The 124145-nt window shown below is 50.7% G+C and overlaps 1 protein-coding gene and 1 long non-coding RNA gene across 55 annotated transcripts; one reads left to right on the forward strand and one right to left on the reverse strand.

The window, feature by feature from the left end:
- Positions 1 to 20378: 20378 nt before the first annotated feature.
- Positions 20379 to 121502, forward strand: Myo18a (myosin XVIIIa). 50 transcript variants are annotated; one of them, XM_087572966.1, is made up of 48 exons: positions 58094 to 58142; positions 64277 to 64422; positions 66281 to 66342; positions 68844 to 69527; positions 71220 to 71297; positions 72455 to 72490; positions 74274 to 74361; positions 74561 to 74667; positions 74764 to 74940; positions 75241 to 75454; positions 75673 to 75815; positions 76624 to 76724; positions 77460 to 77523; positions 77702 to 77846; positions 78178 to 78198; positions 79217 to 79228; positions 79820 to 79996; positions 80205 to 80295; positions 80534 to 80726; positions 81493 to 81579; positions 84085 to 84226; positions 84354 to 84513; positions 86535 to 86721; positions 86981 to 87224; positions 89511 to 89620; positions 93015 to 93080; positions 96888 to 97016; positions 97657 to 97800; positions 98130 to 98219; positions 98329 to 98448; positions 98645 to 98756; positions 99397 to 99524; positions 99845 to 99999; positions 101521 to 101644; positions 101729 to 101929; positions 102553 to 102663; positions 103106 to 103210; positions 103503 to 103649; positions 104060 to 104173; positions 105507 to 105623; positions 105907 to 105990; positions 106413 to 106550; positions 108922 to 109107; positions 109459 to 109598; positions 110332 to 110376; positions 113563 to 113685; positions 114900 to 116194; positions 120244 to 121501. In XM_087572966.1, the coding sequence occupies exons 2-47, from the start codon at positions 64386 to 64388 to the stop codon at positions 116188 to 116190; spliced, it is 7230 nt and encodes a 2409-aa protein (XP_087429092.1). In that variant the 5' UTR covers positions 58094 to 58142; positions 64277 to 64385; the 3' UTR covers positions 116191 to 116194; positions 120244 to 121501.
- Positions 104563 to 110447, reverse strand: LOC102557169 (uncharacterized). 5 transcript variants are annotated; one of them, XR_015631832.1, is made up of 7 exons: positions 110242 to 110447; positions 109894 to 109977; positions 108889 to 109254; positions 108533 to 108600; positions 107940 to 108155; positions 107263 to 107444; positions 104849 to 105253 (listed from the first exon to the last, which is right to left on the reverse strand). It is a non-coding gene; the product is annotated as an uncharacterized LOC102557169 (long non-coding RNA). The 5 variants fall into 5 exon arrangements; XR_015631833.1 differs by lacking the exon at positions 107940 to 108155 and having other exon boundaries at positions 104563 to 105253; positions 108889 to 109147; XR_015631831.1 differs by lacking the exon at positions 107940 to 108155 and having other exon boundaries at positions 104563 to 105253.
- Positions 121503 to 124145: the final 2643 nt, after the last annotated feature.

Raw genomic sequence — 124145 nt, forward strand, 5'->3', positions numbered from 1 at the left:
ACTCGAGTAAGGGCTCGAGGGAGGAGAGAGAAGCACAAGATTAAAAAAATCAAAAATAGGGGTTGGGGATTTAGCTCAGTGGTAGAGCGCTTGCCTAGCAAGCACAAGGCCCTGAGTTCGGTTCCCAGCTCCAAAAAAAAAGAAAAAAGAAAAAAAAATCAAAAGTAGACAAAAACAACAAAAACCCCACCAAAAAAACAGATTGCAATCTATTTGACAATCCCCTTTTGAGCTGATAGGGTAATAGAGTATGTCCAGGAGGGTAGGCAGAAGTGGTACCAAGTGGCTTCTGAAAATCAGATGCGAAGGGACTCGGGCTCGCTCTCTCTCTCTCTCTCTCTCTCTCTCTCTCTCTCTCTCTCTCTCTCTGTGTGTGTGTGTGTGTGTGTGTGTGTGTGTGTGTGTGTGTCTCGCTCGCTTGGAGTCCTGAGCAGCTAGAGAAGGCGGCTGTGTCTCCTGGGCTTTGATGCTGGAGAGGCCACCCGTAGTATTCCAGCTGACAGGTCCAGTAGTTTGTTAGCTGTTCCTGCAGGGATGCCAGGCATGTGAGTGGTTACTGTATGGCCTCCATGCCCTAGACAAATGGCACAGAGTGACCTCAGCCAATAGCACAAGGAACAAATAAATTGTCTAGCTGAGCCTGCTTGAAATCTGCAGAATTGTGACCATGTATGACAGCATTCAGCAGAGTATAGGTCACATGACTACAACCAGCTGAAAAGCAAGCTGGGAAATGAAGTCTTTATATGAGTGGATGATGCCTAGCTATACATAAGGATTCTATTGCTATAAAAGAAAAGGATCTATCATCAGGCAAAAATAAGCAGTCTGTGTGTGTGTGTGGGAGAGAGGGAGAGAGAGAGAGAGAGAGAGATGTGTGTACATATATGTGATGTATGATGTGTGACATGTGTATGTGCATATATGTGCATGTGTAATATGGTGTGTATATCTAGGATATGTGTGCATGTGTGACATGTGCATTTGTGTGATGTGGTGTGCTCATGACTGTGTGTGTGAGTGTATGTATGTGTGATGTGGGGCATGTTTACATATGATATATATGTGGTGTGGTGTGTGATATGAGGTGTGTGTATGTGTATGTAATGTACATGTATGTGGTGTGTGTGAGAGGTATGTATGATATGTGCGTCTGATGTGTATGTATGATATGTTATGCATGTGATGTAGTATGTGTGTTTGTGTGTGTATGATTGTGTGTGTCAACCCAAGGGAGTAGTTAGACTTGAACTGCTGCTTCTGGTCCCAGACCTGATCCCTCACTTCTCAAGTAATACTGCTCCATCCAGCCGCTCATTTCCTTGTGGATGAGACGATCCTAGATTAGGACAGTGTTTTCCTAGGAGAGGAAAGGCAGGCAGAGTTTCCAGCTTGGGTTCTGAGATACCCTGTTGAGCCCCTGACCAGGTAGATTCACCTGGATGAAGGGCACATGATATGGATTTTGGGTTCTTAGGGGTGACCTCCCTTCTGGCCAGCTTGTGGCTCTGCATGGTGAAATCAGTTCACACCAGTGTTCCATTACGTAAGTGTTTAGGGAGGTACTTGTCTGACCTCCGTGAACTTGATCGTTCTTGGTGCAGGTGGGGTAGCCTCATTGACACTGGGGTGGCAGGTGCTTGTGGGGCTTCTGGAGGATGTGGCTCCTTGGATGTGTGTCAGCTTGTTCCAGCTGTTTTGTTCTCTGAGCACCAGTGCCTTTCTCTATAAAATGGGGACAGCAGGAAGTACTGCAGGCTGGAGATGTGACTGAAACGCAGTTGGTAGAGGGCTCTCCTAGCATTGGGTCTGATCCTCAGCACGACGTCTGTGGAGCATGGTGACTCACACCTGTAATTCCAGCATGTGGGAGATGGCGGTGGGAGGACCAGGAGCTCAAGGTCACTCTCGGGTACATATCAAGTTTGATGCCAGTCTGCTGTACGTGAGACCCAGTCTCACAAGAAAAAAAGTGCCTGTTAGGAGTTTAATGATAATAAAAGGAAATAAAGTAGGTAAAGCACTGATCACAGTGTTTGACTTAACCAAGAACGTGCTGTGTGTGGTGGTGACAGTGGTGGTGCTGATGCTGGTGAAGACGCAAAGCTGCAGCCCCCCAATCCCCTCCCAAAAGGAAGGGAAACTGGTGCCCACCTGGAACCCAGCACTCAAGATTGCAAGTTTAAGGCTAGCCTGACTTACATAATGAACTCTGTTTCAAAGCTAGGGGTAGAGATATTGAAAAGAAGCTGGTAGCAGTAATCATTGTAAATTTAGGGCTGGAGAGAGAGATCTCAGTGGCGAAGAACTTTTGCTAATCCAGTAGACCCACTTCCTAACACCCAAATCGGGTGGCTCACAACTACCTGTAATTCCACTTCTAGGGGAATCCAGGGCCTTCTCTGGCTTCCACATGTCCATAAGAACGTATACTGTACACACATAACATACTCACAAATAAAATAATTTTAAAAATAAATTTTTTATAAAAATTGTAAATTTACATGTAGTATTTGTTTGTTTTTGCTTTTAGGGACAGGGTCTCTCTGTGTATCCCTGGATGTACTGGAACTCACCAGGTTGGCCTGGAACTCATAGAGATCTGCTGTCTCTACCTCGAGTGCTGGGATTACAAGCATGGGCCACCCTTGCCTACCTACATATAGTTCTTGATGTGATACTTTTGGAGATTTTTTTTCCTGATTTTTTAAAAGATTTTATTTATATATACATATAATATATATAATATATATTAGCTGTCTTCAGACACACCAGAAGAGGGCATCCTATCTCATTACAGATGGTTGTGAGCCACCATGTGGTTACTGGGATTTGAACTCAGGACCTTTGGAAGAGTAGTCAGTGCTCTTAACCACTGAACCGTCTCTCCAGCTCTTTTCCTGATGTTTTTGTGTTACTTTTTTTTCTTTTCTTTTTTTTTCGGAGCTGGGGACCGAACCCAGGGCCTTGCGCTTGCTAGGCAAGCGCTCTACCACTGAGCTAAATCCCCAACCCTTTTCCTGATGTTTTAAAGGAAGATTTATTATACTTCTCTCTGTCTCTGTCTCTGTCTCTCTGTCTCTCTGTCTCTCTGTCTCTCTCTCTCTCTCTCTCTCTCTCTCTCTCTCTCTCTCTCTGTGTGTGTGTGTGTGTGTGTGTGTGTGTGTGTGTGTGTGTGTTATGCACCCACATGACTGCAGATGTTCTTTTGAGTCCAGAAGAGACCATTGGGTCCTCTGGAGCTGGAGCTCCATGACTGAACCACCTGACATGGGAGCTGGCAATCAAGCTCAGGTTCTCTGCAGGAGCAGTGCACCCTCTGGACTGCAGAGCCAGTCCCCTACTGTTTTCTTTCCAAGAAGCTTGTCTGTCCCTTTCTCACTGCCTCAGAGATGAGGCTTAAGAATCAAGCTTCTTGGGGCTGGGGATTTAGCTCAGTGGTAGAGCGCTTACCTAGGAAGCGCAAGGCCCTGGGTTCGGTCCCTAGCTCCGAAAAAAAAGAACCAAAAAAAAAAAAAAAAAAGAATCAAGCTTCTTTCTGACCTGGCCTGTAGAGGACCAGAGTGTCCTTCTAGCATAGTTAGATGATCCAGGATAAAATACAAACATGAAAGTGGATGGCCTGGGCATGAGGAAGCCAGAGAAACTAGGGAAGAAAGTAGAAGCTAGGGCTTCTCCACGCTCAGAAGTGACAGAGGGAAAGTGATGCCTGTGGCGGTGGTCACCGCAGCAAGAAAGATCCTATCATGTTTGGGGGGACAGAGCCTGGGGGACACAGCGAGGGAATGGCTGGGAGGATAGAAACTTGGCCTCAAAGTCCTAGCACATCATACCTGGCACAGAGGGAGCAGGGAAAGCCATCAGGCTACCTATTAATGTCATCTCGGTGGAAACTCACAGGTGGGGTCTTTAAGTGGATGGATGGCAGGTGACCTGGAGATACCGGCCAGGGCTGGAGGCCATGGTGGCTGAATACTTAACACCTGTTTTAAGGACATTTTGACAAAATGCTGCTGTGGATGGAAGAGGAACTTAATGTGATTAAGAATACACTTGGGTATACAAAAGTGATTGTCTGCTCTCTATGGCCTGCAATTAAGGGCAGTCATTTCTGCTCCACTTAGACCTAGTACCATGTGATTGGTGACATGAACTTACAGCCTGGCTTTCAGTCTCTAGGCATGGCTTTGGCTTCCAGCTATGTTACCCAAGCTAGCTCCCCCCCCCCCCCCCTTTAAATTTATTCTATCATGCATTGGTATTTTACCTGTGTGTATGTCATTTACCATATGTTTGCTTGGTGCCTAAGATAACCAGAGGAGAGCATCAGAGCCCCAGGAACTGGAGTTGAGCTACCATGTGGGTGCTGGGAATTGAACAACTACAAGAACAGTAAGTGCAGGGCTGGAGAGATGGCTCAGCGGTTAAGAGCACCGACTGCTGGGCTGGGGATTTAGCTCAGTGGTAGAGCGCTTACCTAGGAAGCGCAAGGCCCTGGGTTCGGTCCCCAGCTCCAGAGGTCCTGAGTTCAATTCCCAGCAGCTAAAAGGTGGCCCAGAACCATCTGTAATGGGATCTGATGCCCGAGATTCTGGTGTGTCTGAAGACAGCTACAGTGTACTCACATATATAAAATACATAAATAAATCTTTTTAAAAAAAGAAAGAAATGAAAAGGAAAAAAAAAAAAAAAAAGAGCTGAGCTATCTCTCCAGCAGTGCCCTAGCCTTCCCGGCCCTCAACCCCCAGTGCTGTCTCCATGCTCTGTCTCCATACTCTGCACTTTTCCACTGAGCCACACCTCCAGCCCCCATGACAGGGATTCTGCTATCAACCTCTTGTTGGTTAAGAAGTTTTGAATGAAGTAAGGGATTTTTAAGTGTCCAGATGCAGTTGGTTTTTATACAGATAAGGACCAGAGAGAGATTGTGCTGCCCACACACTCAGAAAGTGATGGAGAAGGGGTTGGGAATTTAGCTCAGTGGTAGAGCGCTTGCCTAGCAAGCGCAAGGCCCTGGGTTCGAACCCCAGCTCCGAAAAAAAAAAAAAAGAAGAAAGTGATGGAGATCAGAATCCCTGTGCTTAGGCTGATAGAGGACAGAGAACCAGAGAAGCAGGTAAGGCTTCTAAGAGGGAGCTGGGAACTTTCTTTCTAGGCTTAGCTCTTCACGCAGGCTTTTCCTGTTAGCATGGTTCCTGGGAAGCCTCCCCAGCCCGGAGACCTGCATTCAGAAGAGGTGCAGGCTCTGCCTGACCAGGTGGGGTTGAATTGCACATCATGGGGTTTGTCACCGCTGAAACCTGGGGGTTTCTCTGCCTGATGCTGGAAGACCAGCTTGAGCATCTGCATGGCCTGCGGCCTGGACATCTTCTCAGAATCTTCTTTGTCCTTCTGTGGAATTTGACATTTTGGATTCCGGAGTTTAAATGTCAGCTCTTGTTGTTCAAAGCCATCCTAGACATCGTAGTGAAACCTTGTCTCAAGGCAAAAGTAAAAAGAAGTCTGGGGCTGCTGACGAGATGTGTCAACAGATAAGAACACTTGTTGCTTCTGCAGGGGACTTGAACTTGGTTCCCAGCACCCACACTGTGCAGCTTGCAGCCATCTGTAACTCCAACTCCAGGGGATCTGACCCCCTCTTCTGGACTCCTCAGATACTTATGTTCATATGTACACACACACACACACACACACACACACACACACACACACCTAAAAATGAAAAAAAATTTGGCCCTCTGAATCACCTGGGACTCTCTGTATAGACCAGGCTCATCTTGAACTCACAGAGAGCCACAATCTTCTGCCTCCCTAGTTCTGGGATTAAAGGAGTGTGCCAGTGTACCTGCAGAATAAATGTTAAAAAACAAAAGAATGCTGGGGTTGCAGCTCAGCAGAGCACCGGCTGCATGTGGGAGCCCTGGGCTCTGTTACCAGCATCGCCAAAAGAAAGAAATAGGAAACATTTGGCAATAGATGGTTTTGATTGCCTCCGCTGAGGGTGGGAATGTTGCCAGTATATGGGGTAGACCAGGCCAAGATGTTGCCATAGCTCCCACGGCGACTTGGTGAGACCCCAAGCTGTGTCCCCTATGTCACTGTGTCCCCTGTGCTGAGGTTACAGCTGAAGTTGAGAAACTGACCTGCCAAGCAAGAGCTCTGCCCCATTTTCCAAGTCCTCCTGGGAGTCTGTGTTCTGCCATCGCCTTGGAGCTCTGCTGTTGAGCCATCCAACCCTGTTCACTCCTAATGGCCTTTTCTTCCCTCTAGCCCTAAACACAGCCAGACTAACTCCTCGGCCCCATCCTCTCCCTGGGCTACCTGGCATTTCCCATTCTAATCCCTAGGGCTTATTGATTTTTTTCTGTTATCATTTTTTAAAAATATTTTTATTGTTTTATATGTATGGGTGCTTTGCCTGCATGTAGGTCTGTGGACCACATGTGTGCCTGGTACCCTCTGAGTCTAGAAGAGGGCATTGGGTCCCCTGGAACTGGAGTTACAAATAGTTGTGAGCTGTCATGTGGGTGCTGGGAATCAAACTCACAGTCCTCTGGAAGAGCAGCCGATGTTCTTAACCACTGAGCCATCTCTCCAATTCTCATTTTATTTAAATTATGTGTGTGTCTGTGTGACTATGTATATGTGAATGCAATGTCCTCAGAGGCCAGAAGAGTCCATCAGAATGCCTGGAGGTAGAATCGCAGGTGTTTGTGAGCCATGAAACACGGGTGTTAGGAACCAAATACAGGTCTTCTATGGGAGCAGTTGATACTCTTCACCGTGAACTGCTCATTAAGAGCAGTGCTAATGGCTGAGCCATCTCTAGCCTCTCACTTTTTCTTTTACGGGCAAACAGTTCAGAGTTTACTCAGGGGCTGGCGAGAAAGCTCAGCCTGACAACTTGGGCTTAATCCCTAGGATCCACGTGGTGGAAGGAAAGAAGCAACTCTCCCTGAGCGGTCATCTGACTCCATATACGTAGAGTGGTGTGTATGCCTTAAATAAATAAACACATGATAAAATGTTTTTAAAGGGTTATCTTAAACTCAAAAGAGATTTATACTTTTGGTTTTGTTTTGTCTTTGAGACAGAGTCTCACTGCATAGACTTGGCTGTCCTGTCATAAAGTATGTGGATCAGGTTGGCCTTGAACTCACAGAGATTTGCCTGCCTCTGCCTTTCTAGTGCTGGGCTTAGAGTTATGTCTAAGTTCTTCACTTATACGGTTGAGTAGTATTAGGCTTGTTAAAACTTTGGGCACTTTTAGGGCTGGGGATTTAGCTCAGTGGTAGAGCGCTTACCTAGGAAGCGCAAGGCCCTGGGTTCGGTCCCCAGCTCCGAAAAAAAGAACCAAAAAAAAAAAAAAAAAAAAAAAAAAAAAAACAACAACAACAAAAAAAACTTTGGGCACTTTTAAAGACTTGTTTATTTTTATTTTATGTGTATGAGTGTTTTGCCTGCGTGTGTGTCTGTGCACCATGGGCATGCCTGGTGCCAATGGAGGTCAGAAGAGGCCATCCGGTCCCCTAGAACTGCAGTTATGGACAGTTGTGACCCTTCCTGAGTGTGCTGGGAATGGGATATAGGCAGTACCATCCCTTCCCACTATCCCTTGGGCTGGGTTCCTGAGCTGAATAAAAAAGGAGATAGTGAAGACAGGTGTGGTGGCACACACAGAGGCAGGTGGATCTCTGTGAGTTCAAGGTCTGTCTGGTCTACAAAGTGAATTTCAGAACAGCCAGGATAACATAGACCCATCTCAAAAACAAAAAAACAAAACAGAGAAGGTGAGCCCTGGCATCCATCCCTCTGCTTCCTGACTGCAGATGAGATATGACCAGCTGCCTCAGGATCCTACCACCAGGCTTCCCCACCATGATGGACTGCATCCTTAGACAGTGAGCCAAGATAAACCCTTCCTTCCTTATGTTGTTTTGTCACAGCGGAGAAAAGTAATTACTATGGCTGTCTAGCACCATGCAGCCATGGAAAAGTTGCTTTACCTTTCAAAGTTCGAGTTTCTTCGTCAGCGTAAGAGGGAACGCTGTGGCCTTGGTCTCATCACGTTGTGCTGGTTTCTTGAATGAATGCATATCAAGAGAAAACAGAGAAAAGAGCTGGGCACAGAGCGAGTGCTTTACTAATAATGCTATTGTCACTCCCCTGAATGTATCTGCCTTCCTGTGTCAGTGAATGGCACCATCGTCTAAAACAAAATTTTACCTATACTCATTGCTTTTTGCATCTTCTCCATAGCTAATTGTCACCCCAAATTACCGTTTTAATATAGTTCCTATCCTTTTTTTAAGATTTATTTATTTTATGCATATGAGTACACTGTCACTGTCTTCAGACACACCAGAAGAGGGCATCAGATCTCATTACAGATGGTTGTGAGCCACCACGTGGTTGCTGGGAATTGAACTCAGGACCTCTGGAGTCAGAGCTGGACTTCAGAGCAATCAGTGCTCTAAATCACCGAGCCTTTTCTCCAGCCCTACAGCTCCTGTCTTAATGTAGACGGGCTGTGTCTCCTTCCCTGAGGAGAAAGGCGATCTGGGACACACAGAGTTAGAGATGCCTGCTTCGTCCTTTCACCAGCACTGGACAGAGGCTGACACATCTTGGGAGACATGTGGATCCTTTCAGCCGGAAGGAAAGGGCTTGTCGGCCACAATGGATTAGCCATTTCCTGAAGGCTAAAGAAGAGGTCTACAGGCGGCCCAGGGTGCAGTTTCTGAGGTGGGCAGGGATGGCGGTCAATGAAGGCTGACCTGCTGCTGCTCCTGCTGCTCCTGCTGCTCCTCCTGCTGCTCCTGCTGCTCCTGCTGCTGCTGCTCCTCCTGCTGCTCCTGCTGCTCCTGCTCCTGCTCCTGCTGCTGCTGCTGCTGCTGCTCCTGCTGCTGCTCCTGCTGCTCCTGCTGCTCCTGCTGCTCCTGCTCCTGCTGCTGCTGCTGCTGCTCCTGCTGCTGCTCCTGCTGCTGCTCCTGCTGCTCCTGCTGCTCCTGCTGCTGCTGCTGCCCCTCTGCTGTGCTTATCTGGGAGCCTAAGGGGTGGGTGGGTGGGTGGTGTTCATTCTGATCATGGGGTATCGCTGTCCTCCCTAAACTATAACATACTATTTTTTCCAGAAACTCTCAGGGTCAGAAGCTACAGGGATAGGACAGGAACCCATGTTATTACCCATGGCAGCCTGGGGAATTCCCTTGATCTTTTAGAGGCCTTGATGTAGGTCATATCAGGATTTATGGCTTGGATGCTGAAAAGGAATTTCAATAACAGACAGTATGGTGAAGAAGCATTGGAGATGTTATTAAGCACACTAAGGCAGGAGGCCGGTAAGATGACTGAGGTGGTAAAGGCACCTGTCACCCAACCTAAGGACCTGAGTACAGTCACTGGAAGCCACATCGTAGATAAGGGAACTGACTTCTGTAGTTTGTCCTGTGAGCTCCCATGAGTACTTTCTTGTGTGTTCACTCACTGAGCCAGCTCACCAGTCCGTTTTTGCTCTTTGATAAATGAGTCCAATGGGGCAGCTCCAGAGAGGCCTTGTGTGGAAATTGAGTCTGATAAGATAGATTCAGAAGGTACTAGGATTGCATAAGGAGTTCAGTCCATGTCTTTTTCTTGTAATGTTTCTGGTGAGATCCCTGGAAAATTGCAGGTTTGAAGCTGGAAGGCAGAAAGGCCTTAAGTAGTTGTTAACTGTGCTGGAGGTTTTTGTTCATTGGTTGGTTTTTGTCTTGTTTATCTCTGTGGAGCTCTGGCTGTCTTGGGACTTACTCTGTAGACCAGACTGGCCTTAAACTCAGAGATCCACCTGCCTCTGCCTCCTGAGTGCTGGGATTAAAGGTGTGCGATACCATTGCCTGGCTTGCACTGGAATTTTGGCTTCCTTGTTGGTCAGGGGTTTCAATTGGTTACCTGAGTGAGAGACTCTTCTCTCTTCCCTCTCACGTCCCCCAAACATTCCCTGTCTTCTTCCCTGCCTCTGTAAGATGAGTTTCCTAGCAACATGAGTCTTCCACAAACAACGGGCAGAGACACAGTGGCATCTGTCCCTATCCACCCTGACATGGGTGATCTTGGGACCCAGAGGAAAAACAAAGTAAGCCAGGAACTGACGGTGAAGATCTCTTGGAACAGATTCACCTGCTATGCTGCAGGGCTAGAGAAAATGTCCGGGAGACCAGAAGGCCTGTGCATTGGAAACCTTTCAGTAGGAGACTGCTGGGCCCCTCAGCTTGCAGTCCAGTGAAGTAATTTTGGTTTAGAAAGGGACTGCTCCTGGGGATGGTTGTTCTGTGTCCTTTTCTCTTCTAGTTTGGTCCTCCTGTCCTTGCCAGAACTAATGGCATTCCTGGTCATTAGGAACAGGTGCACCGCAGCTCTTGCTGTGGGCCTGAAATAGTTTTGCAGGTGTCTGGAGGAATTATCTTTCCATCCCTGTCTCTTCTAAGTCCCATCCATTCAAGCTCCTTCTCCTCCTCTACCTCAAATTAGGCTCCTCTGACTAGTTGGCTTAATTAATTCTGAGACAGGGTACTTCAGATTTGGCTTAGAACTCATGATCCTCCTGCCTCAGCCTCCTAAGTACTGGGATAACCTTTTGTACTACTGTTACACCAGGAATTGTTCGTGAACCCTAAAAGACTGTCAAGGGGCTGTTTCCAATGTAATAGCATTAGAGTTTCTTTTTTTTTTTAAATTCATTTATTTATTATATATAAGTACACTGTAGCTGTCTTCAGACACACCAGAAGAGGGCATCGGATCCCATTACAGATGGTTGTGAGCCACCATGTGGTTGCTGGGATTTGAACTCAGGACCTCCGGGGGAGAGCAGTCAGTGCTCTTAACCTCGGACTTGGGCTCTCCTCCAACCCAACCCTGACACAGCAGGATGGGAAGGCAGAACAGCCTCGAACCCTCAGCAGGACAAGGTTTTATAAAAAATGGAAGAAAGTGAGGAGGGGGGTCTATCCTGGTAAGCAGCTAACTGAATGCCTGTTGTAGGCCAAGAGGTGGGTGCTCTGAAGCAAGACAGTATACAATCACAAATGGTCTGAAAGTACATCTGAAACAATCAGACTGATCTTTGATTCACTGTTGCTAGGAAGTAGTTAGGGAGTGACTCTAGTCAAGGACAAGCCGTGGGGTCCTTCCTGGTACTTGGGTGCAGTTTGGGTTCTGCTGCTGGCCAAGTTCCCAGGCTTCTTTACTTTTCTTTAAGATGGAGACCAGTTCCAAGATGGAGTAGGCTTCGCCTCTCACTTTCTGGCCTTTCACTTTCTTTCAGACTTGCGATTTCTGTGTCTACAGATCGTGGACTGGTCCCTGCTGGTCTCATCTTCCTACCAAAGTGCCCAGACAAACTACTGTGATTGTGACCATAACTCCATGCCTTGTGATCACTCTGGTGGGAGATGCTGTGAAGACAAGCTATCCCAGTCCGTTGGCCACACATTTTGTGTGGTGGCCAAGCCACACCAAACCACTGCATCTGCTTCTTGCTCATGCTATGTCTACTTGCGGAGTTCGTCTGCTGCAAACCACACCTTCCATTTTCTAGGTTCTGTAACAGTTTGTGAAAGAGGCGATGTTGGAAGGGCCATGGAGGGGAGGCCTTACAGAAGCTGCCAATCTGAGGCTTGTGGTCTTGGTCCTTCCTAGAGGGGCACCTGGCAAAAGAAGAATTTTCCCTTACATTCTTGGGGCTGCAGCCTAGTAGCCCAGCCTGTAATCACAGGGTCTTGTAGTGTCTAGCAACCCAGGGTGCTGCAGTTCCCCATGGAGCTGAGCTTCCTGGGCAATGCTGTCTAGGTTTGGTATTGTATATTTATTTTCCTGTCAGCCCTCCCCTATCTCAGAAACGCCAACTGCATTCTGTCCAGTGCCCCAGAGAATGTGCCATCCACATGTGGTGGTGTAGGACAGCTTTCTTGCCTATCTACTGGAGCTTATGGTGGCTCTTTTTGGTTGTCAACTTGACTACATGTGGAATTAACTAAAACCTAGGGTCTAGGTACACCTCTGAGGGATTTTTTTTCTTAATTAAATCATTTTAAGTGGGATGACCCACTTTTAATCTGTATCTTTTGAGGTAGAAAGATCCACCTTTAATCTAGGCTAAACTTCTGTTGGCAGCCTCTTTTATATAAAAGACATGGAAGGGAGTTGGAGATTTAGTTCAGTGGTAAGCGCTTGCCTAGCAAGTGCAAGGCCCTGGGTTTGGTCCCCAGCTCTGGGGAAAAAAAAAAAAAAAGACATGCTCTTTGCCTGTTTGCTCTCAATCTCACTGGCAAGTCCATTCCTTCACTGGAATTAGAACCTACTTATTTGGAATTCAGCATATATTGAAGACAAGCTGAGACATCCAGCTTCTAAGAACTGGACCTTCCACTGGTAGACAGTGATTGTTGGGCTCTTTGGACCAAAGCATGTAAGGTAGTGTAATAAACCGTGGTGTGTGTGTGTGTGTGTGTGTGTGTTCATGTTCTTTTGTTCTTTCTTTCAGATCTAGTCCTCTAGAGAACCATGACTAATACAGAGCTGCACTACCGGGCTAGTTTTGTTTTGTTTAAGATTTATTTATTTATTTTATGTATATGAATACACTGTCACTGTCTTCAGACACACAAGAAGAGGGCATCAGATCCCACTACAGATGGTTGTGAGCCACCATGTGGTTTCTGGGAATTGAACTCAGGACCTCTGGAAGAGCAGTCAGTGCTCTTAACCACTGAGCCATCTCACTAACCCTGACCAGGCTACTTCTTCACTCCCAGCATTCTTTGCAGCCTGTGCCAGCTGAACCATGGTTGAAGGCTGCCTGTCTATCTTCTCTTGCTGCACCTGAGTAAGAACTGGGCTCAGCTGTCCCCATCTTGGTCAGTGCCGAGGCAAGTCAGACCCTAAGGGTGTTCTCCAGGCTCATAGCCCACAGTAGCAGGAGACCCAACCTCTGACCAGGCTTCACCATCATCTTAGGTAGGGTTTCTTTTTTCTTTTCTTTTCTTTTTTTTTAAAGATTTATTTATTTTTTTAAAGATTTTATGGAAAAGCTGGGCATGGCAGCACGTATTTATAATTCCAGTGGGAGAGGCAGAGACAGGAAGACCCCTGATGCTGTGCTCTCCTCAGCCAGTCTACTTTACTCTCCAGGTTCAATGAGGGTCCTTATCTCCAAAAGCAAGGGAGAAGAGGGCGATTGAGGAAGACACTAACCTCTAGCCTACATACCTGCCAGCACTGACTGGCTGTGTTGCCTTAGGTAGGCTATCTGGTATTTGGGGAACACTCTCTGTACTGGCTGGTTTTATGTGTCAACTTGACACAAGCTTAAGTTATCACAGAGCAAGGAGCCTCAGTTAAGGAAATGCCTCCACAAGACCCAGTTGTAAGTCAGTTTTTCTTTCTTTCTTTCTTTCTTTCTTTCTTTCTTTCTTTCTTTCTTTCTTTCTTTTTAAAGATTTATTTATTTTATTAATAGATGGCTGTGAGCCACCATGTGGTTGCTGGGATTTGAAGTCAGGACCTCTGGAAGAGCAGTCAGTTCTCTTAACCACTGAGCCATCTCTCCAGCCCGTAAGTCATTTTTTCAATTAGTGATCAAGGGGGAAGGACCCAGCCTATTGTGGGTGGGGCCATCCCTGGGCTAGTAGTCTTGGGTTTTATAAGAGAGCAAGCTGAGCAAGCCAGGGGAAGCAAGCCAGTAAGTAACATCCCTCCATGGCCTCTGCATCAGCTCCTGCTTCCTAACCTGCTTGAGTTCCAGTCCTGGCTTCCTTTGGTGATGAACAGCAATGTGAATGTGTAAGCTGAATAAACCCTTTCCTCCCCAACTTGCTTCTTGGTCATGATGTTTGTGCAAGAGTAGAAACCCTGGGGGTTGGGGATTTAGCTCAGTGGTAGAGCCGCTTGCCTAGCAAGCGCAAGGCCCTGAGTTTGGTCCCCAGCTCCGAAAAAAAAGAAAAAAAACCCCAAAAAAACAAAACAAAACAAAGGGAGCTGGAGAGATGGCTCAGCGGTTAGGAGCACTGACTGCTCTTCCAGAGGTCCTGAGTTCAAATCCCAGCAACCACATGGTGGCTCACAACCATCTGTAATGAGATCTGATGCCCTCTTTTGGTGTGTCTGAAGACAGCTACAGTGTACTCCTATATAATAAATAAAATATTAAAAAAAAAAAAAGAGTAGAAACCCTGACTAAGACACTCTCCCGGTGTATAAAAGGAATCTCATAATGCTACTTGTTGCAAAGATTAAATAAAGGAATGCAAGTGTCAGGTGCACACACTCCTCAGGAGGCAGGAGAGGCTGGATGGAGCCCCATGGGAGTGCCTGGCTAGCCTGTGAGAGGTCCTTAGGTGCCAATGCCCTCTCTTTCTGGGAAGCCCCTGCCCTGCCCTTTTGTCTCCTGCCCTTTTTTCCCCTCTGAGACCCTAGGTCCGGTTCATTTTATAACTAGTCACACATGGTCCTGTGACTTACTGCTGTCATGGTCTCAAACAGTTCATCTCGTCCTGATGAGTTGCTGTGAGTCACTTCAGCCTATCCTGCTGGGTTGCCTGCCCTGGTCTCCAACTGTGCAATTCATCTCAGTCTCAAGGAAGGGCAAGGCTGGAGGTGTGATGTCGGGTGTGGTATGTGTGTGTCTTGCAAGGGATGCATGGATTAGGGGCTCAGCTCATTTTTGCTAATTTAGTTAATTACAGCATATTTAGATGCCACACTAGGGTGGCACATACCTGTAACCCCAGCACAGAGAAGTAGCCATGGGAGGATAAGAACATAGACCAAGATCATCCTCAGAATGCCTGGATCTCCAGCTCCAAAGGACTCAACACCCACACACATGAGGCATACACTCATGCAGATACATACACATGCACATAAATAAGATTAAATCTTAGATTTGATGGTAGTGGTGCATGCCTTTAATCCCAGCACTCAGGAAGTAGAGGCCAGCCTAGTCTATAAAGTGAGCTCCAGAACAGTCAGGGCTACACAGAGAAAGCCTGTCTCAAAAAATTAAAATAAGTAAATAAATAAAAATAAATCTTACCTTTTTTTTTTTTTTTTCTGGAGCTGGGGACTGAACCCAGGGCCTTGTGCTTGCTAGGCAAGTGCTCTACCACTGAGCTAAATCCCCAACCCCAAAAATAAATCTTAAAACAAGAATCCCCACCTGACTGTAAGAAAACAAGCAAATGTCAACTGTTGAAGTTGAGACAGGAACCTACAGGTTTGGATTTGTCAAACCTTTGCTTACCTTTGTAGTTTTCTGACTATCCCCAAACAAACCTCTTTGTGTTTTATTTTCAAGTCAGGGTCTCGCTATGTATCCTTGGTTGGCTTGCAACCAATAAAGCTGGACTTGAGATCTTAGAGATCAGCCTGCCTCTGCCTCCCAAGAACTAGCATTAAAGGGGTATACCACAACCTAGCTAGTGTGTGTGTGTGTGTGTGTGTGTGTGTGTGTGTCCATCTGTCTGTCTGTTTTAGCTCAGGCAGTGCCTTACTCAGCAGCTGGTTTTGAACTTTTAACGATCTTTGTGTTTCAACATCCCAGAAGCTGGAATTATGGGAATGTCCCACCACACCCAGATTCATCTGTGTTCCTAAAGGGAACACAAAAATTTGAGGCCCCGAAGAGGTGACTCAGTGGTTAAGAGCACTGGTTGTTCTTCCAGAGGACTTGGGTTTGATTTCTAGCATCCACATGGCAGCTTACAACTGTCTGTAATTCTTGTTTCTGGGAATCTGATACCCTCTTCTGGCCTCTGTGGGTACTATAAGCACATGGTGCACAGACATACATGCAAAGTAAAACACCCATACACATAAAGTAATGATGATGATGATGATAATTTAAAGATGAATCTCTTGATTTGCAAGAGTTTGTTGTTGTTATTTGTTTTAAATCCGGTCTTACCGTTTGCCCAGGCTGGCCTTAAACTCCTGGGTTCCAGAGATAGCCCTTCAGCCTCCCAAGTATCGAGGGCTACAGACCCCATCTTTGTTCTTTCTGGAGGGGCATAGCATGATGGCTAGTCATTCTGTGAGCTCTTCACTGGCTGTCTCCTAGGATGTACATGCTATCAGCACTTCCCATTTTACAGATGAGGAAATAGAGGTCCGGAGAGACTAATAACAGCTAACCACGTACCACATGTCAAGTCCTGGACTAATTGCCTTAATTGAATTTATTCATTTAATTTTCTCCCAGCCTTCAGAACTGAGCTAAGCACTAATATCATCTCTACTTTATAGGTGAGGAGGAGATTGAGGTTTGGGGAGGGTACGGAGCTTGCTGGCTGCTGAGAGAGTCAAGCATTCTCTCTGTGCGACCCCAAAGTCCAGCTGCTAGTCACTGAAAACTCTCAGATGCAATCTATCTCAGCAGTTCTGAGCAAGCGCTCCGATCTGTCACCTGTTGGACACATGGCCTTGGGTGGGTGGTTCGGCTTTCAGAAACCTGGTTTCTAACCTGTAAAGTGGAAATATTAACAACTCCCTAATGGGGTAATTGTGGAGGTGAAATGAGACAGTTCTATCAAGGAGTCAGCCTTGTGTCTCTGACCCATACAAAGGGGGCAGTTGATGCAAGGGGTTTGTATTGTCTTGCTTGTTTCTCACTTGCCCTACCAAAGTCAGATTACTTTAGGAGTGTTGAAAAAAAATTAAAAAAAAATGAGGGCTGGAGAGATGGCTCAGTGGTTAAGAGCACCCACTGCTCTTCCAGAGGTCCTGAGTTCAATTCCCAGCAACCACATGGTGGTTCACAACCATCTGTAATGGGATCTGGTTCCCTCTTCTGATGTGGCTGAAGATAGTGACAGTGTATTCACATACATATAATAAATAAATCTTAAAAATAAATCTTAAGGGCTGGAGAGATGACTCAGTGGTTAAGAGCACTGACTGCTCTTCCAGAGGTCCTGAGTTCAATTCCCAGCAACCACATGGTGGCTCACAACCATCTGTAAAGGGATCTGATGCCCTCTTCTGGCGTATCTGAAGACAGCTACAGTGTACTTATATATAATAAATAAATCTTTAAAAAAATAAATCTTAAAAAATATTTATAAAAAAATTAAATGGGTATGGTGGCTCATGTCTGTAGTCTCAGTAGTCCAGAGGCTGAGGGCTGAGCTATATAGCAGGGCCCTATCAGGAAGGAAGGAAGGAAGGAAGGAAGGAAGGAAGGAAAGGAAGGAAGGCTGGAGTGTAGCCCAGTTCTTAGTATGCTTGCCTGGTATGCATGAAAGCCTGGAGTTGATCTCAACCCAGTCTCCCATAAAACTGGGCATGGTGACCGACCAGCACTTGGGAGGTGGGAAGAGGAAGATCAGAAGTTCAAGTGCAGCTTGGGCAACATAAGACTATCTCAAAACCAAATAGCAAGCAAATGGCCCCTTGGTAATGTGGGGGACAATTCCTCTGGTATTTTCTGGGAAGGGGAGAGAAATGTTCTGCTTTTCCATTAATGTATAGACAAGACAAGATGGTGGGGCACACCTTTAATCCCAGCACTCAGGAAGCAGAGGCAGGGGATCTCTGTGAGTTCCAGACCATCCTGGTCTACATAGAGGGTTCCAGGTCAGCCAAAGTGGGAACCAAAGAGGGTTCCAGCTGCATAGTGGGAACCTGCTTCAAAACAAAAACAGACAAAACAGGGGGCTGGAGAGATGGCTCAGTGGTTAAGAGCACTGACTGCTCTTTCAGAGGTCCTGAGTTCAATCCCCAGCAACCACATGGTGGCTTACAACCATCTGTAATGGGATCTGATACCCTCTTCTGGTGTGTCTGAGACAGCAACACTGTACTCATACATAAAATAAAGTAAATCTTAAAAAACAAATAAACAAACAGACAGACAAAACAAAATCAAAACCAAATCCAAAGAAACCACCCTCAAAGTTAGTCAATTATGGCAAAATTGAGTGGAAAATGCAGTTTTCTACACCTTTGCCTGCTATTATCGTGAACTATCGACATCCTACATCAGAGCTACACACTTGTCACAGTGACTAGACACTAGCTCACCCAAAGTCTACAGCATACAACTTCTGTTGTGTTGGGGATGGTCTTACATACCCAAGTTGGCTTGGATATGCCTCTTGCCTCTACACAGCAAGTGTTGGGACTATAGGCACCTGGCACCACAGCCAGCTTTCCTAGTCAGGGTCACTATTGCTGTGGTGAAACACCACGACCACAGGTAACTTGGAGAGGAAAGGGTCTACTTGTCTTATGCCTCCACATCTCTGTCATCATCCAAGGAAGTCAGGGCAGGAACCTGGAGGCAGGAGCCAATGCAGAGGCCATAGAGGAGTGCTGCCCATGGCTTGCTCAGCCTGCTTCCTTTTTTTTTTTTTTTTTTTTTAAAGATTTATTTATTGTGTGTAAGTACACTGTAGCTGTCTTCAGACATACCAGAAGAGGGCATCAGATCTCATTACAGATGGTTGTGAGAAACCATGTGGTTGCTGGGATTTGAACTCAGGACCTTTGGAAGAGCAGTCGGCGCACTTAACCACTGAGCCACCTCTCCAGCCCAGCCTGCTTCCTTATAGAACCCAGGACCACCAGCCCAGGGATGGCACCAGTCACAATGGGCCGGACCCTCCCCCATCAATCACTAATTAAGAAACTGCCCCACAGGCTTGCCTGTAGCCTGAGTTTCTGGAGGCATTCTCTTAATTGGGGTTTCCACCTCTCAAATGACTTTAGCCTGTGTCAAGTTGGTGTAAAGCCAAGTATCCAGCACACCAGATGAGGTTCGCCATGGGTGATATACAATCTATGGATTTCAAAAATGTATCAAGACATGTGTTCACCAATTATCATACGGAATAGTTTTACCACCCTAAAAAGAAAAAAATCCCTGTGCTCTGCCCTCTATCCTTCCCTGTGCTGTCTGTCCTTCCCTCTGCCCTCTGTCTTTCCCTGTGCCCTGCCCCCTGTCCTTCCCTGTGCCCTGCCCTCTGTCCTTCCCTGTGCCCTGCCCTCTGTCCTTCCCTGTGCCCTGCCCCCTGTCCTTCCCTCTGCCCTAGCTCCTGACACCATAGGAACCTCGCTAGTTCTGCCTTTTATAGAACAACACATCATGGAAATAACATGCTGGATAGTCCTTTCTGATCAGCGTTTTTCACCCAGCAATATGGAATGATGCTCTTCCTCATCTTTCCATGGCTCAGCTGCTCATTTCTCGTTGGCATTGAATATTTCATTGTCCGGATGTACTAAAGTGATTTATCCACCTACTGAAGACATGTACTACTGAAGCTGTCACTTCCATGTTTTGGCGATTGTGAATGAAGCTGTTAGAAAGTCATGTGCAAGTTTTTGTGTAGACATGATTTCAATTCATTTGTGTAAATATGAATTATATTTTGTAAGAAACCGTCTTTCAGAGACCGGAGTGGTGGTGCATATCTTTCTTCTCTCAGCACTCACAGAGGAGAGAGAGAGAGAGAGAGAGAGAGAGAGAGAGAGAGAGAGAGAGAGAGAGAGAGAGAGAAAGACAGAGAGGCAGAGAGGCAGAGAGGCAGAGAGGCAGAGAGGCAGAGAGGCAGAGGCAGGTGGATCTCTGAGGCTAGCCTGGTCTACGGATCGAGTTCCAGGACAACCAGAGCTACATCAAGAAACCCTGTATCAAAACAAAAACAAAAAATCAAAATAAGTTAATTAAATTAAATAAACCGGGTTCTTTCAAAGTACTTGTGTCATTCTGTACTCTCACCACCAGCTGGTATTTGAACTTGTCCTTCCTGCCCCTCTCCTATGTTGGGGTCTGGAGTTGGACCTGTGGGTGCTAAACAGACCTCTTAAAGCCTCCAGGGCTCTCTCAAACTAAGCCATTGAGAGCCTGTATCTTCCCACTTTGGGGTGTATCTCTAGAAGTGCCCCCCTTGGATTTAGCCATTGGCATCATCCAGCAGGACTCTGCCTCTGCAGAGCCACTCTAGGAAGAGGCAGCCACCAAGACTCCCTCACATCTCTGAAACAGCTCTATCCTGACCAAGCCCATGAATGTCCAGTGACTGCCTTGGGTAGAATTCCAAACATTTAGCACGTCCCTCTGGTGTCTTCCCTGGGCAGTGCAACTCAGCACCCTTCAGACATGCCCCGCAGTCTCCAGCGGCTACAGAGGACAAAATCTCCAGGCATGGCCTCTCGGACACGGCCTCGGAGTCCTCGGAGGCCATCGCGGACAGTGGGCAGCGCCAGGCTTCAGCTTGGCCGGAGGCTGGAGGCGCGCCCGGGCATCAGGCCGGCGGGCGTCTATCCCGCCAGCCGCCAGCAGGGGGCGGTATTCGGTTCGCTCGGCTCGCGCGGGCGCGGGGGGCGGCGCTGCGCCGCGCAGTGCTGCGCTCCAGCCGGGACCCGGCCGCGGCCGCTGGATGCCGCTTCTCCGCCCCTGCTGCCTGCCGGGCGGGCTCCGGCGGCCGGTGAGTGCGGGGCGGCCCCGCGGTGGTGAGCCGGGCCCGGGAGGGTGGCGTGGTGGGTTCGGGCCGGTCGGCGGGGCCCGCTGACTCCTGCTTCTCCCCTGTCCCCTGGAAGCGGCGGCCCGGACTCCAGGCTCTGTCCCTGGCGGCGCCGCGGGGCTGGACAACCCGGGTGGGGGCCGATCCGGAGCGGCGGGCAGGGAAAGCGCGGGGCCCGTGCTGGCAGTCTGGGCGCCGGAGGCGGGATAGGGTGGCCTTCGGCTTGGGAGGGCTGAAGGTTTAGAGGACCCAGGTGGCCCAGAGCTGCGGGACGGGGGCTGCAGCCTCGGGACTGGGTAGGGGGGCATCCCGGGGCTAGGCCCGAGACCCCCAGATGAAGCGAGCCGGTGAAGCACTGAGGAAGACAGTGAGGAAAGCGAGCACCTCCGCCGAGTCCTTTATCCCTGCCAGCGGCCTTCACCCTTTCACTGCCAGGCCGACAGCAGGCTCCTCTCAAAGGAGCAGCTGCTAGACAGCTGGCAAAACAATGGAGACCCTGCTTCCCCGGCCCCCTGTTCTTGGGACAGATGATGGGGGGGGTGGACAAATGTCAGACTAGGGGATTTAGCCGTGTAGGCTGCCTGGAGTAACTGGTTGCCCACTTCACCTTTCCCTGGAGGGTGTGTGTGTGGGTGTGTGTGTGTGTGTGTGTGTGTGTGTGTGTGTGTGTGTGTGTGTGTGTGTGGTGTGAAGGTAGGGCAGTCTGCCCCAGGCTTCTGGGAGACAGCACGGACGCCCCGCCCTGCGAACCTGCCGTGCCAGTTGTTTCACCAATGGAAGGGGAGGTGGCAGGGTCAGGTGCCCCCGCCCCTCCCTGTGCTAGAGGCACGAAGGTTGGTACCCAGCATGGCCCAAGGAGTGGGTCACACTCTTGGAAGTGATAAGGTCTGCGGGGACACACCACAGGTTGGGGCATTGTTGTGGGGGTGTCGCCCTGTGTCGAGGCACATGTGTCTACTGATTAGCTGGAAAGACGGCTACCAGAATGGGCTAGAGGTGGCTGGAGGTGGGAAAGGAGGACAGCCAACTTGTTTCTGGAGGGAGCTGAACTGTTTAGGACCAGGTAGTCCAACAAATGGTAGAATTAGGACCCTTCTCTCACTAATGTTCTGGGCTTGCCAGTATAGGTTGCTTTTGCTTCTCTGTGTCCCTGACATAACTGTGGCTGAGGAGGCTTTGGAAGTGCTCCTACAGTGGTTGAGTGAATACACTGGGGGCATATATTGGAAAGAACGAAAAGTTCACCCCAGGACCACCCTAGCAGGATGAGTCTCGAGGATGCTGATTCAGGCTGCCTTGGCTTATGCTCACCAAATCTGGAGCCTTTTTTTTTTTGAGCAGGTTGGTGTCCCGTTGCCATGGCAATAGGCCTGGCTAAACTGCGCTCCCACCCTCCCACCCTTTCTGGTTCTGGGGCTACTTTCTATTTGGGGATATTGAAAGTTGCTCTCCTGAGGTCTCCAGCTTCCTGACAGGCTTTGTTGGCTCTTTGTCCAATGCTGTTCACCTTCTCAGCTTCCTCTCCATCCTTCTGTGGTGAGGCTTTGCCAGGAAGGGCCTTCCTGGTTGTTGGACAAGACTTGGTGGGTTATATATAGACTTGGGTGGAGGTGTGCTTGGCTGTTGGGAATTGAGGATACTTGAAGTGGGGCCTCAGTTCCAGGAAAACAATGGCTTGGGAGTGAGCTGTTGTGTTGTAAGCTTAGGGAACCAGAAAGGTTGCAAGCAGGCAGGCAGGGAGGGAGGGAGTAGGAAGGGTCACAGGCTATGGACACTTCCTTTGAGAGCTTGGACTTTGGATGCTTGACCACAGGACAGGGCGTCTTTGAGTGTCTCATTTGTTTGCTCTCTCCTGGCCTGGCTCAGGTCCCAGGTTGTGTGTCTGAAGGCTTCCTCCTCAGAAGCCCTCATCACATGGATGGTGCCTTTCCTGACTCCGGGGCGGTCTGGGCTGACTGCCCAGATCCCCTTCAACAGCTTTGCTGGAGGTTGCTCACTGAAGGGGACATGTATCTTCAAAACTTGGGCCCCAAAGTCTAGGGTTCCTCAGAAGCAGGTCTGAAGGTGAACCGGGTAGGGCAGAATCGGTTTATGAGAAAAGGGAATCCACCCTGCTGGGGTGGAGCCCTGAGGTGTTGGGACTCCGGAAGTCTTCACCCAGACTTAATGTGCCAAAGGATCTCAGGGCAGCAAGGCCGTTCTTACTCCTTCACACCACAGATCTGTCCCTCGGCCCTGGAGTGGACAGCCTAGAAGCAGAGCATCGATGTGAGTGAGTCCTCACGTGGAGGGCAAAGATGAAGGCTGGGGATCCACTGTGTGTCTTGATTGACAGGCTTTATCCGGGACTCGGGACCTGCTGAATGGAGTCGTAAAAGCTGTGCTTTGGGTTAGGTCCTGGGTGCTTTAAAATGTGTACATCCCTTCCGATCCCCCTCATCATTTTCTTTCCCCAAACCGGCTCCACTGAGGCCTTTCATTTTTATTTTTAAAGTGTTTTCTGAGGTATCCAGAAGTAGAGGGTACAGGAAGTAGAGAGGTAGTGAGTGGGTGTTCTCCACTTCACCTCCCTCAATTTTGTGGAAGTGGGAATTGTGTGGCTGGTACACCATCCACATTCCCTTGACATTTCTGTTTAGAGAACCGGAGTGATTTTACAGGGCTCAAGGGTAGTTTCTCTTTGCCAGGTTTAACACTTCAACATCTCTGACTAGGGTGTGTGTGTGTGTGTGTGTGTGTGTGTGTGTGTGCGCGCGCGCGCGCGCGCGCGTGTACACGTACAATTCTCTGGTATTCAGAGATGTTGTTGGGTTCAAGGTCACACAGCAAGTCAGAGGGGCTTTGAACCTGAATTTTGTAGTAGAGCAGAATTTCCTTCAGGCAGAGGTTTGGGGCCAATTCTGTGCTGTCAGGCCCTTGAAGGTTTTACAGTTAGAAGACCCGGAGTTTAAGAGAAGATGCCACTAGCTCAAGGTCACACAGAAGGGGTGGGTGGCCTGCAGAGCAGTGGCAAGGCTGAACTGCGGGCTGGGCTGCAGACAGGAGGCGCTGGAGGCTGAGGTGACACTTGGAAAGGGAGGGCTGGGCCTTGGGCATTCTCCCGCCCTGGTCCTCCCCGGCCCGCAGCTTTCAGCCTCGGGAGTGGGATCCGCAGCAGCTGGGGAGCTGCAGATGCTGCTGTGCGGGACGACAGGCGAGGAAACACCAAGGGCCGCGGGGCTACTGGGCTGCTCCGGGCGGGCCGGCTGATGTCATGTGAGAAGCCTGCACACCTGGAGCCCAGATAAGCTCCGTGTGACCTGGCAGTGAGTCACGCGGCGCTGCGGAGCTCAGCAGAACCGGCGGGCGCGGCGGGCGAGGGCCAGGTCAGCCTGTGCGACCCGCATGGCGCTGCGCCATAGCGTGCAGGACTGGGAAAGGGGCCATGGACTGGAGGGAGCTACAGCTCCGGAGGTCAGAGGCCAAGGGAGAGAGGCTGGCCCCCTCGGGATGGCATTTCCTTTGTATTTATTTATGAGTGTGGGGTGGGGTGAGGGCTGGGGAACTGACCTAAAGATCAATCCAAGTTTGGGGAGGCTAATGCTATAGTAGTTTACATTTCCTGGAGTTTCTGCTTTGCCTGCGGCAGGATGGCCCTTTTAGCTCTGTCCCAAAGCTGCGGAAGTCACTGAAAGTTTTTTGAAGGCAAGAAGGCAAGCCTTAGACTGGCCGTGGCAAATCCTATTTACTGCTGATACTGGCGGATTGCTCACTACCGTGTCAAGACTCCCTTTTTCACTTCTTGAAATGGACTCACTCCCCACTTCTGACTCTAGAGTCACACCTTTGGTTTGTTTTTGGTGCAGGGCTGGCATTCAAACCCAGGCTTGTCACAGCCAAACCCTTTACCTCTCGCTGAGCCATACTGCTAGCTCTGCAGAGCTTTTAAAGATTCGTTATATGGATATATAGAGAGGGTTAAATGTTACATTAAAATAACTTAAATGTTAACGTACATATTTTCATGTTTTCTGTAGAAAATAAAGCTATAGAAGAGTAGCTGAACAAAATTCCATTCCACTCAATTTTCTCACCCACCCTTGGCCACACATACACTCCTACCAGCTGAATATTGACATCGTAAAAATTTATGAATGGGCCAGAAAAATGGCCTTGCTGCCAAGCCTGATGACCTGAGTTCAATTCCTGGAACCTGCATGGTAGAGGGAGAGAACTGACTCCCACAAGCTGTGGTTCTGTGGGACATGTACTCATATACACGCAGATAAAGAAATAAAGTGTAATAATTAAAAGCATACATATATGCATGCGTGCACCACAAATCTGCTTTTGACTTCCAAAATCTTTTTTTTTTTTTAAAAAAAGTCTTTATTTTATTTATATGAGTACACTGTAGCTGTCTTTGAACACACCAGAAGAGGACATCAGATCTCATTAGAGATGGCTGTGAGCCACCATGTGGTTGCTGGGAATTGAACTCAGGACCTCTGGAAGAGCAGTCAGTGCCCTTAACCGCTGAGCCATCTCTCCAGCCCGACTTCCAAAATCTTTATCATTTCCTCAAAGCATACATCCTCCCACCCCTGTGAACATGCAAATAAAATATGTAAATGCATGCATATATTCAGATACACATACAGATATTAAAAAATTTTGTGTACCATGGGCCTGGAGAGATGGCTCAGTAGTTAACAGCACTTGCTGCTCTTCCAGGGGACCTGAGTTCAGTTCTTAGCACTCACAGGGTGGTTCATAACCTTCTGTAAGCCCAATTCTAGGGGATCTAATGCCTCTGTAGGCACCAGACACACAAGCAGTGTCTACAGGTACATATAAACAACACACTTATGCACAAGGGAGGAAAATCAATGTATACTATCTCACAAGCTGCCTTTTAAAAATGTTAACACTATAGAATTTTTCTAGTCAGTACACAAATGTACCCCTCCCCCCACATTCAGCCTGGGGAATTGAACCTAGGACCTTGTACATGCTATACAAGCACTCTGATGGTAAGTTATATTCGTAGCCCCTACCTCATTCTTCTTAATAATTTCCTAGTTATTTTATAATTTAACAATTTCCCTAGTGATTTATGTTTATAGATTTGCTATTATAAATAAAGCCACAAAAGATTAGTTATGTTTATTGTGTGGACTATATCTACAGATGACCCAAGTAGAATTGACCAGGCAAGGGCTGGAGAGGTGGCTCTGTGCTTAAAAGCACTTGCAACTCTTCTAAGGAACCCAAGTTCAGCTCTATACAGCTTGTAACCACTGTAACAACAGTTCCAAGGGCTTGGACACCCTTTTCTGGCTTTGTCATGTACCCCACACATGTGGTTGTTACTCAAGTAAGTGCACATATGCACATAAAATTGAAAAAAAATCTAAAAAATTTTAGACTGCTCAAAAACCGAGGTATATAAGTAATTTCATAGACACTACCCATTTGCCCTACTAGAAAATTATGCCAGTGCTTACTCTCACGGTATGTATATGAAAATTGATTGATCCAGGCATTAGCATGGCTCCTGTGCAAAGATAAAATACTAGTTCACAATGCAGTTTCTCTTTCTGTAGTAGAAGTGGCCTGGCCTTTTTGATACTCAACAAGAAAGACACTATGGGGGTCAGTGAGATGACCCAGCAGGCAAAGGCACTTATCTTCAAGACTGGTGACCTGAGTTCTGAGTTTGATCCCTTGAATGTACCTAGCGGAAAGAGAGGAATGACTCCTATCAGTTGTGGTCTGACCTCCACCTGTGCAGATCAGCTTCTACACCCAGAATAAATAGATGCCATTTACATTATTTTAAAAGAAGAAATCATATGACTTTGTACTTTGATCAACATAGATAAGAGTCTGTTTCCCATGCCCTAATTGATGTTGCTCTTGAAGCTTCTTATTAAAACTACTATGTAGGTTGGGGATTTAGCTCAGTTGTAGAGCGCTTGCCTAGCAAGCACAAGACCCTGGGTTCGGTCCCCAGCTCCGAAAAAACAAAACAAAACTACTATGTAAAAAAAAGCTATTTGCCTATATCACAGGCCTTGCTCTTCTTCTCGGCTGCTTGTGCTTCTGCATCTGTGAATTTCCTGTCAGCATGCTTAGAGTAGCTATGGAGGGCTGCGGCCTCAAGCCAGCAGATCCATCTGACTGTGCTCGCTGGTTCATCTTCACACCTTTGGGCTTCACTGTCTATATACAGAGGGCTGAAGTGGCAGATGGTGGCACACACCTTTAATCCCAGCACCCAGGAGGCAGTACAGGTAGGTCTCCAAGTTAGAGGCTTGCCTGGTCTAAGAGCAAGTTCCAGGACAGCCAGGGCTGCAAAGAGAAAGACCCTGTCTTGAAAAAAACCAAACAACAGGGCTGGAGAGATGGCTCAGCGGTGAAAAGCATTGATTGCCCTTCCAGAGGTCCTGAGTTCAAATCCCAGCCATCATATCGTGACTCACAAACATCTGTAATGAGATCTGATGCCCTCAACAAAGGTCTAGACTTCATTTAGTCACATTTTGCTGGCGTGCACTCTCAGCCTCAGTATTATTTGGATGGCAAAGATTGTGCTTCTGGAGGCGGAAGCAGCAGGAGGATCTCTTGTTCAATGTCATCCCTTGGCCACTTGTGTTTGAGGCTGGCTGTTTTAACCTGTCCCTTCAAAAACAACAACAAAAAGAAAACTTAATATGTCCAATATGCTATAGAATTTGGAGTTGTGCATACAAAGAGTTTTAATTTACTTAAGGATGTGTCAAATATATAGTCACTTATACATCATTAATTAGAAAGTGTTAGTGTACGTGTGGTGCTGTGTCTGTATTTGGGGGAAGCGCACACTGTGAGTCACAGGTGGAAGGTGGAGAACAACTTTGTGGGGCTAATTCTCTCCTTCTACCCTAATGTGGGTTCTACAGATAATTCAAGTCACCGGGCTTGGATTTCAGATGACGAGTACCTTCAGCTGTTGAACTATGGAGGCCATCCTCTGTTCCCATTCTTGAGAGCTTCCAGTGTGGCCAGGCATTGTAGGAGCTTTTTATTAGGTTTATTTACTTTGATATTGTTTGTATTTAGTAGGCACTTGGTACACACGTGTTTTCCAGCATCTTATCACTGAGATCAGCAAACATTCAGAAAAGTCAAAGAATTTTACAGCTCCAGAGCTGCCTAGATCCTGCACTCACGGTTTTTCCCTCTCGTTTTGTCACATTCTTATCCCTTGTCCATCTACAGAATTTTATGAGAAGATTGACACGTCCTAAGGAAAATTAAAGCCATCAGTATGTGCCACTCGATCCTGCACCATATATTTATTAACTAGAATGTGGTTTTGTCTACAGTGGTTTGGGTTTTTTGTTTGTTTTTGTTTTTTATCAGACAGGGTCTCTCTGTTATAGCCCTGGCTGTCCTGGAACTCAGTCTGTAGACCAGGCTGTCCTGGAACTCAGTCTGTAGACCAGGCTGGCCTGGAACTCAGTCTGTAGACCAGGCTGGCCTGGAACTCAGTCTGTAGACCAGGCTGGCCTGGAACTTAAAGGTCCACCTTCCTCTACCTCCCAAGTACTGGGATCTGTGGCGTGTGCCACTACTCCCAGCAGTTTTTTCTTTCCTCCCCTTCCTCCTATTTTCTTTTTCTTTTAGTAAATATTTAAGCGCCAGCAAGTGCACTGATCTCACGCAGCACACTGTCTGAGCTTGTCGGCCCAGACCTCTCTGAATACACATGGCTCCACCATCACTGCCGAAAGTCCCCTCGTGCCCTTTCTCACACATTCCTGACCTTTCGTCCCCAGGGATAACCATCGCTCTGGCTTTTCTCACTGTAGATTACGGTTTGCCTCCAATAAGTGGAGTCATACCACCGGGTATAGTGGTCAATGCCTGTGATCCAGGCACTCAAGAGGATCAGAGCCACCCTCTGCTGCATAGTGGGTTCAAGTCCAGCCTGGTTACATGAGCTCTTGAAAAAGGAGAAAAAAAAAAAGAATTATATGCATATGTATGCTTTTGTCAGTGGCTTCTTTCTCTCTTGTTTCAGATGTTCTTGAGATTCGTTCTTGTTCTATGAGTAGTGTTTTGTTTTGTGAATGTGGATGTGCATTTGCCTTGAGTGGCCCTGGCTTTCAAGAGGCCGACTGTCCCGAAATGGTGAAGCAGCTGAGTTGCCAGATTGCACTTGGAGACAGGATGGTCCAAGTAACTTATATCCACACTCACCTTTCCTCCAGTCAAAATTAGGAAAAACTTCCTGGTCAGGGGAGTTAGAGAAAGAAGTCAGAATGATTCCAAGGTTGAAGTCCCTGGAAGGGAGAGGGCGAGAGAGGAAGAGGCAGGGCAAGAGAACTGCAGCCCAGCGTGAGGCTATGGGAGGCCTGGGATTCAGGGCTGCTGGAGTTTTTATCTGAGGACAGGAGTGGCTGGCAAGTCCACAGAATCTAAGAAGGGTATGGATCCCAGCTCTTTAGTAAACGGAGCCCAGTGAGGAGTGAGGAGTTCAGCGGCAGAGGCAGCCGCAGCCGCAGCGCAGACGCAGCCGAATCACAAAGCTGGTTCTGGAGAGGGAGGGTGCAGGCAACCAGGTAGCGGAGACACATGGCTCAGGAGAGACTGGATCCACAGCCGGGCTTGACGGCATGGGGCTGGCAGCAAGGAAGGCTGCTTCGAGAGCTGTACAGATAATGGTGGCAGGACAAGGGTGGTGAGTGACTCAACAGTGCAACCTCGGAAGGCCCCAGGCTTGTGTTGAGAGAAGTCTCTGACAGAAAGTTAATAGTTAACGTACGTCCACAGGAGAGTTGGCCTGTTGGAATTTTAGAGCTGGAGGAGGTCTAGATCATTTAGTTCAACCTTGAGCAAAGTGACAGAATCAAGGTCCCTTGGAGACCTGTGGGAAATCCAGGGCCTAGATACAAGATCCTTAACAGTTTTAGTCAGAGCTGTCCCCTGTGGTGCTGTTTGGTCCGGCCTGTTGCAGTGACAGTGAGGGACAAGCTTATGTTGAGAGAGGGGTTTATGGAAAATTACTTCTAAGGGACTTTTGCAGCCCAGAGATGCCAGAACCCTCGGACTGTTTGCCATTGATAGTCCTGTGCTGTGGAACCTGTAGCAAAGTCAGCGCTGGGTCAGGACAGCATGGTAGATAGACAGTAGGGTTTTCTGGGGTTGACCAGGGGCTGAGATCCCTTTATCTCTACGTAAGTCTCCAGTTGTCTTCATTTTCTTCTCCAGAGCCATTATCTATGCCTTTAGCGCAGCGTGGGTAGTGACCAGCCAAAGATCCCACAGCCTGGGTAGCCTGGATCTGTCTGTGCCTTATTCCTGGCAGCATTTGGGAGGAGACATCCCCTTAGAGAGTAGAGCCAGCCCAGCACTCTCTCCACTGAGTCTCACTGAGTCTAGATGCGGCTGACCAAGACTGCTCCTGACTGATGCTTTTAAGGGTTTATGTTTCCTGTCTTCCAAATTTCAGGGACTGTTCATTGGAACATTTAGTAGCAAAAATTTTAGTTTCTCCTAGAAGGAACTGAGGCCAGAGGAGCTGGAGAGATAGCTTAGTTGGTAAAGCACTTGTCTTATAAGCACAAGGACCTGAATTTGTTCCCCATGACTCAGGTTAAAAAACAAGCAAACAAACACGTGGCTGGGCCGGGCGGTGGTGGCTCACACTTTTCACCCTGGTGCTCAGGAGGCAGAGGCAGAGGCAGAGGGATCTCTGAGTTCGAGGCCAGCCTGGTTTATAGATTGAGTTCCGGGTTACCTAAGGCTACAACAGAGAACCCCTGTCTAGAAGAAATGACAACAAAAAGCAAGTAAGGGGTGGTGGCGGTACCGGCTGTAGTCCCAGAGCCGGGAGGCAAAGGTCCCAGGTGGATCTCTGGGCTGCAGTGGTCTGCCCCCATAGCCTATTTTACAAAAGACCCTGCCTGAGGCTGATATCTGGTTTCCATATGCACACATACAATCAAACCTACTTGAACCAGTGCACACACAGAGAAACTGAGGTCCGAGAGGGAAATGGGTTCTTGCTACAATAGCTATAAAGAGCTAGTTGACCTAACCAGATTTCTTCCTTTTTCTTTTTTAAATTAATTGATTTTTAAAAATTTGCTGTTCATTGCTGTTTTGCCTGCATGTATGTCTGTTTGAGGGTGTCAGATCCTCTGGAACCTGAGTGTCAGACAGTTGTGAGCTGCCATGTGGGTCCTGGAAATTGAATCCGGGTTCTCTGGAAGAGTGGCCAGTGCTCTTACTCACTGAGCCATTTCTCCACTGAGCCAGCCAGCCATTGCGCCCTCACTAGATTTCTTACCCCTATGAATACATCCTATCCTGGTTTGCCTTCTTTTAATGTGATAAACATCATGACGAAAAGCAGTTTTGGGTGGAAAGAGTTTTTACAGTTCATCATGAAGGGAAGTCAGAACAGAAATTCAAGGCAGGAATCTGGAGGCAGGAAGTGAGGTAGAGGCCATGGAGGAGTGCTGCTAACTGGCTTTCCCCCCATAGCTCCCTTGGCCTGCTAATACCACTTCTGACTTCCTCCTGCCTAGAGTGGCGTTGCCCACGTTGATCTTGACACTCCCAAATCAAGCATTAATCAAGAAAATGCCCCACAGATTTATCTGGTGGGGGCATTTTTCCCAATTGATATGAAACGTCCCAGACAATACTAGCTTGTAAGATGATAAAAAACCTAACCAGGGGGCTGGAAAGATGGCTCAGAGGTTAAGAACACTGTCTGCTCTTCCAGAGGTCCTGAGTTCAATTCCCAGCAACCACATGGTGGCTCACAACCATCCGTATTGAGATCCAATGCCCTCTTCTGGCCTGCAGGCGTACATGTAGGCAGAAAGCTGTATCATGTATATACATAATAAATAAATATTCAAAAAAGAGAAAATTAGGGCTGGAGAGATGGCTCAGCGGTTAAGAGCACGGACTGCTCTTCCAGAGGTCCTGAGTTCAATTCCCAGCAACCACAGGGTGGCTCACAACCATCTGTAATGAGATCCGATGCTCTCTTCTGGTGTGTCTGAAGGCAGCTACAGTGTACTCATATATAATAAATATATCTTTAAAAAAAAGAGAGAGAAAATTAAAAAAAACCAAAACCTAACCAGGACACACTCTATCTCTAGAACTCTCCAGAGCTGTTCTGGGCACTCCAGCAGCCCCCGAGACTGAGCATCTGAAATAGGTTGCTCTGAATTGTGCTCTAAATGAAAAGTACAGACTGGGATCTTATTTCCTCATTTATTTTGAGACAAGGGTTCTCTATGTAGTTCTGGCTATTCTGGAGCTTGCTCTGTAGACCAGGATAGCCCTAAGCTCACAGAGATTCACCTACCTCTGCCTCCTGAGTGCTGGGATTAAAGGTATGAACCATCATACTCAGCCTTGCACTGGATTTTGGAAATTTAATATAGATGGGTCAGGAATGGTTGTGCATACCTATAATCTCAGCGGCTCTTAGGAGGCAGAGGCACAAAGATTCTGCATGAATTCGAGGCCAGCCTGGTCTTTGTACTGAGTTTCAGGTCCAGCCAGAACTACATGAGACTTTATCTCAGAACAAAAAAGCCTATATATATACACACACATGCACACACACAAAATATAGAAAATTAAATGTAAATATCCTATGTTTTTATATATAATATTTTACATAGATTGCATGTTGAGATGACAATAGTTTAGATATATTATAGTAAATGGAATATATTATTAAACTTAAGTTCATCTAGTTTGTTTTTGAAACAAGGTTTCCAGTTACTGGCCAAATTTGCCTCAAATTTAAGATTCTGTCTCAGCTTTCCAAGTAGTTAGAATTGTAGGTATGTGCCACCCTGCCCAAATTTACCAATTTCTTTCTTTTTAATTGTTATTTATTTATTTTATGTGTACGGGCATTTTGCTTACATGTATGCATTTGGGCCACATATGTGCCTGGTGCCCATGAGGCCAGAAATGGCCTTCGGGTCTCCTGGAACTGAAGTTACAGATGTTTGTGAGCCGCCAAGTGTGATTACATGGAATCGAACTTGGGTCCTGAAGAGCAGCCTTCTCGTTCCTTTTTATGAAGCCCTTGGGGGAAATATGTGTATGTGCATTTATCAGTTAATTTGGATTTTATTTCTTATAGATAGTACTGCTTTAGAAGGAACATCCTCCAGGAACCACATGAATCAGGATGATTTACAGGGGGGAAGCAATTAGCTTGGGAGTTCCTGATTTTGCTGCCTTCCTGGGCATTGAACCTTGGTTGGCAAGAGTCACTCCCTCTCAGTGGAAAGGGGATACTGGAGGGCTTTGCCTAGCTTTGGGGGTTGGGTAGAGAGGAAATGCCTGTCGGGGCCTGGCAATAGGCCATTGCTGGAGGGGTAACCTCATAGACCCTCTCTCTGGAATTCAGAGGGGAGGCGTTCATGGAGAGAGAAAAATTACAGTTAATTTCTAATTAGATGGTTTGGCCTACTTTTATTTTGTGTTCCCTGCTGGTTAGAACAAGCAAGGCTCTCTGGGCCCACCCCCACCACGTTTTTCTTACTCCTGCACCCAATCAGGGATGCATGAGAGTGGGGGTAGGTTAGGGCCCCAGGTGCTCACAACCTGTAGCAGGCCTTCTCTCTCAGGCCACCACAGCTTTCTTCCCTAGTCTATATTTAGGTACTGGTCTAGGGAAAAGGATGTGAGTTTTTCAGGATCCTGTTTATCTAGCCGACCCCACCCCACCCCCACCTCCCAACTGTCTGTCCTGTGTACAGTCTGGGACTTCCCCTTCCTTCCCTCCCTGATTTACTCTGGGAACCCAGGGCATCAGAAGGGACACAGCAGCACGGCCACTCATTTCATGGGTAGCACCTAACATCCTTTATGTCCCAAGAGCCATTTTCTCACCTGGGAAGCAGACATGAAGAATGCTGTGAGGATTGAATAGGAAGGGGTATGTGTGAAGTTCTTGACAAGACACATGATCTAAATGCTAATCCCAGGTGCTAAAAGATGTCTCCGTGGTTAAGAGCACCTGTTACTCTTGCAGGGGAGGCTTCATTTCCCAGCGTCCTCTTGGGTGTTCACAACTGTCTGTAATTCTAGCGCCAGGGATCCAACACCAGTCTGGTCTTCTATGGCACCAGGCACACCACGTATGCTGCACATACAGACAGACAGGCAAAACACTCAAACAAATAAATATTGTTTTTAAAAGTTGGACCCTCTGGGGGTTGGGGATTTAGCTCAGTGGTAGAGCGCTTGCCTAGCAAACGCAAGGCCCTGGGTTCAGTCCCCAGCTCCAAAAAAAAAAAAAAAAAAAAAAGTTGGACCCTCCAAGGTCTTTGAGGCAGGGGCTAAGGCTTCAGCTCTGGGGATACCAGGCACAGGGAGGAGCCCAGTCACGTGGGGCGTCCGTCGCTTCAGTGGACTGCCTGTGGAGAGGTGAAGTTGCAGAGTCCTTCCGATTCCTTTTGTGTTCCAGGTTGTAATGGGGTTTTCTGTAAGTCTAGTCTCTCCGGGCACACCTATGCTTTGGTCTAAAGGATGAAGTGATATTAGAAAAGAATTATGTAAATCAGAGTGCCTTATACATCAGTAGCACTCCAGGAGGGGTGATTGGTTTTTCGGTATCAGCTGCCTCTGTCTGAACTGGAAAAAACAAAGCAAAACTGAATCGCTTTTCTCTGTTTATACTTGCAGCTGCAAGGTGGGGTCCAAAGACTCTGTGTTAAGCACGGATAGTTAACTGGGGATACAACCCCTAAAAACAGCACACCCACCATGTTTAACCTCATGAAGAAAGACAAGGACAAAGATGGCGGGCGGAAGGAGAAGAAGGAGAAAAAGGAGAAGAAGGAGAGGATGTCTGCGGCAGAACTGCGGAGCCTGGAAGAGATGAGCATGCGCCGTGGCTTTTTCAACTTGAACCGGTCCTCCAAGCGGGAATCCAAGACGCGCCTGGAAATCTCCAACCCCATCCCTATCAAGGTGGCCAGTGGCTCTGACCTGCACCTAACCGACATTGACTCTGACAGCAATAGGGGTAGCATCATCCTGGATTCAGGCCACCTAAGCACAGCCAGCTCCAGTGATGACCTCAAGGGTGAAGAAGGCAGCTTCCGGGGTTCTGTGCTGCAGCGGGCAGCTAAGTTTGGTTCACTAGCCAAGCAGAACTCTCAGATGATTGTCAAACGTTTTTCCTTCTCTCAACGGAGCCGGGATGAGAGTGCCTCAGAGACCTCAACCCCCTCAGAGCACTCTGCAGCCCCATCACCTCAGGTAGAGGTGAGGACGCTTGAGGGACAGCTAATGCAGCACTCTGGGCTAGGCATCCCTCGACCAGGACCCAGGTCTCGAGTCCCTGAGCTGGTGACTAAAAGATTCCCAGCTGACTTACGTCTCCCGGCTCTGGTGCCCCCACCACCTCCTGCTCTCCGGGAGCTGGAGTTACAACGACGACCCACAGGAGACTTTGGCTTCTCACTGCGGCGCACAACCATGCTGGACCGGGCCCCTGAGGGTCAGGCCTATCGACGTGTGGTTCACTTTGCTGAGCCAGGGGCAGGCACCAAGGACCTGGCCTTGGGGCTGGTGCCAGGAGACCGACTGGTGGAGATTAATGGACAGAATGTGGAGAATAAGTCCAGGGATGAAATTGTGGAGATGATCCGGCAGTCTGGGGACAGTGTGCGGCTCAAGGTACAGCCCATCCCAGAGCTTAGCGAGCTGAGCCGGAGCTGGCTTCGGAGTGGCGAGGGACACCGCAGGGAGCCGGCTGATGTAAGTGCTTCCCTGGGTATCAGTGGTGAACAAGGAGTTTGTGTATGTGGGCATCGCCCGCTGGTGTACTTAAATGGGTGATTGAGGGTACCCAGGAACTGTGAGTGGATCTTAGCGACTGTGTGGAAAGCTGGGCCGATAGGGGGAAGCCAGCCCAGGACAGGGGCCCCCCTGGAAACTCATTAAACTCACACCTTTGCTTCTTCTGTGGCTTGTCAAGATACTGAAGGCAATCCCCCAAAAGGGGATTTCACTGGGAGAAAGTCCTTAGTAATTGAGTTGGGCCTCCTGGTCAGATGTTTCCCTCCAATGTCCTTTTGAATTGACAGGATTGAATTTAGCCTTGTGAGTTTTCAAGGGCATTGGGTTAAGATCAGCTTTGGCTTGGCACTGTCAGGAGGGTGAGGAGTCAGTGGGTAGTTGGTGAGGAAATGTTCAAGTTCATCATGTAGAGATATCTATGGGGCCTGGGTCCCATATTTGCTGAGCCCTAAATTGGAGCTCTAAGTTAACAGGTGCCACTTTGAGATCTGAGAGTTCGCGAGCATCAAAGTATAGGAGGTTCATGTTGTTTAGATTTCAGGGGTGAAAACAATGTGACGAATGGCCTAAAATCATGGCTATCTGGGGTGTCTAGCTGCTGTGGTTACAGTTCTGGGGGAGATGACTTCTGCTAGGGTGTCCTGTCACCCCGAGTGAGCGAGATAGCAGGAATCAGGACACAAAGAACTTGTAAATGGTGGTTGTGGTTTACACTCTGTCTACACTACAGAGACCGTTGGCTGCCTCACTGTCTGTGAGACCCATCAGTGTGATCACCATGAAACCCCCAGTGGGAGGGGCCGGAGCTTTCAGATCAAATGCATGGGGAGGTCTCCATGGAGCACAAGACTTGTAACCTCAGTAATCTTTCAGTGCAGGGAGAGTGAAAGAATTTTGAATGTCCTGTGTGGACATGGCGTATGACAGACTAGGTGGCCTTTAGTCATTGTTCTTGTCCAGCTGTGTGTTTTAGGACTGTCCAGATCTATGTCCTGTAGCCTGAGCAATGAGTGACCTGCCTGGGACCTTTCAGCACTAAGTGATTAGCCAGATGTGCCAAAGTCGGAAAGGGAGGAAGTGAGGAGGAAGCAGGCAGAGCCTGGCACCCAGTGAGGGGGCTTAGGATGATGAGGGTGCTGGGGTGATGGCCCAGTGTGCAGTGTGCTGCTGGGTTCAGAGGAGGCTAAGAGGCAGGTCCGACCTACCTAGGCAGACACATTGGACTTGCGTTGCAGACCTTCCTGTACTGGAGCAGGTTACGTTTCGGCAGCTTTGCTGAGGGAGGTTAGTGGGTGGGATAGTGCTTCTATAGAATCCAGAGAGGGACCTGGACTTACTCATCTTAGAGACATACACTGAGGGCCAGAGAGATGGCTCAGCAGGTAATGGGGAATGCACTTACCATGCAAGCCTAACAGTCTTAAGTTTGGTACCCGGAGAGATCCAACTTCTAAAAATTGTCCTCTGACCTCTGCCTGTAACCATAAACACACACACACACACTGTAATAGTAATAAATAAGAAGAAAAAGAGGAGGCTAGAGAGATGGTTTAGCAGTTAAGCACTTGTTGCTCTTGATAAACACCCAGGTTTGGTTCCCTGCACCCATATGGTGGCTTCCAACCAAACTTAACTCCAGTTCCAGGGGATCTGAAGCCTTTTTCTGACTTCCTGGGGGACCAGGAATGTTAAGTCATGTATACGTGCAGGCAGGCAAAATGCTCATATACATAAAATAATAAATCTTTTTTTAAAATTTATTCATTATATATATATATATATATATATATATATATATATATATATATATATATATATATATACACACACACTGTAACTGTCTTCAGATACACCAGAAGAGCACATCGGATCCCATTACAGATGGTTGTGAGCCACCATGTGGTTGCTGGGAATTGAACTCAGGACCTCTGGAAGAGCAGTCAGTGCTCTTAACCGCTGAGCCATCTCTCCAGCCCCAAATAAATCTTTTTTAAAAAGCAGGAAAAAAAGGCCATGTGTGGTGGTGTATGCATATAAGGCCAGCACTCGGGAGACAGAGGCAGGTGGGTTTCTGTGAGTTTGAGGGCAGCTGGGTCTATATGGTGAGTTCTAAGACAGCTAGGACTATGTAGAGAGACTGTCTCCAAACACACAAGCAAGCAAGCAAGCAAGCAAGCAAGCAAGCAAGCAAGCAAGGAAAAGCCAAAAAAGAAAAGAGGGGAGAGACATTTTTATCTAAGAACCCAGGTCATAGTATTCCACTGCCCTTGTCTTTTTGTCCTCTGCTGATACTGATTTTAACAGGTGGAATTTTCTTCTCAAACACAAATCCCCTGGGGTATTGTTGCCAGCTCCCTGCCGAACCACAGCCAGGCCTCTGGGGCCCTGAGCCTGGCATCCCAGATGCCACTATGTTTATTCTTTATAGCTCAGGGAAGACCCTGGCATCTCAGATTTCCCAGGCACTTTACCTTCCCAACTAGCTGCTGTTACCTTGTCCCCAGGGAAGAGGATGCTTTAGCTTAGCGATGTGGTAGCATCCACCTTGCAGCTGGTATCCCTGAAGTACCAGCTTGTTCTACCCCCCGCCCCCCGTGGGACCAGCCCAGCTGATGCCCAGAGGACTTCTTCCCCAGACTTAAGCCTAACAGACCTGACAGAGTGCACCGTAGGAAACACACCTGCCTGACTTCTGAAGCCAGCTAACAGAGAACACATGGGGCTGAAAGAGTCTTTGTGCCTTCTCCCATTCGGGCTGTGGTGAGGCCTCGAGCACAGAGGAGCAGGATGAGCCCAACTCTTCCAGCTTCTTGAGACAGACCCCAGGAGCTGAGTGGGGAGGCCTGCCAACTCTCTTGGGGCCCTCAGCTTATTTTCTCTTCTTCCCATTCCAACTTTTGCTCGTTGTCTTGGCATGGGTTCCAACCCCACTTCCACACCAAGAGTCGTCACACATCTTCAAGCTTCTGGGCGGGGCACCCTGATGACAGTAGCTCCCTCCGTAGGGATAGCTCCTGGCAGCCACCCTGTCCTTCAGGTCATCCATCAACTGTCCACACGCTGCCTGTCTCCAGGGAGCTCTGAGGGAGATGGCTAGCCATCTGCTCTCTCCCCCCCACACACATGGGGCCCAAGGCCTTCATTCTTTGTGGCCTGTTTTAAAGGCCCTGGGGAAGAGACAGCCTTTGGGATTCCAGCTCAGAAGATGTAAGTGGAATTTGCAAATCCTTTTCAACTGCCCTGTAGCTACTACAGGGGTGACATGAGAGCCGGTGAGAGGTGAACCAGAGTAATAAGAGAGACTTGGGGCTTGAGTGACAGAAACCAGTCAGCAGGCCTGTCAGCAGCACCCAGTTCTCCTGCTCTAGGCTACCTGTCCTTCGGTACAGCTATCCACTAAACAGACATCTTTTTGAAGTCCCAGGCTTGGGTTTTGTCAGTTTTCAAACTTCTCTGACCCTCCAATAAACAGTGACGTTTGCTTAAGGACCAGGCACAGTGCTGGGCATAGGGGTAAAGTAAGTGACGTGACCTTTCCGTGCAGAAGCACAGACCTAGGTGCAGATGTACAGCTGCTTTTTGCCCAAGGCTGAGGAGGAGGACGTGGCTAGGTCTGACCCTAGGAAAGGTGACAATCAGCAGAGGTCTCTTTAGTGGAAGTGACCCCTGATTCTATAAAAATGTATCCATTCTCTCCTCCCAGAGATTAGGCTGAATAAGTAGCAAAGCCCAGCAACTTTCCTCCAGGTCTCTCTGGGAAAGACAGAGCTGGGGACTAAGGGGTTAGCGGGTGCTATCCTCTGTGGGCCCCTATAGAGGACAAGCTTGTTTATGTAGCAGGTGGGCTGGACTCAGGGGAGTTAGTATCTTTCCCTTGCCCAGTTGGGAAGCCATGCAAGGATCAGGAGCTTCCTCCTACTCCCTCAGGCTTCCACCTGGTGAGATTTTCTCTGATTCCCAGGCTCTTACCTAAACTTTCTCAAGATCGCCCCAGGCGCTGGCGTTACAGCTCAGCCTGTGAGGAAGTCCTGGGTGTTGTCCGAGCCCTGAAGTAAGTAAACAGATAAATAACAAACAAACAAAAAAGTCAGCTGGGGGAAGAAAAGGCATACTGGGTGTTCCAGATCCTCCTCCAAGTTTCTGTAGAGGAGACTAGTGAGAGACTGGCTGGTCAGGGTTCCCTTTGTCTGGGAGAGAGCACCAGAGTCCCTTTGGCTTTTGTGGAATCTCAGGACCCCTGGGTGGGAATGGGATGAACCACACACATTTACTTTGTCAAGGAGGTTCCAGGTGCTGTCAGGAATGGGACCTGCAGGGTTCCAAGAATAACTTAGAAATGAAATTGTGTGGCCAGCCAGCTTCCAGATTAGTCTGGCCCTGCTGAGCACTGAGGTGGGTGGAGGTGGAGCTGCTCGGTGCTACTTGGGTTTAGAGTTTGATGGAGCTTCTGTTCTTAATTTTTTTTATAAATATGTATTTGTTTTATGTAAGTACACTGTACACTGTCATCATCTTCAGACACACCAGAAGAGGGCGTCGGGTCCCATTACAGATGGTTGTGAGCCACCATGTGGTTGCTGGAAATTGAACTCAGGACCTCTGGAAGAGCAGTCAGTGCTCTTAACCGCTGAGCCATCTCTCCAGCCCGGTGCTTCTGTTCTTAATTTTTTTTTTAAATGATTACAGGAGTTTTGAGTGGTTTTCGTTTGTTTACATAAAAGAAGAAGTTTTTATTTTATTTTATGCCAAAGCTTCAGGAACCTCTCGCATCAGAGTCTTACCTCGTAAGAGCCTAAACTAAGTTTTTGTTGTTTTGTTTTGGGCAAGTGTCAAAAGTGCGGGAAGTGCTAGGTGGAAGGTCCTGGGCGGCCCTGAGCAGTGAGCAAAGCTAGTTCTGTTCTGCCAGGTCTCCCTTCTCTGTCCTGACAGGGACCATTCTGCCTTCTTCCTGTGATGAACAGCAGTCCCAGAGTGCTCTGGCCACCCAGCCCGTGGGTGGTGGGCACAGTGCCTAGGCCACATTGAACGGGGTGTGGGTACATGCCCTGGTCAATGGTTGTTTTTGTAGGCGCAGCATGGCATGGGGGCAGGGTCTTAAAAGTAGCTTGCCCTGAGCCACCTTGGACACTGCCCTCTGTTTCCGGCTAATCTCTTATTTACATTGAAATGGTTCTGGAAAATACCAGATAGGCAAGCACCCTGATTGGGGGTGGCTGAGGAGTGGGGTGAAGGGGTGTGTGTGTGGCGGGTGGGAACACAAGTATTTTAAAAATGCTGCAAATCTCTACAGCGTTTCCCAGAAACCACAAGCATGTGCTCTGCCTGCCAGCAGGGTTCCCGCCACCCCACTGCACCAAGCAGCTAGATTCTCCCAGTGAAGCCTGGAGTGGAAGTCAGCTTGGTGGGGGTAGCAGATGGGGATCTATGACCCAGCTGAAGTAGGGGCACCCCTGCTGCCAGGACAAGACATCTGGCGCCTCTGTTGTCAATCCTGTGGTGCGGAAGTGCCCTAGGCATCAGGCAAGTCTGTGGGCACCTATTGTGACCGACAGGCACTGGGAAGGAGTGGCACTTTCATGGGGACAGGCCTTTCCAGCTCCTGATGGTGGTTGGCGGCAGCCTAGGATCTGTTAACTACAGAGGGCATTGTCAGCACAACGTGTTCGTCTGTCGGTTGGTTGTAGTTCAGTTGGAAGACTATTTCCTTAGACCTGGGCCACCACTCCGAGTCCCTTATTCTCCTGCCAGATGCCCCTCAGCACCAGGGCCTGGCCCTCTGCCCTGGCTGACTCAGCTGCCCTCCACTCTGCATAGACTCCGGCTTCTCTATGGTGCTCAGTCCAGTGTGGGTGTGGGGGCAGATGTACCGCCTAGTGGTGATTACTGACTCTAGATAAGACTCCACTGGATAGAAAAGGCTTGGGGAACAGCATGGGAAATAATGACAGGTGAGGCCATAGACCCCACTTATAAACCCACTGTAGACCTCAGCCCTCTGATGTCCCCAAGCCCAGAGCCCTCTTCATTCCTCGTCTTCCTGCCAGGAAGGAAGGGGAAGCTAGAGGTGGCCACCGTCTTGTCCTGCAGAAGGGTGTGACCGGTGGCTCTCAGAGAGTCAGCTGGAGGAAGTGAACAGCAGGTAGCAGCAGCTAGTACTCTGTGACTGGATAGGACAGTAGAAGTGTAGCTGAGGAAGCCTCCAGAGGGGCTGAGACGGCGCCTTGGCAGGTTAGGGCGTGGTTCCCCTAGGACGAAGAGGAACACATTGTGTTGCCCCTTACACAGCTTCTCTGACAGACCCAAATCTTGGAGGCATGGACATTGCCTTACTCACAATTTTTTCACACTCTCTTGTACTGTGCTCAAAATTTATGGTGGCACAGTCACTGGAGTATCACCTGTGACAGCAACAGGGGCCTCTGCATTGCACGGGGCTGCGCGCTGTTATTCTTCTGTGTGTATTGTGGGAGAAACTGAAGGAGGAAGGCCAGTGGAGGGCCCAGCAAGAAGGTGTCCAGGCCTGAGGTTCTCATTGGTTCCTAATATGGAATTCCGGGGCCCTCCTCTTGTCCACAGTGCTTTTCCCTTCACACACGCACACATGCAATTTCTCAAAGTCTGAATGTCACTTCCTCAGGGATCCTCTCAGACCATGTCTGTGTCCACCTTAGCAACAGGCACCCTTCTCCTTCACAGCATCCGTTGGAACTTCGTTGGTTATCTGGGTGTTTCTCTCTCGAGTAGCAGGTGGAAGTCAGCGTTGGGGGAGTGGTGGGGCCTGTGCTGGTATTCGTGAATGATAAGAGGTTCTCTAGCCAGAGACTGGTTTCCTGTTCTCTTGTTCGGTCTTCTCTGTGGAGCTGAGGTTTGGTTGCTAGAGCTCTCCTCTTTCCCAGGCTCTAGTGACCTGTCTGCAGTGTGTCTCTGCCTGTACTCACTGACCATCTCTTACGTGTTTAGGACTTGGCGTCTCCCATAATGGAGGAGAATGAGGCTCTGCAGGTATCAGGAGCAGGATCCTGGGTAGGGAGAGACCCAGTTGGTCCCCATGAGCCACTGGAGATATAGGGTTACAAGGGACCCTACAGTGTCTGGTCCAGGAGACCCTAGTGGAATGTCCCTATCTGCTATCTGCAGGTCTCTGAGGGGTTGGAATGTGGCTTGGGCTCCAGGCTTCCTCTTCCCTCCTGCTGTTTTCCCTAGGCTGCCTCTGTGCTGGAATGTCCGCAGCCTGGGAAGGCTCTTGGTTAAGGACCTCTTCCAGTCTCAGCAACAAATTCCAGCTGGAGCCTGGGGGCAGCTCCCACGTGGGTATGGAGGCCACCAGAGAGGGCTACAGGAGTGCTAGGCCTGTGGGAACTGCTATGTTCTTGGATCTCAGGCTGGTGGACTTTCAGCCCTGACAATCCCATATAGGGATCCACCCCCCACCCTACCCACCCTCCTGCCTGGCCAGGTCTTGAGGAACCTGAACTGAAGGACTCAGGAGTGGAAAGGGGAAGCCTGAGGAGAGAGGAGGCTGGCCTTTCCCACAAGACCTTGCTTTGTCCAGCCCTTACATGAAACAGGAAGGGGAGTAGCTTCAGATTCCATCCTCAGGTGTGGCCTGCCTGCCAGCACCAGGTCCTCTGGTCCACTGGGGCTATCCATTCACAGCAGGAGGCAACTCTCCTGAGTTTGTCAGCCATATCTGTCTTCTCAACATTTCCAGGGCCTGGTTCCTTTCTTGGTGACCTTTGCTGCTCCTGTGCCCTTTGTCCCCTGATCTCATTTCTTCTCCCTCCCATTCCCATTTCTGTAAGGAGCTGACTCACTTCCTCCTCCTAACTCTACTCACTGCCAGGCCCCGTGGCAAACAGGGTGTATGCAGGGAGGGAGATCTCACCCAGGGCACAGCAGTGGGACTTGGAGGCCATCCTTGGCTCTGGAGCAGAAGATGGGGAGGAGGGATGGCTCCAGGCCATAGGGAACATCCCCCCCCCCCCCCCCGCCATTGTGCAGTCTGGATAGGGCATCAGGGGACACCTGCTTTTGTCACACTGGAGGACATTGACAGCGCTGTGATGAGGGAGTCTATGCTTTCACTAGGACTAGAGGCTCCTGTAGAAAGCTAGATCTCAGCCCTGGGTGGCATGGGCTAGAGGCCAAGTGGTGACAGCACTGTCAGGCAGCTTGAGAACGTTATGACCCTTTGTGACACCCAGTCTCATGCACAGACCCATCACATTGAATGGACAGTATTTGGATGTTTAAATAGAATCTTCTAGATGCCCAGCGAGGAACAAAGATTGGATGTTGTCTCCTGTGTAAGTTCTTGCTGATGGGGCTCTGTCTCCTGCCTCCCTCTTTAATGAACTGGTTTGATTGTGGAATCGACGGCAGAAGTCCGATCTGAGCTGGAGTCATCTTCCACCTCACTCTCCCCTGAGCTGTCCAGGCTGTAACAGCCTAAACCTCTACACTCCAGGCCCTGGGAGGGCCCAGCTTGTGCTGAGCTTGGCATAGCCTTGCATCCTCCTGAGAAGATGCCTCAGGTACCCAGGGTGAGCACAGGCTGGGATCAAGTCCCCACCCATTTGGACTTCATCAAGGTTAAAGAGGAAAAAAAGTGGGGAGTGGAAAGATGGCTCAGTGGGTAAAGGGATAGAGGACATGAGTTTTGCTCAGGGAATGCACATAAAAAGCCAAGTGTGTGGCATATGCCTATAATTCTAGCACTGGGAGGCTTAGCACTAGCCAGCCAGACTAACTGTCAGTGAGCACAGGTTCAGTGATAAATCCTGATAAAAAGAAGAGCTGGGCGGAAGAGATGGCTCAGCTTAGGCTATGGCTCTTGCAGTGGACCTGGGTTTGGTTTCTAGCATCTCATGCAGGCTCACAACCACTGTAACCCCAATTCCAGGAAGTCCAATGCCCTCTTCTGGCCTCCATAGGCACCAGGCACACATGTGGTATACATACAGATGTGCAGGCAAAGCACATGAAGTTATAACAAAATAAATCTTAATAAAGAAGAAAGAAAAGGCAGAAAAACGATAGAGGAAAAGATCTCACGTCAGCCTCTGGTGTATACACATACACACACAAACATGCAGATACCGCACATACACGTGCATGCAGAGGGATAGATACCAAGAGAGCAACTGGGCCATGGCCTTTGAGGCAGGGTGTGTTGAGGGGAAGGGGGAGGGGGTGCGCACTGCTGTGGTCTGCCTTCCTGGAACCTAGTGTCAGCAAACAGCCCTGTTCCCCACAGCATTGAGCTGTGCCTGGCAGTGCCCCATGTACTGTGGCCTCAGAGTCTGACCTCAGGGCTTCTGAATGACAGGAGTTTCTTGTGTAGGTTGTGGGAACTGGAGAAAGTGAGGGGTGCCAGCCTGACCCCTACCTGAAATGCCCATTCCCTAGCTGGTGGGAGCAAAACACACTGCACAGGCACATTAGACCCCTCTGTGTCAGCTTAGACGCAGTTGCTAGCCCATGCTCCACTGGACTCTGTGGCAGGACCCTTGGTGTGAGAATGGCCTAGGCACTGCCCGTGTACCCCCTGTTGAGCACTTTTGCTATTAGTCTCCAGCCCTTAGTTCTTTATCCATAGGAATCTTGGCTTCACAGCAGAGGGGTGGGTCTCAGAGGAGGCAAGGCTGAGTGTTTCCATTTTACTTAGCTCAACTGTTGGTGTTTCTTCTCTGCTGGGTGTGGTATATATCAGTAATCTATCTTATCACTTGGGAGTTGGAGGCAAACGAATCAGGAGTTCAAGTTTAGCATTAGCTACATAGCAACTTTGAAGCCAGTCTGGACTACATAAGACCTTACCTCAATAAACAAACAAACACAAAAGCAACTAAAAACAAAAACAAAAGACGGGCTGGAGAGGTGAGATGACTCAGTGGTTAAGAACACTTGTTCTGGGGCTAGAGAGTTAAGAGCATTGATTGATGGGCTGGAGAGATGGCTGAGTGGTTAAGAGCTCTGACTGCTCTTCCAGAGGTCCTGAGTTCAATTCCCAGGAACCACATGGTGGCTCACAACCATCTGTAATGGGATCTGATGCCCTCTTCTGGTAGATCTGAAGAGAGACAGTGTATTCACATATAGTAAATAAGTAAATCTTAAAAAAAAAAAGTGTTGTGTGGGTTGATGGACATAGTACATTTATAATCTCTTTGAATAGCACCTCATGAACTAGTAAAGTAGTTCCCCTAACCTCAGAGGGTAACAGGCCTGAAGTGGATGCCCAAACCCTTACATATACTATGTCCTGTCCATGGATATTTATGGTAAATTTTAATTTATAAATTAGGCACAGTAAGAGGTTAACAGTAACAGTAAGATAAAACAATCCTAACAGAACATTGTAATAAAACTTAAATGTCCATGTGTAGTGACTGACACCAGGAACCCCAGCATTTACTAAGCAGAGGAGGAGCAGGAATTCAAGATTGCCCCAGACTACATAACAAATTTGATGCCAGCCTGGGCTGCATGAGTCCCTGTCTAAAAAACAAAAACAAAAAACCCAAAAAACAAAACCCCAAAAAACCCAACAAGCAAATGAGAAACCTGAGGAATTATTTGTTTCTAGAATTTGCCATTAGGTTGTTTTGGACTGCAGTTAACTGAAACTATAGCAGGTGGGAACCGGGACTGAGAGGATGACTGTCAGGGCTCCAGAGTGAGCCTCACTGTCACCAATCCACTTCAGAACCCCAGGAAGTGCTTGGTGTCTGAGTGGAGACCATCTGCCTGCAGAAGTGCTGCAGGCTCTTTTCCTGTTAGTGATGCAGCTGTGTGTCCTTCACTCATGTCCTCAGGCTGTGCCTTTGCCCAAAGTGTCCTTCCAGTGGAGCTGGAGAAGCAGCCTGAGGGCTACTCTCATGGACACTCTCCCTGAGTTCCAACCTGCTCTTTACAATTTCCTGCCAGCTTTTCAAATCTTGCTGAGTTTTCTTTGTCTGTCTGGTGCCAATGCCTCTGAGTTCCAGATCTTCTGATTGGTTCCCAGTTGGCAAGCTTACTCTGCTCTCTGTTGTTGGCTGTGTCCATGCCTGTCTTGCTCCCAGCAGCCCATCTCCAGTAGGGCTAAGCAAGAAGAGAGGCGCAGAATTTAAAGGCAGCTGTTACCTGCTGTTTCCTGGCGTCATCCCTGTCACGCATAGGAGTTTGCTCAGACCCTCTTGTGTAGATTTTCTAGCTAATATAGCAAAGCCCTGAGATTCAGGCCCTGTGGTAGAATGTGCTAGCAGTCAGATCCGCTGTGCTGTCTCGCCCTTCTACCTACCCAGGCTTAGTAGAGCTTGTCTGAGTCACTCCAGCAGGTACCCAGAGTCCGTTGTCCTCATGAGGCTGTCTAGAGGGAGATGTCCAATTTGGCCTTCACTGCCCTGTGGCCGAAGTCCTGGCCTGGGACAAGGTGACTTCATTGACTTTATTTGCCCTTGAAATGAACCTTGAAGGTTTTGCTTAGGACCCTTTCTGGGACACCACCTGTGACTGAGTCCCGCAGCCTGTGCTCTGGTGGGAACTCTTCAGGCTGCTACATTCCAGACATCTTACCCAGTGCCTGGCCCAGAGACTATGGAAACAAGGACGGATTGTGCTGGACTGAGGGGCTTTCTCCCAAGCTAGGGCGCCTTGGGGTGGAGGCTGGCTTTCCTTCCATCTCCTTCCAGCCCTGTGGCGTCTGGCTCCTGCTCATTGGCTGGATGCTAATTGTGACTGCTCCCTCTCCCCGTTTCTTCTTGAGGCCCAGGGAACAAGACTCCACACACAGGACAAGGGTGTAAGCAGGCTGTGGGCAGGGGTGGGAGAAGCTTGGACAAGAATGACCTTAAGCACCCTGGAGGGGGAACCCCTGGGCCAGAACTGTCCAACAGAACACACTGCAAAATAGAAATGTCCTGTGGTCATGAGGCCACTGAACACTTGGAACAAGACTAGCGCAACAGAGAAGCAGAACTTTACATTTTACTTGTCTTTAATTCAATGCAAAATATTCCTGGTATTTTTAATGTAACTTAAATGTAAATTGCTTTCACAGCCAGTGGCTACTGTGTTGAACACTACAGCTCCAGATGGCTCCTAGAAGTATGGGGTGGGGGCAGGGAAACAGTTCTTACAGTCTTATCTCCTTCTGCAGAGTGCTACTCCCCCAACCCCCCCCAGGCTGAGCCTGGTGGCATTTCCCCTTCCTGTCAGGAAGGAAGGTTTGTTCTTTGGCAATTTCTCCACTTCACCAACTCTGGAATCCTGATGCCCTAGGGACAACAGATCTCTGGCAATGTGCCACCACACTGTGGCAGTGCCTCCCCACCTTGCCAGGCGTGACTCTTGCCCAGCTTGGTAACACACAGGTGCTCACACGCCCAGTGGGCTTGGCGGGCTCTGCATGTGGGGGAGGAGACCAGGTAGGCAAAGCTGGGGCCTGCTCCTGCTTCTGTGGAGACTGGGCCTGGCTTTGTTCTTACTTCAAAGGGTTCTAAAAACAGGCCCAGTAAGGGCCTCAAGAAGTGAGCACACAGATCTTCAAATACAGGATCCATGTGCCTCCCACCCCCTGCCCCCATTTAGGGGAACCTGAGAGTGCCTGACGGAGCCTCTCTGACTTTGAGAATGAGTTCTGGGGTTGGGGATTTGGCTCAGTGGTAGAGCGCTTGCCTAGCAAACGCAAGGCCCTGGGTTTGGGCCCCAGCTCCGAAAACAAAACAAAACAAAACAAAAAAAAAAAATTAAAAAAATAAAAAAAACAAACAAACCAAAAAAAAAAAAAAAAAGAGAGAGAATGAGTTCTACAGGATGCCCGCTCTCACACCCTGGAAGACCTTCCTTGGGCTTTATTAAATCAGTGTGGCTGACCCTTAAGCTGGTTTTCCTTTCTTCTTCTGTGGAAATAGAGAAAAGCAGTCATTTATATGAAGAGAGCACAATGCTTCATTGTGCTCGTTCTCGAATGTCAGCCAGACAGGATGGGATGTGAATATAGTGAATGTGCTGTAATTAGTAGACGCAGACCCAAGTCTCCTGGCGATTTGAGGCAGGGCCTGGTGAAACTGTCAAGACTGGTCCTGGGCTTTGAGTCTTGTGGAAAAATCGGAAAGGCAGAGGCAGTTTGGAAATCCCCAGAGCTGAGGAAATCCCCGGGGGCTGAGGATCCCTAAAGAGAAACAGTAACCCCTGAGCCACCAGTCAGGTGGTCTTTCTACGCATCCAGGATCTGACTGTTTAGTTTTAGGGGTAGACACCTGTTCTTGGTAGAACAGGCAAAACTGGTGCGCTAGTACAGAGTTCCCAGCAAACCTTTGGATGTGCAAAACTGCAGTCTGGTGGAATGAAGGGACCCAGAATGGCTGATCCTTGGAGTCTTCAGGACAGAGATCTGTGACTGCCCGCCCTATGCCCACTGACTCTACTGACTGTACTACAAAACTCAAGATGTGGCTTGAATCTTTGAACTATAAACTCAGGTATTCATTCATTCACTTTATCCATCAGTAAAAACTAAACATCTTCTAGGTGTTGGAACTATTTCAGGTACTAAGGATAAGTCAGTAATGAAAACAATGTAGGTGCGCAGCTCATTTTTTTTGTACCTTCTTTGCCATCTCTGTCCTAAGTAAAGTGAGAGGCCATCTTGCTACTGCAGCCCCCCTGAAACCTCAGCTCCCCCGGACGCTTGCTGGGGGCGGGCCCAACAGAGGTGAAATCCTGCTGCCTTGGCTGTGCCAGTAGGTCCATGAGAAGGGGAAGGCTGTCCTCTGCCGGGATCTGGTGGCACTGCAGGGCGGAGTGGCTCGGGAGCTCGAGCGCATGCGCTGAGCCTGGCTCCACCCATGCGCTGGCGGATAAGCGGAACAGGAAGTTCAGCGGTAGTCAGGTCTGAGGCTCATTTGGCCATTGACGACTCCTAGTGTGTGGACTTTCGGACAGTACAGGTTTCCCTTTACCTGCCCCTATCCTCTTGAGGTCATCTTTAGACTTCTTTAAGGACTTTAGCTGCTTCCCTTTTGGGATCCCTTGCTCATTTAATGCTATTAAAATATGGAGGCATCCCTGCTCTGGCATTTTCTGTAAATACTGTTTAAAGCTGATGTTGAGGAACCTCAGTAGTCCTCGGATGGGGTACACCTGTCACGATTGGTCACTGTCGCCCTCCTACTCAGGAAGCATAAGTTCTGTGGTTTCTCCCCAGTCCTTAGGACTGAGTGCTTGAAACAGGGCTCCCTATAATGTCCCTAAACAAGTTCCATTTGTTTTATGTTACTAGATGCTGTAAATTAGTAATACAAACATGTAATTGGTACTCATTTATGGAAATAGTGTTACTAGGTTCTTTTTGTAATGTTTTATTTTATTTGCACTAGTGTTTTATTTGCATGTATTTCTGTGAGGGCATCAGATCCCCTGGAACTGGAGTTATAGATAGTTGTGAGCTATCCTATGGGTAATGGGAATTGAACCTGGGTCCTCTGGAAGAGCAGTCAGCATTCCTAACTGCTGGGCCATGTTGCAGCCCTATAGATTCTTTCACATTTACTTTTATTATTATTATTAGTATGTGTGTGTAAGCATGAACATGCTACAGTACACAGTGAGAATTTGTGGACTCGCTTCTTTCCACCATGTGGATTCTGGGATCAAATTTGGTGGCAAGTGCCTTTATCCACTGAGCCATCTCAGCCTGAGAGACTGAACAAAAACAAGTCATTTATTTGTTTAGAGACAGGGTCTCACTGTGTATCTCTGGAACTCACTATGTAAACCAGACTGGCCTGGAACTTACAGAGATCCACCTGCCTCTTCTCTGTCTCCTGGGGGCTGGAACTAAAGTTGTAGGCCAACTTGTCTAGCTTGACACGTGTGTGTGTGTGTGTGTGTGTGTGTGTGTGTGTGTGTGTGTGTGTGTGTGTATATGTGGTGTATGCATATATATGTTTTGATCTTCAGGAAGAACTAGAGATAATTGGGGCTGAGTAACATGCTTTCTTTAAGGGGTTTAAAGAGAATCTCAGTTTTAGTGTTTCCACCCTACATATTTTCTGATAAAGCAACTATTCTGTCATAATAGCACTTGTGTGGCTGAGTAAGTCATTATGAGTTGGAGGCCAGTCTGAAGTACTTAATGTAGTGAGATCCTGTCCCCTCAAATAAAAAACCCAAAACAAAAAGAAAACAACAAAAACCCCAAAGCCCCTGTCTTTTACGGATTAATAAATCAATGAACAAAACCCCCTCTCTTTCACAGCCTGGCTCCAAACTGTACCATGTGTGTCTGACTCCCTCACCAAGAGAAATTTTGATGTCTGAACCCTCCCAGAACTCTTGGCGCCCCTCGCTGAAGGACCACAGACCACATTCTTACTTCAGTTGTAGCTGTCCCGGGGCATTTGTTCTTTCCTCCGCTGGCCTTTTTTTTTTTTTTTTTCCTTTTCTTTTTGAGAAAGTCAAAGCTAAGTCACTACTTTATGCCACTCACCCATCCTTGTCCATGCCTCGTCTCTAAGCAGAGTCCAGGAGTGGGTGAGTGATGGGTCACCACAACAAACATCCCACCCGTGCCTACTCAAAGGGTAGTTAGTTCTCCAGAGATGGAAAGGAAGCAGACATTGTGTTTCCCCATAGCATTCCCTGTGGGATGTTACAGTGCAGCACTGCTAGCCACAGGCCCAGCTTCCTCCATCTCCTCCAGTTTCCCACAAGGCTTCCCAGGGCTCTGCTTAGCTAACTACAGGGCCAAGGACCTCTCACCTCATGGCTTGAACAGCATGACTGTGTAGAACACTAAAGTTTTGGCCCCATGTGGATATCCTCTTTACTGGATCCCACTCCACCAGTTTATCATTGTACCTTCTAGATGAGTTGGGTAAATCCAGTGCTTCTTGAATACCTACTGTGTGCTTGGTGTTGGGTAATAGGATAGCTTTGAGTAAGTCTTTCAGGAAGATATAAAATTAACTATGCCCCCAGCACCGAGAACCAGAAGAGGGACTTATTCAAGTGTGTGAAGTGTGTGTGTCAGGGTCAGGGAGAAGGCTGTTCCGGGCCTTGAACGCAGGGCTTCAAGCATACTAGGCAAGCACTCTATCACTGAGCAACAGCCCTCCAAATTCATTTCAATGAGTAAAACTGAATTTATTAGGGGTTACTTACAGAGCGATGGACATGGTTTCCTTGAGGTCACCAATCTGTCCCCAGCATGAAGGTCCTATTTTATCTGGCCCTAGTCTGCAACATAATTGCAAACCTGGGTTCTGAGACCCACCAGTGTTTCACCCCAGGGCTGGACAGCAAAAAGGCACAGACCAGAGCAGAGTCAGGGAAAGCAGCTGTACGCTTGTGTGTATTCCGTATTCCCTATCAGGGTTTCTGCCCATCTCCGCAAATGCCATCCAGCTGTGGGTGAGATGGTGTGTTTTGCTGTAGCCTGGCATGCAAGGTGGAGTTAACTCTGGCTAGAGGACCAGTCTCTATAGATGGCAGATGAAGGAGGTGAAAGTGGTCCTGATGGGAGAGCAGGCTTAGACATGTGACACCAATCAATAGCCATTCAGAACATGAACTCGGGCTCTGTAGTCACGGCATGCACACAGTAAACTTCAATGAGTTCAAATGTATGTTTGTGCACGGAATTGTATTGACCCAAGATTACTGAAAATAGTACTCTGGGGATTATTATATGTTGTGCACACTGTGCACTGTGCTTCCATGGAGATAGAATGGTATGGAGGTTCCCCCTCCTCCACAGGAGATGCGTTTCAAGATCCATAGTAAATGCCCGAAAGCTTGGCTAATACTGAGTCCTAGGAATAACGTATTTTTCCTATTTGCATACCTATGGTAAGCCTTAATTTATAAATTAAGCACAGTAAGAGATTAACAGGAAGTAATGAAATAGCAGTAATAATAACAATGTGCTGTGATTAAAGGTTACAGGGGTTGGGGATTTAGCTCAGTGGCAGAGCACTTGCCTAGGAAGCGCAAGGCCCTAGGTTCGGTCCCCAGCTCCGGAAAAAAAAAAAAAAAGGTTACATAAATGCCAACTCTCAAAAAGTCTTACTGTGGGGCTAGAGAGATGGCTCAGTGGTTAGGAGCACTGACTGCTCTTCCAGAGGTCCTGAGTTCAAATCCCAGCAACCACATGGTAGCTCACAACCATCTGTAATGGGATCTGATGCCCTCTTCTGGTGTATCTGAAGACAGCTACAGTGTACCCACATACATATGTAAATAAATCTTTTTTCAAAAAAGGTTTTACTGTGTTCCCAACTATAGGAGGTACTTTTCAGCTTTTCTCTGGCATATCTGGTTTCTGGCCTGTCCATTCCCCCTTTAGGGGCGGAATTTATTTATTTAACAGTCTAGTGATTGAGTCCAGGGCTTTACACTTGATCTTAGCCAAAAGGCCGAGAAGCGATTGAGTCCAGGGCTTTAAGCATGCTAGCTAAGTATTCTCCCACTGAGCTACCTTCTCATCCCCGAGGTCATTATTAAGTAGAAACATTGTTACTTGAACACAGCCCCCAGGTCCTGTCATAGTCCACCTGGCAACCAGGATGACTCCCCAGTGACTTCTGGTCAGACAGCATTTGTGGTACCGATTCATGTCTAGGAAAGAGCGGGATGATGGGAAATTTCATCATGCTACTCAGACTTACGTGTAATTTAAAAATTATAAAAACTCTATTTCTAATATTTTCAAACCACGATTTACCTCAGCCGAAAGTGTGGGCCACGGAGCAGGGCAGGGAGGCACTGTATAGGGGCAGGGCCACACTCACTACATACTTGCTGAACAATTTTAGGGATTTTAGGAGAAGTATTTATTTTTTATGCATTTTGCCTACATGCATGTCTGTGCGCCACGTGTGTGCCTGGTGCCTGTCGAGGCCAGAAGTGGGCATAGAATCCTCTGGGACTGGAGTTAGAGGCAGTTGTGAGCCACCATGCGGGTGCTGATGACAACCCATGTCCTCTGGAAGAGCAGCAGCCAGTGTTGTTCACCAGTGAGCCGTGTGCCCCACCCTAGGAGGTTTTGACTGTATTCTGTTCTCGTATTGCATGATGACTTTAGAATCTAGTGTTACATAATGCGTGACTCTCCGTATGTAACAGAGGACCACACAAGTGTGTAGGTGTAGATATTGAGCACCGTGGTTTTGAATGGTAATTTAAATGATGCTAATCCTAAAGTCACCACCTATAATTTAATTTGTCAGACATAAGCTTCCATGTACTATCTTCTAGTCTCACAACAACTACACAAGGCAAGAATCATATTTGACTGCTGTAAGGGGTGGGATGGGGGAAGGTGGTAACTTGAAAAGTGGAATAAGGGGCTGAGGATTTAGCTCAGTGGTAGAGCGCTTACCTAGGAAGCACAAGGCCCTGGGTTCGGTCCCCAGCTCCGAAAAAAAGAACCAAAAAAAAAAAAAAAAAAAAAGTGGAATAATTCTGTCTTAGATGGGAAGAGAGAGTCTGAGCTGGGCTTCAGCCCCAGGAGTATGTTGTTGCTTCTTCTGTTTTTGCACTATACTTCTGGGTGGGCCTTTTATTTTTTATTTTTTCCATACACCCCAGAAAGATATTCTAAAGAGGGTAGAGCTATAGGTGGGCCTCTAGGAATAGGGAGGGCTGGGCAAGGTGGAGGGGCTGGTGGCCGTTTGGACAGGGAACGTGGGGAAGTTTACATGAGGTTGCATGAGAGAATGAAAGGTAGTCAGGCCTGCAAATAAATTGCATGAGAGAATGAAAGGTAGTCAGGCCTGCAAGTCCTGGGGATCCTCCTGTCTCCATCCTCCTAGCTGCGATCAGAGGTGTACACCACCACTGCCTGGCTGACGTGATGGGTATTTTGCTACACAGCTGTGGACCATGTGCATGCTGTATCCAGGGAGACCAGAAGAGGGCGTCAGATCCCCTGGAACTAGAGTCATGGTTGTGAGCTGCCATGTGGGTGCTGGGAACCACACCCAGGTCTTCTGGAAGGACAGCTGCTCTTAACCACTGAGCTCAGTGTGTTACGTGTGTTGTGTGTGTTACGCATGCGCGCGTGTCTGTGTGTGTGTGTGTGTGTGTGTGTGTGTGTGTGTGTGTGTGTGTGTGTGTGTGTGTTTTGAGATAGGGTGTCTCTATTAGCACTGGCTGACCCAGAACTCACTATGTTGATGAGGCTGGTCTAAAATTCACAGAGATCTACCTATTTCTGCTTCCTGTGTGCTGGGGTTAAAGGCATGCACCACCATACCTGGCTTTCTTCAATCATTTTTTAGTAGAAAGTCACATATTTAATTTGTATGCATCTGTGTATGTATGTGTGTGATATGTGCACAGCTGTATGGGTAGAGACCTTGGAGTTAAAGGTTTTAAATGACTACTCTAGGCATGCTTTAGCACACATTCATACATACCTATATGTGTTCATGCATACGTGGGAGTGTATGCACATGTGCTCATGCATGCGTGGATGTGTCTATGTGAGCATATACCACATGTGTGAGAGTACCCACAGAGACCAGAAGAGGGCACTGGATCACCTGCAGCAGGAGTTACAGGTGGTCGTGATGACATGTGTGCTGGAAACCAAACTCTGGAAGAGTGGGACGTGCGCTTAACTTTGGAGCCATTCCACCAGCTCCTGCTGTTGGATTTTTTTTTTTTTTTAAATGTGCATTCTAGGGTTTTGAACTCACAACACTTACATGACAAGTGTTTTCACTCATTGAGACACCTTCTCAGGGCTGGAGAAATGGCTCAGCGGTTAAGAGCACTGACTGCTCTTCCAGAGGTCCTGAGTTCAGTTCCCAGCAACCACATGGTTCCTCACAACCATCTGTAATGGGATCTCATGCCCTCTTCTGGTGTGTCTGAGGACAGCAACAGTGTACTCACACACATTAAATAAATCTTTAAAAAGAGAGAGAAGAGCACTGACCTCTCTTTCAGAGACACCTCCTCAGCTATTAGTTACACTTTGTTTGTAGGTGCCCTCTCCACGGGAACCCAGGAACTCAAACATGTTAAATAAATACTCTATCCCCGAGGCCCTGGCCAGCGTAGTGTATGTGCTCAGTCTTCTACCCTATGCTGACTCTATGCTATAGGCATTATTACTTCCCCGACTTTACTGATGAAAGCGATGAATTATAGAGTAACCGTTATTGTCCATAGTTACTATGCAAAAGAGTCTAGATTGAACCAGGAAGTGTGGCTCTGAAGGTTTTATCTTTAACTGTGGCATACTGTGAATACGTCTTCTCAAGCAGTGGTTCTCAGACTTTAATGTGTATCAGAATTACTAGAAGCTAGGCTGAGCCTAAAATGCTGGGCCCCAGCGCTCTGGATGCAGAGGCTGGAGTGAGGCTTTAGCCTTTCTAGCCAGTGCCCACTTGATGTGGACGCTGCTGGTCCGGGGACCAGACTTTGAGAACTAAATCTTTTCTATCCCATACTTGCCTCTTATTGACTGGGAAATAGTTCAAGCATAATCTTCAGTACAGAGAAGCAGGGAATTAAAGTCATCTGCCCATGGCTACACAGACTACCCACCGCCCACACACCCATCCACCCATCCATCCATCCAACAGCTGGCACATTACTACTAGGTTTTATGCCTGCCTCAGTGACTTTTGCTTAAGCCAGAATCACCAGGAACCTGGCTTGGGGGAAACACCTGTAATCCCAGCTCCAAGAGCCTGAGACAGGAGGATCTCAAGTTCAAAGCCAGCCTGGACTGCTTAGCCAGATTCTCTCAAAAACAAAACAACATACTAAGTATGGTAGTGTGTGTCTGTAATGCCAGCATTTGGGAGGCTGAGGCAGGAGGATTAATTAAGGATTTGAAGTGACTTGGGCTATATAATAAGTCCCAAGTCAGCCTGGGCCATAAAGTGAGACTGTTCCACAAAAAACCAAAACCAGGGCTGGAGAGAGGGCTCAGTGGTTAGAGCCTTTGCTTTTCTTGCACAGGACCTGGGTTTGGTTCTCAGCACCCATGTGATGGCTTCAACTATCTACACCTCCTATTCTGGGAGATCTGACACCCTCTTCTGACTTCCTTGGGCACCAGGCACACATGTTTGTACATACACAAACACAAATAAAACAGTCGTACAGATTAAAAACAAACAAAACAAAAAGCATGGAAAGAATCATCTGGAATGTTTTAGAAATCCCAGTGCTTAGGGCTCCTTCCCAATTAAATCAGAAACCGAGGAGATCCAGACATTGTATCTTATACTAAAGCCTAAATTCTGAGGCTTTAGTGAGCATTGCTGTGCTCAGAGGAACCCAGGGATACAGAACCTTTGACAGCAGCATTGTCCCAGGAGGGCCTCCCTAGGAAGAAGCACCACTTCCCTAGACAGCAGAGAAGCGTGTTTCCTGATAGTCTGTGTATGTGTGCGCATGTATGTGGGATGGTAAGACTAGGTGACTTGCACAGTGTCATCTAGAAAGATCAGAGAGACCAGGCAGTAGTGGTCCACACCTTTGGTACTAGCACTTGTGAGGCAGAGGCAGGCAGATCTCTGAGTTCAAGGCCAGGATGGTCTACAGTGTGAGTTCCAGGACATCCAGGATTCTACAGAGAAACTCTGTCCACAAACAAATAAAAGGCATGAGGGCTGGGTTTGGTCCTTTTGGGCAGTTCTTAATCATTCTCTTCCAGGAGAATGTTATAGCTACAAGACCACGGGTGCTTAGAACTGACCGTGAGTGACGGATAAGCTTGGGTTTTTCCAATCCCTCCCTCCCTGGAAAGGAAGGAGGAAGCAATGACTGTTTCCATTTTCCACAGACACTTGGCAGGTCCTGTCTTTTCCCTCATTGTTGTCTTTCTCCCAGTACCCATCTCAGCGTCCAGGGTATCTGGTAGTGTTAACTAGAGCCAGGCCAGGGTTTCTAACAAGGAACACAAGTTCTTCACTGACAACCATTGTTCATTGGCCAGACACCCCCAGCTTTCTCCATTTGCAGGGCTGAGAGCTCTCCACCCCTCCCCGCCCACCCCACTTTCCTCTGCCTATGAAGCAGCTGGCTGGTGTGTGGGAGAAGGAAATGTGGGTAGAGGGAGAGCAATTGATTCTCTGCATGTCTGTTCTAATGAGGCAGCAGCAGGAGGCCTCACTCTGGCTGGTCTTGTGGGTCTCTGCTCTTGCTGGACCTTATAGGATTGCTGTGAGGTTGCTGTCTGGGCCTAGTGTGCATGGGCCCCGCATGTCATATTGGATGTAGTGTTAGCGTCTCTATACAGTACTCAGATGGCATAGTTAGGGGTATGATTGACGTGTTCCTGAGTACACTGTGCTGTGACTGAGTTCATGCATGCTGGTCGTGTGTGTGTGTGTGTGTGTGTGTGTGTGTGTGTGTGTGTGTGTGTGTATGTGAGCGCGCATGTGCTAGCCTCAATCTTGGCCTGTGGGGCCGGGGGCTGCAGTTCTCAAATTCCTTTGCTATTTTTAGGGAACATATCAGCTCAGCTGTCCAGGAGCCTGAGTGTGTGTCAGAAGGAAAGTGCCACTCTCCCTGTCTCCTATCCCTAACCCCAGGACACTGTCTGTCCCCCAACCCATGCCCTTATTTGAAGAGCCTCCTCTCCATTCTACCCAGACCCCATTGCTCTCTGACATACCTGGTCCCCGCAGTCCTTTAGCCTCTGCTGTCTCCACAGCTCTGGCTGGGCTGGGCAGCTGCAGCGGGAGGGGCCTGGGAGAGGGAGGGGACCAGGGGCGGGGCTGCAGCCTGTGCTATTCTGAGCTGCTAACGGGAGCAGCAGAGAGAGGAGACTTCTTGCTCTGAGCTGCTCCAGGCCAAGCCATGCGGGTGAGTGTCCTTCTGACCCCAACCCCGGAAATGTCCCGGCCTCCCCACGGTGTTTCCTCATTTAGGAAAGGAAGGCGTCCTGTTATTTCCCCAGATGTGGCAAAAGTAGGTGGAGAGGAAGGGGTGGGGCTGCCTTGGGGCTCCTCTCTTGATCACTTGGTTGAAAGGGCAGTACATGGCCCCAGCTGCCTCAAGGCCCCTAAGAGGCAAGGCATATCCTGGGTCTGACTCATGATGATTTGGGGTGGTTTGATGGGAACCATCTTCTAAACCTCAGTTTCCTGAGGCTGCCTCCGCCACCCCACAGACCGAGGCTCGCCTTCCCCACAATGATGACTGCTGGGAGGCTTTTATTTCTTCCAAAGCCAGGAAACCAAACATGTCTTTGGAGAATTTGGTCCTGCTTTGGGTTGATGTGGTAGCCCCCTCTGCCCTCTTACTCTAGATGGAAAAGATGGCCTTGACAGGGGATGGTCCCTGTGATTGGCTGGAATCTTCTTCCTGTCTTCAAGAAGAACCCAGCATGGCCTTCTCCATTCCCATATCCAGGATACTTAGAAGAGACACACCTCAGAGATGCCCTGTCTTCTGTGAGCTTCTTTATCTCAATTTAAAGAAAACTTTTTATCTTTATTGGGGTGAGAGAGAGAGAGAGAGAGAGAGAGAGAGAGAGAGAGAGAGAGAGAGAGAGTGTGTGTGTGTGTGTGTGTGTGTGTGTGTTCTGAGAACCAAACTCAGGTCCTCAGGCTTTAGCAACAGGCATCTTTTACCTACTGATCCACCCTGCCAGCCCATGACTCTCTTTCAGAAAATTATTCCAGAGCAGTAAGTTCCTTAAAAAAGCAAGTGAGGAGAGACATAGCTGCCTCCCAGGCCATCCTGTCCTCCCCTTTGCCCCTCCAGCCACTAAGGGTAAGGTTTTCGATTGAGTCAGCAGTTGGCAGAGTGTGAGCTGGCCTGGTGCAGAGGTGTATCAGAAGCCTGAGATGTGCCCATAGCATTTCTGTCTCTCTGTGCCCGAAGAACTGCCCTGTCCCAGCTGCCAAACTGGCATGGCTATGGAGCTGTGTGGGGGCAGAGCAGGCTGGTGCCTGAGGGAACCCTTCAATCTGGGAGCTAGGTGCTTCCTGTTCCAGCCTACTCCCCTGCATCCTGCATACCCAGGCCACCAGCACCTTGTCTGTCACAGACTTGGGACCATGGGAAATGGCAGTAGCAGATGGCAAAGGGCCCCACAGAGGAGCCTTGAGTGTCTTCAGAGAGGGGAGACCTCCGGCAGGCCTGGCTGTCTATCCTAGGAAACCCTGGCCCTTCTACAACTGCAGTGGTGGCAGGAAGCCGTCCCATGGCACCTGCTTCCTCCAGGCGGGTGGGCAGTGACCCAGGGTTCTCTACTGCTTTCTGTTCCGCCCTGCTGTGGGGGAGGGCCAGCTCTTCTTCCTCTCCTCTTTTGGCTGGCAATGTGGCCTTCAGGCCCTTCCCTGCAGAACTCCCCTTTCCCCAAGCCACTTTGTAGAGCGGTTGTGAGTGCAGAGCTATGGAAACTACTGCCTTCTACCCATGCTGTTGCTGTGGAAGGCCCACAGTATAGGTGAACAAGGAAGATGTGGGGGAAAGCTGGCCATGTCCTCTAAAAGCTTGGCAAAGGGCAGATCTGAGTGTGTGCATTTTAGATCTGTCACTTGTCATGAGACCATGGTAAAGTCACGTGATCTTCTGGGTCTTCCTTTGCTCATTTCTAAAGCAAGACTCATGCTGATGTCTACTTCAATGTTGTGAGCCACAAATGGGACAGTGCTTGTTAGGGGCTGAGCACAGTGCTCAATAAAGATTGGCTGGATCTGTTGCTGGGTAGCAGGTGGCTTGTGTAGCATGGTGTGGCACTGGGTTTGATTCCCAGCACTGCAGAAGAGAAGTTACTGCCATTGCTTCTATTTTTTCTTCCCTTCCCTTGTTCTCAGATAAGTGGGTGCTAGGGTGAGATTCTCCTGAGAGTTCCCCTGTGTGCCTTGGAATGGGGAGGAAGAGAGAAGAGCATTGCTTGTTAGCATAGAGCAACAGGTTGGAAACTTACCTCAGCCACTGATGGCATTTCAGTTCCCTCAAGACATAGTCTCTGTCCTGGAGTTACTTGCTGCTCTTGGGACTCGGATGTCTGGCTTAGACGTATAACACTTAACAACATCCATCCAGGCTGGGCGTTCCTGGCCTGAGGGGGCTGCCTACCAGGTATGGTTATCCTCAGGGTCTTTGAACACCCATGTCGCTTTCTTCTCCTTTTTCTTCTCTTCCTTCTTTCTCTCTCTCCTTTCTTTTTTGAGATATATTTTTGGCATTTTGCCTGCATGTATACCTGTGTGAGAGTGCCACATCCCCTGCAGTGGGAGTTACAGACAGTTGTGAGTCACCATGTGGTTGCTGGGATTTGAACTCAGGACCTCTGGAAGAGCAATCAGTGCTCTTAACCACTGAACCATCTCTCCAGCTCCCTATATCCCCTTTTCTTAACACAATGTATTATGGTAGCTAAGGGAGGGTTGCAGGTGTTGACACAGCGGGAGGGTAAACCCCTGGCCTTGTTTCCCTGAGTGACAGGAGCCTTTGAGGATAGACTGTCTCAACAGATTTCTCCTCTTTGAAAAGAAATGCTTCTAGCTACTATCTCTCCCCTCACCCCTTTTTTTATTGACTATTTAGCCATCTTTACAATAAAAACAAGCAGTAAGTAACAACTGCACAGCAAAATAAATAGCAAGCCTGTCTATTGTGTTTAATTTACAACATCTACAAAATTATTATGACCACCATTTGCATGCTATTTATGTTCTAGTTCTTTTTGATTGATGTCATTTTGTGTGGAATTTTCCATATGGTTTCATTGTCCACATCTTTGTTTGTGTAAATGGCAGCACACTCATGTGTTGAGCTAAAGCCATTGTTTCGCTAACCAGCTTTCATTCTAGTCCTTTGGGCTGTTTGCAGTTTGACTGTTGTGTGGAGTGCATCTCTGAAAAAGTGCTTGCATGAGCTTGTGAGTTTTCTTTTCCTCTTTGTTTCTTGATGTCAGCTCATTGGGCATACATTCCTGCAGATGAGTGGCTAGACCAGAGAGGATGCGAATCCCTGCCTTCCTGGAATCCCTGCCTTCCTCGAACTGGTCCCACTGCCCGAGTTTGCTATCTATTTACGTTGCTAAGTTTGGAAGTTCCACCTCCCTTGTTTGTGTCACATCTCTGAGAATCGGGATGGACAAGCTTTCTTCTCTGTAGTGTGTATGGGGGAAAGAGACCAGATGGAATGAGCTTTGGGCCAAGAACCCTGCCTCCACTCCTGTTTCCTCCATTTTCATATGACTGACAACTTGTCAAAGCCTAATGGTGTTATGGGTAAGAGAGAGTCCTGGTCAGGAGGAAATCCCAGTCAGGGAATGACATAGCTATCAAGACCCTCCTGGCTGTGAATGCCACTTAACTGAGGAGCCCTCAGCAACTCTCCTTTATGTAAGGGTTGCTCTCAGAGGGTGAGGGGTGAAAAGCCTCAGAGGAGAGCGCTTAGGAACACACTTTCCTTTCCATTTTTCCGAGGGAGGAAAGAGGTGACATGGGGAGAGAGTTGACCAGGGTCTCAGAAGGTGATGGGGACATACTGGAGTCTCCCTTTTGTAAGTTCAGAAACTCTGCCGGCCTCTGCCTTGGCTTGAGCCAGATCCTGCAGAGCTCCAAGGAAGAGAAGACACCGAGGACGAGATGATGGTGAAGGGGGCCGTTTAGACTTTGGAGTTAGACCAACTTCAGATTAAATCCAAGTTCCACTTGGGAGGTGGAGGCAGGAAGATCAAGAGTTCATGGTCATCTTTGGCCGCACAGTGAATTGAGGCAGGTATAGGCTATTTGAGATCATGACTCAAAACAAAACAAAACAAAACCAAAAACCAACCCTCCCCTAAAGAACAAAATGCAAGCCCCATCGTCTATCATCTTTGTGACATTAGAGCTTTCAGAATTCTTTTTCTTGGTCAGCAAAATAAAAATCATGATTCTATGTCAGAAGATTACATTAGAAAATCCAGATTATCTGGGTATGGTGTACATGTGTGTAGTTTCAGCACCCATGCAGGCAAAGACAAGGTGATCACAGCAAGGCAAACCTGGTCTATGTAGTGAATTCTAGGCCAGCCTGGGCTACATGGCAAGACCCTGTCTCAGAAGAAAAAATAATAAAAAAATAAGTTAGGCTGAGGAGATGGCTCCTTAGGTAAAGGCAGTACAAGCAAAAGAACTGAGTTTGGATCCTAAGCACTCAGATGAAAATGCCCTGGTGTGGCAATGTGTACCTATAACCCACTACTGGAGAGTGGAGACACAAGGAGGGGGCTGGGAGCCCTGGATCCACTGACAGACTCTGCCTCAAACATTTTTATTTTATTTTATTATTTTTTATTTTTTTTTTAAAGATTTATTTATTATATATAAGTACACTGCAGCTGTCTTCAGACACAACAGAAGAGGGCATCAGATCTCATTATGGATGGTTGTGAGCCACCGTGGTTGCTGGGAATTGAACTCAGGACCTCTGGAAGAACAGTTTAACCACTCTTAACCACTGAGCCATCTCTCCAGCCCTGCCTCAAACATTTTTAAATGGAAGGGCTGGTGAGTTGACTCAGTGGCTCAGTCCATGCTCTCCAGCCTGACAGCCCGAGGTAACTCTGCAGGACTCACGTGGTTGAAGAGAACCGAGTCTGCCAGTTGTCCTCTTATGATACATGCATCATGATGTGCGCACACACACGCACACACACTCACATACTCATATAAATGTAATAAAATTAAAAGAAATCAGGTGGAGACGTGATTGAGAAAGGCATCTGATGTTAACCTCTGGCCTCCGTTCTTTTCTGCATAAATGAATACACCCACATCCACACACAAATAAGTGAATGGAAGAATGAATGAATGGATGAAAGGAAGAATGGGTAGATAATTAGGGAAATTTATGTTACATACTACCTTGTATGGAGTCCGTTTCAATGTAGGCATTCCTTATTCAGTAGTTAATGTTGGAAATGGCTGGAGTTTCTAGAGCAGAAATGTGTCAGTCTGGGACAAGAGTCCTTCTCCCTGGGAAGCCTTGATCCACAGCAAGTCTCTAGCTCTGGGAGAGACTTGTTCGCACATCTGGAGTCACAACCACAGAGCCACTGCTGTCAGCTCTGGGGCCACAGTTCCTTCTCTGCTCCATATTGGATAAAGATGGCCCTGCTCCCGGTCCCAAAGGGAGAGGAGAAATTCAGGCAGTCCTCTCCCAAGGTACAGGGGCAGCTTTCCCCACATGCTGTCAGAGTGATACTCCCTGGAGTAGCTGGTGCGGAGGGGTGAACCAGATGTCTAGTGACCAGTATCCTTCTGGGTCATAGGAACCTCCCCAGACAAGTAGGGAAATATAAACACGAGTCCAATGACCAAATGAGCCAATTAAATGTAAAGCCTGTAGCATATTAACTGGAGATAGTAAGGTGGAAGTGAACAGATTACATATAGGGCCAGGATGTAGCTCACAGTATGTGTGAGGCCCTGGTTTCCATCCCCAGAATTTCACAAACAAAACTAACATCTAACTACTTATTTATCATAGTCAGCAACAGGAGCAAACCAGATCTTTAGAGCTATGGAATGGAAGTAATTCTTGGTGAAAGCTCTCAGAGCAAGGGTGGATCCTGGTGCCACTGACCTGCAGATAGGAAAGCTTTGCCCTGCCAAAGACCCCCTGCCCCTTCTTGCCAGGCAACTTGGGATGCCAGCAGAGGGCAGATGTGCTGGGGTCCTGAGGCAGTTTGCTTAGCCTCCGTCCTGGAGAATCAAGGGCGTGAGTGGCTCTCCATCCCCCTCCCTGACCTCTACAGTTCTGGATCTGGAGGTGACTTTATTCACTATCTAGAGCAGTCTGGCCCCTAATTCTCCAGGCAGGCCCAGAGGGGTGAAGTAGCTTATTGGAGGACACACAGCTTCCCAGTTCAGATGCTCTCTATCCGACATCCACCTTGTCTCTGTTCTCTTCCCACAGTTTATTCCTCAGTCCTTCCGTGACTGAGTTTTGGGATCCTCCCTTCTATCCTTTCCTCTTGTCACCCACAGCATTCGATCCAGCGTCCCAGCGGGTCCTGGCCTTTAGGAAGACTCTGAGTCCCTGAGAGGCCCCGCCCCTATTTCTTCTCTTACTTGGGTACAAGCTGCCTCCAGCACCATGGCCTTTTCATCGAGATTTGCCTTCTGGGAGCAAAAGGGAAGTTGGATTTCAAAATCTTGGTTCTCTTATGTGCGCGGCATGGTGAAGCTAGAGACGGATTGGAGCATGTGTGTGCATATGGCGGGGGGCGGGTGCAGGGAGAATGGCCAGTGGCTGCGGAGCCCTTTTCTGTCTTGATGGCTTCTGTGCTGAATCACTCTCCTCCCCAAGCTCCACCTCTGGTAAGCTGAGCTGCCTTTTGTGATGCTGGTGCCTCTCCAAGTTAATCCCTCCACACCCTTCCACCGCCTGCAGCTCAGACTCTCCCCTGGGACCTTGGGGTCCTAGGGAAGGCTTAGTTCTGATGCCTGTGGAGCTCAGACTCCCTGAGTCTGGGAGATGAGGTGGGTAGAAGAAAGGAGCTTCGAGTGGGGCTTTCAGGCCAGTTGTCAGCTAGCTCCAGAGAGAGAGTAGTCCAGGCTGTGGCTGACTTGGGCATGCCTTTGTGTGTATGCACAGTCTCTGGCTGGACAATGACCCACAGAGCCAGAAGCTTCAGGGAGGGGGGAGGGCTAGGGGAGTGAGTCAGCCTGAGGCTAAATTCAGAGCTGAGCTCATACCTGAGCCCAGTGTCCCAGACACTTTGAGGGGCAACCAGCATTTCCAATGCCTCACCTTGGACAGCTGTTTGGGACCCCAGACACAGGCTACTGGAGAAAGGACAAATTTGGAGCTGGTGAGGGACTCAGAGTGAACTTAGAATCTGGGCCATATGAGAAGCCAAGCTAACAGCACTGTGTGCATTAATGAGAGTGGCTGTGCTTTGGGAATACTTAATACACTCTAACCTGTGTGCCTAGGGGCTAAGGCATGGTGTGATCTCTGTGGGGAGGGAAGGCGGGCGGCCCTTGCTGAGGAGGACACAGGTACAGACCCTGCATATGTCGTATGGACCCTCCCCTTCCCCTTCTCTGTGCAGACCCCAGCTTCTGAAGTAGGAAGGTTTCCTCTGCGAGTCTTTGCCATCTTCCCTTGCCTTGTCCACGTCAGTGAGAACTAACTGAACCCCAGACCCATGGATATGCTTCGTAGACAGGACGTAGCTTCAATACCGCAGTGATCATCAAGCTGGACCGTGTCCAGGCACTGTTAATTGGAGCTCAAAATTGACCATGGACCTTGGTTGAAAATGAACAGCCCACTTCTCTATTAGATAATTGATTCTGGATGTTGCTAAGAATATCTCCCATTAGAAGTCAAGGCTTCTTCCTGGGCGCCTGTCTTCCTACTATGCAGGAAAGAAAGGCTTGCTGAGGATGCCCTGGGGTTAGGGACAGAGCTAGTTGCCTCAGGAAGGAAGGAACATTAAGTTTCCTGGGACTGCCTGGGTCTTCTGATCCTGGGGCTCAGCTCCTTGGAGTCCATTTCCCAGCTCGACTTTGCACTGGAAGACCCTTCAGAGCATCCACATCCAAGTCCTTTCCTAGACAGTGACAGCAACTGTTGTCCCCTGACTCTGCACCTTCTGTCTGACTCAGGCTGCCAGCTCCGGCCATAGCATGAACCCCCACCCTAGCCAGGCATCTCTCTCTCCTCCACGTCTTAGCTTGGGTTTCCTTGCCCCATTTGCATGGATGGCCATTCTGTGACCCTGAGATCATGATGTGGTGGACTTCTGACAGCCCAGTGGGCTGGCTACTGAGACCACCAGCATCCTTGGGTTTCAGTTTCATATAGACTCTTAGTTCTTATAACGTCGTCTCTGGTCAGTTTCAATCTCAGGAAACTAGACATCTTGCTCAGACCCCTAGCCCCAACCCCAGCCCCGCTCTGCTTCTAGGAGCCTCTAGAGAAGGGCCCTAGATCTTTTCTCCCTGCTTTGACCTGCCAGTGACTTCTCTATCTACTCCCTCAGGTTAAAGAGGAGGACAAAAGTGTGCCAAAACCCGGCCCTCCGGGCAAAGAGGAAGGGGCTGTAAGTGTTTCCCTGAGGGGTGTGTGTGTGTGTGTGTGTGTGTGTGTGTGTGGTGGGTTGGCCTTGTCCCTTCCAGTGTTGCTGGTGTGGTTAGAGGGAATGTCAGCAACGGGGTGGAAAGTACAGTGTTTCCCTGAGGGGTGTGTGTGTGTGTGTGTGTGTGTGTGTGTGTGTGTGTGTGTGTGGTGGGTTGGCCTTGTCCCTTCCAGTGTTGCTGGTGTGGTTAGAGGGAATGTCAGCAACGGGGTGGAAAGTACAGTGCATGTACCACTACTTTGGGTACAAAAAGGGAGGAGGGAGACTAAGGTGCTTTGGGGCCTACCCTCTGTGGTCCACCCCCAACCCCTTTAGTTGATTACTTTCAGGTTTGGTTTCAAGGATGTGTGGGAGCAGGTGGTGTGGGTAAACTCTCAGGTCAGGGAGCACGGACCAAATGAAAGCTCAGCTGTTAGGATTCTGCAGCCTGCACTGGGCGGCCCAAGACAAGGACACAGAGGGATAGAGGGATTCAAGGCAGCTGCTGCTGGCACTTCCACCCCACCCCACTCCTCAGCTGCTCTGTGCACAACCTTTGTGCCATAGATACCCAATGTCCCCAGGCCCTACCACCTTAGGACAGAGACCCTGAATAAAGCTGGAGAGGGAAGGGTGAGAGGGAAGATATTTTCTGAGCAGTGTGTCTAAGAGAAGATGCAAACATTTTCAGGATAGGCAAAGTGTCCTTGCTGTCCCTACTTACTTCCTTGGATGATTGATTACCCAGGCTTGTGGCTTCCTCTGGAACTGTAAACAATCTGGGAAGGCCAAGGCTGACCTGGGATTCCTAAGGATGTGTTTGGGGGCTGGGGATTTAGCTCAGTGGTAGAGCGCTTGCCTAGCGAGCGCAAGGCCCTGGGTTCGGTCCCCAGCTCCGAAAAAAAAAAAAAAAAAAGGATGTGTTTGAGATGTGTAGAGCCACAGAGTACAGAGTAGCCCAGATTCTCTCTTTCTCTTCCTTCCTTCCTCCCTTTCTTCCTTCCTTCCTTCCTTTCTTTCTTTCTAACATGTAAAGTGCTTAGAAGAGTGTCTAGCAGGCAAAAAATACAATGTATGTGCTAGCAATTACTGTCATGCCCCCATCTTTACTTGTGGGGGTTGAGGAGGAAGTCAGGAATGGGAAGGGAAAAGGACCTGACAGTTGGAGCTATGGCCAGTTCCACAGTCCCCTGTCATGCCCCCCAATACTCTAGGCCTAAGAAGCTGAAGAAGAGCCCTCCCTCTTTACCCCTCAGTAGACCGTCCCTAGAGCAGAGCCTGGACCAAAGCCCGTGGCTCAGCTGTGCTCAGAAGAGGAGCCACCCTCTGCATGTGGCAGGTCTGTCATCTGTGAGTCTGTAAACAGGCATGGCAGCCAGCCCTTCACAGCGTGTGATCTAGAATCACGGTTGCTCAGGGGATGGAGGAGTGAGTTCTACAGCTCAGGGAGTAACAAGTCACTGTCCGGTCAGCTCCTGAATTGACCTTGCCTCCAACCACAGGCAGTATGGTTAGCTTTGCAGGAACTGCCCTGTCATTAGCCAGCGTGGCCCTCCTAGTAGCGGCTGGCCTCCCGCCTCCCCAGACAGTTCCTGGCATAGTATCAGGGAGGGAGTGGGTACCCTAGATAGAGAATGCCAACCTACACCAGGCAACTCCTGGATGCCCAGAGGCTGGTAGCCACCCAGCCCAGCTGGACCCTGCTCCCCAGGGAGCATGGTGTTGCTTAGGAATGCTTAACCCTTTGTGGGCCCGAGTTGCTTTCCTTTATCATTCCACACATGCTCTCTGGGAGGTAAGAGTCTCTAACCCACGAGAAGTTTGTAGGAGGGAACAGTCCAGCACTGAGTCTCTGCAGCTCCTAAGAGTGTAGGTGCAGGGGAGACAGTGGCTACGGACCAGAGGAGCTGGGTCGAGGGAGAAACTTGACTCAGGAGGAGTACTTTGTCAGTTTCTTCCTGCAGGACGGTCAGGCAGGGGGTCCGACTGCCTAGAGAACTGAGTGATGAGGAAGCAGGGATGGCGAAGGCAGGGAGCCCCGAGGAGACAGGCCTGGGACTGGTGATAGGAGCTGACCTCCTTACCTTCCAGCCCTACTGGCTGTGAGGTTATGGGGTGCGGGTGGATTGGGCCTTGGTTGCTACTCTGACTTAAAGACTAATTCTAAGGTGCTTATGGCCTTTGGGACCCTTTGTGTTAGTGTTTTCAGTGCCCTTCACACCCTCTGGGGGTGGCAGCAGGGTGATCTGTGAGAAAGAAGAGCCAAGGTTTTCCATGCAGTTGTTCTGTCCAGATGTCTAGACTCTAGAAGGTAGAGAGAGGAATACTAGAGGAGAGAGGGGAGTTTCTGCATCTGGGTGCTGTTTGGTGGGTGAATGGAAGATCTGTCTTGGGGCCGAGGCCACACACCCTTTCATCCTGTGTGCATGATGTGGGTAGGGGTATGAGGTTGCTACTCATGTCCACCTGTATTTATGTAACTATAGCTAGAGACCAGCTCTAAGGACAGCAGTGCCCCACCTAGGAGTCCTCAACCTGCCACCAGCCCGGTACCCTCAGAGACTTCCCAGAGAGTCAAGAGTCCCGAACCCACGCTCACTATGAATGGCCTAGAGGCTGCCCCAGCAGAGGGCCCAAATGAAGAGGCCCAAGGTCTGTCCCGGAAGCGGGTGGCGAATGCAGTGAGGAAGGTGGTCAGCAAGGTACTGCCTGGCGAGGAGCCTGGGAATGCCAAGGAGCCTCCAGGCCGAGGAGCCAAGTCCCCTGAGCATCCAGCTCGAGGCAAGAAGGGAGAAAAGGCAGCCTCTAGTCCCAAGCCCCCACCACCGCCACCACCTCCTCCTCCTCCTCCTGCTCCACCAAAGCCTGAAGCAAAGAAGGAGGCGGCCAAGGATGAGCTCTCCCTGGGCCTACGCAGTCTGATGTCTAAGGGCAGAGGCAAGGACCACAAGTCCCGCAGCAAGCAGCCTCCTGGGAAAGGGGAGAAGGCCCCCAGCCAGGAGCCAGCCCCCTCTGGAGAATCGGGCTCTCCAGACATGGTGGACTCCCCAAAGAAAGCAGGATCCCCAAGCCCAGCGCAAGAGCTTGCTGAGCCAAACTTGGCCAGCCCGAAGCTGACGCCCTCCGGAGAGCAGCAGGCCAAGTCGCCAGCCTCTGATGTGCAGCAGGAGGTACCAGAGTGTGCCACTAACCTCCTATGCCCCTCCCTACTCTTACTGGAGGGCTTAGCACCCTCATGGTGACTTCCTCACTCCTGGGGGAACCTTGCATGATCAAAGCTGGCCCAGGGTTATGTGCCCCCCATGGCAGGGGCTGCATGACTTTCGTTAACTTTGTGTCAGAGTGAGTGATGGCCTGGTCTGGCCTGGTTGCTGAGATAGGAACTGCTGACCAGCATGCCGCAGGCCTTTCCATGAGAGTCAAAGCCTGAGTCTTGGCAGAGGAGCGCAGGGTGGAAACGGGTTTCTTAAGTCAGGTGATCTAGGCTCATCTCCTCAGCCCTACCCCTGGGAGACCTCAGCAAGGTCTGTCTCCAAGGGCCTGTCTGTCCAGTGGGGAGTTATAACGTAGGTCCTAAGTACCTTCTATGGGGCTGTAAGTACTGGGAACTAGTCATTTTTCTATCTTGGAATGTTTTCTGGTATACATACAAGTAGCCACCTGCAACCACCTTGTGGGACTATGTCCAAAGCAGACCCATGAACATTCTCACTTCAGGATGATAAAAGATCAGCGTGGTTTTGCCACCAAAATAATTAAAGAAGAATCTTTTGTCTGGGGGACTCTTTGGAGTTCTGAATGGTGGCTATGCTAACTAGATATGATGCAGGTTATATGCCAAGCCTGCTCCCTGGCACCAGGTGCCAGCAATGGTAGTGACTGACAGCCACTAATGCCATCACTGCTTTCCTCAGGCCTTAACATCCACCCACTGCAGGACCCTTGGGAAACCCTGTGCGTGGGTGGCAGGTAGGCATAGTGAGCCCTTTTGTAGCTGCACTGACCCATCCTCACGGGTGTTGGCTCCTAGGCTGGTCTTGAACTAGAATCAGTTCTTTTCAAGCTCCTCCACCTTGTGCATCCTGCTGAGGTCTTGTAAGGTGTGTGTATGTGGGGGAGTTGGGGTGACATTAACTTCCACCCTGCTTCCCTGAGGTTTCCCAGCTTTCTTGTAGCTCATAGAGGAGTGAGGTGGGTGCCAGGGAACAGCCTTGGGACCTTGAAGCACTCACTGGGTGCTTCCTCTTGGTAGCCATCTTTCCTGGAAGCCGCCTTGCCCCCATTCTTCCTGTGTATTGCAGGATATAGAGGAAAGCCAGCTGCCACCCTTCCCCCACCCTCCTGGCCTGCTCTGTCTGGCCAGTGTGTTCCTGTCCATGCGGAAGAGTTGGCAGGGGCTTTCTGGCATGATGATCAGGGTAGGAGCTGAATTTCAGTTCCTTGGGGGACCTCTAAGTGGTCAGGGAGTGTCATGTGCCTGTCCTGGGCCATGGCCTCCTTCCAGCTCTCTGCACCTTCTTCTTGCACTCGGGTGGAGTTGGGGGCTGAGACTTGTCTTGACCTGGAGTTCATTTCTTGTTCATCCTGCAACAGGAACAAATGGGGTGGTGGGTGGATAACAGGGTTATTTCGAGATCACAATGGTTAGAACAGAAGGAAGAGGTAACCCCAGGCCTCACAGGTACCTACCTGTTCCTTTTTCTTATCATAGCAGAGTTTCAAAACTCAAATTGGCGCTTGGCTTGTCTCCCCGACCCTGTTCCACTTCTGCACTGGGTCCTAGTGGCTTCCTGGGCTAAGAGCTTGGCATGTGGCGCCCCCACTGTCCCCTGGGCCAGAGCTAATAGTGGTTTAACCTTTAGACAGGAGCTGACCCCGGGGTCCGGCTGAGTCCTGCAGAGGAAGCACACCAGCGACTTGAGAGGATCTTCACAGCTCCTGTAATGCCACCTCCCTGTGTACAGGGTTCCCAATCCCTGGCCCTTTCTTCCCAAAGCCGGTTGTTGGAGTGTGTGCGTGTGTGTGTGTGTGTGTGTGTGTGTGTGTGTGTGTGTGTGTGTACTCTCACAGTGGTTCTCTGGTTGAACAAAGGAAAGCTGAACTCTATGGAATATTGATACTCCAGACAGCCTAGTGCCATGTGACCACACAGAGGCCCTTCACAGCTGGGGACCCAGCTTCCTTCCCTAGCCCTGGTCTCCTGCTCTGAGGACTGACTTCTCATTGGTGTGAGGGCCTGGTGTATGACAAAGCAGGAGTCAGTTTTTCCGCATTTTGTCCAGTGTCTAGACCCATGTGAATATTAACCCTTCTTATTTCTAACAAGCAGTGTCCAAGGCTTGCCCGGCTCCCATTTCTACCAGAAAGGCTTTGGAGGTCTTTAAGTAACCAGAATGTAGTGTAAAGGTCAAGTCTGTCTCAAGGGTTGGGCAGTTAACGGGTAGCTAGGGTTGGAGCTGGCCGGAATGATACCTCTGCTCGCAATGTGGTCACTGTGCCTGCCCAGGTGTGAAACATGGTGCAGTGGGAGCTTGAAGAATGTGACTTAGATTTAGGCTGTCAGTTCCCTTGTGCTAGCTCTGAAATGTAGCCCCTGGCATGGGGAGCGACACCTCTGGGCTTGTGTTTAGAGAGGCAGACAGCATTCTCTTGGTGTCTGGTATCCATAGGGAAACTGCCACCCTGGGGGAGGGAAAAGGCAGGAGAATGGAGGTGGGAGGTAGGCCTTGGGTGTTGTGAGGTGACCTAGCCTACCAGGGGTGTGGGAGAGCAAGACTAATCCAGTGTAGACTGAATAGCCAGTCCAGGACAGACTGGCTAGAAAGAGTGTCAGATGTCAGATGCCTGTGTGCCACAGGAATGACCCACAAGAGCCTGCCTTCTATAGGGTCTGATGATAACAAGAACCTCTCCTGTCGAGGTCTGGCCTCTCTTGCCTAACCAGCAGCCCAATCCTGGGCAAGTGCTCTTGACTCCCACTCTGTATAAGGAACAGAGCACTGGCTCTGATGCCCAGGGGTGTCTTTTGGAGGGGATGTGCAGTGGTCTCTACCTGTCTTCACCTTTTTCTCTTTCTCTCTTTGCTTGCTGCTGGTAGCTGGACCCCGTGGCCGCCTCTCCTGCCCACAGCCAGGTAGGGTGCTCCTGCCCCACCCAGGAGCCCTCTGCTTTCTCCAGTGACAACCCACCACCCCCACCCTACACCTGGGCTGGCGTCTGTGCTCGGGCCTCCTGCTGGAGTGTAAGGCCTCGTTCCCTCTAGGTTCCCACTTTATATTGGGGTACCCAGGGGAGCTGAGATGGTGCAGGTGTGGCCCTTGGGGAACTTCATGGCCCCAGCTTTGCCTCTCAGCCACTGGAGCCCAGATGTTGCCACCCTGATCACTCTCTGGAGGAAAGCACTTGAAAGACCTTTCTTCCTCCCTTAGCCCCAGCCTGAAGATGAGACAGACGGTCTCTGTCTCCACCTCCTGGTCAGTGTGAGAAACTTGTTCTCAGACAGGCCATGACCCTTTGATGTCACCAGAACACAAGTTTCACTTGGTTCACACGTGATTTGGAAAAGACAAAACACTGGTGATTTAGTTTTTGCGAGTCTCTCTCTCTAACCCCGGCTCTTCTAGGACTTTTTATATAGACCAGGCTGGCCTTGAACTCAGAGCCTGCGTCTGTTTCCTGAGTGCCGGGATCAAAGGCCTGCACCAATACTTCTTGTTCAATCCTTTAAATATTAAAAGATTAAAAGCCCAGCATTTAAAATTTTTCTCACTTAGACAAACCAAGCATTGACAGCTTTGTTATGATCAACCTATTGATCTCCCTCCTTTTCAATCTAAGAAACGTGATAAAGATCACACAATATTTCTGCCTTCATGTTTCTTGCCATCTTCTGATCCCTCACCCAGGGTTAAGTGTCATAGGATGGGGTCTGTGCCTCAGTTTGGGGTCTCATGAGAAAGGGACACACCTAGGGTGAGAATCTGCATGTTGCCATCTGGGGAGAGTGTTGGAGTCAGTGTTAAGCCTGAGGGCGTCTGCTTCTGGGGTGGCCAGCCTCCCCCAAGGTGCCATGACATTGCTGACGTTTTGCAGCCATTGTATCAAGGTCCCTTTTTGGTCCCAGTTCCTCTGGTGCCACTGTTCCCTAGTTCAGGTGTTCTTATTAGAGGGTGTCAGATCTGATAGCCCCACATCTCTGCTATGAATGCCTGTTTTGATCAGTGATCTCTGACCTCTGTTATCAATGTCTATTTTGATCTCTGACCTCTGGGGCTTCCCAGTCCTTTCACTCCTACTTCTGTGCTCCCTGTCTTTGACCAGTCAGCTCTGTCTCATGCCCATGCCACCCTGTGACCGCATATGACACTAATATGCCCACTAGGCTTGTGCAGCTACAACCTTCCAAGTCCACAAAGGGGACTTGGAGGAGAAGGGCACTATGTCCTTGCCAACATAGAGCGTCTTCAGGTGAGAGCCCAGGGCCTCTATTGTTCCCTAATGCAGAATCCATCTCGGGAGAAGAGCCCTTTCTTTTGGCATAAAAGAACCCATGACTGGGGCCAGAGTTCAGGGCTGAGTCAGGATGCAGATCTCATAGGCTCCCAGGGAGGAAGGAAAGAGGCAGCTGGAGATGGAGCCCGGTGACTCGCTTCCCTGGTATCTGTTCTCCCCTGGCCACAGTGAACCCTCAAAGTTACAGTCCCTGGTCTCACTGTCTTTGTTCTCAGCGCTCCTGGCTTCCTACCCTCCTTTCCTAACCCCTCTCACACTCCCGTGTCCTGTGTCTCCTGCCTGACTTTTCCACTTGCCCATTGGCTCAACTTGAAGCCCTTTCCTCCCTTGTCTCCTCATTCTTGCTGTCCTTGTCTCTTACCTTTTAAAGCAATGTCTGTTTGTCCCTCCCTTCCCTCTGACAGGCCAAGACAGAAGAGCAGATTGCCGCTGAAGAGGCCTGGTATGAGACGGAGAAGGTGTGGCTGGTCCATAGAGATGGATTCTCCTTAGGTGAGTCTTTGAACATGGGCTACAGATGGTGAGACTTGAGTCAGAACTGGCATGAGGGAATGCCTCTGCTTCTGGTAAGGCCTGGTCGGCAGCAAGGAGAGGCTGGTGAGCCAGTGGGGAAGAAAGCAGGACGGACGAGAAGGCCTAAGTAGAGTAGTAGAACCTCCCAGGCCCAAGTCCAACTACCTCTGCTCTGCAGCCAGCCAGCTCAAGTCGGAGGAGCTCAGCCTACCCGAGGGGAAGGTGCGCGTGAAGCTAGACCAGGATGGAGCCATCCTGGATGTGGATGAAGATGACGTAGAGAAGGTTGGAAGGAGCTTCTGGCAAGGGAGGTCACAGGGAGGGCAGGCCTGTCCCCCGCGTTGGAGATGAGATCGGTGTCTTCACTGTCTGTCTTCCCAGGCTAACGCTCCCTCATGTGACCGACTAGAAGATCTGGCCTCCTTGGTGTACCTCAACGAGTCTAGCGTCCTGCATACACTGCGCCAGCGCTATGGGGCCAGCCTGCTACACACCTATGCCGGCCCTAGCCTGCTTGTCCTTAGCCCCCGAGGGGCTCCTGCTGTGTATTCAGAGAAGGTGTGCCTTCCTCTGGACCCACCCACCCACCTGCCTCATCCTACCTTTTCTGGTTCTCTACTCTTCCTCTTTATATCCACTGAGTTCATAGTTGACCCCGGTAGAGGAGTCAAAGGGTAGGGCCAGAGGGATATCCTGCAGTCTTATAGAGTTACAGACTCTATTTCCATGCATGGCCTGGCCCTCAAAATACCTGGGCATCTCTAGAGCGACATTACGGAAACATGTAAGCCCTAGAGAAGAGCAGGTGGGTCCGGCCGTAAGAGCCTCTTCCTTCCCTCTATGCCTCTCCTGTTCTAGGTGATGCACATGTTCAAGGGGTGTCGGCGGGAGGACATGGCACCCCACATCTATGCCGTAGCCCAGACTGCATATAGGGCCATGTTGATGAGTCGTCAGGACCAGTCCATCGTCCTTCTGGGCAGTAGTGGCAGTGGCAAGACCACCAGCTCTCAGCATCTGGTGCAGTATCTGGCTACCATTGCCGGCACCAGCGGGAACAAGGTGTTCTCAGGTGAGGCAGGCAGCAGGGAAAACAGACAAGAGAAGTGGGGGCGGGGGGGGGGAGAACAATCCACCAAGATGCTGCCTCTTTCCCCCTGGGTTCCTTATCCCTGAATAACTCCTCAACCCCAATCCCTGGGCAGCTGTTTCTGGGGCATTCTGGAGCCCATGCCTTGGGGATAAGCTGTTCTTGGTTTTCCTGATGTCCCCTGGGTCTGTGCTCTGCAGTGGAGAAGTGGCAGGCTCTGGCCACCCTCCTGGAAGCCTTTGGGAACAGCCCTACCATCATGAACGGCAGTGCCACCCGCTTCTCCCAGATCCTCTCCCTGGACTTTGACCAAGCTGGCCAGGTGGCTTCAGCCTCCGTCCAGGTAAGGGGCACTGCCCAGGCCTCGAAAGCAAAGATGGAGCCCTGGGTCTTACTCTCCAGCGCCTCATTGACTTGGGATTCTGATAATGAAATGAATCTCATGACACAGGCAGTGTTGGCCTGGACTGTCCCCATTCTGCCCCCCCAAGTCTCCTGTCCGACTCTTTTTCCCTCTCCACTGTATTGCTGGGAACCCCAACCTGCTCTGCCCACTCTCTGAGACCCAGGGCCTTGGGACTTCTGTAGGCGAGAGCCCACACTTGATGATAGCGTAAGGCCCAGGCACACTGACTTTTCTCTTCACACTGAATGAAATTTCTTTTTCAAAATCTATGTCTATTTGTTTACTCGTGTGTGTGTGTGTGTGTGTGTGTGTGTGTGTGTGTGTGTGTGTGTGTGTGCGCACACCGGCATGCCACAGCATGGAGGTCAGAGGGCAGCTTGCTGGAGTCAGTTATTTGCTCCCATCATGTGAGTCCCGGGGATTGAACCCAGGTTGTTAGACTTGGTGGTAAGCATTTTTGTCTGCTAAGCCATCTTGCCATCCCCCAAATGATCTGCCATAAGTGTCCATCACCCCAGGAAGGCTGGTTCTTGGGTACTGGGCATGGTAGCAGCCACCACCCCCCATTCCAGGAGCCGGGGACTTTCTTCTTTCGCATGGCTCTGGTTTCTACCTTTGCTGAACTTAGAGAGGTGAAGTGGTTGGTGGGTGAGCTCCTGGGAATAGGATGCCCTGCTGGCTGTCTGGGCTTGGAGGATTGTGGGTAGCAGGAATGTGACCCTTCTTCACTTCTGCTGTGCCATAGACCATGCTCCTGGAGAAGCTGCGTGTGGCCCGACGCCCAGCCAGCGAGGCCACTTTCAATGTCTTCTACTACTTGCTGGCCTGTGGGGACAGCACCCTCAGGTGAGATGCGATGGGTCTTGAATGGGGCTGTGGACTCCAGCCCACTGACTAAGATTGTGAACCTGGCCAGCTTCTGCCTCCTGTGTCTGTCTGTGTCCATTACCTGCTGCGTGCGGCTCCATGCTGGGCCCTAGGGATGCTGAGATTATAGAGACGCAGGTCTTGCCATTGAGGAACTACTTGGTCTGAAATCTTGGGGTCATGCCGTGTGAAGGGGACACAACTGGCACTTTGGTGTCCGGTTGTCTCCAGGTCTGGGGAGGAAGCTCACCAGGATGTAGGTGGTAAGTAGCTTGCCTGCAGTTGTGCAGTGCTGTAAGCTGAGTGGCCTGAGAGCCAAGCCTTCTTCAGTGCCCTCCAGCTGGCCCTCAGCGGCTCATTGGATAACCTCCACCATGTTCTCCCATTTATGCCTTCAGACTGGCTCCCTGCTCCAGGCCGAGCAGGTGGCTCCAGGAACCCTCTTCAGCTCCCTTTACAGCAAAGGCACAAATGTGTCCTTCACGCAGGCTCCCTGCTCCTCTCCAGGGCTCTGACTATACCCTTTCTTCTAGGGAGGTTGGTGTCCTGCTGAGGAATCCAATCCAGTTAGGAAATGTGGCAGATCTGACTGGATGACTGGGGTGATGGGCAGACAGAACAGTCTGAAAGCTGTGATTAGCTGTCATCTCTGAGAGGGATATGGCCTCGGCCTGGGGACCAAGCCTCATGCTGATGCCTCATTTGTACCCCTAGGACAGAGCTCCACCTGAACCACTTGGCAGAGAACAATGTGTTTGGAATTGTGCCATTGTCCAAGGTGAGAGCCTGCCTCCGGGACCGAGTTGGTGACTCTGTGGCTAGAAGCCTCCATTGGCAGGTGGTTCCTCAGGGGTGGTTCTAGCCTGGCCCTGCCTTCCCAGAGGGTACAGTGGTGTGGGGAATGCTGAAAGGGAAGCCCTCTGAGGTCCAGAGCCAGCACTGCTCTCTACCTCCAGCCTGAGGAGAAGCAGAGGGCTGCTCAGCAGTTCAGTAAGCTACAGACGGCCATGAAGGTGCTGGCCATCTCCCCTGAGGAACAGAAGGCCTGCTGGCTCATCCTGGCTTCCATCTACCACCTGGGGGCTGCTGGAGCTACCAAAGGTAATGGGCATCCTGTCCTGTTACCCAGAATGCCTTGGAGACCCCTACCCATTTGTGTTATTTGTTCTTGTCCCACACGTTGTGTCTTAACATTCAGCTATCACCAGACAACCTTCCCCCACCCCCTTGCATAGTCCTACCTGTAACCTGTCTCAGTACTCCACATCACAGCGGGCTAGGAAGCCTCTCTGCCCATGATTGCCCGAGGCTTGGCCTTAGCTGTCAAGACTGAGAGTGAGGAGCGAGCGGGTGGGTGGCTCGGTTGTAGGGTTGAGGGATGGTACTCCCTCAGTGCGGCGAGTGACTCTCCTTCTCATTCCCTTCCTGATAGAGCCCCTTGAGGAGCAAGCCGGTAACTAACCTTGGCATACCTTGGGGTATAGGGACCTGCTTGACTGTCTTGGTGCTTCTCTGGGCTTCTGGGAATTGGGTTCATTCTCATGGCATGGAGAACTGGTCTGAGGAGAAGCCTTATTTAAGGATAGAAGAAGAGCCGGAGAGCTGTGGGACCTCTGAGAGCCCCCCCCCCCCCCCATGTCAATTTTCCATCCAGAACCTGGGGCTTCCTGAGGCCAGTTTCTCCCTCTTTCAATGCACCGGGTTGGTAGTTGCTGCTCTTTCTCCTGCATGTCAGGGTGGTGGTCACTAGGGGGCAGCAGGCACCTGGTGATGGATGGACTCAGCACTTGGGATGGATCCATGCTTGTGGATGGCTGGGGTACAATCCGAATTGGAAGACCGTTCTCTCCTCTTCACCCCCTTTTCCTCCTGCTGTGCACAAGGGGATGCTGGCTCTAGACAGCACGTGTGGCTTTTGCTCTCTCTGTCTTCTTGGAGCTGCTTAGCAGGAGCTGGGAAGCATTGGCAGCTGTGGGTGGGTGCATGCAGGGACAAGTGTCCGGGTGTCTGGTCTCTGTGAGACCAGCTTCAGACTCTTAGGCGGAAGGGTGTGAGGGCGTTATGCCTTGAGAGAAGTGCTTGTACTCTGAGGAGTCAGGCCCAGGTTTCCTCAGACCCTCTGCAGTTGTGACTGCTGTGGAGTGTTGAGTAGTGTCGTTCTTTCCTTACTCTGTGTGTGTGTGTGTGTGTGTGTGTGTGTGTGTGTGTGTGTGTGCGCGCGCGCGCGCGCGCGCGGCACAGTGGGACATCTGTGGGTCTCTGTCAGTGGGATGGCATCCACAAACACATCCCTTTGAAACTGTGCACTTTTGTATCTCAGAGCCAAATAAGATCGTGTTTTCTTGCCTGCTCATCTTCATAAACCCCTGCCTCCCACAGCCCCTCCCGAGGGCCTGGCGGGCTCAGCTGATGACTGTTTGCTAACACACTGTTTTTCTTTGCATGCTGCATGCTGGTCCTTTGCCTTACAGAAGCTGCTGAAGGTAAAAACCTTGTTTCTTGTTAGCTTTCCCTAATTGCTGTGATTAGACACATGTTGGCTCCAGCGTAGCCGTCTGTGTGGGCCGTTCCCTTTCCCCTGCGGCTCTGTTGCTTCTCCACTGTTGAGCCATTAAGGTGTCTATGGTCTCCCTTAGGGAAGGGGTGTGGGGAAGGATCTTAAAAGTATCCAGGGAAAGGACAGGTGCACTTGCTTTCTTTCGCTAAACCCCCACAGGCTGGCGTGGTTCCAGTGCTCCTGCTGGGTGGGCCTCATCCTCTGAAACGGCCCTCACCCAACTCAAGCCGGAGAAAAGGGATTTTTGAAACTGATTTGTGCGCCCTCTAGTGGCAGCGCGTGGTGTTAGTGCTTCTTTTAGGATCTGCTCTTTCCACCCTTAAAGGACTCTGGAAGAGCTGACAGTTGCTGGTGGTTCTGTTCCCATGCCAAGCTCACATCAGAGTTGTCTTTTGCCTCTGGAAGATGTCAACTCCCCCATCCTATGGGGTGAGGGTGCCAAAAGTCTCAGCGGTCTTCAGTTGTCCTAAGGAAAACGTAAGGTGCTAGATCTTTTTTTTTCTTTCCTACCCCACAGGTGGACGTAAGCAATTTGCCCGTCATGAATGGGCCCAGAAGGCCGCATACCTGCTAGGCTGCAGCTTGGAAGAGCTGTCCTCAGCGATCTTCAAGCACCAGCTCAAAGGCGGCACCCTGCAACGGTCTACCTCCTTCCGTCAGGGCCCTGAGGAGAGCGGCCTGGGAGAGGGTACAGGTGCCAGGGCCCCTTAGCTGAGAAGGGGGATTGGGAGGCCTTGCCTGGGACTTGTTGCCATCTGGGAATGGGCAGGTCTAATAGAGCGAGTAGATGCTTGCAGTGGGACAGCCCCAGGACTCTGTGCTGGCTGTGTGGGCAGAGAGCATGGCTGTGCAGGTCTGGTGGCCCCAGGACTGGAGCTACATGTGTTCCTCTGGTCCCCTAGGCACCAAGCTGAGTGCTCTGGAGTGCTTAGAGGGTATGGCGTCTGGCCTCTACAGCGAGCTCTTTACTCTCCTCATCTCCCTGGTAAACAGGTAAGTGCCAAGTGGAACCCAGAGGCTCCCCACTTTCTCCTTCAGTAAAAGTAGGTTTGGTGTTTCTGTGGTGGCTTGGGCAAGGCTGTCCTCCACCAACAGAGGACTGGCTAGCCCTCTAAGCCAGGGTCACTGGGTACTGGGCAGGGGAAGGGGCTGGCCACATGCAGGGCAGAGAAGTGGGGCTCACTGTGTGGTAGTGGCCCATCCAGCTCTGACCCAGGCTCTTCCCACTAAGGGCTCTCAAGTCCAGCCAGCACTCACTGTGTTCCATGATGATTGTGGATACACCAGGCTTCCAGAACCCTGAATGGGGTGGCTCAGCCCGTGGCGCCTCCTTCGAGGAGCTGTGCCACAACTATGCCCAGGACAGGTTGCAGAAGCTGTTCCATGAGCGCACCTTCCTCCAGGAGTTGGAAAGGTACAAGGAGGTAGGAAGCTGCCACCGGGGCCCTGCTGGAACCCTACTCCTCCCCTCCCTTTGCACGCGTGCATCGCCGACTCCCAGCTCTCCATCCCACCTCGTTTCTGCCCTCCCTGTTTTATGGGTGGAGAATCATCTTGGCCCTCAGCTGTGTGTCCTTTCTTTGTGACTAATCTGTGCTCTAGGAAGCTGAAGGCATATTCGGAATCCTGAGAGGTCTTCTTGGAGCCTCTTTATGCCCCCTTTTCACAGTGCAGTTTCTGCCTCAGAGTGGGCCTGGGTGCCTCTTCTCCCAGATCCCTGCCCCAGATCCCTTAGACTCTAAGACTTGTGTGGTCGCTCATTATTGAAACCCTCTGAAGAGCTCTCTGGGATGAGGTGAGAGCTGAGACTTCTTCCTCCTGTGGAAAATGGTATTTGTCTTGGATAAGAGAAGACCCCAGAGGGAGGGACATGCCTTTGTCTGCATGGTTCTAAGGATGATTGGATGAAATGGAGAGAGGGCTTATTCTACATTGCCTAATCAACTGGTGCACGTAACAGCCGAGTATGACTGCAGTTTAGTCTGAAAAGAGATAGTGGGAATCTTAGCTGTCAAAAGATCCTGAGTATTACTATCTTGAGGGACAATGAGTTGTTTGTCCTTTGGGACAGTTTAGTGGGGCTTCTGCATGGAGATGAGGCCTTGCATTTGCTGACCCTCGAGGCCCCACCCGCCTGCCTCTGTAGGTTTCGTGGTCCCTTATGCACTATTGTTGTACCTTCTCTCCTAGGACAACATCGAACTGGCGTTTGATGACTTGGAGCCAGTCACAGATGACTCAGTGGCTGCTGTGGACCAGGCCTCCCACCAGTCCCTGGTAGGAATTGTTAAGGAAGCATAGGCTAGCCCAACTCTTTCTACTCGCTTACCTCTGGTAGATCCCTCCCAACTGAGCTGCTGCCGGGGCTGCCGCTGTGGCCTGAGAAGGATCACACCCATATAGTATGTACCACACAACTACACTCAGTCTGCCTGTGAGGGTGCACACTCTCCTGCCTAGCAGAGTGGGGAACCAAAGTCCAGAGTCCCAGCCAAACAAGAAAATGTCCCTCTTCTCTTGCTACCTGAGGCTCAGACCTTGTCCTAAGCCTGGCCGAGCCTTCAGTGTACTTGCCACAAGCCCTGATGTCTGCTGCTGTCGGTTGGAGGTGTGGGGGTGAGACTCCAAATCAAGAGGCTATGATCATTCCTTTCATGGCCAGGGAAGACAGATGAGTCTCCCAGGGCCTTCCCGGAAGCAGCAGCACCCTCAAACAGGGAAACAGTGTAGGGACAAAGGTGTGTATATGAGTCTTCACTCCACAGCCTTGGGGACAAGCTGCCACCCTGTCTTGGATATCTTGTTGCCCAGGGCACTGACTGCCTAATGAGAAGCTGGCATTTGGTAGTTGTCTTCCTTTCCAGAATTTGCAGCCTGTCCGTGTTTTGGAGAGTGATGTTTTTGCTGGGCAGCAGAGCTCTTGATCTGCTCTGGCTCTCCCTGTCTGCCCTGCAGTGGGCCCTGCTGGGCTAGCACAGGCGTGGGAACAAATGCCTAGAGCGCAGGGAGGCTCTCCAGGGAAGATGGAGTTTCTGTTCCTAACACCTGGGCTCCTGTGGCGGCCTCCCTGGAGAGCCTTCACCATCTTCAGAGAGGAGGTTGTCCTGGCGTCTCCTGAACAGCAGGGGGCAGACGTGTGTTAGGCTGTAAATCAGGCATCCTCTCCTTGAGGCCTCTGCTGTTTGATGGTTCTGGGGAAGGGTCTCCAGTGCCACGTACCGTACCACGTCACTCCTTCTTGCTATTCATATCCAGCTTCTGGTCCTTCTTCCATATTCACCACCCACTGGTCCATGGCCTTCTGGGAGTCAGACGTGACTCCCTTCTATGGGGAAAAGATATAGGCAGTAGATCAGAGAGACCAATTTTCTTATTTTTTCTTTCTGCCAGACCCTAAAAGCCAAGCAAGAATGGGGTGTGGGCAGTTCTTCCTGCCTAAGGAAGACAAGGGGGATACACAGAGACACAGAAAAGGCACCTTCAGGCCAGATATGGCCACAGGCCTGGTTTACTTGATTTCCATGGGGTATTAGAAATAAGATTTCCAGCCTCTCTTGAAAAACTAGAGGCTTAGAGGCCAGGCAAGTAGCTCATTTAGTGAAGCTCTTGCTGTAAGTTCGAAAATCGGAATTCACCCACGAGACAGACAGGAGATTCCCAGAGAAGCTGGCTGGCTAGACTAGTCAAATTGACAAGTTCAAGCAAAAAACCCTATCTCAACATATAAGGTGGAGACAAGCTGAGGAAGGAAGATACCTGGCATTAACCTCTCCTCCACATGCATGTGCACACATGAGAGAGAGAGTGGGAGAGAAAGGATGAGAGAGGGGGGGAGGGAGAGAGAAAAGAGAGAATGAGAAAGAGGGAGAATGAGAGAGGGGGAGAGAATGAGAGAGAAAATGAGAGAGGGATGGAAAGAGAATAAGAGAGGGGGAGAAAGGAGAGAGGATGAGAGAGAGGGGGAATGAGAGAGGGAGGAAAAGAGAATGAGAGAGGGAGAGAGAAGAGAGAGGAAGAATGAGAGAGAAAGAGAAAGAGAGACTGTTCGCCAACACCTACTACAGGTCCTTCCAGGACAGTAGTCTGCTTGAATGGCCGTCATTCCCTTCAGTCAGGGACACATCTAAAGAGTCACCTGCCTCAGGGGTTTAGTCCTTGTGTTTGTGGCCAGCAGTGATCTGGGCACTCTCTGGACTCTCCCCACGGGGACTGATGTTAACCCCACAGCCATCATTTCTGAAGAGCCTTCTTTGAAGCTGGGTGTGGTGGCACATGCCTTTAATCCCAACACTCTGGAGGCAGAGTCACATCCATCTCTGTGTGTTTGAAGCCACCCTGGTCCACCTAGTTAGGCCCTATTTCAAAATAAATAAGCAGAGAAAAGCCTCTTTTGAGCTTTGCACAGACTTACAGACGTGGTCGCAATGAATCCACAACGGAGTGAGAGTAGTGTGGAGGCTGACCTTGCTCCCATGCCCTCTGAGGGATAAGGCTTGAGGAGAAGCTCTAAGTATGGATACACATCAGAAGAAGCTTCAGTCTTGGGTACCTTTGGACCCCAAGTCCCAACAGTCTTTTGTGGTGAATTCTTAGCATTCTTTCTCAGCTCTTTCCCCGCCTATGCCCATCTCATCCACAAGGTGTCAGCACTGAGCAACCAGAGCCACACCATTCAAATTCAATCACCTGTGACTATAGCTGTTAATAGTGTGTGGTTGGGAGGGGATGGCTCCTTTTGCACAGCGCCACACAGCTAAGCTGGATCTCTTCCCTTGTCCATAGGTTCGCTCACTGGCCCATGCCGATGAGGCAAGAGGACTACTGTGGCTCCTAGAAGAGGAGGCTCTGGTGCCAGGTGCGACTGAGGATACCCTCCTGGACCGTCTTTTCTCCTATTATGGCCCCCAGGAAGGTGACAAAAAAGGTAGGCGGTGCCTGGAGGACAGCCCTTCCGATTTGGAAAAGCCGATTTGGAAAAGCCGGGCAGACTTTCGCCCTGTGTGTCAGTGTCTGGGTCCTGACAGTCAGAACTTTGCTTCACGAACCCTCAGGTCAGAGTCCTCTTCTGCGCAGTAGCAAACCACGGCACTTTCTCCTGGGCCACAGCCATGGTACCAACTGGGTGGAGTACAATGTGACCGGCTGGCTGAACTACACCAAGCAGAACCCAGCCACCCAGAATGCACCCCGGCTCCTGCAGGACTCCCAGAAGTAAGGCCATCTCATACCCTGACTCTACAACTGTTCTCTGAGTTCCCTTCCTCTGGTGATATGTCAGAGTCCCACCACTAGCAAGGCAGATAAGCCTCTGGTCTGAAAGACAGCAGTCAAGGTCACAGGGGCTTGAGCACACAGGAATAGATAGCCTACAGAAATAAGCGATGGGAGACTTGGTTAGAAGTGCCCAGAATTGGGGTTGGAGATTTAGCTCAGTGGTAGAGTGCTTGCCTAGCAAGCGCAAGGCCCTGGGTTCGGTTCTCAGCTCCGAAAAAAAGAAAAGGAAAAAAAAAAAAAAAAAAAGAAGTGCCCAGAATTGTCAATGTGGACCGCTCCCTCACTCTTCAGGGAAAGCAGAAACAACACAGTCAGCAAACTCTGTGGCACACACCTACAGCCTCAGCACTCAGACATTAGTAGCAGGGGTGTCAGAAGTTCAAGGTCATCCTTGGCTACATTTTTAGAAGACTTTATTTTTTTTTAATTATGCGTATATGAGGGGAGGAGAGGGGTACATGTATGCAGTGCCCATAGAGGCCAGAAGAGGGCATCAGATTCCCATGGAGTGAGAGTCACACAGACGCTACCACTAGCTGCGGGTCCTCTGCAAGAGCAGTCAGCACTTCGAACTGCTAATCTATCTTTTCAGACCTCAACAAAATTCAGAAATGAAAAAATTGTTTTAGAACCCAGAAATTGATGGGTGGTGGTAGCGGAACATTCCTTTAAGTCTAGCACTCTGGAGGCAGAGGCAGGTGGATCTCTGTGAGTTTGAGGCCAGCCAGGTCTATAGATCACTCTGTAGTTCCAGACAGCCAAGGCTGCACAGAGAAACTCTGTTTTGAAAAACAAAACAAACCTAAAACCTAAAACAAACAAAAAGGGCAGTTAAAAGCCCAGAAATCGGGCTGGAGAGATGGCTCAGTGGTTAAGAGCACTGACTGCTCTTCCAGAGGACCTGAGTTCAAATCCCAGCAACCACATGGTGGCTCACAACCATCTGATCCCCTCTTCTGTGTCTGAAGACAGCCACAGTGTACTCATGTATATACATAATAAATAAATCTTTAAAAAAATCATTAAAATGTCATAATGAAATCCATTAAAAAAAAACTAAAAAGCAGAAATCATGTAAGCCCCACCATTCATTCAAGTCATAGACTGTTAACTTTTTCCTCTGTAGACAGGAAGTTGTCTGTCTATATATCCCTGCCCTACGCAAGGGAGGTAATGCACAGAGGTGAAATGCATAGCATTAGAAATGTCTCCCCCTGGTGAGGAGGAGCGGATTGCTCCCACTGTCCAAGCCCCTGCATGGCCTCTGTCTATCTCAGGTTTTTGCTTCTTCTGGTTTTGTTGTAGGATATGGGGCATACGTGTGTGTGTGTGTGTGTGTGTGTGTGTGTGTGTATTGTGTATGTATGTGGTGTGTGTGTATTGTGTGTGGTGTGTGTATTATGTGTGGTGTGTGTGTAGTATGTGTGTATCATGTGTGGTGTGCGTGTGCTTGTGTGCTTGTGTGTGTGTGTATTATGTGTGATGTATGTGTAGTGTGGTGTGTGCTCACTTGTGTGCTTGTGTGTGTGTATTTTATGTGTGGTGTGTGTGTATTGTGTGTGTGTGTGTTTATGTGTGTGTGTGTGTGTTGTATGTGTAGTGTATGTGTGTAGTGTGTGTGTTTGTGTGTGTATTTGTGTGTGTTGTGCATGTTGTGTATTGTGTGTGTTTGTGTGTGTATTGTGCATGTTGTGTATTGTATGTGTATGTATGTTGTGTGTGCGTTTGTGTGTGTGTGTATTTGTGTGTGTTGTGCGTGTTGTGTATTGTGTGTGTTTGTGTGTGTGTATTGTGCGTGTTGTGTACTGTGTGTGTATGTGTGTTGTGTGTGCATTTGTGTGTGTGTGTGTGTGTGTGTGTGTGTGTGTGTGTAGGGGACTCCTAAGGAGCTGGAGTAAGAGGGACTGCAGCCACTGTTTCCCCGCATTGTAACTCCTTTCTGGGCTTGCCTCCTCCAGAAAGATCATCAGCAACCTGTTTCTGGGCCGGGCAGGCAGTGCCACAGTGCTCTCGGGCTCAATTGCAGGCCTGGAAGGTGGCTCCCAGCTGGCCTTGCGCCGGGCAACTAGCATGAGGAAAACCTTTACCACTGGCATGGCAGCTGTCAAGAAGAAGTCACTGTGCATACAGATCAAGCTGCAAGTGGTAAGTGTCCAGCAAGGTCCCAGCTCCCTTACTTCTGGCAGTTGGGGCACTCAACATGCTCATGGCATTGGTGCCCACTCAGATCCACCTGCTTTGATCACTGCTCATGGGGTTGCTAGGACTGGCCAGCCGGGCCTGAGGAGGGCAGAGATGCCGGGGCTTACCAATGTCCTAGCAGGTGGTGGACCAGTTGCTCTCAGATGAGGAGTAGAGGTACCAGACAGCAGAGCACTGAAGGTGGCCCCTTCCCCTTTGGCAGGATGCCCTCATCGATACCATCAAGAGGTCCAAGATGCATTTCGTGCACTGCTTCCTTCCTGTGGCCGAGGGCTGGCCTGGGGAGCCCCGATCTGCTTCTTCTCGCCGAGTTAGTAGCAGCAGTGAGCTGGACCTGCCTCCGGGAGACCCCTGCGAGGCTGGGCTGCTACAACTGGATGTGTCCCTGCTCCGTGCCCAGCTTCGGGGATCCCGCCTGCTTGATGCAATACGCATGTACCGCCAAGGTGAGACATCTTCACTCCCAACCGAGCCCTGGAGCTCTTTCCCAGAGCTTAGCCCCATCCTGCCCTGCTGCTGTTCTGTCTAGGGACTGGCTGGAGGTCTCCTTCCTTCTGAAGGTTCATTCTTTTGACTATTCCCAGACCAACCTGTTGCTTTATTACTTTCTACTGTGAGACTCTTTCCTCCTCCTCTTCCTTGCTCATTCTAGTTACAACACACACACACATGCATACATACACCACATGCACATGCACACACACATGTACACTCCGTCCCAAATGCCCTATCATTTGCTCTCTCAGCTCCTCTTGGCTACCATCCCTGGTGTGGGCCGGTGAGCTCTGCCCGTAGCAGCAGATAAGAAGACTCAGTGCCCTTTCAGCTCCATCTGCCCAAGGGGAAACAGGTGCTAAATCTCTTGGAAGTACATAATATTCCCAAGAAAGGTCAAAAAGACCCTTTTAATGGACCCAGCTCCAGAGGGGACGAGGACGGTGGTAGTAGCAGTTGCCATCCGTACAGTATTTATGGCTCGCCAGGTGTTCCTCCCAGCTCTTTCACACAATAATTCACAGCAGCCTCCTGAAGCAGTCACTATTATCGTCCCTAAGTCAGGAGGTAAGACTCAGAGAGGCTAAGGAGTGTGCCTAGGGTCACCCAGGGGCAGAGCTGGATTCCAGCCAGGCCAGTTGGCTTGTCCAGCCTCTTGCAGAAAAATTAAGAATTGCCAGGTTTCTGCTCTTTTTCCTCCCCAGCACCTAGAAGCTCAGGCTGGGCCCCACCCACGCACAGACAGGTCCCTCGAGGTATCCCCACGAGCACCCTCATTTTTCCTCAGCAGTGAAAGCCAGGAAACAGGATTCCTACCCTGTTCTAAATAAATCATCGATCTGTCCCCACGTCTTGATATGGAGTTGGTGTTTATTATTTCAAAACCAGATTGTTACCGCTCTGAACCAAAATCAATGTGCTTTACTCAAACAAGCAGATCGATGAGGCCAACGGCAGCGGCTTCCCCCTCCCCCAGCCCCCAGCCACCATCGATAGCACTGATGATTAATTAAGATGCCAGGCGTCCAGACCTGCTATCCTGGCCCATCAATTTAATTGCAATTCAGATACAATCAATAGCTCACTTTGTCTCGGCCCCTCGGCGGCCCCCGCCTCCTGTTTCAATTACCAGGCACATGCATCAGCCTCATCTCCCAGTTGGAGGGTTTCCCAGAGCTGGCTGGCCAGAGCAAGCCCCCAGCTGGCTGTCAGCAGCCCAGGTGTGAACTCCACTCCTGCCTCCAGCAGCAGCCTTGGTGACCTTGGGCAAGCCAGTGGCTCCAATCTCAGGCCTCAGTTTCCTTGGCTGAGAGCTGAAGCAGATTCTTTCTGGCTTGAAACTCTGTAATCTGGAGTGTACCTTTTGGCCCTCTTCTGTGGGCCTGGGGCAATCGGTATGACTGGAGTCTATTCCTGCCAGCCTCTATCCTGAGTCAGGAGCCCTCTTACCCTTCGCTTGACCTCAAGCCCAGATGCTCTGTAGGGGAAGAGAACTTCAGGGTTTTTTGGTTCTTGTTTTTGTCATTTAGCTTTAAACTCAAGGTCAAGGTGGGGCAGCCCTCCCATAATCCTGCTTCAGGAGACAAGAGACCAGGAAGTCCCATTTTACTGAGCGTCTACATGCTAAGTTGTGCTTACTACATGTTTTCTGACTTGGTCTCTGTGACTGCCATGTGGAATAAGGTCCAGGGCCCTATTTAAAGGTGAAGATGGACCTGGAGTGTGACTTCAACTCTTGATAGAGAAGGGAGCCACTACGCAGGAAGCCCTCTCAATGAAGATCATGGAGGACAGCTGATTTGGGGATGGCTGGGAGGTCTGGATGCTTTCTACCCTTCCAAGTTCAGGACTCTAATAATATAGAGACCGAGTGAATCCTTGCAGCCTTAATAAGAAAAAGCAATAGGACATCAGATTGTAGTTGAAAAACTGTGGGGCTAGCCTGGAAATCCATACCCAACTCCTTACAACCGTGTGACTTTGACCGAGAGAGGCAGACAGAATGTATATTAGATATTTATATATTTGCGGTGTTGGGAATGAAACCTGGGCTACATCCATGCTTTACCCTGAGCTAAAGCCTTCATATCCTATTGTAGACTCAAGGGTCTGTGCTTTCTAGGCCTTCCCTGTCTCCAACAACCACAACCACCACCATCCCAGCCGCCCTTCACCCCCCTGACCTACCTGCCCAATCAAGCTGGGCATGGAGGATCTGACTCTGGTTCTTTCTCCAGGTTACCCAGACCACATGGTGTTTTCTGAGTTCCGTAGGCGCTTTGATGTCCTGGCCCCACACCTGACCAAGAAACATGGGCGTAACTACATCGTGGTGGATGAGAAGCGGGTAGGTTTGGGTCTCCAGGATCTTTGCCCTCCTCACTCATGCAAAGCCCTCTGCCCATCTTTCCTGACACTGCAGGCCAGTTCCTGCTCAAGGTTACCGAGTTCCAGCCAACCATGGCTAGGACAGACACAACACTGAGGCAGCGTGAAGTCAGCTCAGAGCATGGGCTGCAGGGATTGGAGAGGAGCCACTGTTGTTGAAGGCCAAAGATTTGCGTGTCTGTGTCTTAGGAAGCCAGACAGTCAGACTGAGTCAACATGCCAGAGCCTCCCAACTAGACGACTGGATTTGTGTTTTGGGTATCCTACTGATGGCACCTAGGTCCCTTGGCCTCGGCTTCCATTCCTGAAGCAAGAATCTGACGAGGGTTGGGCGAGCCTCCTTCTTAGGAGGAGGCTGAGATGGCAAGTCTCCTCTAGTGCCAGGGCACATGGGTCTGCAAGCCTCTTACAATCCAGAACTGCAGAAGGAGCGTCTTCACCACTTTACACTGCCACCTTGCCCTCCAGAGACAACTCAGGCAGCCAACAGGCTCCTCCGCCTCGTGCTTCCAACTTGACTCTCAGCACCTCAGTCCTCAGGAGGCCTCCCTGAGGGGAAGGAGAGTCATGGCATGGCCTGGTCTGTCCCTGCACATTCCACCCGTGCCCTGACTCACAGACACACACTCATGGAAGCCTCAAAGATGTCTGTAGTCTTGGGGCTGTCAGGGTCCTGCCTCACCTCTCACAGGTCCTGACTTCATCCTAGCTCCCCTCTCATGACTACAGACTGTACCTGTCTCCCTGGAAATGCTGTCCTTCCCAGACCGTCCTTTCTACATGAACTTCTCTGATCACAGCATCCTACTTGTAGGTGTCCCCTGCAAGGTGACATCAGCAAGACCTTTCCAGTCTGGACCAAATCTATTCTCTGATCCATCGCTATTTTTAAAACATTATTAGCCAGGCAGTGGTGGTGCGTGTGTTTAATCCCAGCAGGCAGAGGCAGAGGCAGGTGGATCTCTGAGTTCAGGACCAGCCTGGTCTGGTTTACATAGTGAATTTCAGGACTGTGTAGCTAGGACTACACAGAGAAACCCTGTTCCCAAAAAAAAAAAAAAAAAAAATTACTTCATTTTCTGCTCAGCCGTGACACCGTGCCTAACCTACCTGACACTTAGCTTCCATCACCTTCAATCCTCCTGAGCTCCCATAGCTCTTCCTCATCCCTACTCTGAAGGGCCAGCCCTCGGGTGGCTGTGCTCCTCATGTTAGACTCCCAAGGGCCAGGGAAAGAAACGATGCAACTCTGTAGACTTAAATCCCTGCAGGTCTGTGGGCTTCACCTTCAGGTGGGCCCTTGGCACGGCCCAGTGAGGCTTCTGTGTGTCCTTCCTTACACGTCTTTAGCACCAAGCTTCTGCCTGCCCCACCGTTCACCACCTTTCTCCTCACATCTTGCCCCAGGTCGCCTTCCCAGTCTTCTTCCCAGCAGACCACCTTGACTCTGAAATCAAGGGTCCAGCTTCTTCTACGTCTTTATGCCTCTCTTCGTCTTCCTCCTCCTTCCCACCCCCCATCCTGCCTCATGTTTTCGTGCAGTTCTTTCCTCTGTGGCCGAGAACCCGCTCCATCAGGGATAACCGTTTATGCTTGACCTTCAACCTCTCCTAGCTCTTTTGTCTATTAGAGCGGTTCCAGAGATGTGGCCACGGATACAGCCTCTACCTGGAGGAGGCCCCGTGGCCAGCTCCTGAGCCGACTGTCTCAGCTCCCTGAGGCCGTCCAGACTCCTCCCCGAGCTCCTCCGCTGCGGTCCGGTCTGTTCAGCTGCCTCAGCTGCCTGTTCTCCGCCCTGGGGTTCTGGGGCTGCACTCCCCCAGAGTTACCTCGTTACCTCCATGTTGCCAGAGCCACTGGACACTTTTCTATTCTCTGTTCCTTGAATTAAAAAAAAAACGATTAATTTATTTTTATGTCTTTAAGTGTTTTGCCGACATGTATGTGTACAACTTGCATGCTTGTGCCCATGGGGGCCAGAAGAGGGCATCAGAGCCCCTGGAACTGGAGTTACAGATAGTTGTGAGCCACCATGTGGGCACTGTGGTTGGAACCCGGGTTCTCTAGAAAAGTAACCAGTGCTCTTAACCGCTGAGCCACCTCTTCAGTCCCTTAAAAAAATAGATATATTTATTGTGTGTACAGCATTCTGTGTATGAATGCTCTACTTGCAGGTACGCCTGCAGGCCAGAAGAGGGCACCAGATCTCACTATTGACAGTTAGGGGCCACCCTGCTGGGATTTGAACTCAGGACCTCTGGAAGAGCTGCCAGTGCTCTTAACCTCTGAGCCATCTCTCCAGCCCCCTCCCCCCAATTTTTTTTTTTTGAGACACGGTTTCATATGCAGTCTTGAGTCTCCTGAAAATCACTAGGTAGACCAGGCTACCCTAGAACTCACAGAGATCCATCTGCCTCCAGCTCCCAAGTGCTGGGAGTAAAAGTGTGTGCCACTCCCTGGCTGTTCCTTGAGTTCTTGACTTTCCCGACAAGAGGCTCTGTTCTTCTGAAATGTTTCCTGCTCACCTTCTTTGCTGCCATGTCTAGTGCCTGCTCTAAGAGCTCACTCCCTCTGGAGGTTTCTGCTTCCACTCTCCACTTTTAGTAAAGATCTCACTCCCCAGTACGCCATCCGTGGCTCTGTGGTCTGTCCTGCCCCCTTTTCCTGGACAGCCTTGTGCACGCCCATCACTTCTCTCAGCACATAACTATTGATGATCTTGGACCAGTGCCTCAGCTGGACTGCTCTCCTGCACTCCAGGCGTACACAGCTATCTCACTGCCTTCTGGAATCCTCTTACCCCACACTGGGCACGCTCAGACCTCTCATTCTCCTGCCTCTCAAACCTGTTCTTCTTCATATATCCCATGCCTTTGTGAGTGACCTCTTCAACCCTGACTCTGTCCCTTCCTGAGAGAACCAAGTGAGTAGCACTTAAATCCCCACCCCCTCACTCTTGCAACACATTCTTTCTCATCTTGAGACCCCCGGCCTTTGCTCAGGTAGGCAGCACTGTCCCAAATGCCCCTTTCTATCCGGTAGTTAGAGTCTCAGGTTGTACTCCTCTCCCCACTTCTGACTAGTTTCCACGCCTTTTGTTTTGATGTACTTCACTTGTCTTCCTCTCACTTGTCTTGCTCTCCAGCCTCACAATTCAATTTGTTCCTCTTCTAGTCACCTCTGGTCCCCAGAGTGGGCATAGTAGCAGCATCATAGAAACCTACCTAAGGGGCTCGTGGAAGAAATGATGGGCTTTCTAGCAGGGACCAAAGGGTGGGGGTGTGGGGTGGGGGGTAAGTCCATGGAGATGGCGGCAGCCTGTGCAGGCCTAATGGCAACGTTTCTCTCCTCAGGCTGTGGAGGAGCTGCTGGAGTCCCTAGACCTGGAAAAGAGCAGCTGCTGCATGGGCCTGAGTCGGGTAAGTTGCCCACAGGTGGGCAGCCAGGTGTTTGCTCCCTAGTGGCCCCAGGCAGATGGCTGGGCCTCCTTTCTGTTCTGCTGTGTTGTCAGACCTTGACATCTCCCTGTGTCCCTTCTGAGTCCTGTTCCCAGCTCCCCATTGGCTACTCAGAAACTACCTTTTCTTCAGCCAGAAGCCAGGGTGTAGATGTTCCAGCTTCAGCAAACCACTTTCTTGCCAAGATAGCTAACTGATTCAGGACTGAGGCCTCTGTTGGCACATGGCTCTGAACTCGGCCTGTGGCCCATCTGGAGAGCGGGGAACAGAAGGGCTGGATTTGAAGGGAGGGGGCTGGGAGACTTGAGGTAATAGGAAGACTGTTCCAGAATGTTGCAAGGGTCTATCAGAGCAAGCAAGGCCATGGTGAGCTGGGCCACCATCTGCCCACAGGACAGATTCCTCACCTCAGTGGAATGTGTAGCATAAATAGCAGGTGCCCCTGACCTCGGCTCACACTAAAGGGCCAGCTGAGCAGTCTTCCTACAGGCAGGCAGGAAGCCATGCCCACATCTCCCCTGGCTAGAAGGCTTGGATAGGAGGAGTTTGTGAATGTGCTCTGGGGACTGGTGTGGAGCAAGGGCAGGGCAGCAGAGAGAGAGTCACTGATGCAGTGTTCTTCTGTCAGCAGAGAGGAAAGGGTCTCTGGTCACAGGGCCTCTTGTGTCTTCTTATCTCAGTGCCTGCTGTCCTTGGCTCTCTCTCTTCTGTTGAATCTTCACAGTCCTTTCTGCCCTGTTTGTTGCCTTCTAGCCCTGTTTTTCCTTTCTCTTCATATTCAGTGTTTGTTCCCACCCCCCACCATGTACACACACACACACACACACACACACACACACACACACACACAGGGGATGCGGCACAGAGAGACACACATACACATTCACACACATCACACATTCACATATACATAATTCATACACACACAGAGACATCTAACATACACAGAGAGACAGATATACAGACATACACATACTCATACACACAGATACACACACAAATACACATCCACAGACAGGCAGACAGACAAACAGACACACACACACACACACACACACACACACGCACACACACCTTTTCTGAAACTCAGAGACTGCCAGCTGGGCTGCCTGCAATCAAAACCATTCCTTGGGCTACTCAGTGCCTCTCAGGTTAGCTCACACCCAGGTTTTTCTGTGAGCTCCTCCCCCTCTAGCCGGCTGGACCGCTGCAGGCTGGTACTGGGAGTGGCACTCCTCCAAGGCAGTTCCCAGTTTCCCAGACACATCTCAGGCAGGAACAGGCCTGTACAGGTTGCCATTCTTCTGGCTACATCTTAGACCCTCAGCTGTCCTGAGTCCTTCCAGGCACCAAGCTGAGGCAGGTGAGCCACAGGGGCTACTGGTACTCAAGGGAAGGGGGCAAGACTGGCTGTTTGCTTTGGGACAGGAAGCTTTAGCTGCACTTAGCACTGGCCGGTGAGCAAGGGCTGGTGTCTGTCATCATGCTTCAGTGGAGGCCACTGGTCCCTGAAAGGTCAGGCCAAGGCTCTGGGAGTCTGGGCATCTCCTGATGATGTAAAATCTGCATTAATGGAATCTGAAAGAAGGAGATGGTGAGAGTCTTACCCTAATTCTTTTTCTCTGTGTAAATGTGCATTCATGCATATGTGCTTATAGTGGGTGCTATTGAATAGAGGCTGGGTTGAATCTGGTGTCTTTCTCCCTGGTTCCCCACTGTATTTATTATTGTTATCAACATTATGTTTATTTATTTATTTAGAGAGAGTTGGAGGGTGGATGGGCACTCTTGTGTCAGAGAACAGCTTGTAGAAGTTTGCTCTCCTTTCTACTATGTGGACACTGTGGATCTAACTCAGTTCACTCAGCCCTGTCAGTCTTAAGTTTGTTGAAACAGGGTCTCTTACTGAGTTGGGAATTCACTGACTAGCTAGACAGGACAGCCAGCACACTCCAGGACTGTCCTCTCCCTGTGCCCTACCCTTTCCCCAGGACTAGGGTTACAGACAAATGTTACCATACCTGACTCTGATTTGGGTGCTGGGTTTGCTTTTATAACAGGCATATAACAGGGTGAGCCATCTCTTCAACCCCCCTCAAAAAGGACCCTTAACTCCACAAATGCTGAAGGGACTTGAGGCTTGTGTCTCTAGCCTTTAGAACATTATTTCTCAATGTGTTTCTGAACCATTTTGGCTCTCGGTATCCACCCTCCTTTTCCCTGTTCGCTAACCATCATGTTTGCTTGGCCTAGGAGCAAACTGGCTATCCTAACCCTTAGAGGCTCCCATATCTATCACTGGAGACTGAGGTATGAGTCAGACCTAAGACACATGGGAGTCCCACTTTGCCAGTTTGTAGGATTTGGGACAGAAGCACAAGAACGGAGCTGGTCTTAGAGGATGAGACTTCTGTGAGGTTACCAGATGCTACATTCAATCCAGGTTTAGGCTCTCTCCCTACTTCTTCCCTGAAGGGGACTCTGGGACCTCCCCTGCAAGGACTTTATATTACCTGTGCTCTTCTTGATTTCCCGACCAGCCAAAGGGAATTCTCTTTTTCTCTCCCCCACCCCGTCTTTAAAGATGTATTGCTTATATGTGCACATATGCATGTGCATGTATGCCATGTGTATGAAGGTCCACACAGGCCAGAAGAGGGCATCAGATCCCCTGGAACTAGAGTTAAAAAGTAATTGTGAGCCACCAGAGATGGGTGCTTCGAACCAAAGTCAAGTCCTCCTGGAGAGGAGGTAGTTCTCTTAACTGCTGAGCCACCTCTCCAGCCTGCCTTTCTTTTTAAAGATAAATTACATTTACTCATCATATCATTTATTTACTTGTTTGTTTATGGATGTGTGCGTGCCACAGTTCATATGCAGTCATCAGGATAACTTGAGATAGTTCTCTCCTTCCACTCCATGGGTCTTGGATCAAACTCAGGTTATGAGGCCCTCAGAGGGAGACTTCTTGTGCTCTGTCCCAGGTGAGGGTGGGTGTATACTTAGTGCCTTGTCAAGGATGCCAGAGTCCCCATCCCCCTGCTCCACTTCTCTGATAAGGCCAGTGCTCAGGGCAGCAAAGAGTGAGAGGAACAGCGCCCAGCATGTTCCCTACACATCTGTCTTCCGGGCCCCCAAACCTGTATGGCAGGTCCCTTGCTTGGGCCCATTCACACCCACCTCACCAGCGCCTTGATGAGAGTGTGAAACCTGGGGGTAGGGGTGGGGCACCGACATGAAAGAGGAGGTGGCTGGAATGAAGCTGAGCAGGAGGGGGATGGGCAGGAGCCCCACCTCCACTCTGGTCTTCCCCCCACATGCAGATCTTAGACCTTCCTCTCACACCCAGACACACCGTCTCACGTCTCACTCTTCACCTGATGCCAGGTGGCTAGAGCAGTGCTTGGGCCCTGTAGCCTGCCATGCCACCCAGCACAGTGACAGGATCACAGAGAGAGCTGAAGGGCCTCCCCTTCTTGTTTGACCGGTGAGGGCTTCCTGTTCCTCTGCCTGGCATCTTCTCTGTGTGCCACAGTCATTTCTTTGAAGTTAGCCTTCCACCTGGGCCTGGCCCTTCCCCCGCTGCCCTGCTGTAGCACCTCCCCTCCTCTCTTGGGCAAGTGGATTTTCAGGCTGTTCTCGAACCAGGGTCCACGCTCCCTAGGCTGCTGGCTCCCTACGCCAGCTGCCTGTCCCCCTGGCACCTCTTCTCATCTCTTTGCTGCCCCAGCCTAGTCTCCAGCTTTTACCAGACTGCTTCCCCGACAGGTATTCTTCCGGGCAGGCACGTTGGCACGGCTGGAAGAGCAACGAGACGAGGAAACCAGCAGACACCTGACCCTGTTCCAGGCAGCCTGCAGGGGCTACCTTGCCCGCCAGCACTTCAAGAAGAGAAAGGTGCTGCTCTAGGGGCGCCCCAGCATAGATGGCACACAGAGTACCTGCGGGAGGGCATGCAGGATACGTGCCAGGGAGGCCAAGCAGTTATCATCGTCTGAGAAGGAGGCGGGAACCTCCCAAGAGCACCATGCCTGGGCCAGAGTGGGAAACGTGTTTGAGTGCCGAGCGGTGTGGGCACGTGCCCCAGCCAGGGTACTGTTGTGGGAGTGTGGGGGGAAGCAGGGCCCAGGCAAAGGTGGGCTCTGGTTCACGGGCTGCTCTATGAAGATTAAGGAGCTGTGTCAGCGACTCCTTTTCTTATTAGCAAGTCCATAAAACAGCCAGCACCGCCGCCTCTTGTGTTTCAGCAAGATTAGGTTTTATAGCACAGCTAGGCCAGGGTGCTGGAAATAATCAGGCAGCAAATAAAGCAGATGAAATTATTCCTAATGACAGTGGGACGTGAGTGCCCTGCGTACCGCTCCTGGGCCCGCCCACTCTCAGAGGGGTGAGGGACTGTGGGAGCCAAGGTGGGCAGGAAAAGGGTCTGGTTCTGGGTCGAGGGTCCTGGGGAGCGGACCCAGGGCTTGTGCGGGTGGCGGGAAGTGGCTTGGCCAGGGGGAACTGAAAGTCCATCTTGTGGCAAACTCACCTGCAGATCCAGGACCTGGCCATTCGCTGTGTGCAGAAGAACATCAAGAAGAACAAGGGGGTGAAGGACTGGCCCTGGTGGAAGCTCTTCACCACTGTGCGGCCCCTCATCCAAGTTCAGCTGTCTGAGGAGCAGATCCGAAACAAAGACGTGCGTGACCTCCAGGGCCTGCTGGGTCCTGGGAGGGATTCCATGTATACAAGGGTCTTGCTGGTTTGTCTTGGGCTAAGGTACTCTTGGCATCAGGTGACAGAGCTGGTATCTTTGAGCTTTCCCATCAAGCATTTGTCCCTCTGGAATGCTGTCTGGGCCCTAGGTAGCTTCTTAGGATAAAATGGCAGGCATCTGCTGCTTATGGAGAAGGGTCTGGGCTCAGGAGTCCTGGGAGGCTCTCCCGTTGTGGTTGTGCCTCCCCTCTGTGTCCTCGGGGACAGACCTGGGGTCTTCACCCCTCACAGCATCTCATTTGCTCCTCGTAGGAGGAGATCCAGCAGCTGCGAAACAAGCTTGAGAAGGTGGAGAAAGAGAGGAATGAGCTTCGGCTCAACAGTGACCGGCTGGAGACCCGGGTGAGCAGCTCCAGCCTCCAGACAGACTAGCCCACTGCCCCAAAGCCTCCTGCCCTGGCCCATGAGCCCAGAGTTCTGGCTGAATGACCACCCCCTCCCCCAACCCCAGATCTCAGAGCTGACATCGGAGCTGACTGATGAACGCAACACAGGAGAGTCCGCCTCCCAGCTGCTGGACGCGGAGACAGCCGAGAGGCTCCGGACCGAGAAGGAAATGAAAGAGCTACAGGTGAGCTCGAGGTGAAGACTGCAGGCTGGTGACCGGCTGGTGACCGCCACCCTCTGCTCCCCTCTCGAAGCCACTGCTCGCTGCTTGGCACTTCCCGTACTAGCCCCACATCTCTGCTGGCCTGGGGTAAGCCCGTGGCCTCTGGTTAGGACACTGGGGAGGACTGGCGAGGCTGACGGCCGGCTGTCTCCTTCAGACCCAGTACGATGCCCTGAAGAAGCAGATGGAGGCGATGGACATGGAAGTGATGGAGGCCCGGCTCATTCGGGCAGCCGAGATCAACGGGGAGGTGGATGACGATGACGCAGGTGTGTGCAGAACGGAGGAGGGGGGCGCAGGCCTGGATGGTGTCTGCCCATCCCTGGGTAATCACATGCCCTGTCTCGCCTTGTCTCCCCTCTCTGAGCTGTTTCCACACTAAAGTACAGTAAGTAGAGGGGAAAGTAGAGTTGCTAAATCCAGGCATGGTGGCGCGTGCTTGTAACCCCAGATGACCGGGTCCAAGGTCATGGGCCACAGAGTAAACTCAAGGATGGCCTGAGGTGTGTGAGATCCTGTCTCAAAAGCCAACCAGGCAAAGACTTCAGAAGTGCAATGTCAAGGTGCTGAAGACAAACGGGTTGAACCGGCAGTAAAGACAAGGGCCGTGGACCTGGAGGCCTCCAGGGAGAAGATAGAGGGTCCTGTCACCCTCTCCAGAGTCTCCCTTCGTAGTGGCTCCTTCTAGCCATTGTTCTTAAGACTCCTAAGTCCTGGGGCTGGGGATTTAGCTCAGTGGTAGAGCGCTTACCTAGGAAGCTCAAGGCCCTGGGTTCGGTCCCCAGCTCCGAAAAAAAGAACCAAAAAAAAAAAAAAAAAGACTCCTAAGTCCTTCTGGCCATCTCTGAGTTCCCTGCCCCTCCCTGGGGACCCTCGACAACTCAGAAGCTGTCTGCCCCAACCCCGCAGGGGGAGAGTGGCGGCTGAAGTACGAGCGAGCTGTTCGGGAGGTGGACTTCACCAAGAAGCGGCTTCAGCAGGAGCTGGAAGACAAGATGGAGGTGGAGCAGCAGAACAGGAGGCAGCTGGAGAGGCGGGTGAGGCTGGCCAGGGAACCCAGGCCTGTGCCCAGGGGTGGGGTGGGGGGCTGGGGGTGGGAGGGCTGGAGGGGGGTAGGGTGGGGTGGAGGGGGATGGGGCTCAGTGCTATGTCTGTTGGTAAACAAGCCAGAGGCAGGCAGACCCCGAGAGGAACGGGGAACTGGTGTGTTAGCCAGTCCTGAAGGGGCTACCAGGAACTACTGTGTGGGTATTACGCCTTGGTTCCGCCGTGCCCCGGTCTCGCCCTGCACCCCGGTCTCACCCTGCACCCCAGCCTCTCGGCGGCTGCTGACCACACACACTTCCTCCACCTCTAGCTTGGGGACCTGCAAGCAGATAGTGACGAGAGTCAGCGGGCACTGCAGCAGCTCAAGAAAAAGTGCCAACGGCTCACAGCTGAGCTGCAGGACACCAAGCTGCACCTGGAGGGCCAGCAGGTCCGAAACCATGAGCTGGAAAAGAAGCAGAGGAGGTAGGTGGCCCCGTCCTGCCCTCTCAGAGTCTCCAAGCCACAGGACCTGCACTTGGCCAAAAGCCTCATCTACATGGTCATCCATGCTGTGACGGGAAGCAGGCTCTCTCCTGATCTCCCAGGAGGACTCGCGCCGTGTCTACTTGGAAGGCCACATCTGTTCACATGTGTTCTACTTGAAGTGACCCTGTCATCTGTCCCAACCATAGGAGACAGGCTTTACAGAGGTGGTCCAGAACCACGGGGTTCCTGGCCCTGGCCCTGGCGCCCCCACCCCGCCCCGCCTGAGTTGCTCTCACTTGCCTCCAATGCAAAACACACTCTCCTGACTAATGTCATTAAACTACTGTACCACTTCCATCTCATTATGGTAATGGCACAAAGGAGGGGGCAACCCTCATAGGAGAAAATCCAATCTAAATTAATTTCCCTGGCTGGGGATGGGATGGGACGCTTTTATTAGCATCGTGAGGAGCCCACACACCCTGGGAACAGTGGGGTGCCCCAGGGAGCGGGAACAGCGCCTGTTTCCCCTCTGCCAGCTTCTATAAAGGTACCAGTTACCTTTGTGAAGGGTGACCTTACCCTGTGACCCTGGGAATGAGAGGGGCAGAGCCGAGCCCCCGCTCCTCCCAGTAACGAATTAATTACCTTACCGGTCCCCAACTCCCTGTCACATTCTTGAGGAACTGCTACCTGTGACTCTGAGGAGGACTAGAGAACTCAGAAGGTTTTTCTGTCCCCTCTAGGACATCCAGGCAGTCTACTTCCCTCATTCTTTAACCCCACTCTGTCCTTTTACCTAAAGACTGGCACTCATAGGAATCCCAATGAAGGTGCCAGCTTGGCCTAGTTACCATGTCGCTGCACCCCCGCTGGGCAACTTATTAGGTTTCAGCTACCTGGAGTTTTCTTACTTTTATTCTGCTGTGGGACGAGGCAGGGGCTGTGGAATTTCCACAGGAACCTGATTAGCTATGCAGGGAAGGTGTGAGAGGGATTTCAGCAGTTTGTTCCTGATCTAGAGTCATTGGGCAGGAGGTGGAAGGACGGAAGACAGAGGAGTCAAGGGGTGGCTTTGGACCAAGGGCCTCAGAGCACACTGCCAGCTGGGCCTAGCAGGAATGCTGTCCAGCCCAGCATGGGGTACCCTGGTGGTGATTCTGATACTGCTAGGGTGCATGATACTGACCAGAGGCAGATGCCAGGGGCGGGGCTGATGGCAGCAGTTGTACCTGACGTTGCTGAGTCGTACACAGAGTGGTACACGCAGAACATCATTTCTACTCACCCTGCTGGCACTCTGCTCTCACCCCGGCACCTTATTTTTTGATCTGTTGGAGAATGTAGAGATTTGTCTCTCGAGGCAAGGCTTGGCCTGCCTCTTTCCCAGAAGCAGTGTGTGGGACCCCCTTACGCCCACTTGGTGTCTTGTCCCTATATATGATGGCGCCTGACAGTTGCTGGGTGCTGGAGACCTAGACTTTGCCCTTCTGATGAGGCCACCATGCTTTCACACAGGTTTGACAGTGAGCTCTCCCAGGCACATGAGGAGACCCAGCGGGAGAAGCTGCAGAGGGAGAAGCTTCAGCGGGAGAAGGACATGCTCCTAGCTGAGGCCTTCAGCCTGAAGCAGCAGATGGAGGTACCAAGACTGACCCGCTTCCTTCTCCATCTCCCCCAAGACCTGAGGATAGGCCAGTGTCAGCCTCCTCTTCCCTCTCTCTAGGAAAAAGACTTGGATATCGCAGGGTTTACCCAGAAGGTTGTTTCCTTGGAGGCCGAGCTTCAGGACATTTCTTCTCAAGAGTCTAAGGATGAGGCTTCTCTGGCCAAGGTCAAGAAGCAGCTCCGGGACTTGGAGGCCAAGGTCAAGGATCAGGAAGAGGAGCTGGATGAACAGGCTGGGAGCATACAGATGCTGGAGCAGGTACCAGGGGTTGGCCAAGGGAGGGCGGAAGCACAGTAGGGGGTTTCGCCACCCTCATCAACACAGGCCAGGTGAGGGCAAGGTCCACATTCATTCATCCAGTCAGTCAGTCAGTCAGTCAGTCAGTCAGTCAGTCAGTCAGTCAGCCAGCCAGCCAGCCAGCCAGCCAGCCAGCCAGCCAGCCAGCCAGCCAGCCAGCCAGCCTCTCAGTCACTCATTCACCTACTCATAAAATGTGTGAGTCCTTGGTCTGTGCCAGCTACAGGGTGAAGATAGTTAAACTCCACAGAACTTTTCACAAAAGCAGATCCTGGTTGGATCCAGAGAGAAAGGAAAAGAGAGGATAATGCAGCCAGAGGGCCAGGAGCCCACAGAGCAGGTGGCTAAACAGCCAAGTCAGTTCAGGGGGACCTGCTCAGGGAGGGAAAGATCCAAGATCATCTCCCCATCCCGGCCTCCTCCGCCGAGCCTTAGCCAGGCATTTAGTAAGGAGTCTGCAGCCTCCATTGAGAAGTTGGCTGCCAGGGCAAAGTAGAGCAGGCAAGGAGAACTGGGGTGGAGGCAGCCTGCGCACCTCAGACGGGCCCTGCTGGGAAAGGAACCTCGTCCTGACTCACCCGCAGGCCAAGCTGCGTCTGGAGATGGAGATGGAGCGGATGAGACAGACCCATTCCAAGGAGATGGAGAGCCGGGATGAGGAGGTGGAAGAGGCCCGGCAGTCATGTCAGAAGAAGGTAAGGCATCCCAGCTCCTTCTAGGCTGGTACACAGACCTGTTCTTTCTCACCGCTTTACAGAGAGGGGCTGTGTCTTTCTACCTTAGCCCCCTGCATCGCACTGCTATGCTGGACCAGTAAGTCCTCTCAGGACTCAGGTCTGACCCCGGCTGTGCCTTTCAGTCTGCAGAGAAGCTTGGGCCCTTAAAGAGCAGCAGCTCCTCACCTGCTGCTCAGCCAGCCTCGCTGACCGGGTCCCCACACTCCCCACTGTATGGCGTCTACAGTGGCTCTAGTGGCTTGTGGCCTGCTGTCCCCATTCAGCAACTGCACCTCTTTAGGTTACCCCTAAAGCACACTCATCCCCGCACCCTTGTCCTGGGATGAGACACAGTGTGCATGGGCAGGGACCATTGGCCATGCACAAGAAGGACAGTGAGCCCCTGTCCCCATGACTGCAGCTAAGGCAGATGGAAGTTCAGCTGGAGGAGGAGTATGAAGACAAGCAGAAGGCGCTGCGGGAGAAACGGGAGCTGGAGAGCAAGCTCTCCACGCTCAGTGACCAGGTACGTGAGGGACCCCCACAGCTACCCACTCCACTGGCCCAAGACCGGGGATCTTGACAGAACGCTGGGGATGGGTGGTGCTCTGCAGCAGGTACCGTATCCTGGGGTTGAGGAGGGCATCATCCGCCGCCCAGGCCTTTCTCGCTAGGCAGCACAATCCTGTTACACCCAGGAGAGCATCCTTGCTCATTTTGGAGAGTGTGAGGATTGATAGAGTTAGCAGTCAGCTTGGGAAGGGCGCAAGGAAGTCCAATGGTGGAGCTCAGTGCCTTCCCGCGCGGTGTCCCCCAAGGTGAACCAGCGGGACTTTGAATCAGAGAAGCGGCTACGGAAAGACCTGAAGCGCACCAAAGCGCTGCTGGCAGATGCTCAGATCATGCTGGACCACTTAAAGAACAATGCCCCCAGCAAGAGGGAGATTGCCCAGCTGAAGAACCAGGTACCTTGCTCAGTTGAATCCACTGGTTCCAGGGGTAGCCAGGACACTCGTTTGTTCAATTACCTTCTCTACAGCTTGCTGGCTCTTAAGTGTTAAGATGGCTGGACAAGCCACTCGGCGCAGTCAGGTTCCCTAGAGTCTGTGTATGCCCGACAGCATGGCTGTCCTAGTGGTGTGGATGAGACCTCATGGCTACTAGAGGAGAGAACAGTGTATGCAGCACAGCGCAGCTGTGGCTCTTGACTGACATTCAAGAAGAAAGAGGAGGAACAAGGAGAGGGAGGAGGAGGCAGAGGAGGGCAGGGGGAGTGTCTGGACCCCTTCTTCCTTGTGAGCCAGTGCCCTGCACAGCCCTTGTGCCCCAGAGCATGGCTGATGTCTCTCCCCTGGGTGGGGGGGCTTTTGTCCAGCTGGAAGAGTCGGAATTCACCTGTGCAGCAGCTGTGAAGGCACGGAAAGCAATGGAGGTGGAGATGGAAGACCTGCACCTGCAGATCGATGACATCGCCAAAGCCAAGACAGCGGTGAGGGGCAGAGTCCACAGGCAGGGCCGGGCGCCGAGGGAGAGTTGAGCCACAACTGTCTTCACCCCACACAGGCCTTTTCGTGCCAGGGACTTCTGCAGGGTAGCACCCTCCTCTCCCACCCCAGGCCTCTGCTTTCCCTCAACTCAGAGCAGAGTCTGGAGAGGAGGGAAGGCTGGCGGAAGGGGAGCCAGCCAGGGTACAGATCTCCCTGTTTAACCACCTGCCTCTGGGAGCTTGGCCGCAGGCCCTGGAATCATAAATAAAGACAGCTAATGTGGCTGAGGGATGTAAACAGGTGCCTCGAGATTAGCAGAAGCACCGATAAGAGGCTAGGATGCTAGGCTGCCTTTCCCTCCCCCTGCCCAGCCCACTGACAAGCCCAAGCGCAGCTAATTAGAGCTTTTATTTAATGCCTCCCTTTTAATTCCCCACCTCTCCCACGGCCCCATCCATCCATCGGGCTGAGTGTTCACTCCTGGGATGTGGCCACCCGAACCTCCCTCATCAGGCCAGGGACGGGGCAGGGGAGGAGCTGTTTAGCTGTTGGCTTCATGGCCCCTAGCTACCCTTGCTGCCGCTGAGAGATGCCAATCTCACAGGCTTGATTTATCTTGTGACATTTGTGCCCCTCAGCAGTTTCCAGGTGAGTAATTCAAATGCCTTAATTTTGTTAAAAAAGGCTGTTATAAAATTACCATTTTATTTAAATCTGAGTTAATAAATTTCTTGGCGGAGGCTTCCCCAGCTCCCCACAGCCCAGTAACAAGATGGATGGGGCAGAGAAGGAGCCAACGCAGTCATTTTGGTTTGGAATTACAGGCTAATAGATTCATTCGTTTCCTGAAGCTGCTGGTGCCTGTCTCTTCCCCTCCCCCACCCCTAGGCTGGGAGAGCTAGATGACCCAAGAGTGGACCGTCCCCAGGGAGAACAAAATCCAAGTCAGGGCTGTCACCAACTCGAGAGTCCTTCCCGGTGGGCTGATATGGGCAGAGTGCATGCTGGTCTAGCTGGTGTACCTGGACGATGGGTCATTTGTTGTGGGCAGAATTTCTTCCTTCTCATTAGCCTTGAAAGAACTGTCAGAAAGCAGCTACCAGTTAGCACCTGGAAGCCCCAGGGTCCACCCGTCCCACACAAACAGCTCTGTCCCTCACCTCACTACCCAGAACCTATCGGATAGCTTCGACCGGTCTGGAACCCACTCCAACAGGCCACTCCTCTATCTCCCCGCCTGGGACAGGTGGGATGGGTGGGACAGGTTTGGACTTGCCGGCCCAGGGCCTGCAGATGAGGCCTGATGCCCTCTGATCTACCCTTGCCCCTGACCAGCTGGAGGAGCAACTGAGTCGCCTTCAGCGTGAGAAAAATGAGATTCAGAACCGGCTGGAAGAGGACCAGGAGGACATGAATGAGCTGATGAAGAAGCACAAGGCGGCCGTGGCTCAGGTACCCTGCCAGGGATGACATCAGAGTGACCATCCTCTGAGCCCTGACTAGACTTCTTTTTTTTTCCTTTTTTGGATCTTTGTAACCCTGGCTGTCCTGGAACTCACTCTGTAGACAGGGCAAGCCTTGAACTCATAGAGATCCATCTGCTTTCGCCTCTGCCTCCACACCTGACTAGACACTTCCTTGGAGAGACACAGTCTAGGTGTCCTGGCTCTTGATGGGGAGAGGCTGAATTTCTGTTTCTGGGGGACCCGCTCTCCCCTCTTCCCTCCTTTCCCAGGCCTCCCGGGACATGGCACAGATGAATGATCTCCAAGCTCAGCTCGAAGAGTCCAACAAGGAGAAGCAGGAGCTACAGGAGAAGGTGGGTACCCTGGGTTCCCCTGGGAGTGAGAGTTCAGGAACACTGAGCATGAAGCCTTGCTCTCCCAGTATGGAGGGTGTCTCTCTCTACCACAGAGCAGTGTGAGCTGGCTGGAAGAGCTAGGCGTGTAGCCACGTCGCCATGGTAGATGTCTTGGCTTCAGCTGCCTTGCTTCACATTTCTGTCCCCTCTCTGGTCCATAACATCCTTCTTCCTCTCAAAAGGGCAGTCAATATCAGTGCCAAGCGCAGGGGCAGGCGGGCTGTGGCTTGGCTGGGGCGTAGCTCCTTTCACCCTTCACTGTCAATCTCTCCCTGCCTCAGGCCTTCTAGTCACCATGGGGATGTTGCCTGTCCCAGACTTGTCGCTGCCCCTCCCCCTTCTGGACTCAGTCCTTCCTTCTCCCACTCCTTCACTCCTAGCTACAAGCTCTGCAGAGCCAGGTGGAGTTCCTAGAGCAGTCCATGGTGGACAAGTCCCTTGTCAGCAGGCAGGAAGCGAAGATCAGGGAGCTGGAGACACGCCTGGAGTTCGAAAAGACCCAAGTGAAACGTCTGGAGGTGGGTTCAGCTTCCTGAGCTTCACTGCGAGCCAAGCAGAGCTCTGGCGGTTGGAGCCGCGCATGCTCCGAAGGGCCATGCAAGCCAGGGACGCTCCCCAGTCCTCTGCCAAGCCGCTGGGCCAGCTGACAGGGTGGGAGCTCCCTTCCCGCCCGCCTGGCCTGCTCTCTGGGCCCTGCAGAGCCTGCCTCTTTTACATTCTGTATCCGTGCCTGCTTTCTGCCAAGGGACCAGAGCGGCTTAGCTTTTCGTCTTCATATTTTCCTCTGCTACTAGCTCCCCCTTCCTGTCCCCCTCACTCACTCTCTGGTAGGGTCATAAATATGCAGCGGATGGCACCACTGCTCTGAGGGCTGAAGTCTGTTCTCATCTCATGGCTCGCTCATCTTCCCCCTTCCTTTTTACATCCCCCCATCCCTCACTTCTCACCTCCCTTTCCAGCTCTGCTTCTTTCTTTTCCTCTATTACTGTCCTAGGTCTTTCTTACTCTGTTCCAGTGACTTCATTTCCCTCCTTACCGCCCTCCCCCCTTCTCCTTAACACCCTGCTTTTGGTCGGCCTCTTTTCATCATGTCTTGATTCCTCCATCCCCACAGTGGCCACTTCATACTCTACCCCAGCCCCGTCCTCTTCTGATCTCCTGTAACCAGCATGCTCCAGCCCTCCCCGTGTGAAAGAGAGAGACGTCAGGACCTTGTCTCTGAGTGTTCACCTGTAGTCTTGTCTTGAAGCTCTTCTTCTAAGCTTACAGACATCACCAGGGCTGTCTGAGAACATGTTCAGAGCGGTGGATGGGGAGCTCCTCTGTTGCCCCTCCCCCAGTAGCCCCTCTGTCAGCAGAGCCCGTGGTAGGAGAGGGGTGGAAACAGGCGGGCAGTGAAGGGCATGACCCACCTGGACATAGGAAACCAGAGAGGACTAGAGGGAGCTTTTTTTCTGCCCTCCAGGACCCCAGGGTGGTCACATTTCAGGCCCCACATCACATACAGAATAGGGTTTGTGTGGCTGCTGGGGGCCAGAAGAGGCTGTTGGTGGTGGAAGGAGGCTCTGCCTCCTGCACCTGTCACCCCATTCATCTCAGAGTCCCTTCTACTCAAAAAGGCAATATTGTGGGTTGGTCTCCTGAGAGATAAATACAGACGACCCCAAGTGACCCTGTAGCCTGGGCTGTCACTTTGCAGACCCAGGCTGGGGTAGGTAGCCAGAAGAACAGCACTGGACACTGGTCCTCCCTCACACTCTACCTTTGCTCCAAATCATTTCTGGCTTAACACCCTACTGCTGCCAAGGAGAACACGTTTGAGTTTCTGAAGGAGACAGAGTGACGAGGCTGAGAGAGATCTCTCTGCCCAGGTCTTTTAATCAGGCACTCTCTGAAGACCCAATTACCTCAGAACACTGGCTGTAGCTCTGGGAGCTTCTGAGTTCAGCCTCTCTGAAAAAGCTCAGGTGATCATGACAGGCCAGCCTCTGCTCAGAGCCACTGGGGTCTCTCTGCAGTGACAGTCACTCCAGCCTTTCCTCCAAAGACCCCTGCATCTTTCTCCTTGATAGACAGCAAAACTCAGGGGTGAGGGAGTCAGACCAGTTGGCCAAGTGCTAACCCTGCATAGAAGAAGACCTGAGTTTGCTCAGCACTTATGTAAAAAGCCAGATGCAGTGGTGTTTGCTTATCATTCCAGCACTGGGGAGCAAAGACAGGAGGACCTCCACGGTTTGCTGGACAGTCAGACAGACAGCCTAATTGGTGAGCTCTAGGGCTCAATGAGAGACCGTGTCTCAAAGGACAAGATGGATGCTACTTAAGAAACAATACAGGCTGACTTCTGGTCTACATTCATGTGCACCTGCACATACACAGGAAGACACAAAAGGGACGGGGGTAGGGTGGGTTAAAAGTAAGTAAACCAAAGCACCACCCTAGATACGTTCATGGATCCCTAACTCACTTGAGATTTGAAAAAGCTGTCAGCATTTCTTACCTTCTCTCTTGTCTTAGAGATCTTTCTTTAGATCCATTTAGTTGCTTGTGTATGTACAGGTTCAGGTTCTGAAATAATTAGTTGAGTGCTACTTGAGTGATTATTTTGAACCTCCAAAGAAAGATATTATTTAATACTTATAATTTATGTACCAGATTATCTTTCAAGTTAGTACTGATGGTAATTCCTCTGTAAATAAATGCTTTAGATTTAAAAAAATAAATAAAATTGACTACAATTAATAATAAAAAAAAAAAAAAGTAAGTAAACCTCCAGCATCCCTTAGCCATAGCTGAGTAGTAGGCAAGAGCTTGGCCCAGACCCTGCCAACAGTCCCTCTCTGGCTGACAACCTACCTGCTGGTCTTTCTTCTCAACCTGCTCACCCAGAGCATGGCCAGTCGGCTCAAAGAAAACATGGAGAAGCTGACTGAGGAACGGGACCAGCGCGCTGCAGCTGAGAACCGTGAGAAGGAGCAGAACAAGAGGCTCCAGCGACAGCTCCGTGACACCAAGGAGGAGATGAGCGAGCTTGCCAGGAAGGAAGCTGAGGCTAGTCGCAAGAAGCACGAACTGGTAATGTCTTGCTCCTCACAGGTTCCAAGCTGTAGGCCTGCTAAGAACACACCCACCCCACCCAGGGCTGTGTAGGGTCATTTCAGTCCCCAAGTCCTGTTACGTATACTTACCTTACCATGGGTTTTGGAGGAGGATAGTTCAGTCCTGACAGGCAAGAAAGTCAAGGGTGGCCTCATCAGGTGAAGCTAAGCCCTGCCAGCCAGCCTAGTAGCCCTTTGGAGGCTTAGAGGAGCACCAGGGTGGCTCCTGCCTGCCAGGGAGTGACTTGCTGCAGGCTCCTTCAGAGATGCTAGGGGACATCGTGGCCCTCCTGTACACTAACACACACACATACACACATACCCCCAGGAGATGGACTTGGAGAGTCTGGAAGCCGCTAACCAAAGCCTGCAAGCTGACCTAAAGCTGGCGTTCAAACGCATTGGGGACTTGCAAGCCGCCATTGAGGATGAGATGGAGAGTGATGAGAATGAGGACCTTATCAACAGGTAAGAGGTAGAGTCTGTGGCATTTCAGGCAGGCCCCAGGTGACATGCAACCCCTGACATCCCACAACCAAACTATCATTTCACCTTCCCAGTGCTAGACCCAGGTAGGAGAGGCTGAGGGCGCTGGGGGCACGGGGGTGTCCACCCCATTCTCCTCCTGTGCTCTCCTTCCCAGGCCCCCCAAAGCCCAGGCTCTGGTGTTGCCTGTTCCCAGTGAGTTATCTCCCCGTTTAGCTGCATTTCCGTTGGCGCCTACCCTACTCTAGGGAGAGCAGAGATTTAAGGGCTGTGGTACCTTGTTACTTGTGCTGGAGATTTTCTCGCATAAAACCCACCCAGGGAACGGTTTTGAAGAACAAGAGAGATTTGTAGTCCTAGGCTGAAGAGAAAGCCACAAATTCAGAGGACCAGCAGTGTGGGGGTGGAGCTGGGCCTTAGGTAGACCCCAGAGGCTCCCCACTTCCTGCCTCAGGGTCAGGTCCCTTCCCATGCCCAAGGCAGGGCACAGCAGCCCAGGAACCTTGCTCCTTTGGGATGAGTGCTGGCAGGGAATCGGGCCTGGTTCTGAGGATTCTGTTACGCACTTGTACCTGATCTCAGCCCAGCAGAGATGTTGTTTACTGAAGAAAGAGGCGTTACTCACGGATGAGGGTGCTCCTCAGGATGGCCTTTGATTTCCCTGTCTGCTTCTTGTGGCCCCTTTGCCCACCATTTTTTTTTTTTCTGTTTCCAGTTTGCAGGATATGGTGACAAAATATCAGAAAAGAAAGAATAAACTGTGAGGACTAGAGCCATGTGCTCTTTGCCTCTCCCCATGGGTGTCTAACCATCCCTAACACAGGGCTTCCTGCCAGGGGCCCCTGCTGCATGCTGCATGCAGACACAGCCCTCTCACACTCTTTCTAGCTGGTCTACCATGCTAACATTGCTGACTGTCCTTAGGCTGGGGTGGAAAGACCGGCTGGCAGCGAAACGTGTTCCTAGAAGGCCAGACTGACCCTCATAGCCCGGGGAGCCAGAACGAGGCTTTATTGCCTAAGTCCCAGCCTCTTCTCTCCAGGAACCAAGTGTGGCCATCGACCTGGGCTGTCTCTCTGGGGGTCAAGTGGTGGGGCTGCATCTGTCTACATCCTTGGGCTCTCAGAACCCAAGCTGCCTGAAAGGGATGGGTCTGTTTTGTGTTTAAGCTCTGTTACCTTCCTTAGCAGATGAGGGCTGAAGATGAGGGGCATCTCACAGCTGCTCCTCTGGAGAAAGCGTTCAGGCAGCTCTGCCCTGGCAGGGGGAGGAAACATTGGGTTGTGTTTACGATGCTCTCTGGAGGCACGTCAGGCAGGGGCGGGGGGATATACATCCGTGTCGGTATGTCTGTCAGGTGATGGGAGACCTAGGACATCTGCCCTTCTCTGTCCCCTCTTTCTGGTGGGGGAGCTGGAAAGTAGTGCTGATGTGCAGGCCTTCAGGCAGATTTGCTGATCCTCTGTCAAGTTCGACAGGGTTGCTTTTGGAAGTTGTTTTTTCACCATGGCACTGAATTTCCTGCCTGGCAGGCCTCCTCCCCTGGCCAGGATGGGCTGGCGGCCCTGCAAAGGACTCCGGGAGAGCTAATGATAAATGTAATAGTGTGTAGCAGTGATAGAGGGCCGCTGGAGCCCGGTTGTCACACACAATTAATATCCCCTGCCGTTCTGTCTCCGTTTGTTTGTTCCCCCGTGATTCGGCTCCCAGTTAACTAATAGCACATGAGCCTGGACATAAATTGTATTTGACGCGAGGTTTAATTCCGACCATTTAAAATTTCAACTGCCCCCTGAGCCTGCCTGCCCCTGGAGTTTGTTTACGGGCCTGATTATTTAAGGAAGAGAACCCAACATTGTCTGGATTCTTGCAAACTGAGTGGAAGGTGAGGGTAGGCAATGCTAGCTTCTCAGACCACTGACTTCTCTGAACGTTAAGGAAGGAAATTCATATTCTGGGCCTCAATCTGTCCCTAGTGTGTTCCATCTGCCATTCTTGGGCAGAAGGAACGCTGAGGGCTGATAAAATATGCATTGAAGATCATATTCTAAAGCATAGTTGGGTGAACGCGCGTGCGCGCGCGCGCGCGCACACACACACACACACACACACACACACACACACACACACACCCCAGCATGCACTCAAAGCAGGTGCGTGAGAACGTGCAATTCTAAGCAGGTTCCACTGATAGCAGAGAGGCTCCGTCCTCAACAGCTCCAAGTTATCGAGCGAGCATGCTAAGGCGGGCAGAAAAATAATGTTTCGATTTACTTAGAGATACAGTTGTTATTGCTATAACCTTAATGAAAGCAGTAAACAGTGCAGTATTAAGGGAGATTTATACAGAAACACTTTTAACATGTAGACATAGATTTTGCGATGCATACAGCACCTCCTTTCTAAAGCCAATCAATATGGTTATGAATGGCGGTGATAAATTACAGGTTCTGAAGCTACAGAGGGAGGATTTTTGCACGGGTGTATAAATCAGGTAGTATTGGTGTTCCATGGGACCCATGCACCACAGTAAATCTGCCAGGCTCGAATGGGCACAGAGCTTGCATTAGTGGTTTGGGGGCTGCCTGCTAAACTCCTGTTTACCCGGGGCATCGGCAGGGCTTGTCTCTGTTATAATTCTGTATTTGATGGGAGCTCATAAAATATGCCTCTTTGTTCCCCTTCCCCATGTGCATGACTTTCTCATGGTCCCTAGAACTGTGGTTTCCTCTGCTGTGTGTGTACGTGTATGCACACACGCTTGCGCATGCCTGGGTATACATGTATGTGCCTATGTGGCTATTTATTCAAGAACATAATTCAGGACCAGGGCCGTTCTTGTTGACACAGATGAAAGGAAATTTACATCAAGGAGAAATCTTAGCCAATCCGTAGCAGGGGAATTTAGGGAGCAGACATTTTGCAGAATTTGCAGCAAAGCATTTGCACTTAGAAACCATCTCCGTGCTCCTGCTGCTTCATGAAGGGGTCACCATGACTCTAGCCCCAGAATTGGATTCTTTGAGGCTTTCTTGCACGTCCTGAGTTCAGCCTATCCAGCAGTAGCAGTGGGGAGCAGGGACTGGAGGCTGCCTGAGAGAGGGATGAAGAGACCTGGAGAGTTAGAACCTTGCTTTGAGACTTTCGGGGTCCCTGGGCTTCCTGCAGCTATCTGAACCCTGAAGGCATCTCCAGACCCCCCAGAAAGGCCTCTCCTCTTCTCTTCCTTCCTATTTCTAAGAGCCAGGGATACCACAAGGTGGATGTGTCTGGTGTTTTGTTCTTAAGTTTGTGTTGCTAGCAGCCGGAGAGACCTCCAGGTTCAAGTTAACCTGAGGTGATAGCCCTGTTTTCTGTCCTATGTCTAGCAACCCGGCTTTTATAAGGAAGACAGAAAATGGTGGTGGCTGTAGTCACAGTCTGAGGCATGCACACACACAGACACACATATACACATGTGTTTGTGTATGTGGATATATGTCTGTGGGTGGATATGCGTGTGCTACAGCGCGTGTGTGGAAGTTAGAGAACATCACATGGCTTCTAGGGATTGAACTCGGGCATCCGTGCTTTGTGGCAAGGGCTATTGTGCATTGAGTCATCTTGCCAGCCCCTAGAACTTCTTTTAACCGAGAGCCATTAGGCTAGAATCGCTCGCTCAGTGGATGGCCTGCCCATCCTCACCTGGCTGGCCACTCGTACCTGGGATTGGGGGGTGGAACCTCCATACTCCTCAGGATCTGGTCTGCCGAGTGAAGGGATGGGCACCTTTTGGGTGATGTGCTCACTCTAACCTTTCTGTTCTCCATGACTCACTGATGTGCATGCCGCCTGCACTCGGTCCCCGCCCAAGATGCTCCCTGCCCCCTTCTTGCTCCCCATCCTGGCCAGCAAGTAATCCTCACCTGCCTGGCCTTGCCTTCCTTTATGCTCCTCACCCCAACAGTGAGGGCGACTCAGACGTGGACTCAGAGCTGGAGGACCGGGTCGACGGTGTCAAGTCCTGGTTGTCAAAGAACAAGGGACCCTCTAAGGCACCTTCCGACGATGGCAGCTTAAAGAGTTCCAGGTGAGCACTCAGCCTCAAGCAGGGAGGAGAGGTCATCTCAAGCACCAGTCATGGGTGGTCAGCATCATGGCACCAAGGGTGCAACCCTCAGGCCACATGTATACTCTTCTAGCCTGTGGAAAGTACACCAAAGAGCTGCCTAGCTAGGTAATGTCCTGTGTCTGGGTGTGGGCTTATGGGTAGGTTTAACTTCACTCCACCTACTGGGTCGGCAAACGTCTAACTGTTGGTACCTTTAAAATCAAGACTTGGTTGGGGCACTGGGGATTCTGGATCCTAGAGCTCTGCACAGAGCAACCTTGGACAGCTTTGGCTCTCTGCCCTCCATAGAGCAGCAACACATCCATTCCCAAAGCCACTGCCCTTTCTTTCCTTCTCTTCTCTCCTTCCTCTGTGCTTTCCATCACCCACCCCTCAGGCATGCCTGCTAATCGTGGGGGGAGGGGTTGCTCCCCTATTTTCTGGCCAATCATAACCCGATCATAAGACAGCCACTTCTAGAAGCCAGAGCTCCCACTCCAGGTCCATCACTGGCCTATTCCCTGCACTCCTCCCACACAGAGTTCCTTGCTGTCTTACCCACCTCTCCAGAGACAGTAGGCAGTCTGGATAGAAAAAGTGATCTCTCTTTCCTTCTTTTCCAACCACCTCCAGACCCCTTCCCCCAAGTCCAGCCCCTCACCACTGGTACCCAGCGGCCCCCTGTAATTGGTTTAATTTGTTCGACCAAACAACATTTTGTTATTGCAGATAATGGCACGTCCCCGCCCCACTGCCGTTCACCACAGTGTGGCACAAGGCTCCAGGTAGTTGACAATGAAATAAATTGAACTAAACGTTTTAGAGGGGGAAAAGTGATGAAATAGAACAATAGTCTAATTTACATGACATTCTCCATGAAGCTATTTTCACTGACGTAAATTATTTTGCTTCATTTCCTTGGATGCTCTTGCCACCGCTTTGCCAGGGCTGTGCTGGTTTCTCCTCCTTCCTCCCTCCCCCTGTGTCTTTATTTTTGTTAATCTCTCTCTCTTCTCTTCTCTCTCTCTCTCTCTCTCTCTCTCTCTTCCTCCCCCCTCCCTCCCTCCCCTCCTCCTCCTTTTTGTTCTCTTCCTCCTCCTCCTCTTCTTCCTCCTCTTCTTCCTCTCCCCTCCCCTTTCTCCTGTCATTCATTTGCTCTGGGTTTCTTCTCCTGGGCCTCCCTTCCCACTCAGGACGGCTCTCAACAGCCTCCCTAAGGAGGGCAAGGGGCCAGAGGAGAGACCCTCCTCTGTACTCAGCTCCCTCAGCTACCGCAAGAGGCTCACCCTGAAGGACTCCATCGGGGGCACTGGAGACCAGGACTCGCTCCTCACCACCCTGAGTGAGCGTGCCACCTCCCCTGAAAGGCCGCCCAGGAAGGCCCGTGTGGGCCCCAGGGAGGAACCTGACCAGGCCCAGGGCAGGAGGTGCGAAGAGCTGGATGATTGTAGCTCCATCTTCTCAGTGGCTGGGAGCCGCACTGGCCGGGGTCTGGAGAAGCGCTGGGGCTCAGACTTTGACCGAGCCTCAACAGTCTCTGCTCCGGTCAGCCGGGCCTCCTCAGCCACTCGAGGCTCTGGGGAAGATAGGGCTCGCTCCTCCATGAGCTTCTCACTGTCAGGCTCACCCAGCTCCCGTCGTAGCACATCCAGGCTCGACAGCTTGTCAAGGACTGTAAGCCCTTCCTGGAACCGGGCCTCAGGCCTGAGTCGGGAGAGCCCTGAATCCAGACTATCCCTCGGCCAGAGCTGCCTGGATGAGTGGGATGATGGAGCCAGCGTGGCCCTCAGTGAGGCACACTCACAGTTTAGCCATCCATCACTGGCCCGGAGCCTGTCTGTGCCACCCCAGCCACGGGGCTCCTCCTCAGCTTCAGCCTCTGTCACTGAGGGTTCCAGCATCCGACCTGTCAGCCGCCACTCCTACCTGGATCCAGACCTAGAGGCTGCCATTAACGAGGTCTTGAGCTACAAACCTGTGCCGTTCCAGCGGAGCAGCCTGGAGCCCGACTCTGAGGATGATGACCGGAAGAGCATCCAGAGTGCCCAGAGTGCTCAGCTGGAGTACCCAGAGAGGGACACCAGCATCCGCCGCTCTGCCTCTGCTGCAGATGTCTCTTCGCGCAGTGGCCGCAAAAGCCGGAGCAAACATAGGAGCAAACGGAGCAGCCCCAGCTCCAGCTCCAGCTCTTCCAGCTCGGAAGGTTCCTCAGAGCACAAGCGGCGGAAGAAGGGGCGCTCTCGGAAGAGCAAGAAGAAATCCAAATCCAGGAGAAAGAAAACAGAGACCGAATCTGACTCCTCATCCTCATCCAGTGGCTCCACGGTCTCGGGCCACAGCCGCTCCAGTGTGAAAAAGGGCCCGACGGCAGACATCGAGGAAGTGGGGCAAACTCCAAGACGGTCAAAGAAGGAAGAGAAGCAGCGAAAGAAAGAGGTCGACAGCCTGATGATGCGGTACCTGTACCGACCAGAGAGTGACTAGCGCAGTAGGTGCCGCCCGGCATGGAGTGCAGCATGGCGTGTCCCACCCTTTTGTGAACTAACCTGCTCCCTGCCCCCCCAACCACCACCTCAGGCTCCCCCAACCACCCCTTGGGCCTCAGAGAGCCTCCTGGCTATTACATGAGTTCTGAGTCCAATCAGCTGGATCTGCTGATGTTGGATTGGAGCTCTAACTTCACCCCGAGCCTCCTGGGCTATGTTTTTGGAACTGATCTTTCTATGACTTCCTAACAAAGGTCTGATCTGCCCTGCGTGCTAAAAAGTTAGGTTTCAGAGAGATTAAGATACACAACTAGGAAGTAAGGTTGCCAGGAGCTAATGGGGTCTGTTTTACACCTTCAACCTGAACGGCTCTCCATACAGTTACATGCCGAGCATGCAGGTGACGTGTGGGTGTCACTGACACCCACAACAGAGCTTTCACGCAGCAGGATGGACCCAGAGAAGAATCCTAGCTGATGTGACACCTTGGCTGTGAACTCTGATGAGCCACTTTGCTCTCTGCTCTCTCCTCTGCTGCCTCCCTCCTTAGCATGGACCTGGAGTTGCAGCTTCCCTGGGCCACACCCTACAGTAGACCCAAGAGATACCTGACACCTCCCCAGCCCTCCCACTCGCACTCAGCCCACGTGTGGGCGTGTGGGCGTCACCTCAGCTTCGCTAGTCTTGTAAAGTTCTAATGAATAGAAATTAGCAGCTGCTGAGTGACAGCCCCTCCCTGCTCTCCTGCCTCCTCCAGCCCCTCTCCCCGTGGGGCTGGGGAAGACATGCAGCAGTCAGGCCCTTGTGCCCACGCCTTCACCAGAGAGAGGCAGAGCCTGAATCATTGGAATTCCATTGTTGCCAGTTTCCCTGGTGGGTGGTGACATTTTGAATCACCCCTGTTGTGAGATGGTGGGAAGCATTTTCAGCACGAGGCACACTTGCTGCTTCCTGGGAGGCACAGCCCTGTACTTCAGCCACCCGGGGTGCCACATGTGTTTCCCGGGCGTGTGAACTAACACACCTGTTGCATGCTTGTGCCATGGGGCATCTGATGAAAGGGAAGTTGCCTTTGTCCATTTGGAAACGGGGGAGGGAGAGGGGAAGTGAGTGAGAAGTGGGAGTGTGGAGATGGAGCCTGGAACCAGACCTGACTTATGGCAGCTCGGGCCCAGGCTAGACCACTCCTTGGTCTCAGCTCTGTTGCTTTTCCCATGGGGTTTCAGGGTACTCAGCAGAGAGCAGGGAGTGCCTGTGGCCTCCAGTGTCAGGAGGAAAGACAGGAGTCAAAGTATTTGGTCAATGCTTTTAGCCTCAAGGCTTAGCCTTGCTAAAGGCCCCACGAAAGTGGAGAAGTCAGTTGGTGGGTGAAGGGGAAGGTCCCTCTGTACCTCTTCCCAGAAGGAAGCAATTGTATTGCTGGGCAATCCCTGACTGCCTAGTGACTAGCACACTACATACCTGAATCCCTCTAGCGCCCAGTCATATTTCCCAGTGACTAAGACAGAAAGCCCTGTTTCTGCAGCCCCCTCTCACCCACAGGTCAGTTACTTTTGTCTACAGAAAGAGCTAACTGGTCCTGAAACCCTGTGCTGTGCCACTACGAGGCTTGGATTTAGTGATGGTAGAGTGGCCTCCAACAAGAACCCTGCCAACTACCATGAAGTGTGGGGGATGGGCAGCAAGGGATACCATGCAAAGGCAGAAAGAAGATTGGGGGCAGAGCCCCGCCTAGGGTTAAGGACCAGTGAAGAATGCCAAAACACAGAATACAGTGTTGTCACCCTGGGCTTTCCCAGCAGGAATTAGCTTGTGTACCAAATTGTTTGTGACAGCACGGAGCAGGAAACACTGGCTTGTGGGGAAGGAAAGCTTTTTAAACAATTTAGTTAAAATGTTCCAATTGCCAGCTCTGACTCTTGCTCTGGGGACAGGGAGGTGCCTGATGGTGGTGGCAATAAAAGCAGATATGGAAACTGGCCAGAGAGAGCTCAAGAAAGATGGCCAGGGATCTTGTGGCGGCTCAGCCCAGGGAAGAGCGAAGGACAGAGTTTGCCCCATGCTTGGTTGCCTCTGCTTCCTTGAGGTGTCTTTAGAGCAACATGGCCACTGTTTATCTGGGCATCTGGGTATGGGAATGGAGTCTGGAGCCCCACCTGTGAAAGATGAAGGAGGGGCCACACGGGGCCTCACGGGGCCGGGCCTCATTTACATCTGGACCCCAGCCCTGGCATCTGCTCATGCCCTCTGCTCACAGAATAACCCCCTGTCTCTCCTCAAAGGCAGGCATTCCTTAGCTGGGAAGCAAACCTTTAGCGCAGGGTGTACGGAAATCCCTTGTTAAGAAAACAGGTAGCTCCCACTTGAAACAACCCTGAGGCTGCAGTGGCCTCCACTTTTCTGTGTTACACAGTTAGTACTGAGCTTTATAATTTTGTCCTGGAGATGCTGTGAGGCCTTAAGTGCTTCTGGCCCATCAGAATAAGACTCATTTGTGTTCAGTCTAGTTTGTATTAAGTGTGTTTTGTGCTATTCTCCTTCCTTTAAAAATGGTAATTCATTCATGAGAAATACGATAACTATTAACCAGACTGCCCCATTGCTGAGCCATTTTGCATAATTGAACATATATTTTTCCCAGGCTCTCCCCTTCTGCCAGAGACACAGAGACCTGTCTTTACATACCCGAGTTGCTCCTCCAGCCAGCAGGAGACATTAGGTTTGGTCTCGTTCTCTTCTTGTCTAATTTAGTGGCAAGAGTGTTCTAAGGCTGAAGTTCAGTTCAGGTTTAGGTCTTGGCCGTGACCTTGGGCTTCTTCCCACTGAGGCGGCTTTCTCATCATATGTTACTGGGAAGAATAAGGCAGAACAGTGAGTCCAAGGTAATAGTTCTCAGCCTTCTTACTGCTGCGACTCTTTAATACAATTTCTCACATTATGATGACCCCAAACATAACATTATTTCACTGCTGCTTCATACCTGTAGTGCTGCTGCTGCTGTGGGTCGTAATGTAGCTATCTGATGTGCAGGACATTTGATATGTGACCCACAAAGGGCCATCCAAGGACTTCTGCACCTCTACTGCACTTCCAGGGAAACCTGAAATGCTGTTTGTACCTCAGTAAAGCAGTACCAGTAAGCAAAGGGCCACCTTCGGGTTTCTAGTTCTCAGTACAGTAGACCTAGCAATTGTAGATGCTCTCCTTGTCCAAGTGGAAGGTTATCAGGACCTGTATCCCTCGTCTCTTGGAGCACAGACGCTCCAGGGATGAAGCTGGGGCCAAGGCACCAGGGGAGGTAAAGATATGTTGGGCTGTGCCTTCTCCAGTGACATTAGACTGTACTGTGTGTGCTCAGGGACAGTGGGGACAGGAGGGAGGCTCAGAAGCTCTGGAAAAGAACAAGTGTGAATGGAGCCGGACAGTGTGGTCCTGTCTGCTCTGTTAGATGTCACAATCCTCCTCCCTCCAGGGGATAATGCTTCTTCCTATCTTTGGAGGAACAGCCTTCTAGAGCCAGGGGTCTGATGAAGACTCCAAGGAGCTGAGGGCTGTTCCCATTGGCCCGTCCTCAAACGGGTCTTGCCAGCCTCTGTCTCTGTCCTGAGTCTCCATTCCTTTTCCAGTAGAGGATGCCATGGTCAAGGACAGAAGCCTTCCAGGTCCAGGGAAACCCTGAGTCGGGGAAATAGTTCAGACCTGGGATCCTGCCAGAAGTAATCTGCCTGAGAGTTTCCCCCTTGGACACTTCGTCTGTGTGGTCTGTAGACTGCTTGCATCTGAGCAAGGGAACTGAAAACTCCGAGTCCCCCTCATGACTCAGTCCAAGCTTCTCAGGGGAAGGAGCCAGGAACGTGCTTCTTAGATTCATGGAAGCCTGGTCCTTGCTGCTACCAGCCTCCCTGTCATGTAGTCTTATAAGCTTACCAACTGCAAACCGTGTGCTCCTTTTGACCCGGGAACATTTGGATTTTGAAGTGCTTGAACAGAACTTGGTGGCCCAGAGTAGAAGTGGTCTTTGGCCCTGACCCTGTCCCTCTCTTCCCTGCAGCCCAACCAGCCACTGGAAGTCCCTCGCCCCCGACCTGTCGGATGATGAGCACGATCCTGTGGACAGCATCTCCAGACCCCGGTTCTCCCACAACTATCTGAGTGACAGTGACACAGAGGCCAAGCTGACAGAGACCAACGCATAGCCTTGGAAGTGGCTCAGCCCTCCCACCCCACAGCCTCTCCCAGGAAATAGAGGGGTACCACTGCCCCCACTTGACAGCCGATCTGCATGGAAAACACCTCGGCTTTCTGCCGGGAACTTCCCAGGCTGTGGGTGTCTGACGGCTCCACGTGGAAGAGGTGGGGAAGCAGAGTCTGTCAGGAGAGTCTCCACTCTTGCCTCAGATGCCGTGCTCTTAGCTCCCATCCAGGGCCACTAAGGACCATGTTTGGTGGCCTGGCACTTCATGGAGCCCGTAGTGGACCTCCATCTCAGCCTCCTGCTCAGGGATGGTGGATAGGTTACCTGCTGGACCGCTCCAAGTGGCTGGGCCCATGGGAAAGAGTCAGGAGGGAGCTGCAGTGCCTCCCCTCTGCTGGGGCCAGGGCTTTCTCTTCTCAGTGCCTGCTGTCTTTTTACTGTTTAATTTAAATACCCAAACCTCCATGCAGCTGCATCCCTGAGAGTAGGAGGGGCCATGGTTGCAGCTGGGCCCTGTGGGATGCCTTGGGAATCTCCTCTCCATCTCCGCTTCTCCAGAGGCTCTTTCTCGTGAAGCCTGCTGCCAGCGGACACTGGTGAGCAGAGCTGGGGCCCTGGTTCCTACAAGGCAGGGTGGGGAGGATGGCAGCTGGGTGCTTCTGGCTTGGACCGAGCAAGCCTTGTTGGAGTATGAAGTGCAATGAGCAGTTATTTAAGAGCTGATCTCTTCCACCTGCACCCACCCGTGGCTTCCAGCACTGCCTTCCTCTGACCATGTTATCGCTGGCCGCTCATTCAGCACCGAGGACTTGTGGTGGGCACAGTGGAAGGTAGATGTTTTGGTCTGTTTATCAGACTAGAGTCCTAACCCTCCGTCATCATTCTTCTGCCCATAACCCTGTTCCCAGACACAACAGCAAGTGGTCTGGACGTCTCAGCCACTTACCATAAAGGCCATCCCGACCATCCCACCGGATTTGGGGGCCCAAAGGCAGTACCTGGTGCTGGACCCTTTTACCATCCCCTTCTCTTCTGCAGTTGCTTTGTACTCATCGGGCTGTGCTCTCCCTGTGGACCTGATTGATATAGGAAATAAAAGGCCCCTTCCTTCCTGGCCACGTTTCCCTGCCTATCCTTTCAGGCCCAGGGGAGATCCAGGGTGGTCCCGGGGCAGGTGCAGAGGTGGGATTCTGATGGGGACATGGAAGGACCACCTTGGTCTGTGTGGCCTATTCTCAAGCCAGGCCAGCGTCACTCCCAGAGCCTTGGCAGGTCACTTGAGATAGTGGGCGAGGAGATTCATTAAGGAAGACAGAGCCCCCACATTTGTACTGAGGTGAGTGGAGTTACCAGGTTACTTCTGCTATGCTCTGTCCCCAACCCTTTCTCAAAACTTTAGTCACCCCAAAGGTGACTGATCAAAAATTGGCAGCACATTCTCTGTTCTTCAGTCCTCTTTGCTCACAAAAAACTTAAGCTGGGACTCTGCCTGCTTGCCTGAGCTACACTGTGGCCTTGCTCCGTGGCCTTGCAAAAGTTAGAGGACAGTTCATGCAGATGAGGGAGAAACCAAAGAACCCTCCTCCTCTCCCTCCTCCTCTCCCTCCTCCTCTCCCTCCTCCTCTCCCTCCTCCTCTCCCTCCTCCTCTCCCTCCTCCTCCTCCTTCTCTGAACGTTATCTATGACTACATATATTTTCCACAGGTGTTAAATGATCTGAGGAGGTGGGCGGGAAAGGCTGTGGTGATGTCTGCTGACTGGAAAGTCAAGAGAGGGAAAAGTCACCATCAAAACAAGCTGGGGAGAACTAGAAAATGGGTCCTTCTAGAGCAAAGGTGCCTGCCCTCCGACAAAGAGAAAAGGCGCTGAAAGTGAAGTTATATTTGTTTGTTAAAACCAAGTCTCACTGTGTATCCCAGGCTGACCTCCAATTCACACTTCTGCCTCAGTCTCCCTAACCCCCAGATTACAGGTGTAAACTAGCATACCCGGTGGTCGCTCGGGTGGGCAAGAATGTTTTCTCAAGTCAGGGAGCTGTGTCAGTCAATCTGCTCAGCACTTGAGACAGTTGCTCTCATTGGCTGTGGTGGCCTGGGTGGGCATGGTCCTGGTGCTGCGAATGGAGTCCTTTCAGATCGGGGATGTTCCTGGTGAGGATTTGGACACTCAGGGCATATGCCACATCTGCTGGTAAGTATCAGCTTCCTCCCGAGAGGAGAAATTGCAGTGCCTGTCCTCCAGGGATGGGAGCAAGGACCCTGCAGAAGGGCAGAGAGGGTTCTTCCAAGCTACGGAAAGAGAATGAATGCTTTCGTGGAGAGGGAGATGTGAAGGATTCTCAGAACAGTATTGGGGCTAAGGGCTTCATGAGGAATGATTCCATGGGTAGTTATTGCTAGGACATACGTGGGAAAGAAAGAACTTACAAGACGTCCCGAGACAGGGATAAGCAATGCGTATGTCACACGCGGCTTGGGAAAGCCAGAGTTCACAGCCGCCATGACCAATGCTTCTCCCAGTTCCCACAAAACCCTCCACGAGGCTCCAGGTTACGAGGGCAGTGCTTCCTTCCCTTGGTTCCCACTCCTGAGGCCCATAGGGCCACCAAAGACTGGCTTCACTTGGGGTTACACCTAGAGAACTCTCCAAGCTCCTAAATACACACAGTACCTCTTATCCCTAAGATGCTTGTGACTCCACAAAGCAAAGCCACTGGCCCTGTGCCCTGTGCCCGTCTCACAGCCACCCTGTGTCCCGGTTCTATCCTCCTTGCTAATTTCCAGCCTGTAGGATTGCTCTGGCTCCAGACTAAGAGACAAGGGACCAACGCTCTGGGGGACCCCTCCATAGTGCCCAGACACAGCAGCAGCAGGCAGTGACCCCCCAAACTGCTCCCTTTGTCCTCAAGTCCTCTTGGCAGATTATCCCAGTTGTCCTTCCCCCCCATAGCCCCGCCCCCGTGCCTGGTGGCACAGACACTTAGCGATTTGCTCCTTAATTGTCCCCCAGCTAGGCTGCGCAGATGCCGCTCTTTAATCTCTCCTGATAAATGAATCGCGCAGCTCCTTTAATCATATGTTCATATCCAAGCCAATTTGAATCAATTTGGCAGGGAGCGTGTTGCAAGAGATGCCATGACTGCTGTTCTCCCCCAGGGTCCCAGAGCCTGAATGCTGCAGTCTTCACTTTCAGCAAAGAGCCCAGGAGGCCTGTCTTGGAAAAGGAGCGCCTACCTGAAGTGAGGACTTTTTAAAGTCAACCACCTCATTTGCTTCCCGCCCTCCTAGCAGGCTGTGTGGGAATAGAAAATGGATTCCCAAAAGCTTCAGGAGTGGGAGGGACAGGCAGGAGATGAGTTCACAGCCAGTCTTGGTCACTGAATAAAGGGCCACATTATCATCCCTGGGAGAAAGTGCTGTCTTAAATCTAACCTTAATCCCTTCTGTTCTCCTTTCATTTCCTCAGAGCGGGTTCTCCGGAACTTGGAACACTTCACAGCCTCTTCTATAGCAACACGTGTCAGACCAGACTATGCTAATTTGTCCCCGCCCTTACTGGAAGCTACCTCACACTGCTTCCATCTTCCCCTGGGCTATATCTTCTCTAAACCTCCCAGCTGAGGGGCACGCCAGATACAGGGACCTGTTCTGCCTTTGGGGTAGCTGCCTTCCCACAGGCCCAGTGCGGAAAATAGCAACAGAAAACAGCCCGCAACCTGGGAAAAGGGTCTGATTCTTCTGCCTCGGTCTCCCCATTTG

This window comes from Rattus norvegicus, chromosome 10, assembly GCF_021556685.1.
Source record: "Rattus norvegicus strain SHRSP/BbbUtx chromosome 10, alternate assembly SHRSP_T2T, whole genome shotgun sequence".
Lineage (NCBI taxonomy): Eukaryota > Metazoa > Chordata > Mammalia > Rodentia > Muridae > Rattus > Rattus norvegicus.

What these genes read in the sequence shown, in the direction of transcription:
- Myo18a (XM_087572953.1), top strand. Translation starts at nt 34,284, where the DNA reads ATGTTTAACCTCATGAAGAAAGACAAGGACAAAGATGGCGGGCGGAAG. An exon ending in GTGACCGGCTGGAGACCCGG is followed by an intron (nt 98,220 to 98,328) that starts GTGAGCAGCTCC and finishes CCCCAACCCCAG; the next exon opens with ATCTCAGAGCTGACATCGGA. An exon ending in TCGCCAAAGCCAAGACAGCG is followed by an intron (nt 104,174 to 105,506) that starts GTGAGGGGCAGA and finishes GCCCCTGACCAG; the next exon opens with CTGGAGGAGCAACTGAGTCG.